Source organism: Vipera ursinii (genome assembly GCF_947247035.1).
Source record: "Vipera ursinii genome assembly, chromosome: 9".
NCBI classification, from domain to species: Eukaryota; Metazoa; Chordata; class Lepidosauria; order Squamata; family Viperidae; genus Vipera; species Vipera ursinii.
Window position 1 is genome coordinate 8,870,003 of NC_139523.1, and position 144,179 is coordinate 9,014,181.

Consider the following 144,179-nt stretch of genomic DNA (forward strand, 5'->3'; position numbering starts at 1 on the left):
GAGAAACTGTTTATTCAGACTACATCTTGATTTTTTTTTAAAGACACCCACACCCACACACTCACACCTACACTGTGGCTGTCCTAGGCCCATTTCACACATTGCATAGTTGAAAAATCAAGATCCCAGAAGAAAATCAGGGTAACCATTCTCTCAGCTGAATAATATCTGTGATCAAGGGCTTATCTAGAAGACTCTCGAGGGCAAAGTGGGCACCTAAAGTGTGATGGGTGGAGCCATTGCATCACTTTGCCATAGAAGCTCTTTGGGTGTCTCTGAGCAATTTCCATTCTCTCTCACCCCAGACTTCCTCACTGAGATATTGTTTTGAGGACAAATGGAAGGAGAGTGTGTCAGGTATATAAATATAGATATAAATAAGGAAATTAAGGAGGGGAGGAGAAAGAGGAGAGGAGAGTAAAGGGAAAGGAAAGGAAAATGCAGAATAAACATGCTCATTTCAATGATAGTATACCTAAGAATGATGCACAATAGTATTTTCTCTTTCTTCATTGGTTGATTGATTACATTGGTATTATTCCTTCCCTCTGGAAGTTAAGGGCAGTGCACGTGTGGGAAAAACTTTGGTTACCCTTCTCCAACATATAGCTTGTATTTCCTTCCTTCCTTCCTTCCTTCCTTCCTTCCTTCCTTCCTTCCTCCCTCCCTCCCTCCCTCCCTCCCTCCCCCCTTCCTTCCCTTCCCTTCCCTTCCCTTCCCCTCTCCCTCCCTCCCTCCTTCCTTCCCTTCCCTCCCTCCCTCCCTCCCTCCCTTCCTTCCTTCCCTTCCCTTCCCTTCCCTTCCCTTACCTTCCCTTCCCTTCCCTTCCCTTCCCTTCCCTTCCCTTCCCTTCCCTTCCCTTCCCTTTCATTGCACCCTACTCTCTAAACCACCAAAGTCATTCTGTGATTGAGGCAGCTTGTGACTATAGATAAATACAGTAAAAATAAGGGTCTCCTTTGAGGCTATCTTCAGAGTAGCAACCTTGTGAAGGAGGCTAAGCTGAAAGACTGCGACCATCTAACAGTGTTCCATGAATTCTATGAGCAAAGGAACCTCAAACACAGGTCTCTCCAGTCATGGCGAAGGTAATGTAGGAAGTCAGTAGACATGGGTATGAGGTGCCAACTCTTTTGTCCTTGGAAATAGCAAACATGACGTTTCCAACCTTTTTTTTTTTAATGCCGTGGATCATTTTTAAAACGCCCCCAAAGAGCAACTTCTGCCCAGATGAGGAAACTCCCTACTTAAAATCTGCTCAAGCTGCAGAGAATTCTCACTCCAGTGACCTCTAAATCAAACTGATTAAGCTGGCCAAACTATTTGGATTTCAGGGATTTTAATGAGCACAGCCGTCATGTAAAAATGAAAATATGCAGAGGCCAATGGTCTAGATGGGAATGAGCAGTTTTGCAAGATTTTTCACCCAGAGGAGGAGGAGGAGGAGGAGGAGGTGAAGGCTGGGATGGAAGGTTTAAAAAGAGAGCAAAATCAACTCGTTTGCTCAGTTGATTTTAACCGGCTGTGCAAAGAAAAGCTGCCAGCAGGTGATTCCAAATGGACTGGGACAGTCCCCCTCCTGATCCCCAACAGGAGAGGAAAGACATGATAGGGGGAAATGGAAAGATTGTACCCAAAGGGGGAAAAGGTCAGAATCTATTATGCTACTAAAACTCTCGTTCCCAGAACTTTTAACAGAGCAAAACGGTGCATCATAGGGCAAATAAGGTACGTTGAACCAATATACCTCAAATGGGCTAACTAAGGACCCATGACTTCTGTGGAATTGAAATTTGGATGAGAAATGAAATGTCTTCAAGAAAAAAAAAATCCAGTTGCCTTTTGAAATGGCATCTTCAGGACAACCGTGACGTGGATGACTGAGAATCTCTGCAGAAATTTAATTGATGACATAATACAAAATGCCACAACTTATTTTCCGTGCTGGGGTTTGACTGTGCTATACACTTCAACCTGAGCTGTTTTCAAGGCAGAAACATCTCTGAATCGATCCCAACTGTCCCAATAAAGGCAGTGCATTGGAAGCTCTCTCACTGTTGAAGGCACTGAGGAATCTGGTTGTCTGCTTAGCTACAAAATTCTGTGTGCCAAGCAGGGCAAATGCACAGTAAAACTGTGGATGAGATGGAGAAGAAAAGTACCCAGGATTAATTTGTTCTTAAGACATTGTCTAAGGGACGCAGTGGCTCAGTGGGTTAGGACGCTGAGCTTGTCGATCAGAAGGTCGGCAGTTTGGCGGGTCGAATCCCGAGTGCAGCGTAGCAGAGTGAGCGCTTGTTATGCGTCCCAGCTTCTGCCAACCTAGCAGTTCGAAAGCACGTAAAAATGCAAGTAGAAAAATAGGGACCACTACGGTGGGAAGGTAACAGCGCTCCAGTGCGCCTTTGGCGTCCAGTCATGCCGGCCACATGACCATGGAGACGTGTCCTCGGACAAGCGCTGGCTCTTCAGCTTTGAAACGGAGATGAGCACCGGCCCCTAGAGTCAGAAACGACTAGCACACGTGTGCGGGGGAACTTTTACCTTTACCTATGATGAAAAAACTTTTCCCATTTCTTCAGGCTTCCTACCCTCCTTGTCCTCACTGACCAATAGAGGAATTATACATTGACAAATTAAATGTTTGCATGGTGGTTGTTTTTTTTCTTCTTTTTCCCACCCCTTCTCTTATTGACACCTTGTGTGTTGCATCTTTTCAGTTGTAAGTTTGGAGGCTGAGATTTAGGCAGGTAGACCCTGACTTACAATTAGGGCCAGAATTTTCATTGCTAACAAAGTTGGTTGTAAAGCAAGTCATGCTTGATTTTAGGATCCTTTTTGGAATGGTTGTTAAGTGAACCACATGGTCATTAAGTGAATCTGCTTTGCTCGTTGACTTTTCTTGTCAGAAGCTGACTGAGAAGGTTGCAAATGGTGAATACTTGGCCCCAAGATGCTGCAATCATCATAAATGCATATTCAATTGCCAGATGACCAAATTTTGATCCCATGACCCTGGGGATGTATGTTGAAATGGCTATAAGTCTAAGGACCGGTTGTAAGTCACTTTTCCAGTGCTATCATAACTTCAAACGGTCACTAATGGAATGGTTGTAAGTCAAGGACTACCTGTATTCAGCTGATTTTGGTAAGTCACTCTGAGAGACTCTCCCCCCCCCTTTTTAGCACAGATGGGCTCAGCGACTTTTAGCTAAGCAATCGCAGATGCCACAAAAAGCAGGCAAATCCATAAGAAAAATGTATCAGCCTGGTTTATGCCTTGCACTAATGCATAACTTGTTTGATCATGTAATTAAATAAATCACAATTGGCCAGGATTATGTATTCAGCCATGCCCACAATTCAAGATGGCGGAGATGGCATGGTGACATCGTATCTGCCATCTTGCTGGTTTTAGCGCCCTCTGGGGATGCCACTTCACATATGTTAAAATATAAATAATGGTTTAAAAATGGTCAGGGCCTTAGCCTGATGCTGAAGTTCCCTGTGGATTCTAAACCATTTTTATGGCTTGGGGTGGTATTTTTCAACCTTGGCGAGCTGAAGATCAGTGGAGTTCCAACAGGCAGAATTCTCCATCCATCTTCCAGTTGCCAAGATTGAAAAACATTGGCTTAGAGTGATGCATGAACTCAGCCACTGAGATTTATTTAACCAACCTTATCTGAAATATATCTTGGCTTATTTCAACATGTGAATCCTGCCAAGACCTTTTCCCAGGTTAATTTCAACATGAACTTTATCCTTCAAAGTTTGGGTTTTCAATTAGTCTATCCTCTCCTGGCATACTAAACATCTCCTGGACACAATCCCCAGCTATGTTGCCTAGCCAGGATGACAGAGTGGTGGGGTGCCATTTGGAGAAAGCTGAATTTCAACACATCCATCTCAGCAGCTAGGTAATATTCCCATGACTGACTGTCTTTCTTACTTTAATATACAAAATCCAACCATTTGCTAGAAACTGAAACAAAGATGGTCCACGTCAGGGATTAGGTCATGCGTGTTAACTGTACATATTTTCTGCATGGCTGAGCTTCCCCGCTTAATTTGAAAAGCAATGTTGTCTAGGATAGATTGGTAATGACTGGGATACATAGCCAAGATTGGCTCTCTCTCTCTCTCTGGACCTCAACTTTGGCAGCTTTGAGATGTGTGGACTTCAACTCCCAGAATTCCCCAGCCAGCATGAGTGATAGCCTGATATTTGCAAGGTTTGCTGGGATAGTAATTGCAACCAATGACTGGGAAGATGCCAGCATGGGAGCTGAACTGGGAAAAGCTGGAAGCCAAGAGCAATGTCAAAGGGAGGGAAGAAATTAATGCTGGACAAAGAGTAGGTAGATCAAGACTGAAAGAAGAGGGGGTCAAATTATTTTCCAAAGCACCAGAGGGCAGGACAAGAAACAATGGGTGGAAACTAATCAAGGAAAGAAGCAGCCTAAATCTAAGGAGAAATTTCCTGACAGTGAGGACAATCAACCAGTGGAATAGCTTGCCTCCAGAAATCGTGGGCGCGCCATCACTGGAGGTTTTTAAAAAGAGGCTAGATGGTCACTTGACGGTCCCATGGTCATGTGATCACCATTTGCGACCTCCTGCTATTTTTCCCATTGACTACAGTGAAGACTGTATAAAGTAAAGATTGTAAAAAGTAAATCACATGACTGCAGGCCCGGATCGTGTCATACTGTGACGGCCACAACTACGAAGACCTGTCCTGTCCTGTCCCCGCCCCACATCCAACATCATTGTAGCTTCGAATGGTCGCTGAATGAGTGGATGTTAAACAACCTGCCTGAACTGTTGGATTTTAGATATTTTTATTAGAATATACATTTTTGTAATGCTTTCCTGCATTTTGCTCTTGAATTTTCTTTCGTAAAAGGAAGTCCTAACAATTCAACATTTTTATCCTTAGGAACCTCTTTCATATTTGCACCCTTTTTCAGGTTTGTCTTTTATTTTCCCCCCGAGAAAATATGGCCATGGTATCTATATGACAACCCACCATCATCCTTTGCCCTCTTCGGCATGAACCTCATCCTCCCGCTGTCTACAGGAGACAAGCTCTTCTGTAAAGCAGCCTTCTCAAGGACAACTTCAAAAGGACAGCTTTTCAACATTTCATGACTTGAAAAAAGCATGGCTGTTATTCCAACGGATTTCCCACCCCTGCCACCCCTGTGTTGTTTTTTTCTGGACAAAAAGAAGCATGCCAGAAAACCCTGAACCCCACGACCTCACAAGATTCCATTTAAATAATCCGCTGTACTGCTTTGAATGAAATGTCTCTATCTCTCTGATTTTTCAAAATACCATAGCTGGGATGAAGTTTCCTCTCTGCACGGCCCTGGGAACAACTGCCTTCATTGACATTGATGTTCCTCCCAACCCCATTTGTTTAACCGGGGGAATGGTTTGATGGACAGGGCCCAATGCTACAGGCTGAGACGACATCCAGATCCCGTTCTCCTCCTCCTCATCTTCTGGTTCAAAGAAGCAGCTGGATCAGATCGGGTCTGACGGGTCCGTGGTGTCTTGTTTTTCTTGGCGCCAGATATCAGGCCCAGAGATGCAAGGATGGATGAGCTAAAAGTAATAGGTGGACAACGACTGACTTCATTGGATGCAATCGAGTGGCTAAACTGTTGTAGGATTTAAATTAGGATGAGGCGGTGAGGATGGGAGAAAGGAGGAGAAGACATGTTGGTTAGGCAAATGCAAGTGAGACAGAACAGAAGTGTTCTATCAGTTAACAATTGTGCGGGGTTAACAACCCATTATGTGTCTTGAAATAGTCTGAGATCGCCTGAAACTTACTATATAGCTCACAAAAGCTTATGCCTTTTGACAGATCTGTAAGTCTTTGCTACCAGACTCCTGAGAATTTCATGGACAGTCCAGAAAACAAACTGAGCAATCATTGAAGAAATCAATCCACTCAAGGCAGAAAAGACCAGTCTCAAATTATCCTACTTTGGATATGTAATACGAACAACCAGGTGTCTGGAGAAGGCTCAGTTGCTGGGAATGGTGGAAGGAAAGAGAAGAAGCGGATGACCAGGAGCAAGGTGGATGGATGGACTCAAATACAGCGTGATGGGTACACCATTGGAAGAGCTGAAAGATCAGCTCAGAGACAGATCCTCATGGAGAATATCTATCTTGGTGGTTGCTAGGAGAATAACTTGATGGCATATCAATCAATCATTCTCCTTTTGGCAGTGTATGAATGCAGCCGCTTGACTTGCAAATAATGTGTTGAGTCATGTTGCACGAATAGAGATACCACTCAACTTTGCACTCCCATTTATTTTTAGTATGCACCATCCTTCATGAAAAAACAGCCCCAACAGATTAACCTTGTTGAAATGTGGCCTTTAGCCAAACCAGTGCATGCTGACTCTTTCCTGATGTGTTGTATTTCTTCTTTTGGTGTTGCAAAGGCAGCCCCGAGGGTCTTTCCCAACACTCCTATCTGTAGATGCTGAAATCTGTATTTTCCAGATTGCAAAGCCTCTTCCATCTGCAAAATCTATTCTCCTAGCTAGCAAAGCTATTTTATTTTATTATTATTTATTTTATTATTTACTCCAAAAGCTATTATTTCTTCTTGGTTCAGGATCCAGATTCTACAGATGTTTGTCTGTGTTACATATTAACACTCAACTTGAGTCCCTTGGTTTGGACTAGTACTTGGTAACCTTATTAAGTACAGGCTGGGGATGAATTTGCAGCCTCTCACTTTTATTAATAGAGCCAGTGTCACTTCGCCTATCTGTAGGAACCAGCTACCTCCCAACTATGCCAAACTGCTGTCACGGAAGGCTGTAGCCCATGTCATCCATCAACTGCTTGGTGATAGCTTTTCCTGAATACAGCAAGAACGTGTCATCACCAGGTTCCTGGTCATTCAAAATAGCCCAGCTGTTCTAAATTGAATATAGCTTGGGGTCCTTGATGATGGATGACATATTCGCATTAGGTCACATAACATGTTAAGTCAAAATGCATCTGTTTTTGGTTTTGGCTTGTCCTACTTTGTGAGCTCAGCTGTTCTGCGTTGGAAACCATGGCTTACAGCCGGAATATATAACATATAACAGAACTGTACTTGGGCTGAGTGGCACACTAGAATATGCTCAAATACGTAGTGGGTGGACTCAGCATGAGCCCTGGATTTGGTTTCAGTTGGCTTTCATTTAAGTGTAACAATAGTGGACAATACCTATAACTCGGCGTTGAACTGTTGGGTGCTTGGTAGGTATGCATGTATTTATCATTTGAATGTATATGACTGTCCACTTGACAAATGTCTTTGGGTTGCTAACGAAGAACAAAAAAATATAACTGGATTAAATCAATTGAAACAACAACCCAACTGATCATCACAAAGCAACACCTAAACCAAAACAACTGGAGGGGCTCGCTACACAATGCATCTTATTCCTTGGGGGAGTGGGGGGAGAACAGGTCATTGCCACCTTAAGAAAGGCCAGGCAAGCTGAGCCATTCAAATGTTGGGTGGTGTGATGGTTCCTACAGCAGACACTGTGACAGAAAAGGCTTACTTCTTGGGACACTTCAGATGTCACTGCTTAATGGACGGGTCCTGCATTGTCAGACACAAAGAATCAGGACCATTCATGTAGATTGCAGCATAAACAATTTATTGAAGCCTACATGCAAGAAGCTGGTCAACTAATGGTCAGTAATTAAATTGGCAATAGATAAAGGTCAGTGGAATTCAAGAGGGCTGGACTTGGATCTCTTGTGGCAAAGTAAGGATTCTAAACTGATGATGTGTTTTACTCCCCCCCCCAGCTTCTCCTACCCATGTGCCATTTCTATGAGAACAGAGAAGACGGAGAAACCATGGGAGGCAGACAATCTCCCAAACAACCAGACTAGTGTCTTAAAATGATTTATAGCAGTATGAATGGCACCCCGGTGCTCATTGGAAGCCTTGGAGGGTAGCTCTTACACCTTGTAGAAGATCTGCCTTAGTCGAAAATGTCTACACCCTCCCGGGTGAAATTATGGCCGAACGATTTGTGAAACGAGTGTCAGAGTGTCCAGTTGCCAATTGATATTCATGGATGTGTTCTGCCAGTCTTCTGCCTCAGTGGCTCTCAACTGGCATCACACTTGCTGCACAGAGATGTATCATGAGTTGTTTCTAGTGTGCCATGAGATTTTTTTATCTTATTTAGATAAGATAAGATATAAGATAAGATAAGGTAACCTTTATTGTCATTTTTTTTACTGTGGGCACAACGTCAGACATCAAAAATGAAATTTAGTTGCCCGCTCTCAAAGCGAACACATACATGACACACAGCTAAGCATACTATATATAACATATACATACTATATACAACATATGTATAGACCTACACCCTACACCCCTATCTATACCTACACCCTACACCTACACCCTACACCCCTATCTATACATAACATATGAATATTAAACACTGTCCATCTTGAATACATAACGGAAGGAGGAAGCTTCAGAGTTCACAAAATTTATACTGTATGGAACGAAACTGTGGCTGAATCTGGTTGTTCTGCTTCGGATAATAACAAGGCCTCCTCCCAGAAAGTAACAAGGAAAACAGGTTGTGAAGAGGATGTGTAGCGTCCCAGACAATCTTATGGACCCTGCTCAAGCAAGCAATTTCCTACATCCTTGGTGTATAATTTAATACAAATGGGGTAACTTCCCCTCAGACCATGTCTTACACGTTTAAAAATATGATCAATAATTTCTGGTGTGCTGCAGAACTATTGCTATAGCCAATATCATGCTGTGGATTTAAAAAGGTTGGGAACTATTGTTCTACCTGTTTGCCCCCACATAGTGGTTTTCTCAGGTTTTACTGTACTGAAAATAGATCCGTGTTGTGTCTTCTTTGACTACTCAGTCTTTCGGTTTTCTTAGAATGCTTTGGAGGGATTTTTTTTTGTTTGCGGCCTATAGACATGATGAGGGATTATAAGAAGCCATCAATGGTTTCTGAGAAACTTTTGATGGATGTAAGAGTTACTGTTCGGTGGATTGTGATCCCACAATGGGAATACAGTACAATGCATGGATCAGACTGCCCCGGTGGCCCACTCAGGTATTGCAGACTCCTTGAGAAACAGAACAATGTATTGAACCTACTGCCCCCTGGTGGCTGCATTGGGTATTGCAGGTTTAATTTGGGAAAATATATGTTGAAGCTGTACTGTATATTCTATGACTGTGATGAGGAGTTGATTTGATTTGAGGCTGTAAGTTTTATAGTTCTATGATGGCTCACTGAAGTATTTCAGGCTGATTAGGAAAAATAGGGCAATGTAATACAGTTACGGTAATAGGATTACAGCCCTGCCACTCTCAGCTCATTAAGGCATTCATAGGGTAATATAAGTCCATAAACACTAACTAGCAGTCAGAAGATATGATGAAAACCCCTTACTTATGCAATACATGGACAGACTTAACCATAGTTTTAATGGAGAAACTGTGAGCATCCTAGACCAAGCTAACTCCAAAAATGCTAGAGAATGCTGAGGGAACACCTGCTGCCGGCATCAAGCTCCCTTCGTCCAGTGCGCTCCCACAGGGAGGGTCTTCTCAGGGTGCCACCAGTAAGAGATTGCCGGCGGACGACACCCAGGGATAGGGCCTTCTCAGTGGGGGCGCCTGCCCTTTGGAACCAGCTGCCAGTGGAGCTGAGGACTGCCCCCGACCTCCGTTCATTCCGACGGGACCTGAAGACCTGGCTCTTCAAGCTCTCTGGCCCAGGCTGAGGATTTTAATTTTAGCTTTAATCTTAATTTTAACTGGGGTTTTATTTATGCAGGGACGAATATAACTTTTTAAAATCTGTTTTTAACTTTTGTATCTTTGTTTTTTAATCACCCTGTAAACCGCCCTGAGTCCTTCGGGAAAGGGCGGTATATAAATGTGATAAAATAAATAAATAAAATAAAACTCCTGGAAGCCTGGCATTTAGAAAATTCTAACTGTTCGGAAATTTCTCCTTAGTTCTAGGTTGGTTCTCTCTTTGATTAGTTTCCATGCATTGCTTCTTGTCCTGCCTCCAGCTGCTTTGGGGAAATGGGTTGACCCCTTCTTCTTTCTGGGAGTCCCTTAGATATTGGAAGACCGCTATCATGTCAGCCCTAGTCCTTTCTTTTCTCTAGCCTGGCCATACCCAGCTGTTCTTTATATGTTTTTGTCTCCAGGCTCTTAATCATCTTAGTTTCTTTTCTTTCCACTTTTTCCAAAGACTTTTTTGTAATGTGGTGACCAAAACTGGATGCAGTATTCTAGGTGTGGTCTCACTAAGGTTTTATAAAGTGGTAACTACGATAATACTTCATGTGATCTTGATTCGATGCCTCTGTTTACACAACCAAGGGTTGTATTAGCTTTTTTGGCTGCTGTTGCACACTGCTGGCTGATGTTTAAGTGATTGTGCACGAGAACCCCAAGGTCCCTCTCACAGTTACTGTTTTTGAGCTAGGTTTCGCTTAATCTGTACTTCTACCTTTGGTTTTTCCTGCCTACGTGTAAAATCCTTGCTTTTCTTCACATTAAATTTCATGTTGTTGGCTAGGGCCCATTGTTCAAGTCTGTCAAGATCTTTCTGGATCCTGAGCTCGACTTCTGGGGTGTTGGCTATTCCTGCCAGCTTAGTGTCATCTGCAAATCTGATGAGTTCCCCTTCTATTCCCTCATCTTTTTCATTTCGTTTCATTTGTCTGAAACGGTACAGGGTTTCCTATCTGAGCCGAGTTGGACTAGAAGTTCCTTCCAACTCTGTTATTCGTTATTTTGGTAATGAAATATCTGCAAGGAAACAACCAAGCTCAGAAAGCACCAAAAACTTCATTAAAATATTGTAGATTCAATGGAGAAAAAAAGATAAGTGATGGGTCATTGTTTCAGAGATATTAGTCTGGATGTTTCTCAATGCCTTCAACAATGACAGAGTTTCAGATTCAGGGTGAGATTCAGAGATATATCTGCCTTAAAAGTTGAACTGTATAATGCAGTCAAATATCAGGGGCTGACCAAGTAGACCAGAGGAAATTATTTATGATATCCTGTATTATGTCATAACTTGTTTTATGGTAAGGTTTATGAAATTATCATAAAGCAATTTATAAAATTTGCCCAATTTCAACTCCACGGGATTCATAGATCCCAGATTTTGGATACATTCTGTAAGTTAGCCCATTTGAGGTTCACAAATTATTCCCCTATGATGCGCTCTTTTGCCTAGTTAAAGGTCACAACAGGAGTTTTAGTATTATATAGATAGATTTAACCCAAAGATTTCTGCACTCACCGCTATTTTCTCTTGTTTCTTGTGTACAGCAGTCTGAAATTCTTTCACTGATAGATATCTTTATATGATTTATAGCTGCCATAGATTAATTTAAGGAAAATACATGTGCAAAATACACATTGCTCATGGGGTTTGGATTAGATGACCTCCAAGACCCCTTCCAACTTTATTATTATTATTATAGAGGACAGAGTGAAAATAATCATCTTTGTTGCTCCTCTATGTACTCTTTCTAGAGTCTCAACATCTTTTTTACATTGTGGTGACCAAAACTGGATGCATTATTCCAATTGTGGCCTTACCAAGGCTTTATAAAGTGGTATTAACACTTCACATGATCTTGATTCTATCCCTCTGTTAATGCAGTCTAGAACTGTATTGGCTTTTTTGGCAGCTGCAGCACACTGCTGGCTCCTATTTAAGTGATTGTCCACTAGGACTCTGAGATCCCTCTCACAATTACTACTATTGAGCAAGGTACCACCTATACTTTACCTGTGTATTTGGCTTTTCTTGCCTACATGTAGAACCTTACTTTTTTCACCACTTAATTTCATTTTGTTAGATAACATCCAATGTTCAAATCTGTCAAGGTCCTTCTGTATCTTAATCCTATCTTCTGGACTGTTAGCTATTCCTGCCAGTTTGGTGTCATCTGCAAATATGCTGAGTTCCCCATCTATCCCCTCATCCAAATCATTGATGAAGATGTTGAAGAGCACTGGGCCCAGAAGAGAGCCCTGGGGCACCCCAGTACACACTTCCCTCCATGTAGATGCAGTTCCATTAAGGACCACACGCTGAGTACGGCCTGTCAGCCAGCTATGAATCCATCTGAGCTGCATTTTTCTATCTTATCAAGAAGTTGGTTGTGGTCTACTTTATCAAATGCCTTACTGAATCACCAATAAGGTTTGAATCACCGATAAGGATTGAAAAACTGCCAATAAAAGAGAATATTTGTAGCTCAGATTGAACTGTAAAATACAAAAGTTACACATTTTTTTTTAAAAAAAAAACCAACAACAGGGTAAATCAAGAGTTTCTGTATGGAAATGCATTCTTCAGTCATGGAGCGTTTTCTTTTTTAAAATGTCTCTTGTTTCTTATTGCAACCCTCCCACTTGAAATCAATTACCCTTCTTAAAATAAAAACTTGCCCTAAGAGCAGTTTCCACTATTTGAAGCATTTACTTAACATCTCATGGTTGCCATGGTCCCCTGCTCCTCCTTTGTAAACAGTTGCAGGGAATGCTTTCTGATTGGCTCCTGGAGAGTGTGGTTGCCTGGCAACCTTCTAAAGTGTGCTTAGCAACCTTGCTGATAACAGAGAAAAGCTGCAGGGAGCAGAGGCCAAGTGGAAGAGAGTCGGTGAGTGGAAGGTGCCAAATTAAGGGGAGAAAAGCTTTCCTCTTTCTACCGCAATATCCCAAATCATCTAGAGTTATCGTTCCTTCTCCGGCAGAACATAACTGTAAAACTTTCCATCTTCTAACCCAGGGTTTCTCAACCTTTGCAACTTTAAGATGGGTGGACTTCAACTCCCAGAATTCTCTTGACTGCATGCTGGCTGGGGACTTCTGGGAGGAGTCGCAGTCCACCCGTCTTAAAATTTCCAAGGTTGAGCCTTGCTGTTCTAACCTCCTGTCTGTCTGATTTTATGTTTTTAGATGTTGATATGTATATATTTTTCTAGTTTTGTACGCCGCCTAAACTCTACTGGAGTTGAAGGCCTAGTAAATTAATAACAATAACAGCAGCAGCAGCAGCAGCAACAACAACAACAACAACAACAACAACAATAATACAGAAGTAGAATTTACTTCTGGATTATTTTCATGAGCTCTGTTTGTGGCATCGCTGAAGCTATGAGATTTATATTGCTTTCCCCCCCACCATCCCATTTCTTTTTTAAAGAATAACTTTTATGGAAGAAGGTTTTCAACAGAACTAAAAAAAATTGAATTAAAGAGGAATAAAGAAAAATCATAAGAAAGCGAAAAAGAAATATAGAAAAAAGGAAGGGAAAAGATTCTAAAGAAGTGACTTCTGATCTTCTTAACATCTGTTATAAATAGATTTATATTTTATCTTCTCTCTCTACTACGGTAACATCATAGTTTCCTTCTTTCTTATAAGCTGCCCTTTCTAGTCATCGGATCCATAAATCGCAAGCTCACTTTTCTCTTTTTTTCCCCAGCAAAAAGTCCAACAAGAGGTTTCTAGTCACAAATAAATATAGTTACTGATCTTTCTCAAGTTAATTTTGCCATCTCTGTCACCTTCATCATGCATTCCTCTGTTGTAGACATCTTAAGAGTCTTTCCATTTTCACTCATAGGAATCTTGCAGCAGGGAACATATAAAAAAATAGTATTCTGTGACTCATTTTTAATTGACTGTCCAGTAATCCCAGTAAAAACAACAACAACAACAACAAAACCAGTTTGGCTTTAGTTGAAAGTTGATCTTTAAAATTCTTTGTTATCTTTCTATGTTTTCTGGTTGTTTTAGAAGTCCACTAAGTATGATAAAATGACCCTTTGTGTTTTGTTTTTGCAACGTAAATTTGAACTACCTTTACATTTTCTGGAGAATTTTACTTTTTCTTAGTTTGTGATTTTGCGTCCCTTAAATTCATTTTGTCCTGATTTTGCATGATGTTTTGTCCCAGTGTCAGTAGCTTTTTGCCTGCTTTTCTCCACACACACATAGCTACACACCCACAGACACAGACACACAGAGAGAGACAGAGAGACACAGAGAGAGACTTTTCTTTTGGTTTTGCATACTGCATTCCTGAATTAATGCATGTTTAGACATTCTTTTTTACTAATCTGCTGATCTTTTGATAAGAGAACTGAACTGCAAAATATAGAAAATAAACAGATTTCTCTTCCATTATTCCAACTGAGCATGCCAAATTTGACCTGATGATTAACAACAGCTTTGTCTTGAATATACTGCTTGCCATTAAGCTGATACATTGAAGAATATTGGCACGTCACCAGTTTCCCATCTGTACTTAAATCAGGCAAGTTTCATGTCTGTAAAAACAAGGTTTCATATTTGCCTAATGTGAAATATTTAATAATGCCTTTAATAATGCCTGTCAAGGAACCGGGAAGAAGGAGGAGGAGAAACAGGAGGACAACAAACAGTGATGGGTTTCCTCATTTGCAAGATGGGTTTATTAAACAAACTAAAGCTACAAACCACAATGTAAATAAACCATGGCTTATGCTTTTCTTGTTTTTGTTTTTTTTTGCAGCAGGAAACAGTCATGGCCACTCTGAGTTTGAAGCCAGGCCAGAGGTTCACACTGCCAGACTGGCATACCAATTCTGACCTCCTCTCGACCAATGCTGAGCGCCAACGCTTTGCTTCCCACCAGATCAGGCAAGAAACCCGGATCCTTCGCAATGAAACAAATAACCAGGTGCGCAAATGCTGACTGGGGAATTCTGGGAGTTGAAGTCCACATGTCTTCAACTTGCTAAGGTTGAGAAACAATGCTGTAACTGTTCCAGGGCATCTGTGAAAACGTGCATGAAATGAATATGCTGGCCAAAGTCACTCATTTGTGAGATGGGCAGTATATAAATTGAGAACAGAACAGAGCAGAACAGAACAGAAAATATGGAATGGAATGGAATGGAGGAGTAGACTAGACTAGACTAGACTAGACAAGAATAGAATAGAATAGAATAGAATAGAATAGAATAGAATAGAATAGAATAGAATAATAGAATAGAAGAATAGAATAGAATAGAATAGAAGAATAGAATAGAATAGAATAGAATAGAATAGAATAGAATAGAATAGAATAGAATAGAATAATAGAATAGAATAGAATAATAGAATAGAATAGAATAGAATAGAATAGAATAATAGAATAGAATAGAATAGAATAATAGAATAGAATAGAATAGAATAGAATAGAATAGAATAGAATAGAATAATAGAATAGAATAGAATAATAGAATAGAATAGAATAGAATAAAATAGAATAAAATAGAATAGAATAGAATAGAATAATAGAATAGAATAGAAGAATAGAATAGAATAGAATAGAATAGAATAGAATAGACAAGAATAGAATAGAATAGAATAGAATAGAATAGAATAGAATAGAATAGAATAGAATAGAATAGAAGAATAGAATAGAATAGAATAGAATAGAATAGAATAGAATAATAGAATAGAATAGAAGAATAGAATAGAAGAATAGAATAGAATAGAATAGAATAGAATAGAATAGAATAGAATAGAAGAATAGAATAGAATAGAATAGAATAGAATAGAATAGAATAGAATAGAATAATAGAATAGAATAGAAGAATAGAATAGAAGAATAGAATAGAATAGAATAGAATAGAATAGAATAGAATAGAATAGAATAGAATAGAATAGAATAGAATAGAATAGAATAGAATAATAGAATAGAATAGAATAGAATAATAGAATAGAATAGAATAATAGAATAGAATAGAATAGAATAATAGAATAGAATAGAATAGAATAATAGAATAGAATAGAATAGAATAGAATAGAATAGAATAGAATAGAATAGAATAGAATAGAATAGAATAGAATAGAATAGAATAGAATAGAATAGAATACTTTATTGGCCAAGTGTAAAAAGAATTTGTCTCCGGTGCTGAAGCTCTCAGTGTATATACCACAACAAAGTAATATGATCATAAGATACCAATAGGAGAAGGTAGCAGAAAAGATTAGAAGGATAATAGTAATGCAGCCATACTACATGGGTAAATATCTTTAGACATAATTACTGTGGTAATTAGGTGTTTAGCAGAGTGATGGCATAAGGGGAAAACTATCTTTGTGTCTAGTTGTTTCAGCATGCAATGCTCTATAACAGCATCCTGAGGGGAGGAGTTGAAACATTTTATGTCCAGGATGTGTGTGTGGGGGGTGTCTGTAGATACCTTCTGAGTCCTCTTTCTGATTCATGCACTATACAGGTCTTCAATGGAAGGCAGACTGGTTGCTTGTTTTTTTCTGCAGTCCTAACTATCCATTGAAGTCTGTACCTGTCCTGTTTGGTTGCTGCGCCAAGCCAGGCAGTTATTGAGGTACAAATGACAGACTCAGTAATTCCTCTTGTACAACTGTATCAGCAGATGCTTGGATAGTCTGAACTTTCTGAGTTGACACAGGAAGAACATTTTTTGGTCTGCCTTTTTAATGATGGTTCTAATGTTAGGTGTCCATTTCAAATTCTGGGAGATTATAGAATGTGCATGAATGAATGAATGAATGAATGAATGAATGAATGAATGAATGAATGAATGAATGAATGAATTGAAAATGCAGAAGTGAAGCTGATAATGCTACCAGTAGCAAAACACTGAGATCCTGTCTTGGTGCTTGGAGACCATTAGGGTCTGGAAGGAGAAAAAGAGTTTCATCTCAGCAAGAACATACTCTGATTCTGAAACCAACAGCTTCTGAATGCCCTTGTGCTCCTGTGAACAGACGTGGCTTGCACGCTGGGTTATTTTGGATCTTGTTTGAATACCAGATGGGTGCCATGGTTATGAAAGCCTTTGCACAAGTGTGGCCATTTCTGGAACAGGAAGCTCTGCTGACAATCAGTCTTGTTCTTGTCATCTCATGGTGGATTATGGCAACCCACTTTACATGGGCCTTGAGGGCCATTTAGAAGATGCAATCCAGGTATTTGTGGACGTGTCTAGACCTCTGCTATGGTGCGGCACTAGCTGCCAAATATCTTCTGATAATTTGGCTGGTTGTCATGTTTAAAAGTTGGTTGGCAAGGTCTCCATACCTCCAAGGCCAACCTGTGTTGGGCTGAAGCTGCATCTGTGTTGTAAGATCAAGGAAAGCAGGCTTGCTAAGAACTCTACCGTTAAGGGAGTGTCATCTTCAAGCGTTTTAGTGTTGAGCTAGGACATTTTATCTTTAGAGGGCACCTTCTCTATTTAATACATTTCTTTGGTTATATCCTATCACTTTCTCAAGAACTGAGCTATCTCAGTGATTTGACTTCTTTTTTCCTTCCCCAGACAAAATGGGATGAGCATGACAACCGCACTCGTCTTAATGAGCGTCTTGACATTGTCAATCGATGGAAAGAAACTCTGGATAAGTGCCTCGCCGACATTGACACAGAAATAAATAGCTTGACTCAGGTACGTGATGGACTCATGTCTTCCTCACCCCATCCCATTCTCCAGGAAACTAGTGGCAAATCTCGCATGTTCTGCAGTTCATTCTAAAGACACAACACCAAACCAGATCCTGCATTCCTCCTGAATAGGGAGTGGCCACTTTAAGCTCAGAGCATTTGCACACTTCTGGTAGGCAAGATTTGGGGTGGACTGGAGCTAGCACTAACTTTTTTTTGGAAAGTCTAAGGGCAGCAGCAAGGATGAAGTGGTGCAAAATTGTTGAACATTATTTTGTCTTGAGCTATGTCCGTAATCTAAAACCAATGTTAAATCAGAGAAATGAGAGTATGGTGTTGAAGTGTTTCATGGTCCCTAGTGGTAGGAGATTATACCAACGATGTTGACCTATAATGGCCATAAAGTTGGGTCTCAAGTACCACTGTTGCCCTACTCCTTCTCTAGAACACTTCCCCCCCCTCTAATGCCATGTTTCTTCTCTTCTTTCTCCTTATTAAAACATCTACTGCTGAGTTATAAAACCTTTCAAACAATGCAAATGTTAGCATGACTTTCCTCTTCCAGGAACATACTTATTGCTTGTTTATGGGATATATTTTTAGACCACCAGAATCCCCAGTGCATGAGGAAGTGGAAAAGGGAAGTGAGAAATTCCTCATTGTCCATTGCTTCAGCTCTTCTTTGTGGAGATCTTGGTGCTCTGTGACCTTGCTTGTTTTCTTGCAGAGGTTTCGTTACACCACCAGGTAATTCCATCCATGCACTCAGAGAGCACCAAGGACCCCAGAGTTCAACCTGAGCCACAAATATTCTCTGCTTTTGCAAAGTTTTCTGCTCCAGGATTACTTTGCACAGTGGGCAGAAGGTCTAGATTTTATTTCCCCCCCCCTCACCTCCATTTCCTCTTATCCTGGAGCAAAAAAGTTTAGAAGACCGCAAGACTCTTCCCTAGGTTTGAGGGAGCAGTACAGTTTTTTCCTGCCTGCTCCTCTGTAAACTATCAGTGATAGTGAGATGGATATCAAATCCAATATTTTAAAAACACAGATCAAGATACGCTGCTATGGTGCACAATGCATTTCATTAGAATGTTGCTCCTAATATTGAGATTCGTTGATTCGTTGAATGAATTAATTGGTAAGACCTGCCCATGCATGTAAGCTGAGCCTCAGCAAACAATTTATTTTATTTTATTTTTATTTTAATCCCATTTATATTCCGCCCTTCTCCGAAGACTCAGGGCGGCTTACAATTTAAGCACAAACCAATGTGCTTAGCAATTTCCACAGAATGAGTCTGCTGTCTCCTACTGTTTTTCTCCACCCTTGTTTTGGCTAGTCTCCTGCTTGCTTCTGCTGTTTCTCCTGCTTAATCTATTCTGACCTCCCTCTTCAGATGAAGGAGGCAGCTGAACGTGCCCTCCAAGCTAAAAACCTGCCGTTAGATGTGGCCATTGAAAACCTTACTCTCCGTGAGAGCCGCCGAGCCATTGATGTAGTGAAGGACCATGTGGAGGATGAACTGCACAAGGAAGTGGAAGTGATTGACGCCACCAAGAGAGACCTTCAGCAGAAAGTCAGTGAGGCTTTTGAGCAGCTTTGGTGAGTCCAAAGATTCAAAGGGGCAAGCACAACGTCGTGATGGGGATCTTAAGGTAGGTTCATGGACTGTGTCTCATGAAGACAAAGACTGTCTTTGCTCTAATGCAGTCTTGGTTTATCATTCTCAGTCTCTTGCAGGAGGCCCGGCAGCAGTTAAATTTCGATCACCGAGGGAAGAAGGAAGCCCTGGAGATCGACCAGACCTGTCTTTCACTCAGTGTCAACTCTCCCAATATTTCGTACAAAGTCAACCCTACCCGGTTGCCAATTGGGTAAGATCAAACGCCTAGAAAAGAGAGATGGACCCCATTGCCGGCAATGGCAAAACAGTCCCGATATGTCTCGCGACGTCACATGATGTTGTGAGTTTGACATGCCTGGTCTAGATGATATCATGTAGAGTTGGGAGTTTATTTACTTATTTTGAAACTATTAAAACTCTGATTCCCATAACCTTTAATCAGATGAAATGGTGCGCCCCAGGACAACACTTTTTCTACCAAGGTACGTCAAATGGGCTAACTCAGAGAATACATGAAAGCAGGTTGCCCACAAAAAGTGTGTTAGCCTACTCTTTTCATTTTGATAGGATTTGGACGGGAAACTGCAATGGGACCCAGGTCTGCCCCGTTTCCAGTTCAACAGACTTCCCATACTTTCCCAACTAGTCAAATGTTATATATTTATGTATTTGGATTTATGTGGTCATCCAACTCAAACAATGCAACTTTGGGCAATTTACTCCAAGTGGCATAAATAAAAACAACAATCAACAATCAAATCAATAACAGACGATCTGGCTTATTTTTAACCTATTGTCTACTGAGAGCTTACTCATCTGTATCCAAACAATGAGGAAATAGTTATGTGTTTAAGACTTGCTTTAAGGCCAGCTAAGTCAGAGCTATCTGAGCATTAGAGACATTATTCAAAGTCTGGCACTGCTACTGAAAAGCCACCCCATCTGGGTGCCAGGAGGAGACCCCGTCGCTGTCCACATTATGAGAGGCAGTCACAGAAATAAGCCATGTCCTGTGCCTTGTCAGGGTTTACAGATGCTAACTGATAACTTGAATGGCACTTGGAAGCTGACACAGAGCTAGTGAATCTTGCAAAGAAGTGGCGTTATGTGGCTGGAGTCTAAGTCAACGCATCATGACCAATTCGGCGCAGCCAACTTGCCATGGGATAACTAGCCACAGCCAACTCGCAGTGGGATGACTCCCTGTGGGTCAGTTCAACACTGTATTCATCATTTCATTCAGTTACTTTTAATGCTGATGACTTAAGTTTTCATCGAAATTATTGTAATTCTTGTATTTCTGGATCAATTTTATTTTATTATGATTGGCCATGGTGCCATCAACATTGAAGTAACTTTCGTATTTGTCAAATTGTCCTGCAAAGGGTTTGTCCGCAGCAAGTTGGCCGTGGTGAGAGGTCCCACGGGTAGTTGGCCATGGCGAGTTTTACCCCCTTCCGACATGTTGTGCTGATTTTGCACATGGGCACTCTTTCTTTCACCTATATGTCGAATCTTGGGAAGACTGAGTGAGGGAAAGAGGGTGTCTGTTTGAAAGTGGCATGGATTCGAATTAAATAACCAAACCAATGGAACATGTTTTTGGCTTTTGTAGAACAATCACACCAGAGCAGTGGGACCAGTTCAGTCAATACAACACGGATCGGGCAGAGACAGAAATGAAAGCATCCACAGAGTTGAGAGAGGCCGTCGCTCTCACCATTGCACAGGTCAATTGTTTTGCTTCTGGCTAAATGACAGCAAGCTAATTGTTTCAAAATAATAATAACAACAACAGCAACTAAGCCATATCAGAATACAAAATATAGAACAACAATAAGACCATGTATAGCAAAGTAGAGTAAAAGGCGGAACTAAAAGAAAATACAAATCATATTTTTGTTTCTTCCCCGCTGCAATTTAGCCCAATCAGATCCATACCTGCAGATCTAGTATTGTTTTGTTTAGGTAACATTTGGGTTCTGATTAGACATGAAATACAGGTAGACATCCCACAACTGGGATTAGAATTAGAATTTCCATTGCTAAGCAAAGCACTTGATTTTTACAGCTTTTTTTTGGCCACAGTTGTTAATTGAATCCCTTGGTTGTTAAGTGCATCACTCGATTGTTAAGCAAATCTGGTTTCTCTCATTGAATTTCCTTGCCTGAAGCCAGCCAGGAAGGTCACAAATGGTGCTGCAACCATTGTAAATACATGCTGGTGCCGGTGTGCAAATTTTTGATCACGCTAGAATGCTTGCAAATGTGAGGACCAATTGCAAGTCACTTTTTTCAGTGCTGTTGTAACTTTGAATGGTCAATAAATGAATGATTGTAAGCTGAGGACTATCTGTATGTTGTTTGTATATATGGATTCCCAATTTTTTTTTGTCTAATACAGCAGGGCTTTTCAACCTTTTCACCCGTTGTACCACTTTTAGGATATGGCAACATACAAGTACCACCAGTTGCCTAGCAAGGTGTCAAAAACTTGATGACCGCCCCCCAAAAAGGAAAAAAGTGATGTACAGGTAGTCCTCAACTTACAACAGTTCGCTAACTGACAGTTCAAAGTTACAATGGCACTGAAAAAAGTGCCCCCCAAGCCACAGCCGAGCAAGACACCTGCCTGCCCGCCCAGTGGCGCTCTTCCTCCTGTCCAAGGTTTACACTGTTGTGAGCATTTCTGTTGAGGATTGGCAGCAGGGGGTGGTGTTTGGTTTTTATTCCCCCCCTCCCCATCTGCTGGGTGGTTGCAGCAGGTTTTGGTCACTTCACAGGACTCTGGGACACTGTGACTGTCATAAAAATGAATCAGTTGCCAAGCATCTGAATGTAAATCACAAGACCCTGGGGATGCTGCAACATTCCAGCTGATCAATGCTTTTTCTGGGCTCAGCAGACGTACCGGGATCAGCGCCGAGCTCCAGCTATAGCCTGGCACTGATCCTGGCACTTCCAGTGAGCCCTGACAGCCCTGAAACACCAATCAGCTGGAAAGTGGTGCTGATCCTGGTGCTTCCACTGAGCCCTGACAGCCCTGCAGCTCCACCTGTCTCTCACTTGGGCTTGTGCAGTGCTGCCACCGGTTCAGCTCATTCCCCTCCCCCGCTACCACTTTTCTAGGATGGTCGCGTACCACCTGCCAGGTGCCAATGTACCACAGGTGGTACCCGTACCACTGGTTGAAAAGCCCTGTAATACAGTATTTATCAAGCTTGACTACTTTAAGATGTGTGGAATTCAACTCCCAGAATACTCCAGCCAGCATGAGTTGAAGTTACGCATCTTAAAGTTGCCAAGCTTGAGAAACACCAATCTAACCTGCAATCTAAGATCTATCTCTCTCTCCCCTCCCCTCCCCCCAGTCCGGTTGGCATTCAAATAATATACGGACTATTTCCTCTGTCTCCGAGCTTCAACCACTAAAACTACTGTTACATTAGAAGTTACTATGGAATTATGGCAATGAATCTATGTAATATGCCAGGTAATAGGAGCAGTGTCTAAAATTTAGGATATAGAAAGACCCTTTTCTTTCATTTCATTTCATAGGCAACTTTGTCCCTTAAATGGACAGCATTAAATTATATATTTGGGATTCACCTATAAAAGAAACAGAATAAGAGAGTTATAAGAGGGGCATTAGAGAAACCTGTCTGAAAATTTCAGACAAAATGCTACAGAGATGCATTGTCTTATAGTATACTATTTGGGAATAAGGAGGATTTTGTTTTTAACCTGTTCTTGATGTCTGATTTTGATAATAAATGGATAATAATTGAAACTGAAAGACTTTGGGCCAGTCACTCTTTCTCAGCCTAACCTACCTCACAAGGTTATTGTTGTGGGGGAAAATGTAGGATCTAAATCAAATAAATAATATACATACATGTTATTGTTTGTGTACTTGTTCTATGGCTTGAGAAAGAATCCAGAAAATGACAAATTACATTGTGTGTGTGTGTGTGTGTGTGTGTGTGTGTTTCTTTCTGAATTTCCCCCCATTGTTAAATGGATGTAGCATAATTCTGGCAGTCAATGCTTTAAAAAAAACAACAGTGGTAGGTATAGTGATATGTGCATTCAGGACATATAATGCTTAATTTAGATGTGAAAGCCCGGGTTGAAATTTCAGTATATTGAATGACTTCAGCCAGTTCTTGTCAGCCAAATTTATTTCCCAAAACTGGTATGCCCTTTAAACACTTGAAATTAAATGTATAAACCTGCAAAACGTATTGACTCAAAGAAACAAAGAGACAAGCAAGCATGTCCATCGTGTATGGTAGGAAAAACAAACAAACCTCACAATGGCAGCTGTAATGGTGCAAAATAAGGTCCACCCATTTCTAATGTGTATTACATAAAAATAGGTGGCATTTCAGTTGCATCATTGCGAATTCCATCTTGAATTTCTGACCATGTCCGATGGAGACCCCTGCGGACAAGCGAAATGGCTGTTAGCCCTAGAAGGAGAAGAATCTCACACTTCTTTAATTGCAGTTTCTCTGTCTATTCTTTTGACTTGAGTTTTTCCTTTCTAGACTGACAATGAGTTAGAAGCTCAACGTGTGGCTACCGAATTTGCTTTCCGGAAGAGGATCCATGACCTGGAAAAAGCTCTTGATGAGCTGAGATGGCAAGAAAAGAACGTTAGTCTTCAGCTAGAGTTAGAGTTCATTTCAGGGTTTGCGCGTATAGATTGAATTTGGGTCCAGCTGAGGTTTTCTCCGGCTGGTAACATGGATTAATTTCAGAGAGATGCCCAGGGGACTAAACAGAGTATTGTTAATTCTCAGGACTTCCCATAATGCCTCCTCTCCCTTCTTGTGAGAATAATGCAGGAAAGAGGGAAGTTGAATTTGGGAAACTGATGCCCTTCTGGTCCTTCTTTTCAACATGAAGGGAACAGATTCGTCTTGATTTACGCATTCCCTTCCCCAAAGAACACAGAATTAAAGAATTAACAGGCAGTCCTTGATTTACGACCACAGTTATGACTGAAAGTTGCTAAGTGATACTTTTGTTAAATGAGTCATCACGTGACCGGACCCAATTTTGTGACCATTTTTACCATAGTCAGTAAGCGAATCACGTGGTTTGTTAAGTGAATCGAGTTTTTCTGGCTTGTTGGAAGCCTGGACAATTGCAAATCATGATGGCAAGAAACTGCAAGCATTGTAAATGCGGCCTTGTTGCCCAGTGCTCAGATTGTGATCTTGTAACTGCGGGGATGGTGTGAGGGTGGGTTTTTTTTGAGCAGGGGTTTGCCAAGGCTGTCATAACTTTCGGCCATCATTAAATAAACGGTCGTAAGTCAAGGATTACCTGTACTTGGGTCACCTGAAGATAAGCTAAAGCAGGAGTAGGCAACCTTGGCTCTTTTATGACTTGTGGGCTTCAACTCCCAGAATTCCTGAATCAGCAAGGCTGGCTATGCTGGATATGTCAGAAGGACCTATGTTGGTGGCAACAGGTGTTACCAAGGTGGTAGTCCAAAGCAAGAGATGGGGTCAGAGTGTGCCAAACCAGAGACAACTCCTAGGAAAAGGAAGTTTCAAAGATCTAGTCTTCTGGTTTAGACAGGGTGGGTAACACAGTGGTCCCCAACCTTTCTGGCTTTGTGAACTGGCAGGCGGGGGGGGGGGAGAGGAGATGATTCAGCGTGAACAGCAGGCAAGCGTGCACACACATGCTCGCCCACTGCTTGCACAAGTGAACCTGCATGCACGTGTCCTCGCCCGCCACTTCTGCGGCCCGGTTCTGAATGGGGACTGGGCTGCGGCCTGGGGATTGAGGAGCCCTGGGTTAGCAAGTTATGAGGACTTAAGATTCAAAACATTGTGCAAATATAAAAAAGGGTTAATTCAGTGATCTCTTTGGTAAGTAGAGGTCTCAGTGTGAACATGAATTTTTTTTAAAAAAATCATCAAATGAATGAAATAATAAAATTATAAACAAGAACTCAAAAGCGGCTGAGCAAAGCTAAATTAATTCTTGTGGACTTTTGTTCCTTGCTCAGTTGCTCCCCTGCCAACATCATCATAACTTCCATGTCTCTCCTCGTTTGATATCACTCATCGCTAGCTAAAAAATAAAAGTGATATAAAGAACTTCCCCAGTGGCTTCACATAGTAACTTTGAGTAGTGCGGCTTATCCTTGCATTGACTGCTTTTACTGACAGAACATCAGAAGATACTCCACATTTCCTTCTTAAAAATGGGCATCCTCCAGAAGTGTGAACATCAACTCCCAGAATTCCCCAGCCACCGCAGCCATTGCTGAGAATTCTGGGACTTGAAGTCTATGCCTATGGAAGACACTAATGAAGAAGATTGCCTTAGGAAGAGCTTCACACTGCTTGTGTTTATATATGTAGCATTAGTTTCTCCTGAGGTCTGCCCCAAATCTTTCTTGGTCTAGGAGCTTCTGTGTGCAAAATTCATCCTGGAATGAGCTTTAACCCCATTCCTATGCCTGCCTTTTACATGGAGTTGGCATTATTTTTGAATCCCCAGGAAAAATACTAAGGAATTGGTCAGCCAGGCTTTCTACGTTTTCTGCCTGGTGTTTCTGAAAACAAACCATAATTGTATCCCTTCCAGACATTGGAAGAAATTGCTGAAATGGAGGAGGACATTAGACGTCTGGAGGAAGATCTCCAAAGGAAAATAGCCAGTCTGAAATTGGTTCACACTCGCCTGGAGACTCGGACTTACCGTCCCAATATGGAGCTTTGCCGTGACCAGGTACAGAATGTTTTTATAAGGCTAGAAGGGAACGGTGGGGATCAGAAATAACAGTTGCACTGAGTCTCTGCTTATGTATAAAGTCAGGACGACATTTCCACGAAAGAGATGTAGATACCGATAGAAGAGACTATTTGTAGCTCAGGGTTGAACTGTGGGGTCTTTGGTGTTCTCTGAGCTTGGTGGTTTTCCTGATGTGCCCTTGGTGGTTTTCTTGATATGCACTGATGATGTTACCTAGTTTGGTAATGAAACGTCTGCAATAAAACAACCCGGCTCAGAGAGCACCAAGGACTTCACAGAGATGTAGATGCCATATATTTCACAGGGCTTTTGTGGAGTACTCTAGTTTGGGTGAATCCTAGCATCCACTTAATTTAGATGCAAGAAGACTGAGGGTGACTGTTGTCTGTACAGGTAATCCTCACTTAACAATCGGTTGTTTTACAACAAGTTACAACAGCCATGGAACAGGTACTTTGTGGCCCATGAAGCAACCTTGGCCATTGTAAGTGTTCACGCTGTCCCACCCATCGTGGCTATGTGACTGCATGTCAGGTGGGTTAGCTTTCCAACTGGTCATGGTGTTCTGTGGTCACATGACCATGTTTTGCAATTGGCATTTTTGCCTGTTTCCGGGGAAAAAACATCCATTCAAATAAATAAGTTTGCTTGACGACAGCTATGCTCACTTAATGACTGCCACGAAAAAGACTTACGACTGCAGTTTAGGGTGAAGAAGGCAGAACATAATTCTTTATAGCAGAGGTGGCAACATGGAAAGAATGGTACTTTTCTGATCAGTCTGGCCTATTTTCTGAATCCTGAATTGCTTGATTACTTTCTCCTTAACTCTAGGCTCAACATGGATTAACAGATGAACTTCATCAACTAGAAGGCACAATAGCTGCATTAAAGCAAAAACTGGCACAATCACAGTAAGTTGTAGAGTGTGTTTTAGTTCTAGTTCCACTTTAGGCACAAAGCCAGCTGGGTGACCTTGGGCCAGTCACTCTCTCTCATCCCGAGAAAGGAGGCAATGGCGAGCCACTTCTGAAATCTTGCCAAAATATTTGCAAGGACTTGTCTAGGCCAGGGGTCCCTAACCTATGGGCCACGTGCCCCATGAGTGGCTGGCCGGTGTGTGCATGAGCACAGCCCCACTCACGCGAGCATTGCAGATGTTCACAGCCCCATTTGTGCAAACAATGGGTGTTTGGGTACGTGCATCCATTTTCCTCCCCCCAAACCATCCCTTCTTTTCCTCCCTCCCCCGCTCTGAGCCACCAATCCCGAAAGGTTGGGGAACTCTAGTCTAAACAGTCATGAGGAATAAAAAAATGACTCAAAGGAACCAAATAAATACATAAATCCTGTGGATACACCCATTCACGCATAAGCCAAACTTTGAATTTTTAACCAAAATACCGTGAAAAATGCCCCACCTGCAGATAAGCCAATGGTGAAAATTAAAACATATGAAAATGTTGAGGATCGTATTATCTGTCGGTGGTGCATTTTTAACGGTATTTTGGTTAAAAGTCAAGTGTCAGCTTATCCATGCATGGGCTTATCCACAAGTCCATATGGTAAGTATGATTAACTTGATGAGTTTTAAGACATTTGCATGTGTTAAAATGCAACACGCTTTAAAAACACACACAAGCCCTATTGTTTACATAGTTGTAAATTCAATTTTAGGGCCATAATAAGAAGATTGTATAAGGTCTGGGAGAATGATTGAAACATCAGCCGAACTGGAGTCATGACAGATCTATAATGGTATCAATTCAAAGCCAATTAAATAATGCTTTGGCTTTAACTTCCACACAGGGGGGGACTTAATTTTGGGATTTGGCTTATGACATGCTATAATTTATACCACATCTGATTTTTTCTTTGTCTCGTTTTTGTAATGTAGTAGGATAAAGGTATGTAAGCTGTGGTTCTGTTTTTGCTCAGGACTGCCAATGCTTTCCTGGGAGCTTGATCTACACTGTAATTATTTGTGTGCTTAATAAATTTATGTTGTGTCTTCAAAGTGATTTGGTGGTTTAGAGGATTCAGGTTTTAACCAGAGGGCCAAAGCTCCACAAGGGGAAGTGAGGAGGCTAAAGGCCGCAAAGCAGACTAGATTATATAAAATAAGTCAGTGAGATTGGGGGATTTGGATTTTATTTCCACTTCATTTTTCAACTGTGATATAGTTAAGGATATTAGTGCAGATTTTGTGCATTTCCTTCTGAGCATGGCAGGAAGTTGTGTGTAGGTGTAACCATCTCCTTTTCATTTTTTGCAGGGATGCTTTGGATGCCCTCTATAAGCACCTGTACCGCATCCAGACAGATATTTCCTACAAGATGAACTCTCTGGTGCTAGATAACAAGTGTATGGATGGCAGGCGAAAGCTGATGGTTCCGGCTGAGAAATTTGTGCCAGAAGTTGACACTTTCAACCGCACAACCAACCGTACTCTCTCACCTCTCAAAAGCCGGCAACTGGAGCTGGCCTAGGATAACTAAGAACACCGTAGGCCTTTCCAGGACTGACCTCCAGCCAAGCCAGGCTACTGTCTGCCTTGGATTAGAATGGCTCAAGTCATCTTCTCCTTGCCCCTTCCCAGAGTTGTGTATTTGTTCTTTATTTGATTCTCACAGCTTTGAAATATTGCTTAAAAATAGATGACTAATTAAAAAGGCTGCCCTTGGCTAGAGGTGTTTCATGAGTGGTTTTTCATGCTACTTGAGATTTCTGACAAGCTTGCTTCAACTTGTGCAAGGCTAGCCATTTCATTAGTGCCAGGTGCTGGGGGAAAAATCTGTAAGAGGGAACTCCTGAATTTCCATCCCATTTAAGAGTTTTCTCTCCCTTCGAAAGATGAGGTTAATTTTGTCTATTTAAGTAGGATACTGAAGTATTTCAGTCTCCAAATTTTGTGATGGGTTTGTTTGCAAGAAAGCTCCAGTGCACATGGACAATTCCCCAGCAATCCCAGGGACCTGGCTGGAAACAGGAAATAAATTAATTCATATAAATCTATGACTGGAAAGTGAGGAAGGAAACAATTTACAAGGTAAGGATAACACGGGAGTTTGATTGACGAGAGTTGTGCAAACAGAAGACTGAACTTCCTATCCTGGTGATCGACGCAGCTTGGATCCTCTTGTGAAAACAGTCCAGAAAGACCTCGTGAAGCTCAAAACACTGGAAAATACAGGTAGTCCTCAACTTACGACCAAAATTGAGCCCAAAATTTATGTTGCTAAGTGAGTCTTGTCCCATTTCACGACTTTTCTTGCCACAGTTGTTAAGTGAATCATTGCAGTTGTTAATTAAAACCTTGTTGTTAAGTGAATCTGGCTTCCCCCATGGACTTGACTTGTCAGAAGATGCCAAAAGGTGTTCACGTGATCTGCCACTGTCAAAAACATGAACCAATTGCCAAGCATCCAAATTTGGGTCACCTGACCGCAGGGATGATGCAATGGTCATAAGTGTGAAAACTGGTCCCTTTTTTTTTCACTGACGTTATAACTTCGAACGGTCACTCGGTGAACGGCTGTAAGTCGAGGTCTACCTGTCATAATGCGAACCAGTGCAGGTTCGCATCCCACCAGGCTCAAGGTTGACTCAGCCTTCCATCCTTCCGAGGTAGGTAAAATGAGGACTCAGATTGTTGGGGGCAATTAAGCTGACTTTGTAATAATGCCGCTTGGGGTTTGTGTGAAAGCCCTAACAAGCAGGCATATACATAGAATGAAGGCTACTGCTAAGCTTGTAAGCCGCCCTGAGTCTTCGGAGAAGGGCGGGATATAAATGGAATTAAAAAATATATATAAAAAATAATAATTTCCAGGCCAATGAAGGAGAACATGAGGACAAAAAAGGAGGACGCGTCTTCTCATTCCCGCTTTCCCTGCCCGCACACCTGGGCACATCTGGAGACTGGCAGGGCAGGCAAAGCGCCGGCAAGGAGAATAGGGAGAAGGGGCGGGGCTTCGCGGGGCTTACCTGGCGGAAGAGGCGCAAGAAAGGAGGCGGGGCCGAGCAGAGGCCCCGCCCCCTCCCGCAAGATGGCGGCGAAGGTCTCTCTTCTGAGGCGGAGCCGCTGCCGGGGCTGCCTGCTCGGGGCTCTGCTGGGCGACTGCCTGGGCGGCGGCTTCGAGGCGCGAGAGTCGGTCGGCGCGGCCGAGCTGCTCCGCTTCGTGCGTGCCCTGCGGCCGCTGCCATCGCCGCCCCGGGGAGGCTCAGCCGCGGAGCCGGGCGAGGAGAGCAACGGCGGCGGCGGAAAGTCGGAAGGCGGGCGGGTTTCGAGTGAGCGGAACGGGACGGCCTGGGGATCCAGTGGGTGGCTGCCTCGGGGTCTGGCCTAGATCCCTGGCGGGAGACATTCCCCCCCTCTCCCGCCCCGGGGTGTCTCGAGGATCCCCTTCCCCAGTTCGGGCTCTCTGCTTGGATCACTCCCTTCGCCGCCTTTTACTTGATTATTTATTTTACTTTTCCACTGTGTTTTTCTCATGTTCTTATTGCATTTCCTTATTTCGGTTTTTTTTATATTTTAATGAATAACTTTATTATAATAATTTTATTATTTAATATCTGTTTCTTTTTGCTATTTATTGTTCTGCTTATTAGGTCTAAAACGCTTGATTGCTGCTTTAATTCTGGTTCCCTTCGCAGGGTGGGAGGGGGAACGAGACCTTTCCAGATGTAAAAGGTTCAAGGCTGCTTTTCCTGGCTTCTGGGCTGTTCTTGTCATTATGGGGAACTAAGAAGGGTAAAAGTGCGGTTAAATTTGTGACATTGCATCATCAAATAGGGCAGGAATTACTTCCTAAGCTATGCAAACAGGAACAATTGCTGTGATTTCTGCCTTGCCAAATCAGTGTTTTGTAAATGCTCGTGTGAGATTTAAAAACCCAAAATTTGATACTCACAACTCAAAGACAAGTCTGGTTAACAAAAACAAAGATTTATTGAAAAGAAATTGAAAATAATAAAGAAAATAATAAAGAAAGAAACCGTTTGCAAACATGGCCTCTTAGACCCTTCCCAAGTTGGATTGGGTTCAAAGCAAGCATTTATACTTTCTTTTCTCAATACATGCCCCCCCCAAGAAACTTAAGTTAGTCTTTGAAGTCATTTACATTTCTAAAAGATCTTCTTTGAACCTTTACTTCCAAAAGACTTATTGTAACAACTTCCTTACATTCGTCACTACACTATCTTGTTTTACTCACCTTCTTGAGGTGAGTATCCTTTTTAACATTTCAAAAGAACTTTGTTGATTACCATGTGTGAATTCTCTGTCTAAGCAGGAAATAGATGGCCCCCACATCTTAGTGTTACATTTGATACAATTCATTGGTGTTACATTTGGTACCATTTATAAAAGAATAACCTTTATTTATTTTCCTTTACTTGCCTAAATCAGTAATAACTGCATGTACAGTTATTGTGACTAAAGTTACAATATTCATGTCAGTTTGCCAAATTTATGTTTATTAAACAAATTGGTGGATTCATCAGTGCGACTACCCCTTTATCGACAAGGAGAAAGTATTACACCACTATTATGAGTGATACTACCATTATGTTATTTACCATAATCACAATCTGTTTGAAAATTAGGCTGCAGTTAATATTAGTGCAGTATTGCCAGATTGCATTTAATAAAAATGTTTCCTAAACATCAACCAAACTTCTAAAAGTATTATTTTATTTAAATTATTAAATTTTCAAAAATGGTAATTAAAATAATTATTTAATATTATAATTCAAATATTAAAATTATATACTTTTAAAATATAATTAAAAACATGACATAATAAAAGTTCATTAGATTTTATTAAATTTCTGGTGTTGAATATGACAAAGTTGTAGCCTGAGAAGGATGAATCACTTCGTGACCACAATGCTAGAAATAATTTGCCCTCATTTCATTTTGTTCAGCTTTTCTTTCTGTGATTCACTTTTAGCAGTTGAGCTAAAAAGAAAAATAATGGCAACATTCCTGTTTACTTTTAAGGTGAAGTAAGGAATAAACACTGAGTTTATGGACTCCAGACTACTTTTCAAGATCCTCAGTTTTGGATAAACATTGTTTTGATCCAAAGCCTTTGAATCTTCATATTAAATTCAAGAATATTTTTTTTGAGTGTCCAGACATACAGAGGCATAGCAATGGAATTTCATATTTACCCATGCCTCTGTATCATTTTCTTACAACCAATTGCTTTGCAATCATTCAAAGTTATGGCAGATCTTCCTGGGATATATCTGCAACCTGGATTAGAAGTTCCAATGACTTCCCCTCACACAGTCGTGTGACTGCATTTCAGGCACTACGCACCTGGGTTGCATTTATGACCATTTGCAGCATCCCACAGTCACATGACCACATTTTACAAAGATTTTGCTGAAACCCAGCATTTACTTACTATTTTCAACAAAACTGGGCCATAGCAAACCATGGGATTGTTTTAACAATTGTGGTGTTCATTTAACAACCACCATAAAATTGGGTCAGCCACATAACCAACATGCTGTCATGTTGAGCCACTGAGTGTCTGCAAAGGGCTATTGTGATCAAGAAGAATAAAATTGCTGATTTGTTTTCTTTGAAAACAAAATAAAAGTGAGTTGCATACATAGATTTGACTCTCTGTGTATAATATATATTGCTTTTATTGTTTGTTTCCCAGAAATCCTCTGTTACAGTGATGACACAGCCTTGGCCCACTCGCTAGTTAGGTCACTATTGGCCACGAAAGATTTTGATGAAGTGGATATGGCAAAGAGGTAAGGAATGTGGCTCTTTCTAGACAGAGGAAATACTATTGGACTAGGTAGAGGTATGAATTTGATGTGCAATGCGGACTTATTCAACTTTTAATATAAATGAGATTTGCCTTTGAGAGGTTTGCTTGGTATGGTGGAGAAAGTGAAACAGGCCTCTCTATTCTCAAGGAATAAGCAGTATCGCATTCCCAGATCTCCTTTGGTGTTGGCAGAGAACAGAGGAGCATCCCAGATACTCTGGGTGTCTTGCATTCTCTTTGGCTTTAGCCCCTCCTGTTGCTGTGCCTGTATTTTAGAGTCCAGGTGAAAAGTAATGTTGGAACAGCTGTAAAATACTCATGAGTAGGCTGATATGGATCTATTCTCGCACAATACACTAAAACACGAACTGTCAAGTGCCCAGGAAATCAGAAGTACCAGGCAATTCAAATGAGTGTAAAGATTTATTGCAAGCTTGTGCTGTCTACAAGAATCTGAATTACTAATGGTCAAAGTAAATAAGAGTCAAAGGAATTCAAGGTGGGCTGCACTTAGATCTCAAAGGGACTCATGACTGATGATGCGCTTGACCCCTTCCTCAGGCTCAGCCTGTTCATCTCCTACACAAACAAGCCAGCGGTCAGACCTGCCTCAACTTGGGCTTCTAAGTAAAAAAAATGATCTTTAATTCCATTGGTTGAGAAAGGTGTAGTTTGCTAGAAGTCAAGTAAATTACAGTAGTGCAAAGACAGAACTGAGAGTTCGCGCCAGAATTTTCCCATTTAACTTTTCTCCCTTGTTCCCTTCCCATTGTTTTATCTCTCATTGTCCAATCAAGCTTGAGAGAGATGTTTGGGAAACAGTCACTCTACGTGTTGCCATTCTTCTCCCAGGGAAACGACCCGGAAGACTTCCTTGGTCTTGAAAGAGAAGGGTTCTCACAGTTCAGTTTCATTTCCCCCCAGGATCTGGCCCTCCCTTCCAGCTTTCCCCCAAGATTCATGGCAGACTGGCAGTGAGGTGGCAGTTCTGACAACTGCCTTTTGACTTTATTTATTTATGAATGTTGTATGCCGCCCATCTTCCCTCCAAGCCTTGTGTGTTACGCAAATCCAAGCGATTGGGCTAAACCAGGGGTAGGCAATCTCGGCTCTTTTATCACTCATGGACTTCAACTCCCAGAATTCCTGAGCCAGCTTGGCTGGCTCAGGAATTCTGGGAGTTGAAGTCCATGAGTGATAAAAGAGCCGAGATTGCCTACCCCTGGGCTAAAGCATCAAAATCTTAGAAATAATAACAGAGCTGTGAGTTAGTGTGATCAGTTTCATATCCCCATACATGGATTAAAGGAATCCTTAAATGCTTCATCTATATCCCTTAATTAAGCAGTCTTCTCCTCTTGTTAGCGTCTTTCCAAGCAGACAGAATATAAATGGATTATTTTGTAACAAAAGTCTTCTCCTGGCAGGTTTGCTGAAGAATATGACAAGGATCCTGACCGATCCTATGGAGGCGGTGTGGTGACGGTATTCAAGAAACTGCTTAGTCCTAAATGCAGGGATGTGTTTGAGCCAGCAAGGCAGCAGTTTAACGGGAAAGGTTCCTATGGGAATGGTGGTGCCATGAGAGTGGCAGGCATTTCATTAGCTTACTCTGATGTTCAAGATGTAAAGAAGGTGAGTTAATTGTTTTAGACGCCACACCAACTACTTACGTAGCATTTTACATACTGCAATCCTGTTTGATGTAACAAGCTAGGAGTATATGGCCCAGTGGTGGAGTTTCGATTTCAAGTTGTCTCTCAATTTGTATCATCATATTAGCTAGTTTGGGAACCACATGTAAGGGACAGTCCAGGAATTAATAAAGGAGAATATTTCTAACTCGGGGTTGACATGAAGGGCCTTGGTGGAGCAGTGGGCTAATGCCTCCTTAAGTAACACCAGCTGCCTGCAATTATTGCAGGTTCGCATCCCACCAGGCTCAAGGTTGACTCAGCCTTCCATCCTTCCGAGGTAGGTAAAATGAGGACCCAGATTGTTGGGGGCAATAAGCTGACTTTGTAATAATGCCGCTGGGGGGGGCGAAAGCCCTAATAAGCAGGCATATACATAGAATGAAGGCTACTGCTAAGCACATTGATTTGTGCTTTAAATTGTAAGCCGCCCTGAGTCTTCGGAGAAGGGCGGAATATAAATGGGATTAAAATAAAAAAAAATAAAATAAAAAGGGGTGCTTGGTGCTCTCTGAGATAGCTTGTTTTCTCGCAGATATTTCATTACCCAAACTAGGTAATATCAGTGCTAGTAGGGAATGCAGTTTGTTGTCAGTTTATATTTAAGTGGCTTGCCTGTCAGTGTTGGTGAGGGTGGTCTTAAGAGATTCTTTGGTTGGCTGTTTGTCCAGGAATTCTTCTCTTGTTGTTGTTCCTGTTTCTCCTACTACCGTCATGGATGGTCTGTCAATGTTTTTGGAAAACAATGCCTTTGTAGCTACTATTAGGTTTGCTTGAGGTGGAAACTCTCAAGGAATGCAGTCTTGTGAAGGGTATGTCAATGATCCTTTCCTTACAAATACTCTCAGAGAAGGAAATAACATTGCAACATTTGACATTAGGGAGCAGTTTTAGAACAGACTACAGATTTTCTTTTCCAGAAGAGCCACAAAATTAACCGTTAAGGAATGCTGTGGAAATCATAATCATAATCATAACAGTAAAGTTGGAAGGGACCTTGGAGGTCATCTCGTCCTCCAAATCATCAGTGTGTGGAGTTACAAAGGGGATTTAGACACATTTATGGAGGTAGGTGGTCATCCAAGATGTTTAAAATATTTAAGACATATTTTAGAAGTTTCTAGATTAAATGCACAGTGCACTTTTCCTTAAACACACATTCTGCATATGTTTAGGAGACCATCTGAGAATCAGCAAGCTAAACATACGTGTCAGATGTACATGCCCAATCATGTAGAAACTCTTCAGATCTCCTTACGTACCCGTAGTCTGTTCAGAGCACTTTTGTTCAGATAAGAAAATAGAGCTATTTTTTTGTCAATTCGTCTCTATATGCCTTCCATGAATAGATTTCGTCCTTTATTTTTGGTTGAATTAATTTTCATCAGATATCACGGCCTTTCAAGTTAGGATGACTAGCATTTTCATTCTGGAATGAAAATGTGTTTGTTTGTTTGTAACTCATTTTCCCTGTAAGGTCATGCCGATAAGTATAAAACATATCTCCTTAATGAGGCCTGTCCACTAACCTTTGATTAATATTTTACTGCCTTGGGTAGTTAGCTTATACTTGCTATATGTGGGGAAAAAAATCATAGAAATTATGTTAGAACCAGTGAAGCTGAATAGGAGAAATTTAGAAAGCAGTGGCCACATGATATGATAGCAGCCATCTCAAGGGGGATTAGACATACGCAGAAAGGATGCATCTTCACTCAGTTATTAGTCTATTTTCAGAGGAATGGCGCCAGTTGGAGTAACAGTGGGAGAAGCACCTTTTGTGTTCTGCCAGTGGGTTTTCCTTGTTCATTGGGTTAGTCGACATTAAATACAGCATGTCCCATTTATTTATTTATTTATTTGTTTTATATACCGCCCTTCTCCCGGAGGACTCAGGGCGGTGTACAGAGCAATAAAGTAAGATAGGCACAAAAACTTTGGACCAGTATATGCTTCTCTAATAGTTCTGTTACTGCTTTCTTTTTTTCTTTTTTCTTTTAAAAAAATCCCCACTGTGAGGAATCTCTTTATAAATTTATTTAAAACATTTAAAGACTAAAATAAATTGCTGTATAAAAATAAAAAAAATGATAAAAGAGGGTAACGGGTGGGAAATAAAAATATCAGTAAATAAATAGTAAAAATTGTAAATAGTGCCATTTAAAATTTATGGCAATGATTAAAATATTAATTGAATATATAAAACTATATTATCTTGAGTGAAAATTATAAATCACTGTGAAAATCTAAATCTAAATCAAGCAGTCCTCAACTTACGACCACAATTAAACCCAAAATTTCTGTTGCTAAGTGAGTTAAGTGACTTAGGACCATTTCTTACACTTACAACTGTTGCAGCATCCCCGTGTTCACGTGATCAAAATTCAGACGCTTGGTGACTGACTCGTACTTACGACGGTTGCAGTGTCCTGTCATAAGTGTGATCCCCTTTTGCGACCTTCCGACAAGCAAAGTCAGTGGGGAAGCCAGATTCCCTTAAGAACCGTGTTAGTAACTTAACAACTGCAATGATTCACTTAACAACTGTGGCAAGAAAGGTCGTGAAATGGGGCAAAATTCACTTAGCAAATGTCTCGCTTAACAACAGAAATTTGGGACTCAATTGAGGTCGTAGGTCGAGGACTACCTTTACTAAGATAGTAAAGGAAGCCTTCTCTCCACTAATTTTAAGTTTTCCTATTTTTCTAAAACAGTTGTTTTCTCTCGCTCCAGTTTGCTAAACTGAGTGCTGAGCTGACCCACGCAAACTCCTTGGGTTACAACGGAGCCATCTTGCAAGCCTTGGCAGTCCATTTTGCTCTGCGTGGGGAGTCAAATCGGTACAAGTTTTTGGATCAGCTGATAGGCCAAATGGAAGAGGTGGAAGCTGATGAAAAGTCTGTGGCTGATGCACGAATGTAAGAACAGTAGTATCAACATTATAACCCAAAGGGGCGGCGGCCAGAAATATTTCACCTCTGTGTCTTGTCATCAGGCTGGGGTACGAGGATCGTCCCTTTTCGAAGCGTTTGAAGAAGATCAAAGAGTTTTTGGAACAGGGTACTGTGTCCAGGTCAGACGTGCTACTAGAATTGGGTAAGTGCATTCCTAAATACACAGAGCAGTGAGATTGTTACAAGAAATAACACGGTCTTCAGTTTTGCAAGAAGAAAGGCTGTAGCGTGTTTAATAGAAAATAACTTAGATGTGACATCCTTAAGTATCGATGGTGGACTAATGAACAAAGCCTTAATTTCTGCTTGGTATATACCAGGGGTAGGCAACCTCGGCTCTTTTATGACTCATGGACTTCAACTCCCAGAATTCCTGAGCCAGCATAGCTGGATCAGGATTTCTGGGAGTTGAAGTCCATGAGTCATAAAAGAGCCGAGGTTGCCTACCCCTGGTATATACCATGATTGCTGCAACATTTATATGCCTGTGAGAAAGAGGAGTTAGGATGAAATTTAACAGGCCTAAAGTTTGAAATACTTGCAGCCTTACACCGTGATTTGGCCTAACAAGATGTTGCAATAGTTGCAAGGAAAAGGCGTTAAAAGATTTAAGTAAGTTTCTTATTTATTAAATTTATATGCCGCCCATCTCTGGGAGGCTTCTTGTGATTAGGGACAGAGGTTCTGCATTTAGAGAAGGTTTATCTCCAGTTATTAGATGTTTGGAACCAGTAATAACATTTATGTAATGTTGGACAGCCAACATTTGATCTAAAGAGCCTGCAGGGGTTAGAATGCAGTATTACAGGCTAACTGCTCACTGCCAGGAGTTCGATCCTGACCTGCTCAAGGTTGATTCAGCCTTCCATCCTTCCAAGGTCAGTAAAATGAGGACCCAGTTTGTTGGGGGCAATGTGCTGACTTTGTAAACTGCTTAGAGAGGGCTGTAAAGCACTATGAAGTGGTATATAAGCGCTCTTGCTCTTGCTAGTGATTTAAGGTACCAGACTGGGAGTCTGTGAGTTCTAGTTCCGCCTTGGGCCAGTTGGGTGACCTTGGGCCAGTCCCCCTCTCTCAGAATGAGACAATGATAAACCACTTATGCTAAAGTTTGCTGAGGAAAAACTGCCGGGACTTGTCCAAGCAATCTCGGAGAATCAGACATGATTGAATGGAAGAAGAAAAAAAAAAGCATAGTATACTTGTAGACTTCTCCAAAGTTTTGGCTGTGTTGATTTGACCTTGTTGTAGATGTTTTTAATGGACCCCATTCTTACTGTGGGTTTTTTTCCTTACCCCTCCTGTGAAGGTGGAAGCTGGTACTTTTACCCAGTACAAACAGTTGTGCAGCTCTTGCTACACAAGAGCACAGAGGGCCAAGTCCAAACGTCGTTTTAAGTCCTCGACATAAAAAAACCAGTTCGAAATTTTAACAGCACTGGAAAAAGTGATTTATGACCATTTTTCACACTTGCAAACGTTGCGGCGTCCTCATGGTGATAATGATTAAAATTCGGATGCTTGGCAACTGACACATACGACGGTTGCCTTGTCCCAGGGTCACGTGATCCCGTCTTGTGATCTTGTGACAAGCAAAGTCAACAGGGAAGCCAGATTCCCTTAACAGTCACGTTGCTGATTTCACAACCGCAGTGATTCACTTAGGAATCGTGGCAAGGGAGGTCATAAAATGGGGCAAAGCTCACTTAACAACTGTCTCGCTTAGCAACTGAAATGTTGGGCTCAGTTGTGGTCGTAAGGTCGAGGACTACCTGTACTTCCATTCCTTGGAGGACTTGTTTCCAGGTCATTCCTTGGAAGGTGAACAAGGCTCAGTGAGCATTGGTACGTATACAACAGGGGTCTTCAAACGTGGCCCTTTTATGACTCGTGGACTTCAACTCCCAGAATTCCTCAGTCAGCCACGCCTGGCTGAGGAATTTTGGGAGTTGAAGTCCACGAGTCATAAAAGGGCCACGTTTGAAGACACCCCCCCCCCCCAGATACACAATATTTGTTTTTAGGTGGTCTGGTTTACTTTGCATTCACTTCAGGCAGAAAAGTAGGCCTGCTCTCTGCTCTCTAAAAGTAATTGAATCTTTTGATTCCACGCAGGCAATGGCATTGCAGCCCTGCATTCTGTCCCCACGGCAATCTACTCTTTCCTGCGCTGCATGGAATCTCACCCAGATGTCCCCGATAGCTACAACTGTCTGCAACGGACCATCATGTACTGCATCTTACTGGGCGGGGACACAGACACGATTGCAACCATGGCGGGAGCTATGGCGGGAGCGTTTTATGGGGAAGAGCAGGTGCCCCAAAGTTGGAAAGAGAGCTGTGAAGCCTATGAGGAGGCAGAGAAGCTGGCTGACGGCTTGTGTGAACTCTACCACCAGCCAGCTTGAGCCGTCAATGAAGATTTGGCATCCGGTAATCGGGTCTGCATTTTTGCATTGTGTTCCTAAGGATATGAATCGTGTCCACAATAGTAAAATCTCTCTTTCCCCACAAAGAATGGCCAGGCCGTTGTGAATGGCTCCCTGCCAAAGGTTTCTGCTGAAGCTGCATGTTGAAAAGCGCCACTTCTGTTCAGCTGCATAGTCACTGTTGACCCATCCTTTTCTCCTGGCTGTTTTGTTTCCTAATTTTGAAAGTTTTGTAATTACATCTTAGTTAGAATCTAAATTCTCTTTAGTTCGTCATGCCGGGGGGGGGGGTTCTCTGTGCAGCAGATGAGCTTCCTGAGAGTTTGCCAAGCAGATGCTCACCCCGGAAGAATTGAGATGGGACAAAGTTTGGACAAAGTCAAAGGACAAAAATGTAAGTTTGCAATTTAACCCAACTTATTAGATTGAGAATCAAGTCGAGCTGCACAAGCTGCATCTATGGACAATTGGAACATGTGTCTTTGATTACCAGAAATGTATTAAACATAATGCTGGCATTAATAAATTGCATGGCTTTTTTAACAACTAAGGTGGTTCCATGTGTCTCTATTGATCTCATGAGTAGAGTAAGCAACTACAAGTTGAGCCAGGGTATTTTGTAACACTACTTCCTGCCCAGTCAGTCCACCTCTGATAGTACCAGGTGTATAGGATGGTGTTGTTAATAGTGATATTAATCCCATCACTGCAAACACGAATAGCTACCCAGAGTCACTTCACTAGTAAAATGAGTGGCATATACATTTAATAAATAAATAGATACTAAGGCATTTACTGTAGTATAAAGCAAAGTGCATTGGATGCCAGAAAAGGCACACTGGGTTGATCAGGTACACACCTTCCACTACACAGGTGGATTTGGAGATTCCTAGAGTGCTAGATTTGTTAGGACATAGCTGCTGTTAATCAAGCTTAAGCATTTGGCAGCTGAAAAGTGAAAGTCTCATTAGCAATCAGTCCTACTTGAGGTTAATATCACGCAGGGCAATCAAATTAATAAGCAGTTAAGAAACTATGGGGAATTTAACAAACCTAATTGAGGCTAATGGCACACAAGGCAATCAAATTAACAGCTAATGGTCTATGGGGAGTTTAGCAGAGCCATTTCAATTAGGGAAAGGTGAAGGATTCAAGGGAAGGAGTTGAGAAGTGATTTATTTTACCCAGTCTTTAAGTTATAGAAGGAGGAAAAAAAGGATAAAAACTCAATTGCCACAAAGCAAGCAAGTCTTATTGCTGCAGTTGAAAAGACAGACATGTGCACAGTTTGCCATTCATACATAGATGCATGCTAAATTGGACCATTGATACAGAAGCACTTTTGAAAATAACTTCTGGACTGAAGATGGAAAAAGGAAAGTAAATCAACCCACTCCTTACTAACACTGATGAAGTTACCTAGCTGAGTATTGAAACGTCTGCAAGAAAACAGCCCAGCTCAGAGAGCACCAAGCACAGCCCCAAATTTACCTTTGCTTTGCAGCTGTGGAGTCCCTAAGCACAATTTTGGTTCTCACAGATCGGGGTTGGATCCTCCAACTGTCGTAGGGAAGAAGGATGGGGGAATCCTCTCAATGGAACAAAGCCACAAAGCTTGTGGCTTTCCTGGGCTTCCTGAAGGTGGGGATCTAGATCACTTCAAAGATCAACATCGGTGTGTGGCTTATCTCTCTGATTCTGGACTTATCAGATGAAATGGGCTGCTTTGAGGAATAGCTGCAACTAAGGCAATGTCAGATAGGAAATCTCAGCCCGAGACAGGGTCGGAATGTGAGCAAGTGTTACCAGACTGGACCCTCTCCATTTTTGTTTAGGATAAAGGCAGGGAGGGGACAGGCATCTTCAGAGTTGCAGGATTCTGTTACTGTAACCCTATAATGAAAGCTGCTTTGGTGTAGTAATTAAGGCCCTGGACTAGGAACTAGGAGACTGTGAGTTCTAGTCCCATCTTGAGCACAATCCAACTGGGTGACCTTGGGCCAGTCCCTCTCAGCCCTCGGAAAGGAGCAATGGCACTCCAGTTCCCCTTAATTTCTCCTATTGAGGCAGAGAGAGATTCAAAGTGATGTTTTTCATTTCATTAAAAAAAAAACCTCCTTTCACAGAAGATTTCAGGCCAAAAGTATTGTTAGTCCATGTAGACCCACGGCGGGCAAAAAAAAAAAAAAGGTGGTCAAGAGAATCATAAAGAGATTTTTAAAAAATTGGGACAAGCCAGGCCAGTTGTCTAGATTTGGCTTCCTCCTGGCCTGAACAAATTAATTGCCAAAAGATTGACTGCCCTGAAATTGTTTTTCACTCTTTGCTTTGATTAACCAAAAGAATCCCAAGGACTAGCCCAAGCGTGCAATCAAATCTGGCCTTTAACTAGAGAGATAATTGCATGACTGTTGGCTTGGAAGCCATCTGCTTTTTTCTTTCTTTCACAATGTATGGGCCTAAAGGTGGGTTGCTCTGTAGGCAAGTTGCCAAGATAGGTACCTATGTTTGCAGTTGATTACTGGAAATACAAATCTCTGTAAAATAAGATTTATTGAAGTTGGATCAATACAGTCAATTACTTTAATTTCGGTTCAGAAGTGAAGGCCAGTTTTCTGATCACAAAACAAGAGTGCATTTCAAAACAGATTTACTATGAACAGTGCATGTAACATAAGTATTTACAAAACTAAAAAAAAAACCTCTATATAGTAGAAACAAAGATACTAGCACAATTTTTTTTTTTCGTTTAAGGACATCTCAATGGTATATGAAGATGCAGGTTGTAAGGACGTTCCAGGCCTGCCTTTTCGGCTGATTGAAACTCATTTCCCACAAGTTCTCCCAAATGGGAAAACCCAATCTTTTCTGACAAAAAGATTAGATGCTGTATATGTCAACAAAGATAAACTAAGGATGGTTTGCTAATTAGCCTCCCCAGCCCACGCTTCATCGTCCTGCATGTGATGGCTGCTTTCTTTCTTTTTTTGTTACGTTTATAATGCATACATACAGAAAGGTCGTGCTTCGTATGAGAAAAGAATAACCAGGTTGTAAAACTTCGGAAACCTTTTCCCTATGTTTTTGAATTTGGAGAAAATGTTGTCTACTGACTTTGCTCTGGGTCCTGTCGGCACACAAATGACAAATACAGGTAGTCCTTGACTTAGCAACCATTCATTTAGTGACCATTCGAAGTTACAATGGCACAGGAAAAAAGTGACTTATGACCATCTTTCGCATTTACGACCGTTGCAGCGTCCCTAATGGTCACGTGATCAACATTTGAATGCTTGAATGCAACTGGCATGTATTTGTGACAGTTGCCACGTCCCGGGGTCACGTGATCGGTTTTTGCAACCTCCTGACAAGCAACGTCAATAGGGAAGCAACATTCACTTAACAACTGCATTGTTTCACTTAACAACTGTGGCACGGAAGGTCGCAAGAGGGGGCAAAAATCCCTTAACAACTGTCTTAGCCTCAGAAAACTTTGGGCTCATTTGCGGTCATAAGTCAAGGACTACCTGTATACATAGGAAAATAGATTTTATGTGCAGTAGAGCTATGCTATAAATAAATGATATTCCGGGCACCTAGAGAGAGCAAAAACCTGGATTTATGCGATTCTCTTCTGCTCTTGGAATACTTCATTGTTTTCCACTTCATATTTTGCTAAACGGTGACGTATTGTCTTTGAGCGAACGGGGGTTAGGAGTAGGACCGAAAGGCTGTTCTCCACAGGAAAATACACTTAAAACAAGAAGTCTAAAATTCAGCCTTTAAAAAAAACAAGCCTCTAAAATTGGCCTCTGAATATTAGGCACGGAGAAAATGTGTCCCTTCAATTTTAGCCTGAGGGAAACCAAGGTGAAAATAAAGACGTTGCAAGTACTAGAGTGTGCTATTAGTACTACTGTCAACTTCAGGAATTTAGAAAACAACCAGATGGAATTAGAATCATTAGCCTGTTCTTCTGTTGTACCTAACCAGACAAATCAGTTCAAGGTTGCTTTTTTTAAAAAAAGGATTAAAGAAAAAAAAAGACAGTTGGTAGAATATTTTAAATAGCAGATAACCCAAATATTTTTATCCCCCAGCATTTTTCTTTTGCTGCTGTTTTTACAGTCCAAGGTGTGTTTTTCACTCTTGTCAACCTAGAATGTTTGTCAACAAATTCAGCCTTGATTGCAATTGTTGCAGTTGAGTTGTTCAAATGTATATGTTTATAATAAATTTGAAAAACATACTAAGCTGTTCTGGCCATTTCTGGATCTGTAAAAAAAAATAGTGAATCAAATCCAGCTATATTCTCCATAATTTATGCAGAAAGGAATCCTTAGCGTATTTTTCATATGCTACTATTGCTTCCGATGACAAAACCCTCTTTTTTGTATTTAAAGGGTACAGATGGTTACTTTAAAAAAAAACACTGCAAAAACCCCAAGGCTAAACTTCGCACCTTTTTAAAAAGGATATTGCACTACTCAAAATATCTTTTAAAACAGCTAATATTAAGAAAATATTACTTAGCACCACTGTGGAAATTACACTGAAGGGAAACCAAGAATTTGACTTTAAAACAAAGATATCATATATTTTAGGGAGTTTGCTACGGCCACCTTCGTCAACAATCTGCCCATTGTACAACTACTGCCTTACATCTGACGGGCGTTTGCCCGGTTTATTTTACCCATGGGCTATTAAAACGCATGATTTAAGGAGTCCTACTTTTTCCCAGTTGATTTTAGAAGTCTCTGTATGGCTTTGAAATAAGAGTTCCTTTGGCGTCCCTTTTCCCATAATAAACATCGAACGGGATGCTTTAAAGATACACAGAGCCTTGTGTAAAAGATGCTTAAAGCAAAGCATTTCACAATTTCATAATTCACCCTTCTGGGTCTTCGTTATGCCTCAGGCGACGACGGAAATCACATTTTAAAAGAGCTAAACAACAGAAGACGGTGCCTTTAAGCTGATTAAAAAAAAAGAAAATAAAATAAATCCCACAATGCTAAAGGTGACTGTTGTTGGCACAGCTTTCCCAACCCCTTCTGACTTTCAAGGGCCCCAAAGACATGATGGGCAGCATCTGTGGGCTTGCCATGCCATGCCGTCGTAAGGATAAATCAGATTCCGAATCCCCAGACGGTCCAGCAGCAACGGTTCTCTCTCCCGGATGCTCTCCTTGGCTGGGTCAAGGTGATCGTGGCTCGCACCATCCTTCCCAGTGACTTTCCTATTTTTTTAAAACATTTTTTTCCCAAAAAAGACAAGTTTATGACTCAAGGGGAGAAAGGAGCTACTCCCAAACGGCCGTTATGTGGGACAGAGAAGGAATCCGGAAAAAGAAGAATGGATGTATTCGGTGGAGTACAGACCGTTGGCTTGGTCTGATGGCATCTGGATCCAGACTTGGTCGTTTTCTTTGAGTTCGAGCACGGCGCTGCCCGACGCTTGGTCTAAATAGCCTTTTTTGTACTCGTCGTAAGTATAGGTGGCCGGCACGTTGTTTTTGTAAAGGGCCACCCAGACGTTGGTTCCTTTCACGTGGACGTGATAGGCAAAGTAATAGATGCCAGAAATGGGGCAAGTGAAGATGCCCGTTACTGGGTTATAGCCATTCTGCCCGTTGTACAAAGTCCTGTCGAATTTTACGGGCATTCCTGAGGCTGGGAAGGGTGAACTCAGGATGGCGGTGAAAGCCGGCAACATCTGAGCAGAGAGTTCCCCTCGCCCAAACTGGGGTTTCCCGGACTTGCCGTTCCCCAGCACTGCTCCCTCAACGTTTCCATCGGGCAAGTGGTGGCCCTGATAATCTCTGGCAGGGGAGACTCCTGGGGCCCCGGGGGGCCCTGGGGGCCCTGGGAGCCCAGTGATTCCAGGGTTGCCAGGAACCCCCGGAGGGCCAGCAGGACCTATCATGCCTGGCTCTCCAACTCTGCTGATTCCAGGGGCCCCTGGGGGGCCAGGCTCACCTTTCAAGCCTGTCAAACCTTGGGGCCCCATGGGACCAGAGGGGCCTTGTAAACCTGGTATTCCTGAAGGGCCTCTGAGGCCTGGTTGGCCCGGGATCCCAGAGTCTCCCTTTATCCCATGGGGCCCAGAAGGGCCTGGGGTCCCGGGAAGCCCCATGAAGCCAGCTTCCCCCTTGGGGCCTATTGGGCCAGGCATCCCTGTGGCCCCAGGGAGCCCTCTCTCCCCAGGAATGCCTGGCTTGCCCATAAAACCATTGGGCCCCTGGTCTCCTCGCAGGCCTGGGGGTCCTATAGGCCCACTTGGCCCTACTTCACCTTTTGCACCTGGGAGCCCATGCTTGCCTGGCAAACCCATGATGCCCTGAGGGCCAGGGCCCCCAACCAGGCCAGGGGGCCCCATCTCCCCTGGCTCTCCATCCATCCCAGGCTCCCCCTTGTCACCAATTATTCCTGCCACTCCTGGTTGCCCACGGTCCCCCTTTAAGCCCGGGAGCCCTGGTTTCCCATACCCTGTAGGGCCAGGCAGCCCGGGAAGGCCACGTAGGCCGGGTTCGCCCTTTGGGCCCAAAGGGCCTGGCAAACCTGGCATGCCAGCTACGCCGGGCAGTCCAGTGCCATCCACACCTGGAGGGCCACGAGGGCCCATAAGCCCAGGTTGTCCACTCAGCCCTGGTTCACCCGGAAGCCCCAAGTCCCCTTTGCTTCCCGGAGCCCCAGGCAACCCATCCAGGCCAGGTTTTCCAAGGCCGGGAGGCCCCGGGGGCCCTGCAGGGCCAGGTAGTCCCTCATTCCCTCGGGGGCCCGTCAGTCCGGGCTTCCCCATGCCATTCTCGCCCTTTGCTCCACGCTCGCCTCGCAGGCCGGGTTCTCCTTTGGGCCCAGGTTCTCCCCGGAATCCAGGGAGCCCCGGGTTCCCGCTTGGGCCTGGTTTTCCATTCACAGAGAGTCCAGCAGGCCCAGGCAATCCCGGTGGCCCTGGCCAACCTCGGGGACCTTGCTCTCCTCGCAGGCCAGTCTCCCCTGCCGGCCCTGGCATCCCTTTCATGCCAGCCTTGCCCGGAAGTCCCGGAAGTCCCGGTTTCCCGATGCCAGAAAAGCCAGGGGGCCCAGCAGGCCCAGGTTGCCCATGAAGTCCTGGTTTGCCGGTGCCCGGTTTGCCTGGATAGCCTGGCGGGCCAGGTGGTCCTCTCGGGCCCGGCTTTCCTGGTGGTCCAGGTTCCCCCTTGAGGTCCATTGGCAGCAGTGGAGGCATATCTGTGAAGAGATGAAAGACAGTCACTTAGGGCAGGCTGAGCATTTTGGAAGAAGTCAAGGCAAGCTTTGGCCTGCAGAGAGAGGCGGTCCTCAACTCTCTTCTTGACCCAGGAGGGCCCTTTGCTGCAAGTCTTGAGAGAATTTGCTGCCAAAGCAAAACTTTCTGGAGCAAGACGATTCTTCAAAAAGTTCTGAGGTCGTGGAAAATATTTAGAACCATTTTGAGCTCAAAACAGTGGCTTCAAGTGTGAAACGGGTCACAGGGACCTTATTTTATTGGAAGGTCCAACAAGAAGAAAACATATGTAGTTCAAGATTGATCAGTTGGGTTCTTGATAGTCTCTGAACTCAGTTGTTTGATTGGTTTTGACCTAACCCAGTAATGAAACATTGGCAAGAAAATAACCAAGCTCAGAACATCAAAGACTCAACATATTGGAATTTTTCTGACACTGTTCTGATCTCAAAACATCTGGGCTTTAAGCTGAGAATAATCTTTTGAGTTTGAAATGTTTTACATACATAACTCTGAATTTGACGTATCTATAGACTTGAATCTCTCTCAGACAGTTTGAAGGCTTAGCAAGATTTCTACATGGTGACATGACAACTCAAGACTCAACTCCCAAATGTCAACATTATTGGTTTCTCCCATCTGTAAATGACAACATTCAGGAGTGTCACAAATTAGCTGTAGAAATCAAAGTCCCTTAAAAACAACAAGAATTAGCATGCCGGACGGACAATGGTGTACAGAGGGGAATATTTTGTGTTTCTGTTCAGTAGTGCAAAATTGAAACTCATTTCCTGTAATGGCTTCTGTTTAAGAAACCTTTTAAAGAAAAAAATCGCAGAGGAATCTGAAGTTTCATTTTTTCTAGGGAGAAAGGCAGGCTAAGCACAATAATAATAGTAACCATAATAATTTTATTTTTCCTTTTCCTTTGCCTCTGTATTCCTCTTAATCATAATGTTTCATTATAATGAATATATTATATCTTATGCTACAACTTCATAATGTTTTCAAAGGTTTGGCCCAGGCTAATTTTTAATCCTTCAACTAATATAAAACCACTTCAGTAAATCAAATGCCAACAGAAGGAGAGACTGGTGGAATTAAGTCCATCCAAGTTGGCATATGGAAGAGCTAAGAAAACTTTTAAAAATATTTTTATGTAGGAAAAAGTCCCAAATGATCACTAAAATGATTTTTGTTGTTAGTGGAAATTTTGAGTTGAAACACTTTGCCCCATCTATGGCTCTAGTGAGGATCACATCAATATCCCCCCTAAAAAATCTTGGTCCATTTAAGTTCTTCCACTATAATAACACAGCCAAAACATGTAAGCTTAAGCAAGATTTTTCTCTCTCTCTCTCATTTTGTGTTTGGAAAAACGCCTTCCCAAAGGAAATGATTTCAATATGTTCCTATGCTTTTTTGATATTTTAGAAAAGAATTCGCTCTCAAGATCATCCCAGCAGGGTGACGTGAGTGTGAAGGAGAAAAACACGTTAAATTTCAGAAGACCCCCATCTTCTGAAAAAGAATGGTGGACTTGCAAGGGCCGCATCCCAGAGTTATTGGCCAACTCTTGCCAAAGAAAGAAAGAGAGAGAGAGAGAGAGAGAGAGAGAGAGAGAGAGAGAGAGAGAGAGAGAGAGAGGGAGAGAGAGAACAGGAGCAAAATCTGAATTTAGAATCTTCTAAATGCACAGGTGCATTTCTGTGATTCAGACTTGGTATCCTTCAAACGTGTCGGGTTCTGCTAGATTCAGTAGCCCTCATCCAGACAACCTTAGTTTGAGGAAATATGAGGAGGCAATATTAAGCTAGTTTCCTTTGTATCATCCTCATCTTTGGAGAGCCGTTCATGTCAAAGAGCAAAGTATCAATGCTTCAGATTAAAAACCCAGTCGCTTTAGAGGTTAATCCTCAAACGTACGACCACAACTGAACCCAACATTTTCGTTGTTCGGTGGGTTTTGCCCCATTTTAATGACTGATCTTGCCACAGCCGTTAAGTGAATCACTGCAGCTTTTAAGTTAGTAACCTGGTTGTTACGTGAATCTGGCTTCTCCGTTGACTTTGCTTGTCAGAAGGTTGCAAAAGGGGATCACATGACCCCGGGACGCCTCATCCTTCATAAATATGAGCCAGTTGCTAAGCATCTGAATTCTGATCATGTGAACATGAGGATGCTGCAATACTTCCAAGTGTGAAAATTGGTCATAAATCACTTTTTTTTGAACGGTCACTAAATGAATTGTTGTAAGTCAAGGACAACCTATACGCTGCAGGGATCCAGCCTTTTTAAAATCCTTACTGAGGGTTAAGCCTACCTACATGATCACAGGGTGTTCCTTTGAAAAGAACCCACCTTCCTTGATTTTATTACCACAGTAGCTGAGGGGAATTACTCTAAAACAGCATGGCTGAACCCTGGCACCTTGAAAAAGTGTGTACTTTGACTCCCAGAATTCCTTGCTGGCTGGGGAATTCTGGGCATCAAAGTCCGCACATCTTCAAGTTGTCAAGGCTGAGAAACACTGTTCTCGATTAAACGATTCCCCGTTGATTTGAAACAACCCTTTGCAAGGCCATAGGGCAGGGGTCTTCAAACTTGGCCCTTTTATGACTTGCGGACTTCAACTCCCAGAATTCCTCACTCACTAACCCCTGCCCTAGGTTTTTTCTTTTAAATGCCGGGCATTTGGCAAAAATTAAAGAGACCCAAACAGCTTAAAAACTGCCTTCTTTGCTCTTTTTCTTGACAGCCTTTCCAAAGCAGGCAATTCCAAATGCTTTGGTGCTCTAGTGCAGCGTTTCCCAACCTTAGGAACTTGAAGATGCGTGGACTTCAACTCCCAGAATTCCCCAGCCAGCTGGCTGGGGAATTCTGGGAGTTGAAGTCCACGCATCTTCAAGTTCCTAAGGTTGGGAAACGCTGCTCTAGTGAGTTGGGGAGAGGTTGTTAAATAAAGCCAAAATAAAGTTGATTGGATTGAATTTGCTGGGATTCAGCCCCGGAATTAAAAGGCTTTATAGCCTTCTGAGATTGGAAGTTGACCATTGTCAAGCCACTTCTACAATTTTGCTAACAAAACTGCAGGGACCTGTCCAGGCAGTAGCCAAGAGTCAACCCTGATTCAAAGGCATTAAAAAAGAAAAGAAAAGAAAGAACCATAGCATTTGAATGCTGATCCCATCAGCCTACGGACAAGAAACGGTGAGTTCTAGTCCTGCCATAGGCATGAAAGCTACTTGGGTAAGTTTGGCCCAATCACCAGGCGACTGGGAGTTCTAGTCCTGCCTTAACCATGAAGCCTGGCTGAATGACCTTGGGCCAGTCATTTTCTTTGCTTAGCAAGGAGGCAAGAAAATTATTATATGCTCAAAAATGGAAAGGTTCTAGCACTATCCACAAGATAGGAAGGTGATGGAACTGGCAGACAATGCTAAATTGACTTGCTTGATTAGAGAAAAGATTTTATTTATAGCTGGGGAGCCATTCATGTCAAAGAGCAAAGTATCAATGCTTCAAATTTTTTTAAAAAATATGAAAAGTTATGAAATTAATTATGGCTTGATTAGTTAAGAAAAAGGTTAATACGAAGACTTTTTTTTAAAGCACATAATAAAAGGGAATTTTATATTTGTACTTATATTTGCTGTAAAGAAAATCGGAAGTGACTTCTTTTTTAATTTCTTTTCCTTCTTTCTTGTTTGCACTTTAGGCTTTTTCTTTGTTTTTCCCCCCTTTCTTTTCTTTACTTATATTCCTTCTTGTTAGCTTTTGTTTCCTTTTTTTAAACTTTAATTAAAAATATATATATATATTGAAAACTAGTCTATTTCCACAGCATCCACCAGGTGGCAGTGTTACTCCAAGACAAAGACTGTGTTGCTCTTTTCAAAATCTCTGAAGTAGCAGAAACTACTTTCCACCTTCCATCCCAAATAACATCCTTTATTTTATTGTATGAGAAGTGACCATCCATGTTTCTCCTGGCCAAAATGGACATATATATGACATAGTAGAGATTTTTTTTTATTAGACATTTTAAGAAAAAAAGCAACAGGAATAAAAAGAGAAGCAAAAAGAATAAGAGAGTAAAATACAAATGAAGTTATGAATATATTTCATCATTTTAAAAGATTGTGAATCCCTATTAAGCTTTGAACTAAGAATCGCCAAATGAATGAGAATTAAATCCTTGGACATTTAGGAGCATAGGAAAGTCCTCAACTTATGACCAGTTGCTTAGCAGCCATTTGAAGTGATAATAAATCTCCCCACAGGGACTTATGACCCAGATTCAAAGTTCTGATGGCTGGCTCCTGGCCATGTGACTATGTGTTGGATGCTTGATCAGCTTGCATTTATGCCTCTTTCTAGTGTCCCACAATCACATAAGCATGTTCTATTATGATTTTACACACACACACACACACACACACACACACACACACACACACACACAAAACAGGCATTTTCTTCTAGTTTTCGGTAAAACCACCCCATAGAAGGCCATTAGTTCACTTAATTTATTTATTTATTTATTTATTATTGGGATTTATATGCCGCCCTATCTCCCGAAGGACTCAGGGCGGCTAACGTTCACTTAATGACCCCTGCTGCAAAAAAAGATTGTAAACTTGGGTAGGTGATCCATTTTACAACCATCACCAGTTAACGACTCTGATGGCCAGGCTTGCTTATGGTGATAATTTGGGGACTACCTGGCACTCTCTTTTTTGCCTTGCAGGAAAAATGCAATTTGTCTACCAGCTTCCTCCAGCTTTTCCCATCCTGGCCCCAGCTGGCCCCCTGTCAACCTAGCAGTTCAAAAGCATGCAGATGCAAGTAGATAAATGGGTACCACTTCAGTGGGAAGGTAACAGTGCTCCATGATGACATGTTGGCCACGCGACCACGGAAATGTCTTTAGACAACGCTGGCTCAACAGCCTTGAAACGGAGATAAGCACTGCCCCCTACAGTTGGCAACGAATAGCTGAGTAAAATCCGCAGAGAGTCTTTTTACTTCCTAGTCTTTAAATTCCACCAGACACTGTGGAGGCAGAGGAATCCCAAAACTCTAAAGAAAAGTAGCAATGAGTAGGATTCAGCAGAAAGTAAAGGTGTAAAGGTGTTTCCCCTGTCCAGTCATGCTCATCTCTGTTTTTTAGCCGAAGGAGCCAGCGTTGTCCGAAGACCCTTTCCATGGTCATGTGGCTTGTATGAATGTACTCCAAGGTACATGGAACACTGTTACCTTCCCACCGAAGTGGTACCTATTTATCTACTCACAATTGCATGATTTTGAACTGCTAGGTGGGCAGGAACTGGAGTGAGTAACAGAAGCTCACACCATTGGGCGGTGTTTGGGTCTCAAACTGGGCTGTCAGCTTTCCAGTTGACAAGCTCAGTGTCTTTAACCACTGAGCCATTGTGCCTCTACGATCAGCAGAAAGTAACAACGTCTAATTCTCAGAGAGAGACTCAGAATTTTTCCCTCTGTTGCCACTGGCAGGATAAGCACCAGCCAGGGGTGTTCTGCTTTTCAGTGAGGAAAAACCTACTGGAAAAAATAAACACCCTGGCATGGATAGATCCTTGAATCGCAGGCCAGCATCAGCCATTTTTTTTTCCTTCTTAATCCTGCAGCACCGGAGTTTGTGTTGCCTTGTGATCTCCTTGGACAAGGATCAGATAAGAACTATGCCAGAACTGGTTCATTGGAGCTTGTCTTGTGTAAAGGAGAAATGGTCTCCTTTTGTTATGTTTAAACTTTGATTTTCCTTTATTTTGTTTACGTTGGGCTATTGGGACCTGCTCAGGCCTTTTAAATGGGATTTTGTTACAGCTAAGAGTTGAGATGCGGAATGCGGAGTTTTATGTGTGTTAAGTAATGTTAACCTTTTAGGGCTCTGTTGGGATGTTTTATTGATAATCGGGTGGGAGATGACATGACTTATTTGATTTGATTTGCCTATTGTTCAAGAGACGGATTATGGGATGAAAAGTTTTATATTTCTTAATGAAGATGAGGAGCAGTGGTCAAGCAATTGTTTCCAGGTAATCCACAACTTACAACCCTTCATTTAGCAACTGCTCAAAGTTACAAGGACACTGAAAAAAGTGACTGTCCTCGCATTTATGGTTGTCACAGCATCCCCATGTTCATTATGATCAAAATTTGGACACTGGGCAACCAGCATGTGTTTATGATAGTTGCAGCATCCCAGGATCATATGAATGCTATTTGTAACCTTCCCAGCCAGCTTCTGGAAGAAAAGTCAGCGCAGGAAGCCCAATTCATTTAATGACGCCCTGATTTATTTAACAGCTGCAGCAATTTGCTTAACAAGAGTGGCCAAAAGGACCATAAAATTGGCCACGACTCACTTAATGATGCCCAATTTTATGATCCCTTTTGACACTATTGTTAAGCAAATCACTGCAGCTGTTTAGTAAATCACGGCGTCATTCAATGAGTTGGGCTTCCTCACTGATTCAGTTAATAACCACCTTGCTTAACAATGGAAATTCTGGACTCAGTTGGGGTTGTAAGTTGAGGACCACCTGAACACTTGCCATGATGGTGGGAAGTCAGTCTCATGGGAGGGAAGGTTGTGTGCTTGGGTATGTGTGCATGTGTGTGTAGCTGTATAAAAAAATCTTTCTGTGCTGAGACATTGTTAAGTGAGGTTTGTCCCATTTTGTGACCTTTCTTACCCCAGTTGTTAAGTGAATCACTGCAGCTGTTAAGTTAATAACACAGTTGTTAAGTGAACCTGGCTTCCCCATTGACTTTGCTTGTCAGAAGGTTGTGCTGTGGGCTGACTGAAAGGCTTTGCGGGAGCCTGGCCGGCGAGAGGGGAGTGGAAAGCTCGGACAGCTGCCGCCGGTTTGGGGTGGTGGGTGTAGACTGGGGGAAGGGAAGAAAAGGAGAAGGAGAAGTGGGTGGGGGTGGCTGTTGTTGTTCTTAGGGAGAGACCAGGTGAAGCCAAAGAGGATTGGAGTTTTAGGTGATTCCTCTCCTTTGGAATAGTGGGAAGGAGAGGAAGAGAAAGAGAGAGAGAGAGAGAGAGAGAGAGAGAGAGAGAGAGAGAGAGAGAGAGAGAGAGAGAGAGAGAGAGAGAGAGAGTGGGGTTTTATTGCTTTCTTTTGCAAGGGGATATCCCGAGCAAGGGGAAGAGAGAGAGTGAGAGTGAGGAAGTTGCCTGGGGTGCTGAACCAGGTTTTAACTAGAAAGGAAGGGGGGAAGGGATTTGGCATAGAGAGAGACCTGGGACAACGGGTCCCCACGGAAGAGAAGAAGAGGCAAGCCGCTACCGCTTGAGAGACCAGCGGCCATCCAAACGTTGATCGCTACCATCTGTGCATGCTGTAAACATTGTGGGGAGTTGCCCTGGCAGAGCGAGCTGTGACTGCGGGGTGTTGATTATCTCCGTGGTTTCTGCTGCTTCTTGGAGCCGGGCAGTTCTTTCCGCACACCCCTCTTGTTTCTCGAACGACTGCTACGGACTATTGACTATTATTGCTACGACTGCCTGAAACTGTTAAATACTGTTATGCACTGACCGCCGTGGTTAGGGGTCGGTCACCTTTGTTCCTGCAAACCCCCCTCTGACGACGAGAACTTGCCATCTCTTCACTCTGCCTGAGCCTCCGCTGAAAGTGGACATTCTGTCAAAGCCTTGAGAGTGCAGCTGTTGAGCGGGATTAAAGGGGGAGGATTAGGAGGGCCTATGCATTGGCGGCCTCCGAGGGGGTAACTCTACACATGGGGGCTCGTCTGGGATTCCCTACCTGCCCCCCTTTTTTTAGTTAAGGGAGAGATAGCCTCGTGCAGAGATATGAGCCAGGGGAACAAAATGGACCCTAACGCGGTTATTAGGGGGTGCGAAGAGCAGAATAGTGAGGTGACGATGAGCATAGTGGTTGATGTTCCTGGCGAGGTTTGGCCAGAAGAGCGAATTTAACAGACATTGAGGGTCCTTGTCCCAGATCAGAGGGTGCATGTGATAGATACGAGGGCGGATCGGGATTGCCCCCATTTTTATGTACTGTTAGAATGGAAGAAGAGCATTCTGGAGTGCTTTCAGGTTGAAAAATTTGCAATTGACCCTTGAAGATATTAGAGCAGGGGTGATTTTTCCGACTGCATGGGGGGCACACCCTTGACCAAACCTTTAGGCCAGAAGAAAGAGAAACACACTTCCTTTACCCATGGGGATAACAGAAGGAGGGTCCGCACAGGCTGGGGGAAGTCTGACTTCCATTCAAAACCTGACAGGGGGCTATTGTATAGGGGCTGGATATAGGAAACTACGTACTTTCTCTGGGATGCAACCGGTGCCGGAACGGGAAGAGGAAGCCTGGATGGAACAGGTAATGCAAGCAGTTGAGGAATGGGATATACCGGATACCCCAAAAAGGCAACGAGTTAGAGAAAGTTTAAAGGGCCCCGTTGCAGAAGCTATTAGAAGTCTAACACTGAGTCGGGGACATTTTGCTGCGCGTGATTATCTCTCCTTGCTGAATGATGAATTTGGGTCTGCTGAGATGGTCCCTAGTTTATTGTTCCGGTTGGAACACACGTACCAGGAGAGGGTGAGAAGCTGTCTGAATATATAAGGCAGCTGAATAGATTATTATGTCAGATGGTGGAAAGGGGGGGATTAGACCCAACCGAAGCAGAACAAGCCAGGATAGAACAACTCTCCCGGGGTGCTTTGGTTTCGGACCTGGTTTGGAACCAAATAACGGTTGAAGCTAGAGGGAGTGTTTGGGGTATCATGAGCTTATAAGGGAAGTCCGGGTGACCGAGGTAGTAGAGGAGGCTAAGGAAGTGACAGCAGAGTTGCTGGTGGGATGGCCTTTAGGCCCAGGAGTGGGAAAGGTTAGGGTGGATGCAAGCTCAGATACTGGATTTAACTAAGATAAAGGCCTCCTGGACAGTAGCAGGTGGCCCACCCCTGAGTGGGGTTCGAGTTGGGCCAACTAATGGGGGGATGGGTTTGTCCGCTCCAGTTAATAGTTCGGCGAGACCAGTGGTTTGTTATAACTGTGGGAGTGTGGGGCATTATAGGTGTGTGTGTACGAAACCGTATAGAAGATCGGGGAACTCAGCTCAGTCGGGAAACTGCCAAGGGCCCCAGTGAGGGAGCTAGCTGGGTGCACGGAGATATCAGTCAGCCAAGACAAGGGGGATTCCCTGGGAATGAGTGACAGGAGTACACCCGTTAGTGAGAAATTTCCGTTGCTTTGAACTACCAGAAACTAGAGCAACAGGGCTCCAGCAGCGGCCTTTGGGGAACCAAGTGTGGGTTGTTAAACCAGACACTGGGGCTCCCACTATTGGGGTTCCCCAGCAGTTAGTGGGCCCTTCTCCAATGGTGCCAGTGCAAATGGAGGGTATTTACGCTAAGGCCCTTCTGGATTCGGGTGCGCAAATCATCCTATTATATAGGGATTTTTATGACAGATATCTGATGTATATGCTGATACAGGAATTGGGTGATTTGAAGATCTGTGGCATCGGGATTGAAAAATTCCCATATGATGGATACTTGCCCATAAGGTTTGGGCCTCCGAGGGGGTAATGCTACAGTCGTAAAAGGGGATCTTATGATCCTGTCTTAAGTACCTGTCAGTTGCCAAGTGTCTGAATTTTGATGACATGATGGCGGGGATGCTGCAATGGTCATTAAGTGTGAAAAACGGTCGTAAGTCACTTTTTTCAGCGCTGTTGTGATTTTGAACGGTCAGTAAATCTACTGTTGTAAGTTGAGAACTACCTGTTCATTTTTTTCTTTTTCTTTTTTTTTGGTACTATTTTTTTATCTCTCCTTTCCAAACTTTTAATAAAATTATTTTCAAGAAAAGAAAAGAAAAAAAAAGAACTTTCCCATGTGGGGAAAAAGGTAGTGGTAATAGGAAATACACACGACCCATTTTGTGTTTAAACATGCTTTGATTCCAGATGCAGGTTTTAAATGCCAGCTAAGCCATTTGGTCCTTAGTTTATCCTGTCCAATGGAGTTTTCTCTTATTAGATGGCGCGATAAGGGAAAAGATTGCTTCTCTATCCCGTGACAGCTCTATAAACAGTGATCCAATTCTCAGGAACTCCTTGCCAAGCATAGAATTTCTCAGGTTATCGAGTTGCTAAAGCAGGGAGTGTCTCCAAAGTCCTATAAATCAGAAGAAGCCTGCTAGCATCCTATCCGACCTACTTATTTTATTAAAAGGCTTTGATTCCTCATTTTTTTGATCCCATTTCTCATTTGGAGAAATTGCCCCCAGAACCCCATGCTTTCAAGCATCCAGATTTAACCTTCAACTCTGCAAATGCAGAATCGGCACAAAGCTGGGTGTCAGATCTCAGGAGGCTTCTTTGTGTAACAGGAACAACCTTGTACGGAGTCAAATTTTGGGAGGAAATTGTATAAACAAGTCCTTGTCAACTTGGCAATTTTTGGATGTGTAGACTTCAACTCCCAGAATTCCCCAGCTGGGAACCGTCATGTATTTATGATTGGGAATTCTGGGAGTTGAAGTCCACACATCCAAAAGTTGTCAGGGCTGAGAAACAATGGTTTAAAAGGAGCTTTGCTTGTCTGTGGGTCTCTTTTTGAGTTGATAGATTGCAACCTGGTCCAATTTCCCCCACTAGGAAGTTAGATCAAAATCTGAACCAGACTGTGTCAGATCAGAGGAAGTAATGTACGTGACCGATCTCTTGAAACAAAAATTTGGCTGTCAGGAATAACGCAACATCTGTTGTAATAGCCCCATGGTCACATGATCAAAATTTGGAGGCTTGGCAACTGACTCATATTTATGACGGTTGCAGTGTCCCGGGGTCATGTGATCCCCTTTTGTGACCTTCTGACAAGCAAAGACAAAGGGGAAGCCAGATTCACTTAACAACCATGTTACTAATTTAACAACTGCAGCGATTCACTTAACAACTGTGGCGAGAAGGGTCGTAAAATGGGGCAAAATTCACTTAACGAATGTCTTGCTTTCAACAGTCGAGGACTACCTTGTAGAAGAAATTTAAGAGGCAAAGTTAATTCTAGAAGAGCTTATTAAAGTCTGGAGTAATATAATACAAAACAAACAGAACATCTTCTGTTTGATGGGTGACAGCTAAGTCAGCTTTGAGGATCAACAAATTTACTTGTGTTTTAATTCTGTTTCAGACTAACTAGGTCTCCCAAACAGCTTAAGCTAATTTAACACAAAGCGAACTAGTGTAATCCTTAAAAGGGGGGGGGGAAAAAGAGAAGAAAAATCTAAACTTAATGTCATCCAAACGCATTACAGCAGGGAATGAAAACTTGGACCAGATTGGCACTTTGGCAAAACAAAATAAATATATTTGAGAATAAATATATTTGATGATTCAGCAAAAGGCCATGTAAGGAACTGGCCGTTCAACGACAATAAATGAGCTGCTTTTGCACAGAGATTTCCACAGCCTGGTGCCACGTGGAAAGCCTCTTGTCCTACAGCTCAACCACAGGCAACCAGATGGAGAACTTGAAAATGGAAAGCAGTATAAATAATGGTTGTTCACCTCATTGGGTTGCATGAAGGAAACTTTTGGGAAGATACCATCATGAGAAGATCTGGCAGTGATCTTAGAATATAATAGAATGACAGAGTTGGAAGGAACTTTGGAGGTCTTCTAGTCCAACCCCCTGCTTAGGCAGGAAACCCTATACCATTTCAGACAAATGGCTGTCCAGTCTCTTCTTAAAAACTTCCAGTGTTGGAGCATTCACCACTTCTGGAGGCAGGTTGTTCCACTGGTTAATTGTTCTAACTGTCAGGAAATTTCTCCTTAGTTCTAGGTTGCTTCTCGCCTTGACTAATTTGCATCTGTTGCTTCTTGTCCTGCCTTCAGGTGCTCTGGAGAATAGCTGGACTCCCTCTTCTTTGGGGCAGCCCCTGAGATATTGGAACAGCTATCATGACCCGCCTCGTCCTTCTCTTCATTAGACTACACATACCCTATTCCAGCAACCATTCCTTGTATGTTTTAGCCTCCAGTCCCCTGATCATCTTTGTTGCTCTTCTCTGCACTCTTTCTAGAGTCTCAACACCTTTTTTACATTGTGGTGACCAAAACTGGATGCAGTATTCCAGGTGTGGCCTTACCAAGGTATTGTAAAGTAGTACAGTATTAACATTTCACATGATCTTGATTCTATCCCTCTGTTAATGCAGGCTAGCACTGTGTTGGCTGTTTTGGCAGCTGCAGCACACTGCTGGCTCCTATTTAAGTGATTGTCCACTAGGACTCCAAGATCCCTCTCACAGTTACAGATCCCTCTCACAGTGATCTTAATGGGGTCGTTCAGGATTAACATTTCATCTGGCAGTCAACTCCAATGGAGTTGGAAGAGGAAATGGTGATTAATTTCCAAGTACAGGTAGTCCTCTATAGTCACTTAGCAACTGCCTGAAGCTACAACAGATCTCCCTCCCAAATTGTTTACAACCCAGATTGGGGATTATTAGTCACACAGTCTGCATTTTGGGGCCTTGGCAGCTGGCCTGCATTTATGGGTGTTTCAATGCCCTGTGATCACATGACCACAATTTACAGCATTTGGGCTGGAAACTGGCAAAAGACCCCACCCATATACCTTATAGTCAGTGATGGGATTCAGCCAGTTTGCACCACTTTGGCAGAACCAGTAGCTAATTATTTGTTGCCCAGGTACAAAATGGGCTTACGGAAGCGGCTTACGGAGAATGGTTGTTCACCTATTTCAGGGGTCAGCAACATGAAACAGTGAAAGAGCCACTCGGAACCGGTTCCCTCACAAAAGGAAAAACTGGGAGCCACAAAAAATGTGTGCACATGCGTGCATGCGCAGAACAGGGTTTGACTGAAGAGTGGAGCCAAGGCAAAATATGCACCTACCCTGCATATTTGAATTGATTGGTTGAACTTTTTTAGTCCCACTTTTTTTTCTTTTTTCTTTTTGGACTGCACATGACAAAGGACTGGGAGCCGCAGGAGACAGCTGAAAGAGCCGCATGCGGCTCCGGAGCTGCGGGTTGCAGACCTGTGACCTATTTGAATCCCACCAGTGCTTATGAATGAATGCACCTTTATTGTCAAAGTACAACCATGTATACATTGAGATTGGCTGAGCCTTCCTTCATGCCCCCACCCCCCAACTTACAGTGACACAAACCCTCCATCTTATTACACCATGTGAGCTAATTGCATAACGCGCTGGCCTCACAAGTCAATTATGCATAATTTCAGATTGCCTTGCAAGCCCGATGTTTAGCAGCTCTATATGTGTGTAGGCTAATTTAGCCCCTTGCACTACACTGTGCACACTCATCCATACACACATTAATTCAATCACCACACACTAGTACCGGGAGCTCAGGGCCGCTGCGTGTGAACACGCCACCATCTTGTGGGGGGGGGAAAGTGAACAATGGGTTCACTTAACAACCGCTACAAAAATCATAGTAAAATTGTTCATGGACATGTGGTGACCCACCTAATGACTGTCACAACTTATGACCTAAATTGTGGGTTCAATTACTGTTGTAAGTTGAGGACTACCTGTGAGTGGAAGTGGGCTCTTCAAAGATTTCCCATGTCGTCACAGAATTTACACCCGTATTGTAGATAATCATGTCTTGCACATCAAAATTGTAAATGAAACATAATATTGATTGGATCATAGGCTTAGTCTATGTTTAATCCTAATTAAAGGGATGGGTTTGCAGAGTTGAATGTCCTGCCTGTTGAGCTATCTTTTTGGCAATGGTGCACAAACGGTTAATGATTTCATGTGCCATAAAACATTTCTTCTTACTGATAGTATGTTTCTAGTCTTGGAATTGTCCAAACTGACTGGGATGGATTTCTTTTCTCTGGCTATAACGGAACCCAAGAAATGCCAAACTTCCTGTACTACCATATATACAATCTGGTGGTCATGCACCAAGCTAGAAAAGGGAAGACGGTGAGTTCAAGTCCCACCTTAGCTATGAAAGCTGGCTGGGTGATTTTGGGCCGGTCCCTCTCTCTCTTAGCCCAACCCACCTCACAGGGTTGTTGTTGTGAGGATAAAAGGAGGAGGAGGAGGAGGAGGAGGAGGAAGAGGCAGTGGCGGGATTCAGCTGGTTTGTACCAGTTCGGCAGAACTGGTAGCTAATTTTTTGTTGCCCAGGCCCACAGAACCGGTTGTTCACATATTTGAATCCCACCACTGGGAAGAGATAGTGTTGGATATGTTTGCTGCCTGGAGTTATTTGTACAAATAATAAAAGCAGGATACAAATAAACAAAGCAAATAAATCAGTGTAAACTTCTGGTCTCTGGGTTCCTATGCCTCTCTCTCCAAATTATGAATTGTTGATGGTGGGGGTTGCCCCTTCCAAAGTCTAATTATACTACCAGAGATCGGCTCTCGTTTGTATCCAGGGACGGAGAAATAATAGTCGTCATTCTGAAGTCGCTCCCTGGTCTTTCTCCCGGCAGGACAGAGGAACCTTATTTCTTAAGTATAGACAGTGTTTTTTTTGTAAAAGAAAAAGGTGCCGGAACTCACACACATCATATAACCCGCCTTGCCTACCCTACAAGGTTCCATCCAAAAAAGGTGCCGGAACTCCGTTCTGAGCATTCTATGAGAAAAAAAGCCCTGAGTATAGATATCTCAGCTGCCAAGTTATGCCAGTTAAGCCTGATACCAGCAGCGGATTTATTTTCAAGCTCAGCGACTTCTAACTACTTTTTCTTTCCCCATCAACAGCTTTGTCGCACGATAGAGGAATTAATAACAGGAATCAGCTTCCATCTAAAGAGACAATTGGAATGCCGCATCCAGCATTTGTCACATCCAGCAACTGTGTCTGGCCAAAATGTTTCCTGGGAGATTAATCCAGCTCTAATGATTCCCTTTGTATTTCTCCTCACCCAGGAGGATGCGATGGGTCAGCGGTTGGTTAAAGAAGCCGAGTTTGGAGACCTGAGCATCTGGGTTCGAGAGCTGAGATCCACGACAGGGTGAGCTCCCGTCCCTTGCCCCAGCTCCTGACCACCTAGCAGTTTGAAAGCACGCAAATGCGAGTAGATGAATAGGTACCACTTTGGTGGGAAAGTTACAGCATTCCATGCATCTTTGGCATATAGCCTTGCTGGCCACATGACCACGTAAATGCTGGATCCATTGGCCAAGAAACGGAGAGGAGCACCATGGCCAAAAATCAGACATGACTGACAGGGAAATCTTTACCTTTATCTAGCGATTCACCTTTGTAACAGAATTCCTCAGCCAGCCTTGGCTAGCTGAGGAATTCTGGGAGTTGAAGTCCACAAGTCTCAAAGTTGCCAAGTTTGAAGACCCCTGACTTAAATCATCATCCTTGCATGAAACTGTTCTTTTCCTCTATGCCTTCTTCCTCAATAAATTAACAAAGCGCCTTTCTGCAAGATCTTTGAAGGCAGGAACCATGCAAGAAATCAGCACGGGTGAAGACAGACTTTGGCCCTTCATCTTGAAGGCCTGGGTCCACTGGGAGTTAGATCAGATGGTCAACCTTGACCGTATGGTTTTAGGTGAAAAGTTCATCTAAAGGGGGAAAATGGCTAAATTCCAGAAAACATGGTAGGTGGGCCAGTCAAAATTTTTCTGTACAAGCAGTGAATAGCCACCATAGAATTTACTGGCTAAGACAGGTAATCATGTCTGTAAACAGTGTTTTTATGAGAGAAGCATATTACACAGGCCGTACAGTCTTGCTATGTTTAACCTGTAAAATCCTATTCAAAGGCAGAACTGTTGAGGCTTGTTCCCGGGCTCCAGAGTTGAGTCTACTCAAATGTAGCTCCTTTGTGAGGTAAAGCAATTGTCCACTTGCAGATTAGAGGGTAAGCTACGTTTTAAAGTTGACTTATTTTCTTCTTATTTAAAAGTGACTAAAGTCTGGGAATTGCCCAAACTGGGGTGGGGATCTTTTTGAGCATCACAATGCATTCTAAACCCTCCCTGTTCTTTTAAAACATGCAGCCACATTCTACGCAGTTAACAATTTTTCCCCCGATTGCACGCTACTTATTTAGATGGTTTCTTTTTACAACCACTAAGGAGGCTTTCATCTCTTTAATTTCCATTTATGCCCCAGACTTCTTTTTCCTGGCAACTGTCAAGAGAGAACAACTAAATCACTCTCGGAAACTTCACACCAGACACTTGTCATTCCTGGATAATCACTGCTAGAGACACGCATGCTTGCGACTAGATTCACGAGATAGATTTTAACCAATTACTGGAAATGGCCCATTTTGTGAATTTGCACACAACGCCTAACCAAAGGCCAAACGTGGATTCTGTGGATATTTAGATTGTTACCTGACCTGGATACGTTTATCATGTGGATACAGCCACCTGCATAGGGACAGTTTCTTAACCAGGTCACTTAGAGCCAGCATCTGCACTTAAGCTATTTACAAAACATAGTTAGGTCTAGACTTGGCTAACTTTTTTGTGGCACAATATGTTATTCAACGAATAGACATGTGTTTCAATTCTCATTCAGTGAAGTCTGAAATGGTATAAGGTCTCCTGCCTGAGCAGCAGGTTGGACTAGAAGACCTCCAAGGTCCCTGTTATTCTATTAAGTGAGCAATCCAAGGAGTGAGTTAATCCAGTAAATGTGCTATGTGAATCTGACCAATGTAATTTCTTCCTATCCTTTGTTAATTCCCAGTTGGACCTCAAACTGTCCCTTGGTTAACCTTGGTTCCCACTGTAAAAGGGAAGGGATTGTTGTAAATGTTGTGGGAATCAGACAGCAGAGGCTCACTCAAGATATTGTTTTATCTCCCCTTTATCTTGCTGGAGAAAAACCAGACAGACATCTTTAAATGTAATTAATATATCTAAGGCATTTGATCAGATCTGGAAAGCTTTTCAGAGCAGTTTACTGTAGCACACACTCAGATGAGAAACACATAAGCCATAAAGGATATCTCAAAACACACAGCTAAAATAAACAGGGTTAACATGATAGGCTGAATTTCTTTCCAAAACAAACTCTCCTGTCCTCTCTCAACGTTGGCCTCCCTGCACACATTGGGCGCCACTTACCTACGTACTGGCCTTTACCTTCTCGGAACGGAGGGCCAAGTGGGCCTTTCACCACCGGCTGCATGTACTTCATCTGCGCATAGCCTCCTCCGGGGCCCCCTCCAGCTATTGCAGAGATTCGGATCCCCACCAGCAGCCACAGAGCCACCTCATGGAACATGGTGCCTTGCTGAGAGTCTCCCTGTAACCAAAAAGAGGAGGGCAAAGTTACTTGAGGGAACCTCCAAGGGATTATTGAAGGCTCATGAGCCAGAATAAAAGTGGGGAGAGGTGTCTGGGGAAAGGGAAGCTGTTTCTAGAGCAACGCTTGGCTTTGGTACCCCGTCTTGGTCTCTCCTCAGCTGTCTGGCACATCTAAGCATTGTCAACCCAGCTCTTATCCTGTCCAATCATGGGTCACTTCGAAATTGCCACACAAATTCTGAGGTAAAAGATTAATCCTTCAGGCAGGCAATAGTTTGGCTTCAAGCATGCCATGAATGTTGTACCAAAACAACTGCCATGAGAAGCTTTATGGATTCATAAAATGAATCCATAAAGGATTCATTTAGGGTGGGGGGTCTCCAACCTTGACCACTTTATGACTTGTGGACTTCAATTCCCAGAATTCCTCAGCCAGCATGGCTGGCTGAGGAATTCTGGGAGTTGAAGTCCACAAGTCATAAAGTAGCCAAGATTGGGGACCTCTTCTTTAGGGAGAGCCATGAATACCAAAAAAAAAAAAACATGTATTATCTTGACTATCTCAACTTTTTCCTTGCTTTCTGGGCAGGTTGACACACTTTCAAAATAAGGGCTGGGCTACAGTAACTTAATTTGCTATCAAGGGGCTGAAGCTTTACAGAAGGAGATCCAGGTTCAAAATGAGAATAAATTTCTTGAATACATGAAAGCAGTGGAAGAACTAGTGGAAGAGCCTGAGCAGAGGATTGGATGAGGAACATCAAAGGTCCCTTCTACCCCTATGACATCATGATTTTCTAAAAACTTTTATGGGATCCATCTATCCATCCCATCCACCAGAAGAACAAAATAGAAACATATACACTAAAAAGAACCATTTCAACCTATAAACAAGGTTGAGGCCCCAATAACACTTATGCTCATCCACCAACTATCAGATGCCAGATCCATCAACCTCCTGGCCTTGGTGCCTGGGGAAAAAGCCAGATCTTCACCGTTTTCCTGAAGGCCAACAGGATCAGACCATCCGTATCTCTTGAGGGAAGCTATTCCACAAAGTTATTCCACAAGGCTGGCACCATGAGAGAGAAGGTAGATCTCCAAGCATGTCTACTCTGATAGATCTGGTAGGATAGGCAGAAGCCATTGGGGGTAGGCAATCCCACAAATAACCCAATCCCATTCCATGTAAGGTATTAAAGATCACAACCAGCACCTCCAATTGCACCTGTAAACCTGCTGGGAGGTCTTGGTCAGTAGCAAAATCCTCCTGTGTTCTGAACCAGCTGCAGCTTCCAAATCCTCTTCAGTGGCAGCCCCATGCACATCCCATTGCAGTAGTCCAAGCAAGAGGTGACTAAGGCATGAGAGACCATGAGCCCTCATGGAGCTCAAAAGCACTTGTGCAAATGCTGAAAGTGCATGCAAATACCCAACTTCCCAAATCTTCTCCTTCCTCAAATTTCAATAAGGAAGAGAGCTTCTCTGATCCAAACAACAAAGAAGAAGAAAAAGATCAATAAGAAGAAATCTCCGAGGATTCTGGGAACTCCTGTGTTGCCTTTGCTCATTTCATACCAATAGTCAGATCATTCCCCTCAACAGGGAAAACAAGGGGGTGGATTCAAAATGAGGGCATCTGCCCTCTCCTGCCCACCAACTTCTCTTTTTATGCATCTTCTGAAGATTCAAGGACCCACCCACCTCTTGCCTTCCTTTGCAGAAGGCACTCAACGGATGAATAAAAGCTCATAATTTCAGCACACTTCTCTCCCTCCCTCCCCTCCAGTTGCAATGGACCATAACTCCCATTATATCTCAATCAACATATCCCTGGCACACCCAGTTGGATGATTATAGGAACAGGAGCCAAGAACATCTGGGGAGCACCTGTTTGGGCAAGGCTGCGAGCAGTTGGGATACATCTTGAGTGCACAGCAAAACTCTGGAAGATGTGGCACAAAGGGAAGCTTGTAAAAGCAGCTTTGAATCAGGGGTCCTTGATGCCCTCTCAGCCTGATGTTTTCTTGCAGACAATTCATTACTCAAACTAAGTAACATCATCAGGTAATGAAATGTCTGTCAGAAAATAACCAAGCTCAGAGAGCACCAAGGGCCCTTCATTTCAACCCCGAGCTACAAATATTCTCCTTTATTGGTAACTTTGAACCAGGCCACTCGTTTTAAATGAGGCTTTAGCACGGACACTCTGAAAAGCCATGTCTCCAAAAACACGGCTCCAGTGCAGGTGTCCACCTTGATCGGAGAATTAGAGTAATCAAGGAAAGCGAAGCGGTGCTGAACAAAGGATGCCATCGTCTCTCTTGACTCTTTTCTCGGCTTTGGAAGGTTTCCTTAAGATCTGGCTCTCGAAAACCTCTCCCCTTCCAAAACTCAGAGCTCACTCTGCTGCCTTTGAAAACCTTTGGCTCAAAGGAAGGGTGTGAAAAGAGTCCCCCGCTGCGTTTGGCGGCTTAAAAAATGAATATGTCAGAGGCACAATTCTCTGGCTTGGAGTCCTGCCAGAGGCAGTAACTCTTCAATGTGGTGCTTCTTGAAATGTCAGTGGAAGTTTGTTTGGTCAAGTGCTTATGAGGAATCTTGATGGTTTATGATGCTTCATAAGACGAGCTAAAGGGCCCACTTGTGTAAAATTAAAAGGCTTTCCATAAACACCGGTTTCCCCCTCAAACAACATTTTCCAAAGCAGAGCTTCAAGCAAGGGCCTGTGTGAAGCAAAGGAGAGATTATTTTCTGACAGGTTTAATGACACAGAACAGCCAAAAGTGCTCTGGACTAATTGAACCGCAATCGCCATTAATGAAAATTAAAGTCTTCGGCCCTTTCCTGCTTGGGAGGGAAAGAAGAGAGCAAGTTTTCCAGGAATTGGGACTGGAATTTCCTGAGCTGCTTTTCTTGAAATAGCAGTGAAGTGGGGAGAGAATATAAGAGAGGAAGAAGGATCAGCTTGAGTCAGGGGGGTGGGGGTGGGGAGGCTGCAACGGACAAATACTCTACAAAAAAGGGATTTGAACACTGCCTGGGTTTGGCAGGTCCTTAAATGGATGTAAGTAATAGTGCCGTTTCTTGTCCTGAGCTGATAAGATTTCCAATGCATCTTTTTTTAAAAAAAATATTTTTATCATTTTATTTAGAACAAAAATACAAAATAGAAAACTCCATAAAAATCCGAGAAGGCATAAAAGAAAAAGAAAAACACAAAAGGGGTGCATCAAAACAACAGCAGCACATTGTACACATATTATCCCCTCTAGTTGAATACTGATTAATATTAATAACTACAATTAGTTCCCGCCCCTTGCGAAACAGGCCCTTCCAAAATATTTAAACTATTACATCTGTTAGCAACTTGTCGACTTCTCTCCCATATGTTATATTAGTGACAAAATAGTTAGCAGGAAAAACAATTACGTGTATAATAAAACAGAACAAAATTAAAATTTCTAACCTCTCTGTTAATAAGCTGTTATTATAATCTACTCGTACAAAATTTACCAATTCTTCAACCCTTCTGTGCAAAATTAGCTAGAAAGAGGGAGGTTGCACCTATCTACAGTAATCACTTGGATAGAATCTACCAGTGTGTGGGGTGTGTGTGTGTGTGCTTCCTTTGCCTCTCTATGTTCAGGGAAGACTTATCTTCTGTTCCACATCCCCATCAGTCTGTTACCACTTACATCAAGGGTCCCCAACCCCAGTTCGTGGGCCAGTACCGGGCTGCGGCAACCGGGACACACAAACAAGTAAAGCCCCATCCATGAGATGCAGGCAGCACACAAAACCACGCATCCTCCAGTCTGTGGAAAAACCTCCCTCCACAGAACCGGTCTCTGGTGCCCAAAAGGTTGGGGATCTTTGACCTACATTATCTCTCTGGCAGAAGCTGGGATGAGTAGAAAGATAGGGACCACTACGGTGGGAAGGTAACAGCGTTCCGTGCGCCTTTGGCGTCTAGTCATGCTGGCCACATAACCATGGAGACGTCCTCGGACAAGCGCTGGCTCTTCGGCTTTGAAACGGAGATGAGCACTGGCCCCTAGAGTCGGAAACGACTAGCACACATGTGCGGGGAAACCTTTACCTTTACCTTTTTTTATCTCTCTGGCAGGCAAAAGCCTTCGAGTCTGCTGGGCAGATAGAACATCCTTTGGCCACAGCACTTTCTTTTTCTCCTATTCTTTTTTAAATATTCCATTTCTCTCAATATTGAAGCAAATGTGGAGTCCCAGGTGCTCTCTGAGCTTGGTTGTTTGCAGATGTTTCATTACCCAACCCGGCAACATTATGTATGCTGAGCACTGATGCTGAACACGGATGATGTCACCTTGTCGGGTACCGAAATGTCTGCAAGCAAACAACCAAGCTCAGAGAGCACCAAGGACTCCATAATTCCTGATATATATATATATATAGCTGAAGCCACCAGCCTGAGGATGACGGATGAGATTTCATCGAAACGTTGCCCTGATACCTCCAATTCTACATGGGAAAAAACCCGAATGACCAAAGATCTACATATATATATATATATGTGTGTGTGTGTGTGTGTGTGTGTGTGTGTGTGTGTGTGTGTGTAGATATAGATATAGATATATATGTGTGTGTGTGTGTATATATATATATATATATATATATATTCTCTAGTATTGGTATTAAATACTAGAGAATATATATATATATATATATATATATATATATATATATATATATATATATATATATATATATATATATGAGGGACGCGGTGGCTCAGTGGGTTAGGACGCTGAGCTTGTCGATCAGAAGGTCGGCAGTTTGGCGGGTCGAATCCCGAGTGCCGCGTAACAGAGTGAGCGCCTGTTACTCGTCCCAGCTTCTGCCCACCTAGCAGTTCGAAAGCACGTAAAAATGCAAGTAGAAAAATAGGGACCACTACGGTGGGAAGGTAACAGCGTATATATATATATATATATATATATATATATATATATATATATATATATATATATATATATATATATATATATATATATATATATATATATATATATATATATATATATATATATAAAGAGAACACCCTACTGAGTGAGCTGTCAGCCCACCATCACCAGCTCTTCAGGTCAGGCCAGGTGAAGGAAATTAAAACTGCTGATTCAAGCTTTTCCCCAAATCTATCTGACCGCCCTCTGTACTTCTTTAATAGATGTAGGAAAAAGTCTATTTCTGCAGCTGAGATCTCTTAATATCCACCTCTTGGCCCCATTTAAAGAAAACCCCATTAAACAATCTTTTATAAAAAAACAAGAATTCCTTTCCCAACTCCCATATACGTAGATCAAACTGAGTGAGGTCTCCCCCCCAAGGAGGGAACAGAAGCGAATATCACACTAAACCTGGTTTGCTTCTCCATGAAATATAGCTGGTGCAAGGACTGGACAGCTTTTCAAATACAATCCAGCCTGGCTTTCCAGCCTGGCCAACTGCAGCAGAGATGTGCTTCCTCTTCCTTCTTGCACAGAAGAGTTTGCAAGAATTTAAAGAACTGCGTATTCATTTGCTCTGCAGCACCATTGCTAGGATTTGTATTGAACTGGGTTTGTCCAGTGTAGTGAAAAGAAGGACTAGGGCAGGGGTCGGCAACCTCGGCTCTTTTATGACTCGTGGACTTCAACTCCCAGAATTCCTGAGCCAGCATAGCTGGCTCAGGAATTCTGGGAGTTGAAGTCCACGAGTCATAAAAGAGCCGAGGTTGCCGACCCCTGGACTAGGGGGTGACGTGATAGCAGTGTTCCAATATTTGAGGGGCTGCCAGAAAGAAGAAGGAGATCAACCCATTTTCCAGAAGGCAGGACAAAATAATAATAATAATAATAATAATAATAATAATAATAATAATAATATAATGATGATGATGATGATGATGATGGTGATGATGATGAATGGAAACTACTGAAGGAGAGAAGCAACCTATAATTAAGATGAATTTTCTACCCCTGGGAACAATTAATCAGTAAAAGAGCTTGCCTTCAGAAGTTGCGGATGCTCCATCACTGGAGGTTTTCAAGAAGAGACTGAACAGTCATTTGTCCAGAATGGTATAGAGCAGGGGTGTCAAACTCAATTTCATTGAGGGCCGCATCAGCATTGCGGTTGCCCTCAGGGGGCCGGGTGGGTATGGCCAGGGTGGGCGTGGCCTACTGGGTGGGCGTGGCCAGAATGCGTATGGCCTACTGGGTGGGCGTGGCCAGCTCTACATCGTTCGCATCAAGGGTGCCTATGGGGGCCTGGGCAGGAGTGGGACAGATCTGAGGGTCTCTGGCAGGAGGAGGGTCTCTGGGCCAGGGCCAACGCAGTGGGGGCCGTTCCCTCACTGTTTCCAGGATGGCTTTGCGGGCCATATGAAAACACTTCACGGGCCGGATCTGGGCCCCGGGCCTTGTGTTTGACATGTCTGGTATAGAGCAAAGGTAGGCAACCTTGGCTCTTTTATGACTCGTGGATTTCAACTCCCAGAATTCCTGAGCCAGCATGGCTCAGCATGGCTGGCTTAGGAATTCTGGGAGTTGAAGTCCACGAGTCATAAAAGAGCCAAGGTTGCCTACCCCTGGTATAGGGTCTCCTGCAACCCTGGTTTTCTATTATTCTGTTAAAACAAAAGTCCAGCTATCAAGAATGAAACTTTGGCAGCTACGTGCCTTTTCATTTCATTTTGGCACTGGTTTGCTCTCCAAGCTTGTTTCATTTTAGTTTCTGAACGTTTCGTTACCAGACTAGGTAACATCATCAGCAGGATTTTATTGTCCTATTCCTGTTTAGCTTATATATGCCTTGTGTGCCTGTGTGGTCAGTTGGTTGTGTGATTTGTTGTTTGTTTGGAGCTGTATTTAAATTCTGAGCAGCCGGTTGGTTCTCTTGTTAATTGGATGCTTGAATGATCTGGCTTCTTATGAGTTCATATGCTGGATCGAATGCAATATGCTTGTTTTGTTTTGTTTTTATCTTGATTTAGATCCAGCGTGTGATCCAACCACTCGAACAACCCATCAAGAAGAGAACCAATCAGTTGCTCAGAATTTAATTATAGCTCCAAACGAACAACCAATCACATGACCAGCTAACTACACTGGCACACAAGACATATATAAGCTAAAGAGGAATAGGACAAGAAAAGTCTTATAACGAAACGTTCAGAAACTACATTGAAGCAAGCTTGGAGAGCAAACCACTGTCACAATCTAAAACCCGAGTTACAAGTATTTTCTATTATTTCAGGGTTATCAGATAGCTGGACAGGCGTAGGAGGACATGGACAATTGAAAAGGAAGACAATTTTGCAATTGGTAAATTGCAAAAAAAAAAAAAGTACTTGGCCCTCCATGTCAATGAAATTATTTTTCCAGCATTGGCAAAAATGATTTTTCCATCTCAGGAATGTGCCAGAGCCAGTTAGGAGGCAAAAGCCATCAGCATGTAACGGCTTGCATCCAGAAGTTGTAGATGCTCCATCATTGGAGCTTTTAAGAAGAGACTGGACAGCCACTTGTCTGGTATAGGGTCTCCTGCTTCGGCAGGGGGTTGGACTAGAAGACCTCCGAGGTCCCTTCCAACTCTGGTATTCTGTTATTCTGGGAAACCCCTCTCACAATCAAGCACCATGGAATTAGGATGCTGGATTAGATGAGTTTTGTTGTTGTTTTTTGCCTGATCCTAGAGAGATTTCTTATTCCCCTGAATTGTTATGACAGGATTACAACTTGGAAGAGCATTGCTCTGAGGTAGGTCAGATCAGGAAACAGGCACAGCAAGGATTAAAAAAGTAAAGTTTCCCCCGCACATGCATGCTAGTCGTTTCCGACTCTAGGGGCCGGTGCTCATCTCCGTTTCAAAGCCGAAGAGCCAGTGCTTGTCCGAGGATGTCTCTGTGGTCATGTGGCTGGTATGACTAGACGCCAAAGGCGCACGGAACGCTGTTACCTTCCCACCGTAGCGGTCCCTAAGGATTACAGAATTGCTATTTACTATTGTTGGTTATCATATTTATTAGAGGTTTACCCTACCGTTATTACTTTATAAGTAACTTAAGGTGGTGAACATTCATAACACGGCTTCATTCTCTTATTACCTCACAACCACAGCCCTGTGTGAAAGGTTGGGGGCTAAAAGAGTATGACTGGCCCCAAATCACCCAGCTGGCTTTCTGCCCTAAGACAGGACTAGAACAACAGAAGTGTTATTATTTATAGGCTATAGCAACAGAAATATTCTCTCTTAGGGTATAACAATAGAAGTGTTATCTTATAGGGCAGTGGGACTCAAGGCGTCGCCATTTTAAGATTTGTGGACTTCAACTCCCAGAATTCCCCAGCCAGGATGCTTTATAGTTTGCCTGCCAATCCCAAACATGCTGAAATTGTCATGGAAATCTGCATGGCAGCCACAGGGTTTTTTGGATCTCTCTCTCGGGGCTACTGGCTTTTTCCTCATAGGCCACTTCCTTCCCCATCTATGGAAATGGGGGACTCAGCCAAATACATCAGTGCCAAGGCAACCTGGCAAATCGTCAGATGGGAATCTGGCAACCGACTCGGTCTCTGGGACGCCAAGCCTTAGCTCTGTGGAAGTTTATGAAAGGATGAGATGGAGAGACGAGATCCGTCTTGAACTCTGGCAGTCTTCTGACTTATCCCGGTCCCCAATAAATCCTCTTCAATTGACTCCAAATAAAATAACCCTTGACTTTCATCGGCTAACTTCCTGAGTAGCTTGGACTTTGAACAAGGGCTTTAACCATCTGTTCTCTCTCTTCGTGTGTGTGTGTGTGTGTGTGTGTGTGCGCGCGCGTGCATGGGGAGGTTGTATGGTGTCGACCTTCTCCAATTTCGGAAAGCAAAGGAGGGCAACTGCAGCTGCCAACAGCAAAACAAACTCTAGCTTGGTCATGGGGATAGATAACCAAGGATAAAGTAGAAGGGGTAAAAGAATAAGAACTCGGAGTTCATTAAGCATCATAGCAGACCCAGATCCCATGACCTCATTTCTTTTGTAGCTTTCTTTGGTTCAGTCACTTCCTACAGTCTTCAGTGCAGGAGTGTCTGGAGAGGATTCAACACAACAATGCTAGAATCACATTGTCAAAGCCACCATTTTTATAGAATAAAAGGCAAATTGAAAGAAAAAAGGGAAAGGAAGGAAGGAAGGAAGGAAGGAAGGAAGGAAGGAAGGAAGGAAGGAAGGAAGGAAGGAAGGAAGGTGAGTGAGTGGAGGAAGAAGTGGAAGGAAGGAGAAAGAGGGAGGGAGGGAGGGAGGGTGGAAGGAAGGAAGGAAGAAAGGAAGGAAGGAAGGAAGGAAAGGAAGGAAGGAAGGAAATGTGAACGATGGAATCAAAAGGGAAGAAAGCAATGTGAAAGACAGCAGTACAATATACCTAGAAAACGTAGGGTATGGTGATGGTTTGATGGATGAACGGATGGATGGAAGGAAGGATGGAAAATGAAAAAGAAAGAAAAAGAAAGAAAAAAAACACCTAAAGTTAAGAATTACATGGATGGAGGTATCAATAAATTTGTCTGGGCAGGGAAAAGGCCGCGAGTTAAACTTAAGATTATGCAGGATACTCGTGAAAGAGGTGGTCTTAAAATGCCCAATCTTAAATTATATTATGAAGCTGCTGCGTTAGCAGGAATAAGTGATTGGATTAATTTGACACAAGAGAGATTATTAAATCTTGAGGGCCACGACTTGTTGTTTGGTTGGCATGCATACTTGTTGTATGATAAGAAGGTAGATAATGTGTTTAAAGTGCATATTTTAAGACAGGCATTGTTGAGAGTCTGGAAGAAGTATAGACATAAGTTAGACTGTAAGATACCATTGTGGGCAATCCCAAAACACGCAATAGAAAATATAAATGTTGGTTTCAAACATGATGTGACTACGTATAAAGAGATTTTAAGTTTGGAAAGAAATGTTTGGTGTCTGAAACCGTACAGCCTCTTGCGAGATGAGAAGATTATTCAAACTTGGTTTCAATATATCCAGCTACGGGCCAGGTGGAAAGAAGATCAGAAAACTGGCTTTACAATGACTGATGAAAATCTGATAAAGCAAATTAGAAATCAGGGTCCGGCACATATCAAACGGATATATCTTGCATTGATAGAAATTGACTCAGAAACAGAGCTTGTTAAAGATTGTATGATAAAATGGGCCCAAAATATTCAAGAAGTTATTACAATGGACACGTGGGAAAAGATTTGGGTGAGGAATGTAAAATTTACACAAGCTCAAAGTTTAAGAGAGAGCTTTTATAAAATGTTTTATAGATGGCATTTAGATCCTAAAAAGCTGGCAAGTATGTACCCGAATTATCAGCCCAAATGTTGGAGGTGCGGTGATGAAGATGCAACATATTTTCATATATGGTGGACTTGTAAAAAGGTTAAGGCTTTTTGGATAAAAATTTGGTGGAACATGCAGAAGATCTTTAAGGAAAAGATAAAGTTTTGTCCGCAATTCTTTTTGTTGGGTATAACTACAGAAGCTACTGTTGTGGACACTAAGTTGATGTTGAATTTAATTACAGCAGCAAGACTTCTAATAGGTCAGTATTGGAAGAAGGAGGAATTGCCGACTATAGAGGAATGGACTTTAAAGGTTTCTGACCTGGCAGAAATGGCAAAGATCTCGGCTTATTTGAAAGATCACTCGCAAGAACGCTATATTATGGAGTGGAAAAAATGGACTGAATATATCCAGAAGAAATATGGGACTAAAAAGTTTCACTTAGCATTTGAATGAATCTTCCTTTCTTTTTTTTTCTCTTTTTCTTTCTTTTTATATGTAATATTAATATTGTTTGTAGTTATCTTATATGAGTTAGAGGGCGATAGATTTAAGAGTTTATTGTTGTTAGCATATGGATGTTTATGATTGTTTTCTGTTTTTATACCTTGTACTTAGCTCTGGGAAGTCCGGGGGGGGGGGGGAGAGGGGGGAGGGGTAGGGAGGGGAGGGGGAGGGGGGATTGTTAAAGATAAAATGTATTTTAAAACTTTTCAATAAAAAAAAAGAATTACATGGATGAATTCCAACCTTCTTTTCAATAGATAATTACAGTCTTTTTATCCTCTTAGATATTATACGTCCCTCCAGCCCCTCATTTAATCCACATCTTTCTTGATCCATAAATCCATAAATCATCCTTTCATCCCTTTCTTCCTTCAGCAAATGTCTTTACGAGGGGTCCACAACCTTGACAACTTTAAGACTTGTGGACTTCAGCTCCCAGAAATCCTCAGCCAGCATAGCTGAAGCCCACAAGTCTTAAAGTGGTCAAGGTTGCGGACCCCTGCTCTGAAAAGCCTCCCTGCCTGTTTCATAACTTTCCTCAACCGAAGCCAAAATTTCTGTGGCTACGTACGGAGTGACTTTTGTTCAGTGAATTTCACCCCATTTTAACGACCTTTCTTGCCACGGTTGTTAAGTGAGTCACTGCTGTTGTTAAATTGTAACCCGGTTGTTAAGTGAAGCTGGCTTCTCCATTGACTTTGCTTGTCAGAAGGTCACAAAAGGGGATCAGATGACCCTGGGACACAGCAACGGTCGTAAGTATGAGTCAGTCGTCAAGTATCCGAATTTTGATCATGTGACCACGGGGATGCGGCAATGGTTGTGTGAAAAACAGTCCTGTGTCTCTTTTTTCAGTGCTGTTGTAACTTCAAACACTCACTAAATGAATTGTTGTAAGTCGAGGACTATCTGTATGCTCATTTATTTAAGTCTGGTTCACCTTCTCCAATTTCACCTTTCTGTTAGTAATACTGTGTTCTTAAGCTTTTTTTAAAATGTATTTGAGAAATTATACACCATTCTCTGTATCACAGCTACTGCCACTTATGCCATGAAGCAACTGACCAATGTTGCAAACAAAAGTAGACATAATTCATGTGTTTATCCATAACTTTATAGTCATTGGCAGCCATCTCATAAAATGCTTCACCTTGCTTCCGAATTGATTCATTTTCTTGATATTTTAATTTTATTTATTTTATTTATTTTAATTCCATTTATATCCCGCCCTTCTCCAAAGACTCAGGGCGGCTTACAAGCTTAGCAGTAGCCTTCATTCTATGTATATGCCTGCTTATTAGGGCTTTCACACACACCCCAAGCGGCATTATTACAAAGTCAGCTTAATTGCCCCCAACAATCTGGGTCCTCATTTTACCTACCTCGGAAGGATGGAAGGCTGAGTCAACCTTGAGCCTGGTGGGACTCGAACCTGCACTGATTGCAGGCAGCTGGTGTTACTTAAGCAGGCATTAGCCCACTACTCCACCAAGGCTCTTTTAGCCACTCCAAGTGACCACCAAGGACAGAACTTTCTGCAACAAAAGCGGTTTAATCCCCTTTTTAAAAAGTCGTTATGATCTCTTGTAGCAGTGATTCCATAAGTTGACTCATTCAGGTGCTGATTCCGAGGATTCCCTCCCTAACAGAAATTAGCTTTGGTTGCCTATGATTTCCTTAGTATCCTCCAGTCAAAAATCTTGTAATTACCTTTTTTTAAAAAAAGATGAGCAAGATGAAACAACCCCACCTCCCCCCCCCCGGGTCATATAACAAGACAAACATAAAACAAGCCTATTTTACTAGTTGCAACAGAAATTTACATGACTTTGGGGGATATGCTGTTGGCTCTGTGCTGGCTCTAAAGTGGTTTATCTTCAGTCATTAAATGTAATTAAATCATGGCTCTCCTTGTCTCCCCTTCAAAAAGCAAGCATAAAACAAAATTTAATAGAGAAATCCACGGCCTCCCCAGCCATACAATAACAATAAAAATATTCTGCTGAAACACAAAGCTGGAAACACAAGGGGAGATGTGGAAAATTAAAGGAGTGAAGAAACTTGACCAAGGGTCAAACTTCTTGACAACCGTTGGGTGAAACAAGGAAGATTTAAGAGGCTAAAAGGATTGTAGCCAATCTGAATTTACTACCTTATAAAACAGATTCTCTTGTTCTGACTTACTCTCAGAGCTGCCCAAAATCAGGCCTTCAAAACAAACAAACAAACAAACAAACAAACAAGCAGTTCTCACCCCAATGGAAAGGATAAATAACACAAAGGCACAAATTGGTTTAACCAAGGCAGCTCAATGCACAGCTGTTGCATTCATCCATGTCTAAATTTTGATTCATGCGTACAGTAACGTTTCCGTATTTAGAATAGAATAGAATAGAATAGAGCTGCAAGAGACCTTGGAGGTCTTCTAGTCCAGCCCTCTGCTCAAGCCTCTTTTTAAAAATCTCCAGTGATGGAGCGCCCATGATTTCTGAAGGCAAGCCATTCCACTGGTTAATTGTCCTCGCTGTCAGGAAGTTTCTCCATAATTCCAGGTTACTTCTCTCTTTGATCAGTTTCCAACCACTGTTTCTCGTCCTTCCCTCTGGTGCTTTGGTGAACAATTTGTGTGTCTTAGGTCATTTTCACATCACCATTGTTCCCAACTCCCCTGTCTGTCCTCAGATTGCAGTAGCTAGAAGACCACAATGCTATTGTACAGTAGTAGCTTGGCTTGCCAAGGTACCAGCCCTGATATAGGACAAGCTTGCGTGCTTCCAACACCTTGGAAGCACACAAGCTTGTTCTATATCAGGGCTTCACACCAGAGAGAAAGACCAGTGGCTCTTCCTGCAGCATCACCCAAGGCCCCCTCTCTTTCTGGAGCTGCCTGGCAAATGGGAACTGCAACCGGGAAGGATCAGAGCCATCAGAAATCTGACCGCCTACACAAAGCACCAGCTGGTCTCTCCACCGAAGTGGTACCTATCTATCTACTTGCATCAAACATGCTTTCGAATGGTTAGATCAGGGCTCTTCAAACTTGGCAACTTTAAGACTTGTGAACTTCAACTCCCAGAATTCCTCGGCCAGCCAGGAATTAAAGTTGCCAAGTTTGAAGACCCCTGGGTTAGGTGGACAGAAGCTGAGGTGAGTGATAGGAGCTCAACTGTCACACAGAGCTAGGACTTGAACTGCCAGAACTGAGATCATCTCCAGCATCATTAAGCAGCTGCACCTCTTCGAAATAAAAACAAACAAAAAAACCCATTGCTTTTGGTAGGATTTGTCCCAAGTCTGAACTGGCCTAAAGAATCATACAAAAGTACCCTTCTGTTTCTCAACCTTGGCAACTTTAGTATAAGTGGACATCAATAGCCGGAACTGGGAGTTGGCTGGAGAATTCTGGACTTGAAGTCCACATATCTGAAAGATGCCAAGGTTGAGAAACACTATCTCAGAGCATTTTGTCCCAGGAAGACTAATTGGAGAATGTTTTCCAGGGACACCTCCAATACTCCAAGTTATACCTTAAGACAGCTATGTCCATATCTCTCCTAATGGCTAAAAGTAAAAAAAAAGAGCTAAGAGTCTCTATTTAATATCCATATGCTTGTCACCAAGAAAGGAGAAATTATGCTTTCAAGCAAAGAAGCCAACAGCCTTTTGCATTTTACCTTTCCTTTGCCAAACCCATTAAATTGGTGCTGACAAAAATTGTTCTTCAGAGAATGAATTCCTGCAGTTATTCCAAACAGGGCTAACAATTTAATGATGTTATCCTCTTTAATATTGGAGGGAAGAGGAAGAAGGAGACAATGACCAGATCTGAAGCTCCCATAAAATTCCCTGAATTAAAAAGGGCTATTATACAAAAGATTTAGATGACCAGAAAGACTGGGCAGGCATGTGATTAAAGCTCTATCCATTCCTATTAATCTTGCAGGAGTTCAGAAAAGGACAGCTGGATGAAGTATTTTACTTTCTCTATTGTCCTGCACACAACTTGACTTACACCAGTGCTGCACAATCTTTTTGTCTTGAGATCTTCACCAGCCTCTTGGCAATATACTGTATATATGGTCCTAACCTGTAGATGCCCAACTTCTCCTTTGATCAAGGGTCAACTGAGCTCAGATGACATTTCCCTAGCAAAAGCCCAACTCTCAATAGCCAGGCAATAAAGATTTATGAGTCCGAGGTTTTGCATTTCTTCAAATATAGCATTTCTTCTGCAAGCTGAATTCTCCTACTGTTTTCATAACACCAAGTCTCTTTCCCTCAGGCGTACAGGATATTTATACAACTCAAGCTCCGTCGAATTAGAATTCTCTTGATGGTTCTCAATGAAGAAAGAAATTGAAGAAAATTCCATGATCACTTCGGATTCCCCCCTCCCCCCCACTCCCGAAGAACTTTGGAAAAGAAAGTGTGGTTTTATTTTTGCCTTCCTCTTTATCAAGACACAAAGAAATGCAACTTCCTAAACAATCCTGAGACTCGTTTTTTTTTTAAACTCACCTGCCTGTCTTTGAAATGCCTGTTTCTTCAAGTTCAGTGTGTCTTCCACTTTTCTTTCCGAAACTCCTGAACTCAGCCTGAACACTCTCATTGTACTTTGCCAAAGTGTGACGTACACACCCACTTACATATTCCCTCTAAACATCCTTGCACTCCATCCCAAGACAAGGGGTCAATTTATGCCTTTCATGGGTTTTTTTATAAACAAACGAGGGCAGCATTAACCACACACTTCACCTTTCTTGTTTCGCCATATGAACTGTGGCAGATTCATGATTTTTCATCTCATCCTGAAACGAGTTTCCTTCACGTGCTTCGCATGTCGAGCCAGCAAGAACCATTCATTGGACTAGAGTGAGGAACAGCAGTTGGAAAGCTATGAATGAAATGTCTAATCTCTGAATACTCAATTTTCTTGCCAGTACACAAAAACTAGTTGTAAACTTTTTAATCCCAGCCAAAGAGCTGTATAAATGCAAGAAAAGCCAAAACAGGATACTAGCCACAGAAAGAAGTCACTATTTTCAATCATTTTTTTTTTCATTAAAAGAGGGAGCAAGCTTCCAGTCCTCATGGGTGCGGAAAGAGCCTTCAATGATTGTGGCAACAGCTGATAGAATAGATAAGGCATTGCAAATTCATATTGAACCAGGCATTTACCATACTTAGAGCAAGAAGGATAAAATTCTCCAGTTATAAAGATATTATTTTTCCAAGTCAAGCTTCTGAAAGGAGACAGAGTTTGGCCTGCAGAGTACTGAATAAAGTAGTACAAACGTGATTTAATTCCATAGGCATTCTCACTCAATTGTTCATTCAGTAGTATACATATTAAATACAATTCACTTACTCACTCTCCAATCGGGAATTCCATCATTTCCACCATCATCTGCCAATGAAAACTATAATTTTGTAACAATTTTTGGAGATCTCAGGGGTCTGGCCCAAGATTTTGAGGAGCTAAAAACTATTCTAGAGCAGAGTGCTTCAGTTTGGGAAAAAAAAAAGCTCCAAGGATGTATTTGATCCCATTGGGGAAAACAGAGAGTCCTGCAGTCAGGTTAATATCTGGGATAAGTGTGTATTCAGCACATTTCAATAAGAAAAATGATTGCCTTTGGGGCAATCAGCAAGAGACCCACAATTATGTCTCTTTGCAGTGTTCCATGGTGACGTGACTGTGATTTACAATTTTTTTCAGTAACCAGAATTTACTTCCAGTTTCCAGCAAAAGAGACTCGATAGCAAACAATGGGTTCACTTAATGATCACAGCATCTGCTTGCCCACAGGATTCACTTAATGACCACCACAAAAAGGTCATAAGATTAATCTTGGTCATGTGTTGACCAGGTTAATGACCATCACAACTTACGATCCCAATTGTCTGCTTGGTTATGGTCTATCTGTAAGCACTGTAGGAGATTCTTCTAGGAACTGTGATTGTTTCTGCCTCTACTGCACTTCAATTTGCATGAGGTGTCTATAGCGGTGCCTAGGTGCGGACCTGATTTCCACACACACAAATATTTCTCTGAGAGAAAAGAAAAATAATGAACAAAATACAGAGTAGGAGAAGCTACCAGTAGGCGTGCTCTTTAGCTATGCTTACAACACATCACTGACTGCCATCTCTCTGTCTTATGCCTGGCCCAGGAGAGAAGATGTATCTCACTACGCATAAAGTTCTCCTTTGCTTCAAAACACCTGTCACCTGTCAGAGATGCTCCGATTTTGCAGTGACTGGACTAGATGACCTCTAAGACTCCCCTCCAACTCTACTAACTCTATAAGAGACACCATAGGAGTCATCTGGGATTGTGTTTGCATTTGTTTGAACTCAGATTCACTGTAGGTCATTTGTCTTGACCTGTGGGGTTCAAGGGATGCCTGCATCAGGCAGGAAAGGCTGGCTGGCCTTCAGCACCTTGGATAGCTCCAAACAAGGGGAAAAATCCTCCAATGCAACTAATCCTTTTATCTTTCTTGGATCAGGTTTTCTATTCTTTGACTCCACCCCTTCAGAGAGCTTTTCCAGGTAATCCTCCAGTTACAATTGGTTGCTTAGCGACTGTTGCAAGTTAAGGTGGACCTTCGTATCTGTGACCCCGTTCCAAAGTTACAATGGCTGCCCCCCCCGCCCCACATTCAAGAGACTGCATATTGGATGCTCTGCAACTGACCCCCTTTTCTGGCCATCTGTGGCATCCTGTTGTCATATGATCATGATTTATGTTTTTGCTGAAAACTGGTGTTTATTTCCAATTTTTGGCAAAAGCAGCCCATTGCAAACAATGGGTTTTCCTAACAACCGTGGATTCACTTAATGGCCATGGTGATTCACTTAATGACTGCTGCAAAAAAGGTCATAAAATCAGATCACTTATATGATGACTCCCTTTACAACCATCATGACTTACAACCGTAATGGGCAGGTTCCATTACAGTAGTAAGTTGAGGACAGCCTATAAATTACCAGTTAACTCAAATTAAAATTTCAACTTCAGCACCCATAAGCATGGGTTGAAAGAATATTGTGGTCACTCTCACAAAATGGATGCCATGAAGGGAGGGGGCGAGGCTGTTTGCAAACAGTGACCATTTGCCAGGACACAAAAAAATTCCTCTTCCATGGAAATTCAATACTGCCTGAGCTGACCTTTTTTAGGCAGGTAGTTACACTTCCAAACCGAACTCCAGAAGCCTTCATTTTTATTTTCCAAGATGGCAGTGGGGCCTATGTGATGATCCGGAGGCATAAGGACAATCTATCAAGGGGCAATATGGAGACTGGAGCATAACTTTTCAGTGTAACATGTTAAAAATGGAATCCAACTTAAATTAAAAATGGGGTATGATGGTTCAGTGGTTAAACATACTGAGCTTGTCAGCTGCAAAGCTGACAGCCCGGGTTTGAGACCTGAATGCTGTGCAACAGGGGTGAGCTCCCGTTCCTTGCCCATCTAGCAATTCGAAAGCATGCAAATGCAAGTAGATAAATAGGTACCACTTTGGTGGTAAAGTAACAGCATTCCATTTATCTTTGGCATATAGCTGTGCTGGCTACATGACCACAGAAAGTATTTTCAGACAACGCTGACTCCCTTGCCCAAGAAATGGAGATGAGCACCACGCTCTAGAGTCGGACACAACTGGACAGGGAAACCTTTAACTTTTACCTTAAATTAAAAACAGCTCAACAGATGTTATTTGTTCCAGTCATCTATTCAGGCACCAGATGAACCCAGGCTAAGTTAAAGCACAAGTAGCAAGATCTCATTTCGTCATGTAATGTTATTAAAATTCAAAAATATGAATTAAAAGTAAGCAGGAAAAGAAAGTAGAAAAGAAAGAATCCGACAAAAAGCAAGATAAAAGTGCTAAGAAAAGAAGAATGGAAAAAAGTAAAGAAAAAAAAGGTATTCCAGTTTTCTTTGTTACAGATATAGATTAAAAAAAACACCCAACTCTTATTCTGAAATTAATCATAGTCTACATTACCTCTCTAATTCCATAGAATTCTAGTCGTCAAATCCCAGAATCAAAATTTTATTTCTCTCAGGATCTTGCAAAAAGTCCAAAAGTGACTCCCACTTAGAAATAAAATTGTCAATGTCTTTGATTAAAAGTGTCAATTTGGCCAACTCGGCCAAATGACGTGACCTCACAATGCACAATGTTTCCTCCTCCTCAGGGAAGCGGAGGCATGGAGAAACGCCAAACACAACAAGGTTGGGTTGTAGGTTTCTTTTCATTAAGAAGGGAAGGAGGAAGAGATTTGCACATATAGGTAGCCCTTGACCACAGCTGAGCCCAAAATTGCTTTCCAATATGCTGAATTTTCAGGAATCCTTTACTTTGCCAAACAAACCTTCCGTTCAGCTTCCTTGCTTAATACATGTGCTCATTGTCTCTCCCATGTAGCATTTCCCAGGGAACATGTGTAGCTTAAGGAATGTGAATATATGTGACCCGGGGTAATGTTGCAGGATCCAATCTGGGTTGGTCACCGGGACCAGAGGTTTCATCTTCCGAGCTTTCGGACCTGTGCTGTAACCCCTCCTCAGGGAAAAGTTCTCTCCATCCCTGAGGATGGGCTCCAGCACGGGTCCGAAAGCTCAGAAGACGAAACGTGCAGGCCATGCCTACCCCAGCTCCGCAAAGGGGGAAAAAAAGTGATAGGTCACGTGACACAATCAAGTTTGACCCCGGTCGGTGCTCTAGTCAAAGGATCCTGTGCTGAGCAGAAGATTGGTTTGATGGCCTCTACAATCTCTTCCTACTCTACAATGCCATCTTTGAATCCTCCATTGGGAGTCTCAGATAAAGTCCACCTCCACCAAAAAAGACTGTTTAAAGAGTCCCCTATTCAACCAGACTTGTATCTAGTTTGACCGATAAACTTGGAAGTGCCAAGGCTGCATGTTACTAAGTGGTGGAAATAGCAATCCCCCTTGTGCGTTTCATCGGCTTGGAACCCAGCCAGTTTTCAATCAGGCTAAGCTCATTATAGAGTTGCCGGTGGCATCCTTCTTTGCTCTGAGACTGAGTCCTGCGGTTTGGAGCACCTTCCTCCAGGGAAATTGGTTTCAGGCGAGTGTAATTTTCCAGGTACAAGGTCATGGGTGGATCAGAGTTCTGGGCTTTCATGCTCAGCCATGGAGAAAACTAGCTGGATGCCAGTCAGGTTTTTCTTTCTCGACTTAAGAATGACATCACAAGACAGTAGCAGGAATCAAAATAAGACCAGGAGAAATTATACAAAACAAGGGGGTTTTGTTATCTGGACCGTCACACGAAGACGTGAAGAATGGTCATGCCTGGTTAATGTCAGGAGGAAACAATCCATTCCAGCCAGCAGAAGAGAATGCAGACCTGCTTGCTTTTCCTATAGGGGTAGTCCTCCACTTACAACAGTCCATTTTAGTGACCATTCAAAGTTACGACAGAGCCGAAAACAGGGACTTATAATCATTTTTCACACTTGTTGCAGCATCCTCGTGGTCATCTGATCAAAATCCAGATGTTTGGCAACCGGCTCATATTTATGACGGTCGCAGTGTGCCGGGTTCACGTGGTCCCCTTTTGCGACCTTCTGACAAGCAAAGTCAATGGGGAAGCCAGCTTCACTTAACAGCCATGTTACTAACTTCACAACTACAGGGATTCACTTACCAACTGTGGCAAGAGAGGTTGCAAAACGGGGGGAGGGAGGGGACTCTAGTCTGTCCTGATTAGTCTTTATTAATATTTATTTATTTATTTATTTATTTATTTATTTATTTATTTATTTATTTATTTATATCCCATTTATATCCCGCCCTTCTCCGAAGACTCAGGGCGGCTTACAAGCTTAGCAGTAGCCTTCATTCTATGTATATGCCTGCTTATTAGGGCTTTCACACACACACCAAGCGGCATTATTACAAAGTCAGCTTATTGCCCCCAACAATCTGGGTCCTCATTTTACCTACCTCGGAAGAATGGAAGGCTGAGTCAACCTTGAGCCTGGTGGGACTCGAACCTGCACTAATTGCAGGCAGCTGATGTTACTTAAGGAGGCATTAGCCCACTGCTCCACCAAGGCTCTTGTAGCCGTATTGCCCTCTTAGGCCTCATGGCCATGACAAACAGAAGTTTACTAATGACTGCCATAGCTGCGATGGAGAACTTTCATGGAGAACTTCTCGTATTCATGAAGGAGCTGCTATGCTGGGTATGGAATAATAATAAAGACTAATAAGGACAGACTAGAAAGGTCACTTCCTATCTCCTCTACTTCCCAGGTTGTTTTCTATATCACTATCTCCATGTTTTCTTGGGCAAGCAGAACATCTCCCAAGAAATGACAAAGTCATTTTTATTTCCTTGCCATGATTATGGGGTCCATGCAGGGTACAAAGGTGCCCTTGAAATAAAGACGGATCTGGAAATGAATGCTATGCTTTCCAATATGCTGAATTTTCACTGATTCCTTCAGGAATGCTTTACTTCGCCAAACAAACCTTCTATTCAGTTCCCTTGCTTACTATTCCCCAGATAGGCTTGGTTTCAATTGCCAGAATTCCCTAATCAAATTGGGGAAGCCTGGTGTATGTCTTTTGGGAGACAGTGAAGGAAATCACCAAGCGATCCTAATGAAATTAGGAAAAAACAACCTTCCCTTTGTGATTGAGAGGCCACCTGTGTTATCCGCCCCAACAGAAACCACACTGTTCCCATTTTAGCATTTCAAAATGTTTTGCAATGCGGTTTGAAACCCAGAGAACTGTGTGCATCTATGTATAATTGTACTGTGCAGAAGTGCACATGCACACAAACAGAGATATATCAGCACACATGGGCACAAAGGACACGCACATTTTCCTGAAAACGTTCAGTGCAATTTTTTTTAAAAAAATCATGAAACTGAAAAACTTGTCCAAATGATTGAACGAACGAACAAATGGGAATATACCCTATTTGGCCTCAGCAAATGGCTGCATCAGGAAACTAAACAAAACAGGGTCAGGCCAGGCTATTCAGCAATCCTGGGAAATTAAAACAAAACCCAAAATAAGATCATTTCTATATTGCATCTTGTTTGGGCTGAATATGTCTACATGCATATAACTGGGTTAGCAGCAGTACAGAAATGTTCTTATTTTGGATTTTGTTTTAATTTCCCAGGACTGCTGAATAGCCTGGCCTGACCGTGTTCTGTCTAGTTTCTTGATGCAGCCATTTGCTGAGGCCAAATAGCATATATTCCCATTTGTTCGTTCATTCGTTCATTCATTCATTCATTCATTCATTCATTCATTCATTCATTCATTCATTCATTCGATACAAGGATCAAGTCCAGCTTCGTACAGAGTCAGATCAATGGGTCAAACCATCAAGCTTAATCTCTCTACTTTGATAACTGGTATTTTTCTAAAATCAAGCCTGGACTTCTTATAAGCCAAACCAATGAGTAACCCTCCAAGTAAAGTATCTTCCTGATAAATACCAGCTAAGCAAGTGGCTTTACCTGAAGTCTTGGTACAGCAAGACCACGTGCAAATGTTTTTCAAATGTTTTCGAAGTTGAGTTTCACAGCATCTCTAAGGGTCTTTCTGGAAGCCTGTTAAAGGCCATGAGACCAGGGCCACAGAGTCATCATCCTAGAAGGGAGCAAAAGAGGCATCACATGGCAGACCTGAGTGGACTCTTGAGTCTCTGTGAGACTTTTACAGGAGGTTAAAATAATGGGTTGTGCCCCATTCCACTGTAATCACAGGAGAAATTTCTTAATAACATCTTCCTTTTTTTATTGAGGCCATTCAGAGTATGCTGCCTCCACTTTTTCCCAAGGAAGCAGTCCAAATATAAATATACCCCATTCAGAAAAATCCACTGAACTTCACACCAGAGTAAGAGTAAGAGTCTCAATGAATATTTGGACTACAACTCCCATCACCCTTATATATATCCAGAAAGATATCTGCCACAAAAAAAGGTGGTGGTGGTCAACCTATTGTCCAAAGCATCTGGAGGCAAGACAAAAAGCAGTGAATGGAAACTAATCAAGGAGAGAAGCAACCTGGAATTAAGGTGAAATTTCCAGACAATTAGAACAATTATTCAGTGGAACGACTTGCCTCCAGAAGTTGTGGGTGCTCCAGCATTGAAGGTTTTTAAGAAGAGACTGGACAGCCATTTGTCTGAAATGGTTTAGGGTTTCCTGCTTAACCAGTGGATTGAACTGGAAGACCTTCAAGATTCCTTTTAACTCTGTTATTCTGTTATTAAGAATCTAGAAGGATGATCGATGCGTCTGCTTTTGATCGAAAGTTCAACAGGAACAGCATTTAACTGGAAGGAAGCTAAGCAGGATCAGGCCTTGTTAGTGCTTGGATGGGAGCCAAGGGAAATGATGGCTGTATGGAGATGGTCAAAGCATCCCAGAAGAGACCAGTGGTAAACTATTTCCACACTCTTGCAATGAAAGTGACTGTGACATGTCCTTACAGTCGCCAAGTGTTAAGCTCAGCTTGAAGGAAACTTGACTTTAAACAAGCAAAACTGGGATTATAAAGAGCATAGAACAGACCTCTGGGCAAAAGTGAAGAACAGACAAGTGATTGTTAAACTGCGGACCATTTGTTCTCCTTGGTACAACCATCACCACCAGAAAGCTCCATTCGATTGCAAATTATACCATTCCTTATAACGACCAATATGATGTATCTGTTGAAAGCCACCCTAAAACAGCCAACACCAGATGCTTCTGATCTGAATTTAGCCAGGGCAGACAATGGTGAAGTCAATAATGCTGGGATCGATCCTGAACTGGACATTGCAACCAATATCTTTGTATGTTCTCTGATTCTGCTCTTTCATGCTCCTGCCTTTTGTGGGCATCCTGGCAAGAATAAAAGGGTCAAAAATCCAACCACCTGAACGTCCCACTTCAAAGCTTCTGTCACATAAGCCAGATTAAGGCTGTTCTCAGCAGCAATGGTGCGAGAATGGTTATTTATCCCTTCCAGCAGGCAACACGCTATGTGCCAATTTTGCTATGAGGGTAACCTGACACGAGTCACCAATCATTTAGTCAAGATCACAAGCTGTCTTGCATCTCCTGGTCCCTGAAGGCTGGGGAGGAACCATTCCCTCTTCTCTAGTAGGACAACTCTCCACAGCCAACTGGTCACAGCCAACTCACCGCGGAAGAGCTCGCCATGGGACAAGAGTTACATTAATATTGACGAAGTAGTGGAATAGAATCATTAAAGAAAGGATTCTAAGGGAGGGACAAAAATGAAATGGGAGTGACAATTATTTTAAATTTTAAATAATTAAATCGAAGCGTCGAATTGTCCCACAGTGAGTTGTCGCTTGTCGAGTTGGCCGCAAATTGTCCCATTCCACTTGGAGTTGACTTTGGAGAAAATTAGACAATTGCCAACCCACACACACATTAAGCTCGGGAAAAGAGAAAGCCTGACTGAATGCTTCTTTCATTCTTCTTGCATTGTAACGTGAAGGAGATCAGTTTCATTTTGTTTCCTTACAGTTTCTCTGTTTCCTGGGCTGCTTATTCAACTGTCCCCCTCGGTCTAGTTTCTCCATGGTCACCTCCTTTTGCTCTCTACACTTGACAATGTTTTCTAAGGCCTTTCTATTTTAGGCAGCAAGACCTCCTTACTGTTTCCAAGCTGATTCCCAAGACCTGGATCAATCTGAATAGCATATATAAGGTAAAAGTAAAGGTTCCCCTGCACATGCGTGCTAGTCGTTTCCGACTCTAGGGGCCGGTGCTCATCTCCGTTTCAAAGCCGAAGAGCCAGCGCTTGTCCGAGGACGTCTCCGTGGTCATGTGGCCAGCATGACTAGATGCCAAAGGCGCACGGAACGCTGTTACCTTCCCACCGTAGTGGTCCCTATTTTTCTACTTGCATTTTTACGTGCTTTCGAACTGCTAGGTTGGCAGAAGCTGGGACGAGTAACAGGCGCTCACTCTGCTACGCGGCACTCGGGATTTGACCTGCCAAACTGCCAACCTTCTGATCGACAAGCTCAGCGTCCTAACCCACTGAGCCACCGCGTCCCTTTGAATAGCATATATAGCTAAGTAAATATCACCATCATTTTAGCCATTGTCTATCCACTGCAGGATGAAGGATTCTTCCCCATGTTTCCAACCTGTACGGTCCTGAGTTTTGTTTTACCAATTGGGCCCACAATACTTGCTGATGTTGTCCATCCATCCTGTTTTAGGTCTCTTTCGTGGACACTTTTTATCAATATCTAGCTACGTGTATAGCTAAACAAATGGCTGCTGTCCCTTGTAGACATCCCTGCAAGAAACATTCATTCCTTACCAGGGTATTGGGTTTCTATTTGATAGATCCTAATAGAGATAAGAGGGACGCAGTGGCTCAATGGGTTAAGATGCTGAGCTTGTCGATCAGAAGGTCGGTAGTTTGGTGGGTCGAATCCCGAGTGCCGCGTAACAGAGTGAGCACCTGTTACTCGTCCCAGCTTCTGCCAACCTAGCAGTTCGAAAGCACATAAAAATGCAAGTAGAAAAATGGGGACCACTGTGGTGGGAAGGTAACAGTGTTCCGTGCGCCTTTGGCGTCTAGTCATGCCGGCCACATGACCACGGAGACGTCCTTGGACAAGCGCTGGCTCTTCGGCTTTGAAACAGAGATGAGCACCGGCCCCTAGAGTAGGAAACGACTAGCACGCATGTGCGGGGGAAACTTTACCTTTACCTTTAATAGAGATAAGTGACTTCTTTTTCACCAAATCTTACTGCTCAGTGTACGAATTTGTTGCTTTGGAAGACCCAAAAATATCTGACACTATTTGACGGCCCTTGAATCTCTTAAAAGAGATCCTGTTAACCTGGCGAACTCCGCTATTATCTGGCAGCTGTGAAAACAACTTGTAACAGACACTGGTTGTAATGTCAGCAAACTCACAGCCATACCGCGAACTAACTTACTTGTTACTTGAAATGCTCAGCAGTTCTGATTTGAGAAGCAGAAGCAGAGGAGACACACCTAGAGGGCATACGGGTCCTCGATCTAATTTCCTGTTGTCCTCTGCAACCAAATTGACTCAAACATTTTCTGGTCGGCTGTTTGAGAAAGAAAGAAGGAGAGTGAAAAGGAGACATCAAAAAAGTGTAAAGAGAGAAAGGATTAGGTGGCTAGAATTTCGAGCAAGGGTGACAATAAACGAGAATGTTTGTAGCTCAGGGTTGAACTGTGGGGTCCTTGGTGCTCTCTGAGCTTGGCGGTTTTCTTGCAGATGTTTCTTTACCTAATCAAGGTGCTGATGCTGCAGTACTAATGATGTTACCTAGTTTGGGTAATGAAGTGTCTGCAAGAAAAAAAACCAAGCTCAGAGAGCACCCCTAAAAGAGCCTTGGTGGAGCAGTGCGCTAATGCCTCCTAAAGTAACACCAGCTGCCTGCAATTAGTGCAGGTTCGAGTCCCACCAGGCTCAAGGTTGACTCAGCCTTCCATCCTTCCGAGGTAGGTAAAATGAGGACCCAGATTGTTGGGGGCAATTAAGCTGACTTTGTAATAATGCCGCTTGGAGTTTGTGTGAAAGCCCTAATAAGCAGGCATATACATAGAATGAAGGCTACTGCTAAGCTTGTAAGTCGCCCTGAGTCTTCGGAGAAGGGCGGGATATAAATGGAATTAAAATAAAATAAATAAAAAATAAAATGTGACAATAAATGAGAGGTTCCTGTACTGGACAGAAGGAAAGGAGGAAGCAGCACTACCAAGACAATGGCCATACAAGAGGGGCTTGAGGCCAGGTCAAGGAAGTACATGAATACATGTCTCAGACAAGCCCTTCCCTTGATCACAGAAGAGAAAAGGGAAGGAGGAAGAAGTCTATTCAGGTATAAAACTACAGGTAGTCCTTGACTTACAACAGCTCATTTAGTGACCGTTTCAGTTACAACCAGCACTGGAAAAAGTGACTTGTGACCATTTTTCACACTTACGACCTTTGCAGCAGCCCCAGGATCACGTGATCAAAATTCAGATGCTTAGTAACCAGTTCATATTGATGACCGTTGCTCCGTCCCAAGGTCACGTGATCCCCTTTTGCAACCTTTTGGAGGAGCAAAGCCAATGGGGAAGCCAGATTCACTTAACAACCGGGTTGCTACCTTATCGACCGCAGTGATTCCCTTAACGGAGGAAAGAAAGGTCATACAATGGGGCAAAACTCACACAATGAATTATCTCCCTTAACAACAGAAAATTTGGGCTCAATGGGGTCGTAAGTCGAGGACAGCCCGTATATGTTACTATAGATATAGGTGAGGAGACACGAGAAGTGTTTCCTAGCCTAGTTTTCCAGAGAGTAAAATTTTAAAAAAGGAGGAGAAAATACGTTCAGGCTGGCAAGATTGATGTCAGGTAGCCCAGAGTCAGAAGCACAGCTAGCAGTACTATCTTTATTGTAAGGTTAGATTAACACAGTCTTGCAAATCTGAAAGTATTTCCTTTTAGACGCTAGGAAACTAGGGGGAGGGGGTTCCCATCTGAAATGCATCCTTGGTGCTCCCCAACCACCCTGCTTCTGGGATATCTTTTGCATGAAGGTTACCTAGTCCTCCAACTTTTCCACCTGTCTCTCAAGGTCATTCCCACATACCATTATACACCATCCCTTGTGATGAAGTGGGAAACCTCTCCAGGTAAAGAGGCAAGGAAGACCCATCATGGGAATCAGCATGGCAGAAGATTTCAAAAATGTAGTCTAGGGGTTTCCCCCCTTCATGGATTACTGCCTTGTCGTGGCAAAGGGGCTTGCGTAACTCAATGAAGCTATGAGCTATGCTGTGCAGGGACACCAAAGATGGACAGGTCATAGCAGAGAGTTCTGACAAAGTGTGATCCACTGGAGAAGGAAATGGCAACCCACTCCAGTATCTTTGCCATGAAAACCCCATGGACAGTACCAAAAGGCAAAACGATATGACGCTGGAAGATGAGCCCCTCAGGTCGGAAGGTGTCCAATATGCTACTGGGGAAGAGCAGAGGGCTAGTACTGGAGAAGAGCCTAATGCCGGGAAAGGTTGAGGGCAAGAGAAGAAGGGGACGACAGAGAATGAGGTGGCTGGATGGAGTCACTGAAGCAGTAGGCGTGAGTTTAAATGGACTCCAGAAGATGGTAGAGGACAGGAAGGCCTGGAGGAACATTGTACATGGGGTCGTGATGGGTCGGACACGACTTCGCAACTAACAACAAATCAGAACCCCAGGGCTAAATGGGGCCCTCACAAGTCTTGGATGCAGCTCCCAAGTTCCTGTCAAGGGTCTACCAAATGCTAATTATTAATAAATCAGCAGAAGAACATAACATGCCCAGACATTGTATTAATTTATAATAATTATATTCTCCACAGTTACAATTATTTCACATTTATATTTAGTTGGAATTAAGTGAAGTTACATTCCCTCCTCATCCCGTCACTTTTTGGCCAATTTTACTAGTACGAGAAAACTACTACTAAAAAAAAATCTCATGGGGACGGTGAAACAGTATGTTCTTCTTTGCTTGCCATTAATTCTGTTGGGTGGACCAGCAACAATTCTGAAATTGTCCAGAAAGCATATTTTACGTCATTACCACTACAATCACCTCCTAGCAATAGCATCCATCATTTTCATGACCCCAGGAGTCTTCTCTAACCAAAAAATTGCACTTGAACTAAAACTCCCATGATTCCCAGCCAGAACAATTTTAGCCCAATTTGCCAGAAGTCATAGCAGTGATCGACCAACATTTGAAAGATACCAGATGCTTTTGTTATTGACAGGGAAGTCTAAACTAGAATCACTTTGGGTAGTCAGACGAGCAGCGTATACATTTAACAAATAATAAACCTGGATGCATCCTTGAAAATGGGCAAATACCCCAATTTCTGCATAAGTTGTATCAGAAATGTCCAAAGAGAAAGGCGCTTCTTACTCCCTTAGTGATTCTGGAAACCATTTCAGTTTTGAAAAATTCCTTTTCTCCCTCTTTCCATTGCTCATGGCATTTTCAAAGACTAACCCACAGCAATGTTTAAGTCAACACTTTCCAGAAAATGCAACAGTACATTAAAGTTTCTGTGGTTTTGGCTGATACCACACAGGGCAGCTAAGCAACAGTCTTGCAAGACCAAACCCAGCATATTCCTGTGAAGGGGGAACGTGCTAACCAATTCCTTGACCTGGAACCTCAGCGGAATATTAAAGTTTTGGCAGGCACACCTGGTATTATGGACCGCAAAGAAGAATTCATATCCAGAAACAAGCACGTGTCTGGCTATCAGATCCTCAACCACTGTCACACGAGGAAAAAAACAACAGCAACGCTGTTTTGTCATATTCTGTTTGCTAAACCTCCACAATGGACGATTTGATCCTATAGCATTTTCTAACAGGGTATGCAACATCTTGAGGCCCACGAAATTCCTTATACGCTCGGGCATAAATAAAAAATTTTATGGAGGGGTTCACCAATAGGAAACAGAGAGGAGAGCAGGGGGAAAAAACTCATCATCTGGTTGAACAGCTTCTCTGTGGCTGGTCAGGTCTACTCTGTTAGGTCTCCCACAGTCCAGGCAATTTTCGAGTTACCACTGTAGCGAAGCCTATTCATCATGGTCATAAGTCATGATAGCTGTAAAAAGTGCCGGTCATGTGAAAGCTGGCAGCCTACGTTTCAGGACTGAGCTCCACACGATGGGGTGAGTTCCTGTCCTTGCCAGCGCCTACAAATCTAGCAGCTCGAGCATTGCAATTTGTTAATTTCTGGAGGAGTTCTTTGTGTCTATCTTATCCTTTTTTTAACGGTTTAGTTTTTATATGCTTTATTTGTGTGTTACATTATTGGTATACAATTATACTGTTGTTGTTTGTTTTTTTAAAAAAATATATTTCATGGCCCTTTTTTACTGCTTATGTTTTGAATTATTCTACCTTTTCACAATCTTGTTATATATTTCTTAAAAGGGCTAAAGTTTAATTTCACTGCCAAAAATATAAAAAAGTTGCTTGAAATGTTAATCTTCCATGAACCAGAAGAGCAACCACATCCCTTCTTTTGGCCATTTCTCCACCCCTAACTGTGGAGAAGACATCTGACTCCAAGCTAAGTAGCCAGATCTTCACATGATGGAAGTCGTCACTTCTGTGTTGGACACTGGAACAAAATAACAGAATAATAGAGTTGGAAGGGACCTTGGAGGTCATCTAGTCCAACCCCCTGCTCAAGCAGAAAACCCTATATCATTTCAGAGAAATGGCTGTCCAGTCTCTTCTTTAAAACTTCCAGTGTTGGAGCATTCACAACTTCTAGAGGCAAGGAGTTCCATGGATTAATTGTTCTGACTGCCAGGAAACTTCCCCTTAGTTCTAGGTTGCTTCCCTCCTTGATTAGTTTCCATCCGTTGCTTCTTCTCCTGCCTGTCCTGCAGATAGTGTGGTTCTTGAAGCTTGAAGCAGAGGACCAGGCAGATTGCTCAAACCTAGTGCCCATCTTTCACCAATTCACTTCCACCTAATCCTTGAGTCACCAACCTCTTGGATGGCTCTACCTTCCTGCTTTGACAGGAGATGCTTTCCGAAGGATACAAATCAGGCTGGAACGTGCAGGAGGAAACTTTTCTTCTTAAGTATTTTAGAGGGAGGGCATCTATCTTTATTAACTTTGGCATAAAAGGGGCTGTATTTGCCTCCCTCTCTGGAGTGAATATTATCTCCCCATTCTACCCACACCCCAGTGCTTTCCTCTCCCCTCTGGATGCTAGCTACTGCTAAAGGTAAGTTCTCTGTGGACATTTGGGAATCTTGTTTTCCAAGCATGATGGATTGCAAGAATTATAATCAGCTCACTAGAGGGGAGACTTCATATTTTAGATGCCTAAAGCAAAAGAATTGGATTGGCTCATGAAAAGCCTACAGTATCTCTCTTTCTCTTTCTCTTTCTCTTTCTCTTTCTCTTTCTCTTTCTCTTTCTCTTTCTCTCTCTTTCTCTCCCTCCCTCCCTCCCTCTCTCTCTCTCTCTCTCTCTCTCTCTCTCTCTCTCTCTCCCTCCGTTTTCTCCTGCAGCATAGATGAAATAAGATTGAGCAGATCTCCTCTTTCAAATGCCTTCATTCTGTTGGCAGTAGGAAAACCTGTGGGGCCTATGCTACTGAAAATGCGCAAAGGAGTTCATATGCCATCCTTACATTCCTTAAGACAAGAGGTGGGCACTATATCCCTGTAGCACTTAAATTATATATATAATTTAAGCCAACAGCACAACTTCTTCATGGTGCCCAGCTGGGACTCTTCTCCAGTTTTGTACCATTCAAACTTGTTCAGTCCAAATGTCCGTGATAGGCTCTTCAAGTCTCAAACTGTGTCTCGGATGCCATCCTGTGATTAGACATTTGCCTCATGAAAGTGGAGGGTAGAGTTTGGATGACTATACTCAACTATTGGCTCAAACTATCCTTTTATTCCCTTGTCCTTGCCCCATTAACTATGAGTGATGACTGTCAATGCACATGGGAAAAAATGCAGTGGCAACTAAAATCTCATCCTGGGGCTCCTCTTCAGGTCTTCTACTCAGCACGGGGTATGATCAGGCCAAAGCACTCATCAAATAGTGTGTAGCCAACGCAGAATGCCAGTTGGACCTAGCCAGCTCCCCAACCTTGTTTCCCATGTGTCCCCAGGTTTTAATATTTGATTTCAATTATGTTTTAATTGTAAATGCATAGACATATTTTTATGACTGTAAGCCACCCAGAGTTATACTATGGTAAGATAGGTGTCCAATCAATTTTATAAATAAATAAATAAACCATTATTGCCAGGGAATCCAAGAGGAACTATGCCTCCCCCAGCATACTTAACTAAATTTGAAGTACCTAAATACCTCCAAGTCCCTATATTACAGTGATAATCATACTAACTTCATCTCACCATTACTGCATAAATACCCAGAGTGCACAGGGCAATCCCGCACCTCCCTGTTCCTTGCAGATACGAACCCTGATACAACAAATAACATTGCCAGAGTTAAAATTCATCGGGTGATGACCTGGGTCATAAACTAGACTTAATGAATATCTAGTTCACCACACAGTATGGTAAACCCTAGCATAGGTATAAGATGTTTTCCCAAAACACAAACTACTCGCTGGTCCAAGAAAAACATGGAATATACAACTCCTACTCCATTTGTGGTCTCGCCCACTTTGCCCTTGGTACCACAAAAGAGTTTATGGGTGGCCACTGGACACAAAAGCGTTGTCTGCTCCTTCCAAAGCCTATAATTTACCAGCCATGTCTGAGGTTATGAAACACATTAAGTAAAACCAAACAAACAGCAAGAGTGTATTGTAAGTGCATTGACATCATGAATATCCACAGGAGCGTAACCAGGAATTGAATAAATTCATGATGGGCAATCTTGAAAATTTAGCATTACATCTGGGCTTTGAGCAGCAGGCCACCAAATGCTTGCCAGTTGCAGGGAAGAGAACATGTCTCCACCATCATCTTATGAGAGGCCCAAAGGCATCATCTGATTGGCCAACGTAGGCCTTGGCCTGATCCAGCAAGGACATTCTTAAATAGGTACTCCTTGACCCAAAAGTGCTTTTTCAAGAGGCAACTGGACTTTCTTGTTTCTCTTTGAAGACGTTTCACTTCTCATCCAAGCGTCTTCAGAAGCGAAACATCTTCAAAGAGAAACAAGAAAGTCCAGCTGCCTCTTGAAAAAGCATCTTTGAGACAACTCTGACCTGGATGATGGAGAATCCCCATAGACAGGTAATCCTTGACTTAAGAGCACAGTTGGGACCAGAATTTCCATTGCTAAGCAACTCAATTGTTAAGTCTGATTTTACACCCTTTTTTTTTACATGTTTCTTAATCGCTGCAGTTCTTAATGAATCATGTAGCTGTAAAGCAAATCCATTTCCTCCATTGGCATTGCTTGCTGGAATCTGGAAAAAGTTCAGAGAAGAGCAACTAAGACAATTAAAGGCCTGAAGACTAAAACATATGAAGACCGGCTGCAGGACTTGGGTTTGGCTAGTCTAAAGAAAAGAAGAAATAGGGGAGACATGATAGCCATGTTCCAGTATCTGAGGGCTGCCACAAAGAAGAGGGGATCATGTTATTCTCCAAAGCACCAGAGGGCAGGACAAGAAACAATGGTTGGAAACTGATCAAAGAGAGAAGCAACCTGGAATTAAGGAGAAACTTCCTGACAGTGAGGACAGTTAATCAGTGGAACAGAAGTTGCTTCCAGAAATTATGGGCGCTCCATCGCTGGAGATTTTTAAAAAGAGACTGGACAGTCACTTGCCTGAGATGGTATAGGTTCTCCTGCTTGAGCGGGGGGCTGGACTAGAAGACCTCCAAGGTCCCTTCCAGCTATATTCTATTCTAATCTGGCTGGGAAGGTAGCAAATGGTGATCACATGACTCCAGGATGCTACAACCGCTATAAATACATGGCGGTTGCCAAGCACCCAAATTTTAATCATGTGACCGTGGGGATGCTGTGATGCTTATAAGTGTGAAGACTGGTTATAAATCCCTTTTTTTTTAGTGGCTGTTATAACTGCCGACGGTCACTGAATGAATGATTGTAAGTGGAAGACTACTTGTCTTCTTTCACCCACAAATTCAAAACTCTACATTTCAAGCAGGAATATTATATTATTAAGTTGGCAATTTTAAATATCAACCTCACTGGAATCCTTAGCTTAAAAATCTACAAATTACAATTTTGCAAAATGTTATGCCCAGCTTTAAATTAAAAATAGGAACGATGGCTGCAAAATCAGTCAATGGTATTGGAAGAGGGAAAACCAGATGAGAAGATGAGAGAGAGAAAAAAAAACAACACCAAATATTTCCCTGTATTATTTCTGGTTTAGTCTGCATAGATTCAATTTAGGTCAAAGCTTTTAGGGAAAATTTTCCTGGCAGCTAGAAAACTGCTGTAATTTAACAGATCATGTTGGGTAGTATCATAGTTGGTTATTTATGGTGAGACTGAATTGTGCCTAAGCAACCTTGCAGGAAAGCTTTAGGAATCGGAGGACATCTTATCTTTTAGATTGTTAAAACCAGTCTAAATGTACCCCACCCCCACCCCAAACCTTCCACCTTCCACCAGGCCTCTTATGTAAGATGCTTTACAAAAAAGCAGGAAAGGTACGGATGTTTTCATGTACCTTGTGGCTCTTAAATAGAGATTCTTTTCCAGCCTTCCCTGACTGCAGTTACCATACAGATGTGTGAACTTCAGAATCCCCCAACTAACATCAACCCTACTGAGAATTTTAGCAGTTAAAATCCACAGCGCTGGCAGGTGTCCAGACTAGGGAAAGCCTGTTGCATGTAACCATTTTTTGTTCTTCCTCACTGCAGTCTTAAACTGCCTGTCTCCCACACGCTAACCTGCTGAAAATAAAGCTGGATTAGGAAACCCCTTTTGGATTTGAACTTGTTCCTCTATAGTGCTCAGACTGAAGGAGCTACTTGGATAAGCTGTGAAACATTTCAAACCAAAAAAAGAAGACTCGTTGCCATGACTCAACTTTCAGATCTTTCGACTTGGATGACTGAGAATCAACAGGAAACTCAGAATATAGTTAACACAGCCTCCCAGTTGGTGGATCCCCCTGCATCTTTTGCCCTCTCCCATCTATGTCAGGAAATTAAGCACCAATTTATTTCCATTATGTCGGCATGTCAGTGTCAGGCACCCCACGAACCAAAAAAGACACATGGAATTACCTCTGAGTAGTTTCCTTTACTGTTCCTCATCTATAGACCGAAATCTTGCCAAACTAAAGCAACTATTTGCATCCCTATAGATATACTCTGGGAGTTGCTAGGGAGGAATGTTTTTAACTTTGTTCCTCCTGACCAATCTTTCCTCTTTGCTCTCTGGAATGCAGCCCCTTCTTCCTGGGAATCCAGACCTCATTCCACCACAGTCTAATGTCAGCAGAAACTTGTAAGGTTTTGTTAATGTAAACTTACAATAAAGCAGAGCTTGTATATCAAGTTGTGCTCTTGTCTAGACCACCTTACCAGACTGACATCATTTTTTGCAAGTCTGAAATACATTTCTTCCCTTTACTCTCAAGAAACTAGGGAGGACTGTATTGAAGGACTCTTTTTTCTGGGCTCAGCTGCCTCTTATCCAACAGTTCTCCAACTGTCTACCAGGGTCATTCTTGAATACATGTTCATCATTGTCAGCAAAGTCAAGAAGGTGGCCCTGATGGTGTTTCCCATGACACCCATAAAAAACAAATGAAGTTTTCCATTGCTCTGCAACACCTATCATCTAGATTTATTTTTTTTAACCGTGTCCTCCATGTCAGGAGTGTTTCTCAACCTAGCAATTGTAAGGTGTGTAGACCTCTAGCATGCTGGCTGTGGAATTCTGGGAGTTGAAGTCCACACCTCTTACAGTTGCTGAGATTGAAAAGCACTGCTTTAGATGGTCTTCCTCATAGGCTGGGGACAAGAAGAAGGCAAGATTATGGAGCCCAGCTGAGTATTTCCAAGATATAATTGCATATAGTGAGCTATACATGGAGAACGATCCCTGGGAATTGTGCCACTCCTCAACCCCATGATTGGAGTTGCATTACTTTGAAGGACGGCCAGATAATTTAGCCACCAAGGTAAAATAATCACATGAAATAAAGGCCGACTGCTATTTTGTCATCTTAACAATAAAAGCATTGTTTACTACCCTGTGTTTAAACTAGGATTGCTCCCTAGTAAATATGCTTCCGATTATAACTTTCTTGAGTATTGTTTGGGTCTGCTTTTAATGAACACTGATTTTTCTCTTTCATGTCTTATGAACTGCAGTCATTTGTTTTTGTTTTTGTTTTAAAAAAGGGGTAAGTGACTCAATGCATATTAAAAAAAATCATTTAGCATATAGAAGAGCTGAACTCATTGTACACGGCTTTGATCTACTCAACTCTGCTTTGGCAAAAAGTGTTGTTTTTGTAATGCTTTGGAAAGCCAACATAGAGACCAATGTTTCAGAGAATGTCAGAAGAAAACTGGGGCAGGAAAAATGTGGAGTTGATCAATGCAGTTTCAAAAGACCAGGGGAGGGTGTGCCCCTTAATAAACCTGTAGGCTTTTCTCCAGAATGGGAAGCTTGGCACGCTGGCATTAAGGCAGTGTCAAAAAGTTCATGCGAACGAGCTACCTGTTAGCCCAAAGAAATGAGATCAGACAGTCTGCCTTGATGGGACATTGTCAAAGGCCATTTCCAAGCACTTTGGCTTCCAAAGATCATTTTTTTAATCCCATTTATATCCCGCCCTTCTCTGAAGACTCAGGGCGGCTTACAATCTAAGAAGCACAAATCAATGTGCTTAGCAGTAGCCTTCATTCTATGTATATGCCTGCTTATTAGGGCTTTCGGGGGGCCCCCAAGCGGCATTTTTACAAAGTCAGCTTATTGCCCCCAACAATCTGGGTCCTCATTTTACCTACCTCGGAAGGATGGAAGGCTGAGTCAACCTTGAGCCTGGTGGGACTCGAACCTGCACTAATTGCAGGCAGCTGGTGTTACTTAAGGAGGCATTAGCCCATCGCTCCACCAAATTTTGCAAGCTTTTACAAACATCACCACCATTCCGTTTTTCCTTCCTCCCTCTCTTTCAGGGTTTCTTGCTTTTGAAGACTTGACAAGGCCTTCTGCTCTTCTGTGGACACCCCTCACCCTCCCATAATTTCAAGATCCATTGAAATACCAGAGGGTAGCATTAATCAGAGAGCAAGGCTGCCAGGTACATATTTTGGCCAGACCAACAATGCATGCCAAACCACAGGTATTTTCTGGGACGGTTCCTGTTATGAAAGCTCTTTTTTTTCCCCATAAAGATTCTTTCTTGCTGTAGCCCCCACCCCTTTTATTATCTCTGCTTTTTCCTCACCACTTCCCTCCCTTCCCTAAGGGGGTTCTTCTTTTCCCAAGATGTCATTTGATTGGCTACTTAACCTCGCTCAGCTATAACATTTTGTGATACAAGGAAATGCATATGCACTTCCAACCTCAACCAGGACTGGGACCCTTTGGTTCTAACAACTAAAACCAACCAACAACCAACGAAGCCTGGGACAGTTAACAATTAACCAATGACCCACAAAATGGGAGGATGTAATGGGTCACGTTATAAAGCATGTAAGAAGTACACAGACATCAGAGCTGAATTATATTGGTGTTATTCATTAAATCAGTATTTCCCAAACTCGGCAACTTGAAGATGTGTGGACTTCAACTCCCAGAATTCTCCATCCAGCATCTTCAAGTTACCAAGGTCGAGAAACATTGCATTGAAAGATGGACTGAACTGGATCTTCTTCAAGATATTATACTTCCAGCCACCTGCTAGCCTGTAGATTTGATGTTAGTACTTTGTTCTTTGCTAGGTTTGAAGAGAAAGTGATCACCTTCTTCAGGGCCATTATAAAGTCCATCATTGAACGGATTGTCAAAAGTTGAGAATTACTTGTACATGCCCATGTTCATTTCATCACGTGCAGATTGTTTTTCCTCCAGAAATTCAAGGTGGTCCCTGATTTATCCTTTTAATTTCACAGTCTTCTTATGAGTAGGGCAGAATGGGAGATCATGCATACTGCATGTTTGCGAATTATGCAAACGAACTCTGAGTGTTGAAGTCCACACGTTTTAAATAGCCAAGACTGAAAAACACTGCTTCAAGACAGCGTACCCAGAGGTCTAGTCCACCCACTCACCAATAATAACAACACTACAAGGTGGGTTGGGGAGAGAGAGAGAGAGAGAGAGAGAGAGAGAGAGAGAGAGAGAGAGAGAGAGAGAGATAGCCTAACTTCACCCAATGTCAGTGAAGAGTCTCAGTCATCCATGTAGAGTTGTCTGGAAGTTGAATCATGGCAAATGAGATTCTTTCTTTTTTTTCATTTGAAATGTTTTGCTGCTTATTCAAACAGCTTCTTCGGTCGAGTCCTGTTGCCACCACTTAATTTCCAGTTAAACCCAATAATGATTACACGAGGACTTGAATGTGGGTCCCTCTGACTCACGGTTTACATATTAATACTACCATTCTTCCTAATACAGAGCAACGTCCAAACAAAAGGATTCATAATCCTTTGCTAACAAGGTTTAAATTTGTTTGCAAACAGTGTTTTATTGCTGGTAAACAGCTGTTTCCAATTAGTAACCGGTCATAAACTGGCTCCCCATCTTCTCTCCCAGACCAATTCATTTTTATGAGTTTCTTAAATGTGGGGGAACATGGTGATTGGCAATTTACATAGCTGGGTGGCAGAAAGCAAGCTGAATTGCTCCATCATATGATGAATGACCATTCAGATTTACAAGGAACAAAGTTCACCAGTCTTCTGAATCTTCTACCATTGCAGTCAAGAGGATCCTGGCCCCATTTTGGTGACCAAATATCTGGCTTAAAGTTCATCCTTTTTATCTGATTCTGTTTTTCTGTCTTGCATTTTACAGTTGTGGTTTGATACAACCTTACAGATCCACTGTAGATCAATATAGGCAACAATGGACAAATGGTTTGAGTTTCAATCCTCTCCCATCCTGGTACCTCCAAATTATGTTGAGACCATGGCAATCCTATGTCCGGGAGATGTTGGCTATACAGGTGGTCCTCGATTTATGACCACAAATTCCGGTTGCTAAGTGAGATATTTGTTAAGTGAGTTTTGCCCCATTTTATGACCCTTTTTTGCTACAGTTGTTAAGTGAATCACTGCAGTTGTTAAGTAACATGGTTGTTAAGGGAATCTGGCTTCCCCGTTGACTTTGCTTGTCAGAAGGTCACAAAAGGGGATTACATGGCCCCGGGACACTGCAACCGTCATAAATATGAATCAGTTGCCAAGAGTCTGAATTTTGATCATGTGACCATGGGGATGTTGCAACATTTGAACATTTGAACGGTCACTAAATGAAGTGTTGTAAGTTGAGGATTACCTGTATATGGAATACCGGCTTTGCCTGAGAGACATATGAGAAGCCTTCTTCCTGACAACCCAATTTTTGTTCCAAGGGATCGGTCACGTACATTACTCCCTCTAATTTGACACAGTCCGGTTCAGATTTTGATTTAACTTTCTAGTGGGGAAATTGGACCAGGTTGCAATGTATCAACTCAAAAGGAGACCCACAGACAGGCAAAGCTCTTTTTAAACCACGGTTTCTCAACCTTGACAACTTTTGGATGTGTGGACTTCAACTCCCAGAATCCCCCATCATAAATACAATAAGTTAGTAACATGGTTGTAAAGTGACTCCAGCTCCCCCCTTGGACTTTGCTTGCCAGAAAGCCGCAAAAGGGTATCCCATGACCCTGGGATGCTGCATCTGTCATAAATATGAGCCAGTTGCTAAGCATCTGAATTTTGATCATGGGATCATGGGGATACTTCAACAATTGCAAGTGTGGAAAACGTCCTAAGTTACTTTTTCAATGCCATTGTAACATCAGTCACTAAATGAACTCTTTAAGCCGAGGACTATCTGTATAGGACAATAAAGCAAAAATTTCTGGTTTCAATATATCTAGTAAGATTCATATTGGAAAGGATTACCCACTACTTTTTATGTAGAATTATAGATTACGCAGAAAGTTGATTTTTAAGGAAATGGCAGATCTAGCAGGTAGAAAATGCATTAGATTGGAAGAAAGTAGATTTCATAGCAGGCTACCCTAAATCATTCTGACTCTGGCTTACATACGCTTTAAAAAAAGGATAAGGGGAGAAAGGCCAATAGGTTATATTTCATGTGTTAAGAATAACATTTGCTTTTTGTACGAGTATGAGCATGGTATGAGTAACAGGAACACACCTCAAAGTAAGGGTGGAGATGTGTGTACTTTTTTTTTTTAATTGGGAGTATTTTCTAAAAGCAGGTACAAGGAAATCCCAGTTTAGAGAAAGAATATGGCTTAGAACATGAGGTATATCTGAGTATGACATACAAGTAATAATAAAAATGTGCCTGGTAGAAAACTGGGATGTAGAGTGACTGCTATGAGTTAAGGACATGAACTTACAGCATGAGAAATAGTTTTAAAAGAGAGATCAGGACAGGCTAGAGAGCATCTATATACTGATTGTAATTTTCAGCACATTCTTACGCTCAGTTAAAAAAAATATCATCGGCTCTATCTGGTTGCGAGATAATATATGCACAGAGCTGTTCATTTGCCCTGCACCTTGAGTCATCTCTAATACTATAGTGATAGAGCCTTGGTGGAGAAATGGGCTAATGCCTCCTTAAGTAACACCAGCTACCTGCAATTATTGCAGGTTCGCATCCCACCAGGCTCAAGGTTGACTCAGCCTTCCATCCTTCCGAGGTAGGTAAAATGAGGACCCAGATTGTTGGGGGCAATAAGTTGACTTTGTAATAATGCCGCTTGGAGGGGGGGGGGGGCGAAAGCCCTAATAAGCAGGCATATGCATAGAATGAAGGCTATTGCTAAGCACATTTGATTTGTGCTTAGATTGTAAGCCACCCTGAATCTTTGGAGAAGGGCGGGATATAAATGGGATTAAAATAAAATAAAATAAAAATAGTTGAGGCCATAATCTGGAAACCTGAAGTTCATAAACCCAGAGGTTCTTTAAGTATCCCCCTTTCGCCATACAATTTAGATTGTTCCATTTCCTGGCAATATAGCATATAAGCACAATGACTAGATTAGTCTCTCCTTCCCCTTTTGGGAGAAAATCCAATCTCATAAGAGATAAACAAAATCAAACTTTATTTTTTTAAAAAAAGAAAAACTAATGTGAAAAAACCCTCTTTTTATCTTTAAATGGTAATATGGAAACATTTGTGGTTAGAGAAGATAAATTATAGAGAGCTGCTCAGTTCCAGTCAGCAGCTGGATTAAAAAATAAACTCCAAAAGAAAACTCAATACTAATGGTCATCCATCATAAAAGCTTCCATGTAGTATCTCAAAAAAAGATGCTGCAATGCTTTAAAAAATACTGTTGCAGGTCGCACCTTTCTAAAGAATAACATAACTTTTTACTCAATTTTACAAACATTTTTACTGCAGTCCTTAAATGAACCACAGTGGTTGTTAAGTGAATTGTACCATTGTTGAAGGAATCGAGCTTCCACAAATGCTTGTTGGAAGCCACTTGGGAAGGTGGAAAATCAGTGTCATTTGGCTGCAAAATGCTGCAACTTTCATAAATGTGAGCCAGTTTCCAAGTGCCTGGATTATGATCACATGACCACTGGGGTGGTATGACAGTCGTAACTTCAAGGATGGGTCATTAAGTCATTTTTTTGAGGCCATTGTAACTTGGACATTACCTAAGCAATGATTATTGATAGTGGTTGTGAGGTTGAATCCAAAAACAAGAGAAGCCAACGGTAAATTATTACAGTATAAGAATTTAGGAATTATTCTGGAGAGCCAATCTAAGGATGATGATGATGATGAAACCAGAGAAAGCCAAGGTCAAGCAAAGAGTTTTCCCAAAACTGCTGTTGTCCAGATGCTATAAAATCCATAACTTTATAGCCTGGGGCGGTGTTTTTCAAGCTTGGCAACTCTATGGACTTCAACTTCAACTCCCAGAATTCCCCAGCCAGCATCTTAAAGTTGCCAAGTTTGAAAAACACTGGTCTAGCTCTGACAGAAGTTGAAATCCAATTCATCTGGAAGGCACATCTGGAAGATCAGGAAAGGCCGCATATTGATAGAGAAGAACAGCTAAGTGAAGACAACTGTGGGGAAATGGGACAGGAAATCCCAGTGTCCAAAGATAAAATAACCAAAGAGAAAAATTACAGTTGAGGAACACCCAGTGCAGTGGGTGAGGACCTTTTTAGAGGAAGGTCTGAAAAGAAATTCAAAATAACAATGCTTTCTTTTAAAAAAAAATCCTTATAATTGTAAAAGATTTAAAAACAATCCAAATCAGGCAGTTTAAACTTTTTAAGAAGTCCCAAAAAAAAAGAATAGCTCTTTTTTCTTCTCCAAAATATAAGCATATAGACAAGCCAGAAAATATAATAAGGGGGCAAAAAACTTAAAGGATAAAAGTGTTTGGCCTGGAGAGAGGCCTATATATGAGAAAAAGCATTTGACCATTTTTTTTTAGTCTGCAAGAATAACTGCAATCACTTCAATCTTAGTTTTCCAAATCACTTTCAAGGTTAAATAAGGATTTCCGAAATTTCCTCAAACAAGAAGCCACAGGGTGGCGGGCTTTAACATCTAACCATTCCTTGTCATTGCGACGCCAGGAGAAATAGGTTCGAAGAGAGAGAAAGATCCTGTCTTTTGCAGGGAAAAAAAGGTTGGTGTGTCAAGCAGCAAAAATGGCCTGGTATCACTCCAAAAGATTAATAGACCATGAGAGAGAGAGAGAGAGAGGGGGGAGAGAGAGAGAGAGAGAGAGAGAGAGAGAGAGAGAGAGAGAGAGAGAGAGAGAGAGAGAGAGAGAGAGAGAGAGAGAGAGAGAGAGAGAGAGAGAGCGCTCAGGAATTCTGGGAGTTGAAGTCCACGAGTCATAAAAGAGCCAAGGTTGCCTACCCCTGCTCTAGATGTTTGTGACCATTCAAAGTTATGACAGCGCTGAAAAATGTGTACTACAACTGGCCGTTGCACTAATGACCATCGTAGCATCCCTATAGCCACATGGTCACGCTTGGGGTGCTTGGCGTCTGGAATGTATTCAATGGATGGATGGATGGATGGATGGATGGATGGATGGATGGATGGAATGTAGTTGGGTGGATGAAACTCCCAGGGTCATATGATCACCATTTGCAAATTTTCCCAGCTGGCTTCCAATAAGGATTCCCTTAACAACCACACCGTTCAGTTAACAGAATACCACATCTCCTGTGATATTGGAAAACAGGGGTTTTGTGTGCGATAAATCACTCATCTCCTCCATTTTGATGGCCTGAAGACACGTTGTCTGTTTACAATATAAAGTGGACTCTTCTAACATTTCAGGGTTAGATATGTCAGTGTTTCTCAACGTTGGCAAACTTGAAGAGGCGCAGACTTCAACTCCCAGAATGTAACACCTCTTCAAGTTAGCAAGGTTGAGAAATGCTGAGATACTGTAGATGCACAATGTCTTTAGAGGACCACATTTGATTGTAAGTGAGGGAGTCTACATCAAAAAGTGGCTTGAACAAAAACTAGGCTTATATACACTCACCATTCTTAACCTACTCAGTTACAAACTAGAGGCTATGTTTGCATAATGTGCTGTACTTAGTTAGTTTTGGTCTTGGATAGCTTCTTTGTGTCCTATGTGAATCCATCCTATTTGGTTAATTTATGGCTTGTTGAATCGTGCAGGTTCAATTAGGTTAAGTCTATTGCATAAATACAGAATTTAGGTATTTAATAATTATTTCAATAACAATTGCCATTAAATAGTAACTTCTGGAGGGTTTCAGGTCAAAATGAAGCCCAGCAGAACATAAGCACAGTGGCTTGTGACATTCACATCATTTTGTCTTGGTTTGGCAGTTTTTACCGTTGTTTGAAAGCAACAGAGGACAACAACAGAAGATAGCAAACTAGATCAACATACCAGGCTGTCATTAATTATCTTGAAAGAGAGAGGGAAAAACTCATCCACAAATACCAACAACATTTTAGAATGCAACCACACCCCTTCTCAGAAATCACCCAAAACCCAAATAGAGACAGCAATTTACCAGGGAGAGATCCCAAAAAAATTAGGACTGTCCCCAACAAGGGTTCAGATTTCTTCCTCATTAGCCCATTTATAAAGATGGCCAGCCACTGGCTCGGCACACAAAATATGAAACGTGTCATAATGCTGGAAAATTTAAAAATCTGACTCTTAAACACAATTACTTGGAAGTGAGTTATGTTGAGTGTAATAAAACTGTAGCCTGTCTGATTTGTAGAAGGTTAAGGTTAAAAAAGGAATCCTCCATTAAACCATTCTGGAAGAGCGGCAGGGAGCCGTTCATATCTGTGTCTCCTGTATTCCCCTGTCTGAGCTTTCCACAGTGGGATCGTAGCCCCTGGCTCAGGTCCTGAGGGATGGAGATGGCATTACAAACTCAGCTATTCATGGCAATGCACGGTGCAGTCTGCCGACAGCAGGTCTATTTACTAACCACAACAATTCAGTATGTCTCCTTTGGCCGGCTCCATGTCTCAAACCGTGGTCTAAAAGGCATGCCATAAGAGCCCAGATGGATGTTGTCATTTGGATCCTGATCCTGACCAAATGGGAAGGAAGGAAGGAAGGAAGGAAGGAAGGAAGGAAGGAAGGAAGGAAGGAAGGAAGGAAGGAAGGAAGGAAGGAAGGAAGGTAGGTTTCCACTTTCAGCAACCCCTCTTCCATCTGAGTGGGGGGAAAAGATGGTGATAGCTCCTTAGTAGATAACAATAAGTCCGATTTCAAAGGCAAAAGAAGAGTTTTGAGGAAGGATGAAGCCAACATCCCTTCTAGGTCAGCATTCCTGTTCCCTCAGGTTTGGAGTGAGGTATTTGGGAAGCTCCCAAGGATGTAACTTAGAACATCAACACAGCCTTGTACTAAATAGTGTTATAGAAAGAAAAACAGGTGACATCCAGGTGTGTTAGGATTTCAATTCCCAACATTCCCAAGCAATTTATTCCTCAAATCCTCTAGCAAGCCCACTACAACTGGAAGATATAAAACTAGAGAAAGCTACTCCATGTTGACCAACATTATGACTGCGAAGTTTCTGACAGGAATCTTTTCCAAAGGCTAGGAACTGAACCTGGATATTTGAAGGGTGTAGGTTTTATCCCAAGAAGTTGGACCTGGTTCCCTGGCAGACCCAAGAACATAAACTTCATCTGTAGAATGTCATGGCTATGTGATTAATTCATGTTATTTACTAAATATTTCTACCCCAGCTTGAAGATCTTCCCATGAATGGCTGGTTTGCAATTTGAGAGCATGCCATGGCATAGGTACTTTCAGAGAATTGTTGCAAGAGTGAGCATGTCAATCACAAAACCACTTTTCAGAGGAAGACAGTCTGGAGAGAGTTTTTTACTCCACTCTTTCTAGCAAACATAGTGTTCTCCACCAGCTTAGCTTCACTTAAAGCTATTTTTTTTTCTTCCAGTGGATAAGCAGCACAATACTTCATTTATTGATCCTTCCGCAGACAATCTGTCCCCTGCTAACTATAAAGTTAGCAAATATGTGTGTTTCTTTCAAGTGGAAGCTGAGATCGACCGGTTCTCTTTGGACCAAATGAAACTTTGGGAAGCCAGCTGAAGTTCAAAACCAGCATGTGAACAAGGCCAGCCCTACCATTAGGCGAAGCATGGATCGACCTCATGTGGCAGAACCCGAGGAACAGGGGCAAAGCATTGGAGAGCAGAGTCTTGTATTCTGAGCAATCCTCTGTATAACCCCCAAGAAATGCACAGCTTTAGTGGAGACAGAGGAATCTGCCTTGCCCAAATCTTGCCATTAAATTCAACCACCAATCTTCTTGGCTTCTGAAAACCTCTACCATTAGAGAGAACATAACCACCACTTGGGGAGGTTAATTGTGGCTAGGGTTGAACTTCTTCACCCCGTACAACTTTTTCTTGAGCCTAATGTGTGTTATTCTCTGCAGTGACCTAACCCCAATACTATATTCAGCAAAACTCTGGAAAGAATGGAGAGAAGAGCAACAAAGATGATTCAGGGACTAGAGGCTGAAATTTATGATGAATGGTTGCAGGAACTGGGTATGTATAAACCCAAAATTTCAATTACTAAGTGAGACATTAGTTAAGTGGGTTTTGCCCCATATTACGATCTTTCTTGCCACAGTTGTTAAGTGAATCACTGCAGGTGTTACATTAGTAACATGGTTGTTAAGTGAATCTTGCTCCCCCATTGACTTTGCTTGTCAGAAGGTGGCAAAAGAGGATTACATGACCTCAGGACACTGTAACCATCGTAAATATGAGTCAGTTGCCAAGTGTCTGAATTTTGATCAGCAGACCATGAGGATACTGAAATGATCCTAAGTGTGAAAAACGGTCATACATCACTCTTTTCAATGTCCTTGTAACTTCAAACGGTCACTAAATGAGCTATTGTAAGTTGAGGATTATCTGTAATGGAAGGGGAAATCTATTCCTTTAGGATCTACAGCAGTGATGATGGGATAGACAGCGAATCCTGGTCCTTATTCAGTAAAGAAAAAGACAATCCTGGATTTTCTTCAAACTGTTTTCAAGGGGATAAGAACAAGAAATGGTGGTAGAGTGGGAACACCCTTAATCAATGCTGTCAGTTCCCACAACCACTTTTTGGCAGGACATCACAGAAACTTTACAGGGCTAACCTAAGCTGTTGGGCTTAGTTCTCAGTTTTGAATCTTCCACCTCAGCGAAAGACTTACAGATGTAACTTGGTGAGGGAAGAAGCTGTAGCTTGCAAAAATTAAACCAAACAAAACTTTATGGCCTTGCAATCGCAGCAACTCAAACCTGTAGCTTTTTCCTCTCATTCTTCCCAGGCATGGAGGGATATTTTGCACGACTGTTTGTCAAAACCTCCCACCGGTTCTCAGCAGATATCCCTTCAGTGCTAACTCTCCCCACTTCCTTCAGTCTCCTTACAGGAAAGTCTTAGTTTCTACCAGGGTGTTATTTAAGTTACGCCTCGACTGCTTCTGACAATAATGGGTTGTGTTCCCCCTCTACAATGAGAAATCTCAAGAAGTTAATCATCAGGATGGCATATTATTTCAACAAAGACGAAAAGAAGTGGGTTCCAGAGCCACCCGTAAGGCAACCTTTCAGACTTTGGAATGCCACGATCCACTAACATTTCAAATGGTAGACTAGTCAGGGGAAAGGTGTTATGTATGCAGGCACCTGCATAGCAACAGCCACCAGGGGGCATTGGCCTGAACGGTTTTGGCAGGAAGCCCAGTTTCGGCGGGAAACCTAGGGCCAACCCCATTGGCTGTCCGCTTACCTGGCTAGGTATTTAAGGAGGCCAGGTTACCCTCATTCCCCAGTACGCTACCCCCCCCAATAAAGAGCTGAACACGTACTCCGGCTGGCGTCTCTTCCTTGCGTCGGACCCACTACATTGCAAAAGGTGTCTTTGTCTAGAATAATCAAAATAAATAAATAAATAAGGAAGGCTGAGTGCCGATGAATTGACGCTTTCGAATTATGGGCTTAGAGAAGACACTTGAGAGTCCCTTGGATTTCAAGGAGATCAGTCGGTCAATCCTAAAAGAAATAGACCCCCAACTATCCTTTGGAAAGCCAGATATTGAAACTGAAGCCAAATGGGAAGACAGGACTCATTGGAAAAGGCCCTGATGTTGGGAAAGATGGAAGGCAAAAGGAGAAGGGGATGGCAGAGGAGGAGATAGTGAGATAGTGCCATGAACGCAATGAGCAGTGGCGCTCGGGGTGGCCTGGCGTGCTGTGGTCCTTGGGGTCATGAAGAGTCAGACCTGACTTAGTGACTGAACATCAAGGTAAAAAAAGAAAGAAAAGAAAAAAGCAACCTAGAAGGAATTGGGTAGCATCTTTTCAGAATAACACATCTCATTAATAAGCCTTGAGCTCACAAAAAGCTTCTGCCTCTTTAATAATATTTTTCAGTCAAAAAGATGCTTGGTACCCCCGCACATGCGTGCTAGTCGTTTCCGACTCTAGGGGCCAGTGCTCATCTCCATTTCAAAGCCGAAGAGCCAGCGCTTGTTCGAGGACGTCTCCGTGGTCATGTGGCCGGCATGACTAGATACCAAAGGCGCACAGAACGCTGTTACCTTCCCACCGTAGCGGTCCCTATTTTTCTACTTGCATTTTTACGTGCTTTCAAACTGCTAGGTGGGCAGAAGCTGGGATGAGTAACAGGCACTCACTCTGTTACGCGGCACTCGGGATTCGACCCGCCAAACTGCCGACCTTCTGATTGACAAGCTCAGCGTCCTAACCCACTGAGCCACCACGTCCCTCAAAAAGATGCTAGAGACCATTAAAAACTTCAAATAAGACAGAGCTGTCTCATCACTTTGGTATCTCAAATTCAGAAACCTGCTCTAAATAATACAGTTTAACTAAGCTGAAGTTGAAATGCTGAAGAAATACAGTGGTTTTGGAACATAAAAAGGATGGGGGGGGGAATCTTCCATATAAAGAATTCATTTTGAGTTGGATGGAATTTCTTGATAATAAAAGGTTAGAAAATTTGGTCCCTGTGGCTTTACTTGGAGAACTGGGAACATAAAGAGAAATAGTTTCATATCCTTTTTCACTGTGGATAGTGAATGAGTACTTAAGCATTTTTTTTCTCTTATTTAATAACCCTCACCTGTTTAATATTGCTGATAGGGTATACTGTTAGATAATTAAAGGAATTTTAAAGGCTTTATTTCTTAAGAAGCAACAGCAGCATTGCTAAATTCAGTAGCCACAGTTTGACTTAGAACTGGTTTGATGTAGAAATTGATATGCATATTTGTGGCTTATGGCTGAAATTTTCTCCCAAATTTTTCGGCAAATGAAATAGATATATAAAAACATAACAGTTTGAGATAAACATTCGTTTGTAAGCCACAGATATGTGCATCAGTTTCTATTAAAAAGGGAATCAAGAGTAGCTAAATTCTTCATTAGGTGGTAAGTTCCTGCTGCTTCAACTGAATTAAGAGTTAAGATATACAGTAAACTCCCATTATGTCTGGACAAGATGGAGAACATAATCTTGCAGGTTTCTGGCTTCCTATGCATGTCTGAACTCTGTCAAATGCGAGCCATCTTTTCCTCTGTGCTCAGCCTGGCTAAGTAGGAAATGTGTGGTTTTTCCCCTTGCGATTCTTAAATGAGCATTTAATAACCTGTTCTCTTGCACTGGACTGAATTGAACTGGTGTCCACACGTGAACGGTTCAAGTTGACTACTTTATTTTGTTCTACCTATAGTACAAGAATCTCCCCAGACTGCTTGCCTTTCCCTGGGAACAAACAGATACAGTTCCATGGAACTGGCAAGGGGTGGGGGAAAGGTTCAGTTCTAGGTCGCTTGCTGCTGTGCAGGGACTCAAGGCTAATTCCTCGCTTGCTACCTTCCTCCTTGGCTGGCTCAGAATTTTCCAACAATTGGCCAGATACCACTCCTAGGTTGCTAATTTCTGGAGCATTCATCTTCCTCTTCTTTGCCCCTATTTCAGTGGCTGGTAAAGTAATTATGAGAAAAGGTTAAAGATAGGTTTAGGGATTTCCCCTAAGTTAGTATTTTAAAAACTATTTCATTCCATCCTCACAATATGATGGACCATATATTAGATTGAGCCAGAAAAGAGAGAGAGCAGAAATGGGGGAAGCACTTTGTGATTTCCGTTGTCTTTTTGTTATCTCTGTTCTACATTGTGAAGGAAGAGGATCCTCACCTTTTGATTTTACATTCTATTTTTCAGTTGCTAAATAGCATAGCATTAAAAAATATATGCAAAAATGTTACTGGGTTTGACAGACTTTCATGGTAAGGCAGATCTCCAAGACTAGAATGGGAATAACAAAAAAACTGTCCAGAGTCCATTAGAGTTAGCCAGAAAATAAAGTATAAAGTGTAAGGGCATGTCTAAAGTAAAGGAAAAGAATAATAAAGTGTGAAGTGTGAAGTACCAAATGTGAAGTAAAGTACTGTGTAGTGAAGTGAAGTAAAAAAGTGAAGTGGAAGCAAAGCAAAGCAAAGCAAAAAAGTGAAGTGAAGTAGTTGTTATGTACTGGGCTCATTAGTAATACCACGTGGGTTGCTGGAGCAGCTAACGGCTCTCTAGCAGCCCAGACTACAAGTCTCCAGCGCTATAATTGGCTATCCCTAGGCGGCAATGGTTGTTTCAAACCTATTGGCTGCCGCCTAGGGGCTAGACTATATATTGCGGCTAGGTGCAGCCATTTGCCAGTACAGATTCTGCACGAAATAAAATATGAGTTTCCCTGTACTCAGTTACCCCGTCTTCATTCCTGCGCCAAAGAACCCGCTATTTAACACTAGTTGTGATAGCAGCCACAAATGAGAACCCAACAAGACTTGTAGTTTAGGAGTTGTTTTCCTAACTTGTTCCAAACCCACAATTTATGCCAACAAAACCAGGGCAATGGTTCCAGTGAAGGAATGGCTGGACCTGGAAACACTGGCCCTCTTCCAGGTGCATTTTTGGTCCTCTTTGATACTGGATATTTTATTTTTTTAAAAAAAACCATAATTGTATTTCTCCCCTGACTTTGTTAGGATATTCTGTCAACATTTCTGAGCGAGGGACAATGTTTTTAGAGTGGGTGTTCAGGATACGTTCTTCCAAACATTATGTTTGGGACATTCAGCTAAAATATTTGCAGTTTCCAGTCTGCAAAATAGAGGAGGTACAAAAACAAGGAAGGAGTAGGAACCAAAGGCTGGGTAAGTTTCATTGGAGCTTGGCCACCTGGATTCAGATGAACAAGGAGTTCAAAATATCTCCAAAAAAAGGTTTGATTTGGCTGAAGGACCTGAAGAAAAATACCCTGCCGGTTAGTAGTGTGGGGGTACTCTGGTATTCAAGAGGTAGCCATAGCATGGATGAAGTAGAGTTTATATTCCATATTTCTGGTATTATATCTGATGTATTTGTTTTTCCTACATTGTGAAAATACAGAGGCTAGGCTATAGTCCTGTCCCACTGGGATAGGTACAGTACAGGTAGTCAGAGACTTATGACCACAGATGAACCCCAAATTTTCATTGCAAGGCAAAGCAGTTGTTTTTTATGACCTTTTTGCCACAGTTTTTAAACGAATCAATGAAGGTATTATTATTTTTATTATTTATTGGATTTTTATACCGCCCTTCTCCCGAAGTGAATCATGCGGTTGTTAAATGAATCTGGCTTTCCCTACTGACTTTGTATGTCAGACGCCAGCTGGGAAGATTAGAAATGGAGCACCCACAATTTCTGGAGGCAAGCTGTTCCCACTGGTTAATTGTTCTCACTGTCAGTAAATTCCTCCTTAGTTCTAGGTTGCTTCTCTCTTTGGTTAGTTTCCATCCATTGTTTCTTGTCCTGCCTTCAGGGGCTTTGGAGAATAGCTTGACTCCCTCTTCTTTGTGGCAGCGCCTGAGATATTGGAAGACTGCTATCATGTCACCCTTAGTTCTTCTCTTCATTAAACTAGACATAGGTAAAGGTAAAGGTAAAGGTTCCCCCGCACACGCGTGCTAGTCGTTTCCGACTCTAGGGGCCAGTGCTCATCTCTGTTTCAAAGCCAAAGAGCCAGCGCTTGTCCGAGGACATCTCCGTGGTCATGTGGCTGGCATGACTAGACGCCAAAGGCGCACGGAACGCTGTTACCTTCCCACCGGAGTGGTCCCTATTTTTCTACTTGCATTTTTACGTGCTTTCGAACTGCTAGGTTGGCAGAAGCTGGGACGAGTAACAGGCGCTCACTCTGCTACACGGCACTCGGGATTCGACCCGCCAAACTGCCGACCTTCTGATCGACAAGCTCAGTGTCCTATCCCACTGAGCCACCGCGTCCCACCAAACTAGACATACTCAGTTCTAACAACTGTTCTTTATATGGTGATCACATGATTATGGGACAGTGCAACTATCATCAATACACACAGTTGCTAAGTGCTCAAATTTTGATCATGTGGCTGCAATGATCATAAGTGTGAAAAACAGTCATAAGTCACTTTTTTCAGTGCTGTTGTAACTGAATGGTCACTAAACAAAGAATAGAATAGAATAGAATAGAATAGAATAGAATAGAATAGAATAGAATAGAATAGAATAGAATAGAATAGAATAGAATAGAATAGAATAGAATCTGGAAGGGACCTTGGAGGCCTTCTAGTCCAGCCCCCTGCTCAAGCAGGAGAACCTATACCATCTCTGACAAATGACTGTCTAGTTTCTTCTTAAAAATCTCCAGTGATGGAGTGCCCACGATTTCTGAAGGCAAGCTGTTCCACTGGTTAATTGTCCTCACTGTTAGGAAGTTTCTCCTCAATTCCAGGTTGCTTCTCTCTTTGATCATTTCCAACCATTGTTTCTTCTCCTGCCCTCTGGTGCTTTGGAGAATAATATGACCCCCTCTTCTTTGTGGCAGCCGCTCAATCTGGAATACTGTCATCATGTCTCCCCTATATTATTTTCTTTAGACTAGCCAAACCCAAGTCCTGTAGCTGTTCTTTGTATGCTTTAGTCTCCAGGCCTTGGATCATCTTAGTTGCTTTTCTCTGAATTTTTTCCAAACTCTCAACATCTTTTTTGTGATACGGTTGTAGGTCAAGGACTACCTGCACTGTGGGATCAAATAAGTTATCTGCTTGTGTTTCCTTCCCAGCCAATTCCAATAAGGAGGAATACTGTGCACACAGACTTCCATATTCATCCCATGGAAGAAGCCATGGTAACACCGTACATGCTACAGCATCATTTATTTATATACTAAATTTATATGCCACTGATTTCACTACAGACGTGACTCTGGGCAGATTACAAAATGGTAAAAAGAAACAGAAAATGATTAAAATTAAGAGAGATTAAATAGAGACTTTTAAAAAACCCAGAGGACAGATGAACCCATCAGCCACCCCCAGCCTAGAGCACCCCTATCAGTGGTCCCAGGTCAGTCTGCAAAGCCAGGTTTTAAGGCTCTTCCAGAAGACCAGTAGGGTGGGGGCCAACTTCACCTCCGGCAGGAGAATATTACAATGGGGCAGGGGGTCCAGGCTCTTCTCCTGGACCTTGCCAATCAAAATTCTTCATAATTCCATTTCTTTATGAAAATGATATCATTATGTAAGGCATTGGGTGTAATCTAACTGGAGACTGTGGCACACAGAAGATGGAACATCACACACATTATAGCAATAGCATTTAGACTTATACACTGCTTCACAGTGCTTTACAGCCCTCTCTACGCAATTTACAGACTTGGCATTTTGCCCCCAACAATCTAGGTTCTCATTTTACTGACCTTGGAACGATGGAAAGCTGAGTCAACCTTCAGCGGATCAGGACTGTCAACAAAATTAGCCTGCAATACTGCATTCTAACCACTGCGCCACCACATCATGATGCAAATGCTGTAATTTGCTTCCGTATCCTGTCCTGGTGAACATGTTATTTCGGAGGTCTGTTATCCCATTTCAAGAGTTTGGGGGAATCTTTTAATATAGAAAAATGTTTATTAGGGCAGCGGTCTCCAACCTTTGCAGTTTGGTGGCCCGGCTGGGAGGGGGAAGAGGAGAAGTGGGCTACGTGAACAGCGGGTTGGCATGCATGCACATGCCTGTGTGTCAGCCTACAGCCCGGTTGCATATAGGCCATGGCCCAGTAGTAGTCAGTGGCCCAGGGGTTCAGGACCAGTGGTGGGATTCAGCCACTTCCCACCAGTTCAGCAGAACCGGTAGCTAATTTTTTGTTGTCCAGGCCCAGAATGGACTTCCGGAAGTGATATCCATACAGAGAAATGGTTGTACACATATTTGAATCCCACCACTGTTTGGGACCTCGGTATTAGGGTCCCTCCAAAACCACCATGGCCTTGATAAAGGATTCAGCGATGATCTGACTTGCTGCCAAACATCTATTTTGGCCCTTAACTTCTGTCCTCTAGGTCTCTGGCATACCTTTCTGCCAATTTTAATTGGGTTCCATACCAAAGAACAACCATTTTGTCCATAATGTTAATCGTTTACATGTGGCAGGACATCCAATAACCTTCTTTAGCTCTCCTGGTTAACATATGATTTGTGACTGACAATTCCAATTATATGAATAACTCATGATCAAACTTTTTGGAATGACTGTAGTTTTTTTTTCTTTTTCAAAACCACAGACCTCTGAGTTCATTGCAAGATCTAATAAGAGTGTTTCCACACATGGAAGTCCAAAACATGTTTCTGGTATTTCTGGATGGAAAATGGAATAGAAGCTCAATGCCCAACTTGGATATCCCATTAAACCATAGTTTAGTGTGTTGAGAACAAGCAGCCTCAGTTTTTCGGATCAAATTTCTCAATAAGGTCATTAGGATGAGATTTAGAGCACTGACATTAACTCACCACGTTATCCAGTCTCAACAACCTGTAATTATATTCAGTTATGGGTCCTTTGAAATTCTCTAACCATATGAAGCAAGCTTGTTGCATAAGAACCACCATTTATATTAATTGCAATGGAATGCTTGTTAGACATGATAAATTCAATTTAATATAAACCAAAAACATACAGTAACTTTTTGGTCTAAACTCCTGTTTGCCATTCAATGTCATGGTGGTGTCATAAACCAAAGTTTGAGGCAGCTAATTCTTTTTTGTGTGTAATATTTTATTGATTTTCTAATTTTACAATTAAACATTTAAAAAGCAACGTGGTGACTGGGTAATCAACGATTCCATAACATACAAAAATCTTTAGCACAAATCTCAAGTCACAACATCAGATATTTCCTCTCTTTTTCCCTCGATATCTACTGTTTCCTATTGAATTAATATAATTCTTATTGTTATCAACTAAGTAAAACCATCTTTGTTACATTTATTAATAATTTTGAACTTATACATGTCTTAATTATGTTTACATTCAATCTTATATAATGTACTGTTGTAGCTTTTTTCCCAGGCTTTAATTTCCCCTCAGTATTCACCTTAACATTTGGTATGTTATAATTTCTAAGCTTTAAGTGACTAGAGTTTTCCTTGTCTCAACTTCTACATTTCCCCCTTTTTATAACAAAATCTAATATTCTAAGTATACATCTTATCTATTTGTATATAACCCTATTCTATTTTCTAAAACAATATCTTTTTTTTAGAGGCAGCTAATTCTTAACATACTAAAGGTGCTCATTATGTAACTCAAATATTTATTTATATGTAACTAAGCATGTTCTGTACAAACTACCTTGCTGTTGTTGTACTTGGTGTGATATTTTATTCTTGAGAGTGTTGCATTTTAGCTTTTAGCATAAAGTTCAGCAAAAATGTCATTCTATGTCAAGCTCAGTGGTGGGATTCAAATGTGTGAACAACCGTTTCTCTGTGTGGATGCCGCTTCCAGAAGTCCATTCTAGGCCTGGGCAACAAAAAATTAGCTACCGGTTCTGCCAGACTGGTGCAAAAACTGGCTAAATCCCACCACTGGTCAAGCTCATATCATATCAAGTTCAAAAACTTGTAAATGTCCCATTCTAAGTACAGCTGTTAGGCACAAGAAATCAGGAGCCAAGATTGTTCAAATGAGTACAAGTTTATTCCATGCTCTCTCTCTACAAGTATGGAAACTATTAACGGTCAAAGGAAATTGGTGGTAGGCAAGAGTCAGCAGAATTCAAAGAGTGCTAGACTCAGATTTGTGTGGCTGATGATGCATTTGACCCCTCCCTCAGGCTCAGCTTGGTCATCTCCTATATCAGCTCATACTTTGATTGTGAGATGATCCACTGACTATTTTAAAAGAGTGCAATGCTTAAAATGGCCCTTTTCATAATCCAAACTACAAGTTTGCACTGGAAATGTAGCATTTCACAAAGTTCTGAGCTCAACATTATTCAAAATGAAATATAGCATGATGTCCTGGATTTGGTCCACATATTGCATCAAGCCCTGCTTTGTTTAACCATGGTTGACTAAGTAAAATAAAACTGCCTGGGTTTGCACAACATTTTAAGTCAGAAACTATACTTTATTAAACCATAATTGCTCTGTTCACACATCACACTACACCAGAGATAAGCAATGTTGGGGGACGAGGTCGTGCAACCCATGTTCTTAACTAAGGCAGTGCTTCTTAGCCTTGGCAACTTTAAAACATGTGGATGTCAGCTCCCAGAATTCCCCAGCCAGCATCCTGGAGCATTCTGGGAGTTGAAGTCCACATGTCTTAAAGTTGCTGAGTTTGAGAAACACTGGTCTAAGAGGTAACATTTTTCCCATTGGCCAAAAATACTCAGATTGTTTGGTTAGCTAGGAGACTGTAGCTGTGGATGGGAAGGAGAGACCCCCTCCCAAGAGAAAGTGCTCCCAGATGATTCTATCGCACTGTTTCTCAACTTTCTCAGCCTTGACAACTTTAAGATGAGTGGACTTCAGCTCCCAGAATTCTCTAGTCAGTCATGAATTCTGGGAGTTGATGACCACACAGCTAAAAGTTGAGATGGTTGAGAAACACTGATCTATCTAACACTGGGAAATAGATGAAATTACACTGTTTAATTAAGAAATCTGGTAAAACAACGTTGGGGCAATAAAAGGTGGATTTCATGCGGCTTGGATGGTATGGTGTGACCACTCCAAACCAACGAAACTAGGGCTGTCCAACCTGGCAACTTTGAGACCTGTGGACTTCAACTCCCAGGACGGCTGGCTGGGGAATTCTGGGAGTTGAAGTCCACAGGTCTTAAAGTTGCCAAGATTGAACAACTGTGAACTGAACCTTCTTGTGTCTCAATGAAATGGACTGACCTATACCAATATGTCTTCTCGTTGATGTAAACATTTATTATGGATGGACTTAATCCAAGTTAATTTAAACCTTTTCTGTGAAAAACACCTTCGGAAACGGTTATTGTTTCTGTTTTTCTACAACCTGGTCCATAGTTTTTTCCTTAATCCTATCCATCATAGTTCAAATTAATCCTTTCTAAGGTCCTTTCCCCAGCAGATGGGCAACAGATAGTTATTGAGTGGGCATGGTGGGAAAAATGAAAGAATTCAGAAGTAAAGGTAAAGGTAAAGGTTCCCCCGCACATGCGTGCTAGTCGTTTCCGACTCTAGGGGCCGGCGCTCATCTCCGTTTCAAAGCTGAAGAGCCAGCACTTGTCCAAGGACGTCTCCGTGGTCATGTGGCCGGCATGACTAGACGCTGTTACCTTCCCACCGGAGTGGTCCCTATTTTTCTACTTGCATTTTTACGTGCTTTCGAACTGCTAGGTTGGCAGAAGCTGGGACGAGTAACAGGCGCTCACTCTGTTACGCGGCACTCGGGATTCGACCCGCCAAACTGCCGACCTTCTGATCGACAAGCTCAGCGTCCTAACCCACTGAGCCACCGTGTCCCTTAATTCAGAAGTAAGAGGAAGCAAATTAATGTGAAAAGTCAGAAAATGTGTGTAAAAATGGTGCAAAACTTTAGAGTTTAATTCAAGAGTATACATCATGCAAATACAAATTAAATAACATTAAATTATGAGAAGAGAAGACTGTGTGAACAGAGAAAATAGTAGTTTTCAGATACTTGAAAGATTGTAACAGGAAGATGGTGCAAATGTGCTCTGTTGTTGCTGAAAACAGAACAAGAACCGATAGGTGGAAGCTTTACAGAGGGCGAGCCAGACTAATCTGGATTATAAGATTCTATGATTTATAAGAGTCTAAATTCTGTTCATTCAGTGCATGAAAATGTACGCTCAGAATGAAAATAATTGATAAGCAGAGGGGATAAGCAGCAATAAAAAGCAAAAAAAAAGGCAATTAATTCAAGTGCAAATGTTTCAGAGAACAAGATTTTCACCAGTGAGTGACAAAACAAAATCTTAGTACACTAACAATACAACCAACAGTACCCCAGTGAAAGTTATGCCAAGCAGTTGGTATCAAGCTCTTTGATCCATTTTAAGTCAACGAGGTCAAATTGAGCTTTTCTTACAAAGGACAAAACTTTCTATCGCAGGACATGCAAGCAAGGTTACCAACAGTTCTATTTTTACTGGCAGCTGAGTGGACTATCAAACAATGAAAAAATTAACACCAAGGAATCCAACTATTGGGCCAGTTATTGAAAACAGGATATTCAGAGCAAAAGGAGGAGAGGGTTTTCGTCACCAAAGAAAAAAGGTAACAGAACAATTTTGGATGGTGGAAAAAGAGGGGGGGGGGCTAGAAAGAAAATGAAGGGTCGGTTATACGGTATATTCCACTGGTCTCCTGCCTGCCAGGAGACCTCCAAGATTCCTTCCAACTCTATTATTCTGTTGGGAAAATTCTGTCAGAATATCCCATCTAATTTTTTTTTAGTTCTATGCAAATTCTGCACTGTAGAAGAAGCCACAATTGAACATGATAAGTTGTTCTTTTTAGCACAAATGGGGGGGGGATTCAAAATCTTGCCCACAACTGAACCACGTCAATTTCAGAAAGACGTGGTGTCCTCCAGACAGATTAACATTCAATTTCAGAGTCTCTTAACTGGCATCAGTGTTGGGACTTTCTGAGCCCAAGGTCACGATGAGGCACCACTTTTCTCACTCTGTGCTGTTCTGTGGCTGCTTTGATACAACCCATATATCCTGTTTTATGTGACATTGTGGGCTTTCAGATGTGACATTTTGTGCCGTTTTCTTGGAAACAATGCGGGAGTGGATTATCGCCTGTAGCCTTTTTCTGGCATGCTTCCTCTTGACTTGAGTCACACAAGAGGTAGAACTTGAGTGATCTTCAAGAACCTGGTTCTGGTTAGGATGCTGATGACTAGAAGTGGGGACAAGTTTCTCCACCCTTCCCCCAAAAATTCCAGGATAAGGCTATGGTCAACCACTTCCATTTGGAAAGCTGCATAGTCACATCTCTGAAATGCTTGATGCAGGAATCAAGCTTGATTCAATGGAAATTTGACCTTCTCTGTGTGGAGCTGCTCATTAAGGCTTAGCGTTATGTACAAACCAGGTCATCTTTACTTCTTAAGCAAACTATAGATAGCTCTCCAGCTTTTCAGGAGTCCTTATTTCTTTCTCACCACTTCTGTGTGTCATTTTTATCTTTCTTTTTCTCCCTGCTCCTCATTCTCCTTCTCTCCTTCCTTTGCCAACTCTGAAGAAGGGGCAGATGGCTCTTGTTAAAAGTTTGAGCTGATTCCTTGCCCAGAGCTTTTGACAACAGGCCAAAAACTGCACACAAGGTTGTACCCACTTCCAATTTCAAGAAATCCTCTTGGAAAGTCTAGGAGAATTGGGTTTTGTGGTGGGAAAACTGGACATTCATCTCTAGCACTGGGCTGGAACACGAAATGAATCATGGTTTGTAGAGTGTGCTGTCTACATTGGGGGTGGGTGGGAGGGAGGGGAGAGAGACAAACACACACACGCACGCACGGGGAGAGAGAGAGAGAGAGAGAGACAGAGAGAGAGAGAGAGAGAGAGAGAGAGAGAGAGAGAGAGAGAGAGAGAGAGAGAGAGAGAGAGAGAGAGAGAGAGAGAGAGAGAGAGAGAAACATCCCTGCAGTTTTCTTAGCAAAATTTCAGAAGTGATTTGCTATTGCCTGCTTCTTAGGGCTGAGAGAATGACTGGCCCAAGGACATCCCGTTGGCTTTGTGCTTAAGATAAAACTAGAACTTACGATCTCCCAATTTCTAACCTGGGGCCTTAACCACTACACACCAAAGTTTCTGTTTTTGTAGCAACTACAAAAATTAAATTCCATCAGTTAACTTTCAAGGACATAGCTTTCTTTTACGAGTTACCATCTGAAATCAATCATTCTAAATAAAAGTAACCCAACGGTGCTCCCTCAAGTGACTTTATCAAGTGCTACTCGATCAACAAACCCTATAAATTATGTATACCAGATATGATGTACAGCAGAGATCCCCAACCTTTTGGGCACCAGGGACTGGTTCCGTGGCGAGAGGTTTTTCCGTGGACCAGAGAGTGCGTGGTTTTGTGTGCTGCCTGCATCCAGCGGGCTTTGCTTGTTTGTAGGGACCAGTTGCTGGCAGGCCTTGGGCCGGTACCAGTCCACGGACTGGGGGTTAGGGAGCCCTGATGTACAGGACCATTATGAGTATTGATGCCACTCATCTGGGGACCATACCAGCTGACCTTGGCTGATTTGGAAAAACCAGAGCCAGACCTGGTTAGGACTTGGATTAAACCACCAGGAAATCTTACAGCTATAGGATAGACTTGGACCGTGAAAAAAATCACCCCAGTAAATGAAAAATGCATGCAAAGTTTTGGCTTCCCCCTTATAATCTTTTTTTAAGCCATGCACAAGCAATCACTGTTTTGCATCTTGCAATCAAGTTAATAATATAGACAAAGTGTTCCAAAGAAGGGATAGAGGCCAGCTACCTAGTTTTCTTATTTAGGATTTACAGTAAATGACTCCCCCCCCATTTTTTTCCAAAGTCTGCCATCTCTACAAATATAAATACATTCATGAACTCCATCCCATGGATTTTGGAAAAAGATACTATAGTTCTGAAAATAAATTCCATATGAAATTTATTGTGGGACAATGGAGCTTGGCATTCAAACCTGTAGGGATGCTTTCTTTTTGTGCCCCCCCTCCCTGGTCCAAATGTTCTTTTCTCCTCTTCTGCCTGAAGCATGGCTGGACCCAACCATGAGCACATGGCGGGTGTGTGTGTGTGTTAATGATTTTGTGACATGCAAGGGTTTTGCTTTTAGAGAGACTGAAGGGAAGAGAGAAAAGAAGAAAGTTTTCCAGGGTTAAACGAGGGGGAATTTTTTTATTTTTATTTTATTTTAATCCCATTTATATCCCGCCCTTCTCCAAAGACTCAGGGCGGCTTCCAATTAAGCACAAAGCAATGTGCTTAGCAATAGCCTTCATTCTATGTATATGCCTGCTTATTAGGGCTTTCACACACACACCCAAGCGGCATTATTACAAAGTCAGCTTAATTGCCCCCCACAATCTGGGTCCTCATTTTACCTACCTGGGAAGGATGGAAGGCTGAGTCAACCTTGAGCCTGGTGGGACTCGAACCTGCACTAATTGCAGGCAGCTGGTGTTACTTAAGGAGGCATTAGCCCACTGCTCCACCAAGGCTCCTTGTTTTTCTTGCAGCTTTTCCTGCTAAACTAGCCACCTTGCCTAGATGGTGTTTCACTTCTGTTCTTCTCTTCTGCTAGCCCTGCAAACTGAAAAGAAGGTGGGAACACCGCCCGCGGCCCCCCCACCCCAGTTCTTTTCCTGTTTCTAAAGTTAAGCTGGTGGTGACAGGGAGCAAGGAGAGAAAGAGAAGGAAACTTGTTTATGCTTCTTTTAATATCTCTCCCTTCTGTTTTACATTTACAGTCTTTTCAAAAGATACAGTCCTGGCCCTGCCAAGATTCCTAAAGAGATATCCTGAGAAATGTAGGCCAGTTCCCCAACCCAGATTCAAAGAAAACAAATGTCAGGCCAGCTATTGATATGAAATAGTTTAAAAATGAGAAAAAGCTGCCTCAGAGCTAGGTTTACATTAAACTCCATTTCAGCAAAGAAAGGGAAGGGAGTCGCCAAGGAATTTTCCCTCAGCTAAGGAAGAAAGAGTACCAGGGCAGGGTGGAAAAGGCTAAAATTACCTGCCAGCGAGGTGTCCCAAAAATTGGGCCCTCGTCCTTAGCCATCGTGGGGCCAGAAGGAGAAGGAATGCAATGTTACCACTGGTAGTCCTCGACTTACAACGGTTTGTTTAGTGACCCTTCAAAGTTACAACAGTACTGGAAAAAGGGATTTATTTACCACTTTGTTTATTGCAGCAGCATCCCCAGGGTCATGTAATCAAAATTCAGATGCTTGGTAACCGACTCATATTTTGGACAGTTGCAGTGTCCCAGGGATTGTTATCTCCTTTTGGGACCTTCTGACAAGCAAAGTCAATGGGGAAGCCGGGTGTCCACTTAAGAACCGTGTGGCTAATTTAACAACTGCAGTGATCCACTTAACAGCGGTGACAAGAGAGGGCATAAAATGGGGCAAAATTCACTGAACCGTCTTCACTTAGCAACAGATATGCTGGGCTCAGTCGCGCTTGTAGCTAGAGGATGACCTGAATAAAGTTGACATCAAGGGAGGGAGGAGGACAAAATCGTTTCCATCCTAAACAGTTTTTAAGAGGAGGAAATAGGGGGATTAGCAAGCAAGTGGGGCATGTCATCCCCAGCCCTGCCACACCCTGCAATTGCTGAGTTAACCCTGCCTGGAGGGGACCTCCAGAGTGGGACTTGTTCAGTGACGTTATTGCACATCCTGTCGTACCTAGCATTTCTCCATTTCTTTGCAAGAAAGCCCATGATGGGAAAGTGGTTTCCTTCATTTGGATTCAGGATCCTGTGTGAATGGGCCATGGCAACACAGGTCTTGAGCTAGGTATGATTTTACAGGCGTGACATTCCCTCTTTCTGTGTGCAATAAGAAGTCTTCAAAAACCCAGATGGATTGCTTTCAAAATGTATCCTTCTACTCTCCTATTACCTTTTCAAGGCTGGAGTGACAGGCTGATTCTCTCCCAGGATCCTCTGTTCATGAATATTCTTCCCATTCCCATCCATTCATTCCCATTTATACCCTGCCTTTTCTTCCAGAGTTCAAATATATAACACTGCCTCCTGCTTCTCCATCACCACCACCACCACAGCAATCACCCTGTGAGATAGCTAGACTGGGGTTTTTCAACCTTGTCAACTTTAAGAGGTGTGAACTTCAACTCCCAGAATTCCCCAGCCAGCACACTTTCAGATTTGCAAGATTAATGTTGGCCTTACCAGGTAGACCAGAGGGGAAACACAACCAGATAAACTAATTATACTTCATTGTAAAGCTACATTAACAAAATTTTGCAAATCTGAAAGTACAATTCTCCCCTTGTCCCTTTTACAGCCTGAGAAACTAGAGAAGTCCATTCCAAGTCTCTTGCCCTAGCCAGTATCCAGCTGCAGGCTAAGCTCTCTTATCTGAACAGGTAGCACCTTTTTGCCCATCTCCCATAGTCTTCCCCACATACCATTCCAATACCTGACATCTTTGTATCCCCTCCTTTTTATTTACTTATTGGATTTCATCCAATTACTTTGACTTCATGCACTACCAACAGTAAGTTTATTTACAGTAACTAGCCAATTAAACAAAGCGTGCACCTCCTATGCACACAAACAAGACACTTCAGTGTTATAAACCTTTTAATTCCCATCCCTGCCCTGCAGACAAAATCCCTTTTATTTTTCATTGTCTATATGCTATGTGACTTTCCTTTCACAAATGAGGCATGATAGATTTAAATATTCAAGTAGCTTAAGAACCCCCAGCTTGATTTTAAGGTCGGTCTCATCCTCATAAATCACTTCGCTTTAAAATCTAACCAGGTTTCCTGAAGCCTTCCTGACCACTGAATTCCTACGTTGGTTCCTTGATCCCTTTGTTGTTATATGTGGCTCCAAACATTTGGCTTCCCACCCTACCCCAATAAAGTAACAATACTACAATTGGAAAATGAGAAAAATGTATGCCAGATGAACAAGAAACTGAGTCAATGATCTAAATGCTACCTTAGAAACTTTTGGTTCTTGAATTCTATTGCAGTTAGAATAACAAAGTAGAAAAATTCAGGAGCATGGGAACCTATAAATATATTAATGGAATTTATTTACAAATTGAAATATCAACTAGCATATGCAACAGTATCCGCAGGGGAGATCAAAATCTGCAAGGTGGGAGGTGTAACATCTGCCAAGGACGTCACTGCATGTCTTGTGTCTCTAAGCTGTGATCAGTTCAGTATACTTGTCTATATTCTCAACTTTTAGTATCCAGAGGGAAGACAAGTGACAACGTCTTAATCTCAGAGTGCAAATTAACATCATTTGCCCAATGCTGTCATATGATAATCTATATAATCTCCCCATCACTTCTTCCAGACATCTATGTCTTCAGCCATGCTCAAATCAGAAAGTGATACTCTAATTTGAACCATGTCAACTATTTACAGATAAGCAATAGATCTGCACAAACCAGTTTTTCTACCTCCAGCCAAGTAACAAGCAGCCTATTCCTTACACCTACCTCTCCAAGAAGCAAATCTTGGTTTAGTAAACTAAAACATAGTATTTGGGGTTCGGATGGTAACCAGGTGTAAAGGCGACAAGCCCTAATAACTCTTACTCATGCCTATCCTGGATTACTATTTTGTGTTACCCCTAACTAACCAGGCTGGCCAGAAGTTCTCACTGCAAATTCATCCAAAGGACTCAAGACTAACGAGGTTATTTGGCTCGGCCCAGAAAAAGAACATTTGGTGGAATGCTACATTAATAACACATTAGAAATAAGATGCCATGCCCCATTTCCCAAAGGAGCAAGACCCAAGCGTCTCCCATTATTCAGAGTCATTGCTAGCAAGCCCCCGGTGGGGTTCCCTATTTACAAATGCTGAAAGATTTGGTTCTGAAGAGCAAGCAAGCAAAGAACACAATGAAAAGACACGCACCTTCAGAGCTGGGCCACCTCTGTTCCTCCACCTCCCCACCCAACGGATGAGTGGCTTTTTGCAGGAGAATAAAAAACGTGAACCCTCCATACAAATAAATAAAATCCCATTAGAAGAGAGAGACTCCACCCTCTTAAATAAGCTCAGCTGCTCCCCTTTTCCTGCCCTTGTTTTGCCCTGTAAGGATGATTGACAAGCCTAGATTTAAATAAGGATTTTGTGGGTTTAAAGCATGTGACCCATTTCCCCCCTTGTTTTCTTCATTAACCTCTTTTTTTTTTTCTCCCAAAATACAGCCCAGGGTTTTCTTCTCTCTCACATTTTTCTTTTTTTCCTGGACTTTCTCACTCCTTTCCCAATGGGATCCGCATTCCACCTTTACCCTTTTGCGTACGTTGACGAGTCTCTTGAAATCCCCGTAGGGTCCCATTGCCAGCTTTGCAAATGGAAGGTCAGCACCAGCTGAAAGATGAATTTGAAAAGGCTGCCCTGAGCCTGAGTCACTATTTTTTTATATACCCCATCCTCGACTTACAATCATTCATTTAGTGACCATTTGAAGTGGCATTACTGTAAAAAGCCCTCACACGTATGGCCATTGCAGCATTCCCAGAGTCATATGATCAAAGTTTGGGTGCTTCACAACTGACGTGTATTTACAACAGTTGCAGCATCCCAGGATCATGTGATCACCGGCTGCAACCTTCCCAACCAGCCTCGGACAAAGAAAATCAATGGGGGAAGCTGGATTTGCTTAACAACCATGTGATACCCTTAACAACCATATGATACCCTTAACAACTGCAGTGATTTGCTTAACAACCATGGCAAGAAGGTGGTAGAATTGGGTGTGGCTCACTTAACAGCCACCTGGTCCCAATTTTGTAAGTTGAGGACTACTTGCACAATGGAGATTATGAATCATGGGGTCTCAATCTCTATTTATGCATCTCGGATTAAACCTTTAGTGTGAACACAACCAACTCTTGTTTACCAGCAAACACAGAGTTTAATACAATGTGTGACCCCGTCAGTGCTTTACATTTGGTGGACAGAGAACAAAATGACTCACGACTTTTTTGTTTGGGAACATATGGCTTCCATCTGTATGGCACTTTTTGGCCTAACAGAATTAACACACAATGCTATGTTCACAGAATAGGTTTATGTTGGCTCATCAATTAAACCATGCTTTAGGTTTGCACCATACAACAGGCATGGATTCTTACAAACCCCACCACCACCAAACAACACAAAAAGATATTTGACCTAACCAAGATCGAATCTGATCACATTCAGCTTATTATTCGAATGCAGACACTGGTTTTAATTGACTTGGTTAAGCGTGTTGTAAGAATCCAGCCTTGAATTTCTTTCTACTTAAAAATGAAGCAATGGCGAACCCTACTATTTGCAGAACAGGGCTTCAGGAAAACCTGGAAGCCCAATCCTGAATCCATAGAGAATTTTTCAGCATTTGAATTAATGGTTTGGTGCTACTGGTACAAACAAGTTAAATAATATCCAGTTCCTATAGGATAATCCATGGGAGCTTTTCCAGACAAGAATGATTCCCTGGCAACTATAAAACCCTGTGGTTTTTTTTTAGATGTTAAGACGGTGCTTGGAAAACTTCTTCTCTTACACAATTGCTCTTCAAAGAACCGCTCTCCAAACCCAAGTCTGAGTTTTAAGATTCACCCAAAATAAAAGAAAAACCATGATTTTGGATGGAGATCCCTTTGGCAGTCTCTTTTGCTTTTACCGCCCTTAATATCATTCTCTTTATAATTAAGTGGAAGAATTCTAGCTGCGAATAGATATGAACTCAAATCAAATTCTCGGTATCAGATATAAATAGCAAACTTGCAAACACAAATGAGGGGAAAAATAGCTTCCCCTACATTCCTTGAAGACACAGGAGTTACAGCGGAAACCTGACAGACTTTTCAGCAGCCATAAACTGAGCCCTCTGCGAACATACTGAGGATAGGGTGTAATACTTTCCGTACACTTAGAATAGATTCCAGACACGTGTCTAATAAAGTTCAAAACGCCACAGGACATTTGAACAAAAGCAACAGATGGGACACAGAACGGCCAGTGGGCGGAGGCGGATCAAATATTTCCTAGCAAAACAGACAAATGAAGGTCCCACTCAGTCAGGTCATGGACTAGCCCAAAGGAAAATGAAGACAATATGCAGAAGCCTGATTACATGCTAGAGCTGAACTCTTCAAACTGTGTTTTGTAAGAATTCAATGGGGTTTGGTAACAGAAACCCCCTCCCCCAAAGGTTCACTCAAATGCAACTGATTTTCTATCACTAGAGCCTTGCCTATTGATCAGGGATTCTGGTTTTTTTTATTTAGGTCAACAGTACTGCTGACCTAACAGTACTGCTTTATAAGGCCTCGGTAGGACTGCACTTGGAATACTGCATCCAGTTTTGGTCATCACAATAAAAAAAAAGATGTCAAGACTCTGGAAAGAGTGAAGAGAAGAGCAACAAAGATGATTAGGGGACTGGAGGCTAAAACATATGAACAGTGGTTGTAGGAATTGGGTTTGTCTAGTCTAGTGAAAAGAAGGACTATGTCAGAGCATGCACAGTTTTATGGTGCTGAGATAACCAAGAAGTAAATATAGTAAACAGTGGTCTATATTAAATGGTGGTTTACATTACACTATCTACAATATACACTAGGAACAAAATACATACACGTGGCAATACAGCAAACTCAAACACACAACAATTACAGCAGGAAACAAGACAAGAGAGAATACGGCAGCAAAAGCCTTCCCTTTTATACTCAGTCTCTTAAAGGGATACAGACACCTGCTGAATCATTCCTATCATTGCATCATCCACCTTACATTACATCAGCTGGTTAGCCTTTAAATCATTATCCTGACAGACTAGGAGTGACATAATAGCAATGTTCCAATATTTGAGGGGCTCCTATAAAAAAAGAGGGGGTTGACCTATTCTCCAAAGACCCGAGAGCAGGACAAGATGCAATGTATGTACATTACCCAAGAGAGAAGCAACCTAGAACTAAGGAGAAATTTCCTGACAGTGAGAACAATCAACCAGTGGAACGGCTTGCCTTCAGAAGTTGTGGGCGCTCCATCAATGGAGGCTTTTAATAAAAGACTGGACAGCCATTTGTCTGAAATGGTATAGGGTCTCCTACTTTATTTATTTATTTATTTATTAAAATTTTATACCGCCCTTCTCCCGAAGGACTCAGGGCGGTGTACAGGGCAATAAATATCAAAATGTAAATACAAAAGTTAAAAAAGAGATTAAAAAGAATTAAATAGTTATGCCCAATAATACAATACTAAAAATGTGTTAAAACTAAATCCAACCCCAAACCCATCAGACCAGGCCAGATTGTTCAAATAAATAAGTTTTTAAATCATGCCGGAAGGAGCGCAGGTCGGGAGCCATCCGGAGCTCAACCGGCAAGCGGTTCCACAGGTCTGGCGCGCCCACAGAGAACGCCCTCCCCTTGGGGGCCACCAATCGACATTCTTTGATCGGAGGCACCCTGAGGAGGCCCTCTCTGTGGGAGCGCACTGGACGGAGGGAAGTTGATGCCGGCAGCAGGTGCTGCCGTAGGCAATCCGGACCCATGCCATGTAGGGCTTTGTAGGTCATAACCATACTTGATCATGGGGTAGGACCAGAACACCTCCAAGATTCCTTGCAACTCTGCTATTCTGTTCTGTTCTTAGAGCTGATGCAGCCTGGAAAAGTTTGAAAGCCCTTGAGTTAAAGCAGTGAGTATAATAAGCACAGACAATTTCTACTTTTCTAAGTTCACCCATCCAAAGCTGACGAAAGCACAGACACTTATTCACCTCTGCTAGAAAGGCAGGAAATCCAATTTTCAATTTGTACTAACACAGTTGTTTTACTGAAAATATGTTTGAAAAAACAGAAAACTTGCACTACTGTAATTTAGCGACTTTCCAGCATCACTGCCACACAGGGCTTTAACGGAACACACAAGCTGCTCACCTCAGCATAGAACTATGTTGTCAAACTTAAAGTTGGGGTCCCCCAGGAGATCACAGGCAACTTCAAGAGAGGTCACACCCTCCACCCCCAAGGCAAACCAGACCAGTCTTGTGCAAGTAGAGTGAAAGCTGTCTCGAAATTTGCCCTGGGCTTTGATCCCTGCTTTGAAACCATAAGTTTGATCAAGCAAAGTTGGAGCAGGTTTTGACTGCACTTCCGCTTTGCCTGGGCAGCTGGAAGAATCTATCCACTAATAGACCAGTTTTCTGTTCTTCCAGGCACTTGAGCTTCCATACGACTGGGAGACCAGCATTGAGAAGTAACCTGAGTTGGAACATTTGCAACGATCACCCATGGCACTCAGCCAAACGCCTTCCAACCCCAACTTTAAGAATCAACTTAAGTGATGATTCTTCCTACCAGCAGGTGACATGGGTTGGAGAGGAAACCAAAACTAGGGGAATCTAACAATCATTGCTCCTCAAATGCACAGTCAGGACCAATTCCTGTTCTCATTACAGAGACAGATCAGAGCTCTGCTATCAGGGCATCACAGATCATGCCATGTATTTTTCAACCTGTTTCAAGACTGAAGGAATACACAATAATGCAACCATGACTTAGATTTACAAAAGGAAAGGTGTAAAGTTTATCACCAGTATAAGAACTTGAGGTGGAGGGGGTGGCTGGTTTACACCATTCCTAAATGATGTGGTGGAATGTAGTCTGGATTCCCAGGACAGAGGAACTGCATTCCTGAGAGTAAAGAGGCAACAAAACCTAGATAGTTTGTTTGGGAGAAAAAGAGTTAAGATGGCTCCTCCCTAGATGTTCTAGGAATATATAGCTAAATGGTGCAGGTAGTTGCTTTAGTTTGGCAAGATTTCTGTCTATGGGTGAGAAACAATAAAAGAAACTGCTCAGAAGTAAGGAATCCTTGTTGGTTTCTGAGCTTAGTTCTTGGGGCTTAGAGAACACCAAGGACTCCTCATTGCAACCCTGAGCTACAAATATTCACCTCTGTCATGCTCATGACATGTGGCTTTCTGCTTGGCCTGACAATATTTTTACAAAACCACTTCTGTTGCATGTAGAATATCATTTGATGTCTTTCCTCACAATGGTTACATATGTAATCAGAGGTAGAGGCTGTGGTATCAATATATCTTGTATGCTTTGCTTGACTTGTAAAACTAATTTCTCCCCTTATTAGGAAATGCTTGGGTGGCCCCAGTCAGTTTTTTTCCCCATTAAGAGAAAAAAAAACACCTCTTGTAACATTTCCAAAATGTGGTAACATTTTGCACCTCTGTTAAAAGGTGTTAAAAATCATCCATACAGAGGTAAGACAGAAACTGCTTTATGTGGTCTGTTTTTCTCTCTCAAATAAGTTTGCCCTTTGTTGCTTGTTTTGAGTTGTAGGTTAAGTTTTGGTCTACGACTAAGTAGCAAGTATATATCATTAATATGGCTGTGAGGATTTATACTCATCTGTTCCAAGACCATTATTTTTAGCAATATAATTATATTTAATTGCCTTTGGTTATCTTTTCAGCAGTTTTTTTTTTTAAAAAAAGATGGAACAAACATTGAACCAGAGTTCAAATATTTCAGCACCTGTACAGGAGTTTGTGTTGGAATGGAAAATCCACACAGATTTTCTGAGAAAGTCTGGGGAGACAGTGCCAGAAGAAACCAATATTCAGTTGACAGATCTTTCCTGAAAAATTAATATGGATTTTCGTTCCTGATGTTTAGTTTTCCACGGCTGTTCCTCTGCAGGAAGCATCATCATGGGCAAAAACATTGCTGCTAGAACGGTTATGAATCGAGCCAGCCTGGGTGAAAAAGCCGCTATGTGTACTCTGAGCTAACTGCTGCTGCTAACTCTGGCATTAAGCTTAGGAAATTGTCTTGCTGTTTAAATAAAAGAGTAAGGGGAAACTTTCTGAAATGACTGAAGGTTGAGATCATTTTCTTAGGAAGACCCTGAACACCAGCTGCGAATTAGTAAAATAAAATCAGGTTTCAGGGAAACCAGATAAATGCCAAGCTTGGGAAAGAGATGTTAGTGTAGAAGAGAATGCAGCTAATGGGTTGACCACAACCAGACCCTGCCCCAGAAATTGGTGTCATCTGGAAGAGGTAGAGACGTGTTGTGAGGAACTCAGCCATTTTTTTTCATAAGGAAGGCGTGTCCAGTCAAGGGGGTTTGCTTCGGAAAGTCAGAAGGGTGATTCTGACGGTACACTGAAGTTCCATCAACAGCCGTTTTTATGGTATGGTCACGGCCACCATTTTAACTTATTCTCCCATACAGGTAGTCCTCGGCTTACGACCACAACTGAGCCCAAAATTTCTGTTGCCAAGCAAGACTGTTGTCAAGTGAGTTCTGGCCCATTGTACAGCCTTTCTTGCCACAACTGTTCAGCGAATCACTGCGGTTGTTAAGTTAGTAACACGGTTTATTGAGTGAATCTGACTTCCCCGTTGACTTTGCTGGTCAGAAGTTCCCCCAGAGTGATCACATGACCCTGGGACACTGCAACCGTCATAAATACCTGCCAGTTGCCAAGTATCTGAATTCTGATCATGTGATCTTGGGGATGTCGCAATGGTTGTAAGCAGTGGTGGGATTCAGCCAGTCCACACCAGTTCGGCAGAACCAGTAGCTAATTTTTTGTTGCCCAGGCCCAGAATGGACTTCTGGAAGTGGCATCCACACAGAGAACCGGTTGTTCACCGATTTGAATCCCACCACTGGTTGTAAGTATGAAAAATGATCATAAGTCACTTTTTCAGTACCATTCTAACTTCAAGCAGTCACTAAATGAATGGTTGTAAGTCGAGGACTATTTGTATGTTGCAAACCTCCTATTCCCCTCCCCCATATCATGTTTCTCATACATGGGAATCAGCATTTTCAGCCCAAAGGTCCGACAACATCATTATTACATATGTAAAAGACGGTTAACTAGCAAAAGATGCCATTCAGAATTCAGAAGCCTGGCACGGCAATTTCTTGGCTTGGAATTTTCATTTTCAGATTTTATGTTTAATTAACAAGGTGGGGAAAATTGGATTCGAAAGCAGGCCGCCAATCTCTTTTTGCTGAAAGGAGAAATGTGGGGGCTTAAAACTAGATGATTTACAACTCTGTTCTTTGTAATCACTGTATATGCTGAATTGACTATGAGCTTTTGTCTGTAAAAACCAAGTAAACTGCCTATATAAACAATGAATTTGCACAATATAATGTCAACAGAAATTTGAATAATCTACTGTACAGGTGTTCTTTGACTTACAGTGGTAATTGAGCGGTAATTACAGCCATAAGCCATGATGTTTCTGCCATGTGACTATGTTCAATTTTATGACTTTTTTAGTGGCATCATTGAGTGAGCGTTGCAGTTATTAGCAAATGCTGCACTTGTTAGGCAAATATGTTGGTTATTAATAAATCGATTGTACCCAGGTATTAGCAAAAAAAAAAGATACAAATCATGGTCACATGACTACTGGATGCTAGAAGTGAGAACTGGTTGCCAAGCATAAAAAATGTGACCGTGTGACCATGTGACCATAGTGTGTGTTTGTGTGTATGTTTGTGGCTGTTGGAACGTTGAAACTGGGTTGTAAATACCATTTTGGGGGGTCCATCTTGACTATAACCAGATCCTAAGCGACCTGTCATTAACGGAGGACTACTTATATGACTGATGAATACTCAAGAGATATTCTCCTTTTCCCTCCTTATTTTCCCCCCAATTAATAATACAGTACCCTATTTTCCTTTAATACAAGTATTTTTCAACCTTCTTTGGGCTTTTGAGATACTGTCAAGTAGAAACCCAAGACAGAGTCATGGATTACTGTTCATTTTTTAACGATGCAACCATCATACGTAAACTCAGAAATTATCACCATGCTTGTAGCTAAACTCTGATAACAAATGAGAATATGCATTAGAAAATTTGCTCCCCAATTTCTTCAGAAGACTCCAGCATTTTTGAACGTGCAGTCTCTTGACCAAATCAAAGAATGTCTGCTTCATCCAGCTGTGCTTCTACTGATGAAAATATTCAAACAAGTGGCAGTAACTGTAGACAAAAACTGGGCTGTTAAATATGGGTTGTTTCAACAAATGAAAAGACATTTTTAGATTATTTCAACTTTTCCACATTAGGAAAATCTGTTCATGCTTAGAAAAAAAAAACTATGGGAATTTGTTGGAAGGTTAAAATACAGTGCTATATTTACAAAAAGGAAATGACCTTGAAATGAAGATAATTCCTCTCCCTGTAACATAGAGTAGATGGAAATTAACTCTCTGCCACCATCACTACATTCCCAAACTAAGCTAAAGTGATTTACTCATGTTCAAGATAAACTATCAGAGAAGAGGAAGGAAATGGAATTGGGCCTTTCTTCAGTGGAAGAGGTTTATTCTGCTTCTGTATATTATCTGGGAAAAAATCTCTTTCCAGCTCTAGAGAATAAAAGGAGTTCGGGGTTGAACTGTTGAGTTCTTTGAGTTGTTTGACTTGGTTAGGTTGATCATGTTACCCTTAGACTGATAATAAACATTTGCAAGAAAACAACCAAGCACAGAGAACACCAAGAACCCAATAAATCCCAATGGCTTCAGAGTAGAGATCAGATTCTTCTATTAATAACTCTTCATGACTTGTATGTCAGCGTATGCGCAGAAAATGCCCATATCAAAGGAAAGCAGGCATAATCACATAGATCAGGGATGTCAAACTGCCAGCCCACGGGCCGGATGCATCATTAGGAAACTGCGCCCACCCCATTGCCAGCAATGGGGAAAAAGCTCCAATACCTTGCGTGACGTCACGTGACATCACGAGTTTGACATATCTGACATAGATATATCCAGTGTGATGAGAGCTAGTGGGAGCAATTAGCCATGTAGGACAGTAAATTAGCTAACAAAGGAGAGAAAATGGCAAAAATGGACTATTTATTATTTTTGTATGTCATCAGAGTGGCTCAGTGGTTCAGATGCTGGGCTTGTTGGCTGGCAAGCGGGCAGCCCACGTTTGAGAGCCGAGTGCTGCACCACGGGGTAAGCTCCTGTTCCTGCCCCAGCTCCTGCCAACCTAACAGTTTGAAACCATGCAAATGCAAATAGGTACCACTTTGGTGGGAAGATAACAGGACTCCGTGACTTCATGCTGACCGCATGACTGAGGAAATGTCATCAGACAGTGCTGGCTCAATGGCCTTGAAACGGAGATGAGCAGCGCCCCCTGTAGTCAGCAACGACTAGCGAAGTAAAACCTGTGGCATCAGCGCAAAAAAGATTTATGGCAGCGAATTTAAGAGGAAAAAATCCTTAGACAATCTGGAGGCAGAAAGTATAGGTTTTGGATTATATTTAGTGCTTCAGCTCTTTCCCTCTGTGCCCCCCCCCCCACACACAATCCATGGGGCAGAGCATTTCAGTCTGTTTGAGGGAAACCTTTTTACAGCTTTGGGTGGATTTTAAAAGGCATAATCTGCTGTCATAAGAATAATTGGGGAGGCCTCAATTTAACAAAAACTGAATAAACCTCTTCTATTTGTCTCTTTTTAAAAATGACAAACACACTATGTCCCCTAGCTGTTTCCCTAGGCCAGGGGTAGGCAACCTTGGCTCTTTTATGACTCGTGGACTTCAACTCCCAGAATTCCTGAGCCAGCCATGCTCCCAGGAATTCTGGGAGTTGAAGTCCATGAGTCATAAAAGAGCCAAGGTTGCCGACCCCTGGCCTAGGCATTTGGGTTAGAAAGTTGGTGAGCTCAATTACTGATATGGCTTGGTGTTTCTTTTTCCTTTGGGGGAGGTGTTACTGTTTAACTGGGACAGCAAAGTTTATATCATTATGGTAATGAACTTGGGAGTCCTTCTAGATTCACGGCTTACTTTGGAAGAGCATATAGTGGCCGTGACTAGGGGGGCTTTCGCCCAGGTTCGCCTGGTGCGCCAGTTGCGGCCCTATCTGAACCGGGATGCCCTGTGTACAGTCACTCATGCGCTCGTGACCTCTCGCCTTGACTACTGTAATGCTCTCTACATGGGGCTTCCCTTGAAGACCACTCGGAGGCTCCAACTGGTACAGAATGCGGCCGCGAGAGTTGTCTTGGGAGTTTCCCGGTACTCCCATGTTACACCTTTGCTCCGCGAGCTGCATTGGTTACCAGTTGTCTTTCGGGTGAGGTTCAAGGTGTTGGTTACGATCTTTAAGGCCCTACATGGCATGGGTCCGGGTTACCTCAGGGACCACCTGCTGCCGGCATCGACTCCCCTCCGCCCTGTGCGTTCCCACAGAGAGGGCCTCCTCAGGGTGCCGCCAGTCAGGGAATGTCGACTGGTGGCCCCCAGGGGGAGGGCCTTCTCTGTGGGGGCTCCGGCTTTATGGAATCAATTGCCGGTGGAGCTCCGGATGGCACCAGACCTTCGAACTTTCCGTCGGGGCCTGAAGACCCATCTGTTCGAATTAGCTGGTCTGGCCTGATGGGGGATTATGGGCTTTTAATTGTTTTTAATCTGTACTTTTGTTTTTAATTGGGCATGGATTTAATTCTTTTTTAATTTTTGTATAGTGTTTCTTATGTATGCCCTGTGAACCGCCCTGAGTCCCACCAAGGAGAAGGGCGGTATATAAATCAAATAAACTATAACTATAATTGGATTTCTTTTGCACACTGCCCAAAGTTACTGCTGTGAGATGAGCAGCTCTATAATTCTTTGAAATCAATAAAGTTCTCACTTGATAAAACCACCCCTGAAATTTCTCTACTGGACTGTATGGTAGCATGCCTAACAATGCAAGTCCAGTGATAGGAACTGACCATAGTGCTCGAAGCATTTGACTCTCCTGACTGCAAAAAAACAAGACTTTACAGAACACTGGACAGGCAATCCTTGACTTACAACCATCCATTTACTGACCGTTCAGAGTTACAACAATGGAAGTGACTTATGATTGGTCCTCACACTTACGACTCTTGCAGTATCCCCATGGTCATGTGATGAAAATTCAGGTGCTTGGCAAACTGGCATGCCAGTTACAGCATCCCAGAGTCATGGGATCACCCTTGACATTCTTCGCAGCTGGCTTCCTACAAGCAAAGCCAGTGGGGAAGCCGGAGTGACTTAACAACCACAATGATTCACTTAACAATTGCAGTGATTTGCTTGATAGCCATGAACAAAGAAGGTCATAAAATCAGGCGTGACTCATTGAACATCATGCCTTGCTTAGCAACAGGAATTCTGCCCCCCCACCTCTGATGATGGTGGTAAATTGAAAGCTACCTGTAAAACATTTCAAAGATGTGGGGAATAAATTTCCTAAAGGGGCCTTTGCAGGCAAAGAAGGCACATCCTGTTGTACTTGTTGTTGTTGTTAGTTGCAAAGTCATGTCCGACCCACCACAACCACATGGACAATGTTCCTCCAGGACTTCCTGACCTCCACCATCTTCTGGAGTCCATTTAAGCTCACGCCTACTGCTTCAGTGACTCCATACAGCCACCTCATTCTCTGTCGTCCCCTTCTTCTCTTGCCCTCAATCTGTTCTACTTGCACCCTAATAAGAAGGAAAATTATGGCTTCTCATAACGGACATTTTTCAACGTTCTGGAAGAAGCCCTTCAGACAGTACGAGAGTGCATCCTATGACAGACAGTTCTTGACTTACAAGCATTTTAGTGACTGTTCGAAGTGACAATCTATGTTCTGTGACTGTTTTTCACATTTACAAGCTTTGCAGCATCCTCACAGTCACACGATGAAAATTTGAATACTTGGCAACTGGGAACTTAAGTGGGCTAATGCCTCCTTAAGTAACACCAGCTGCCTGCAATTAGTGCAGGTTCGAGTCCCACCAGGCTCAAGGTTGACTCAGCCTTCCATCCTTCCGAGGTAGGTAAAATGAGGACCCAGATTGTTGGGGGCAATTAAGCTGACTTTGTAATAATGCCGCTTGGGGGGTGTATGAAAGCCCTAATAAGCAGGCATATACATAGAATGAAGGCTATTGCTAAGCACATTGATTTGTGCTTCTTAGATTGTAAGCTGCCCTGAGTCTTCAGAAAAGGGCGGGATATAAGTGGGATTAAAATAAAAATAAATAAATAAAATAAAAACTGTACTTAGGATGCTTGCAGTGTGCTGGGGTCCTGTCATTGTCTTCTGCAACCTTCTGGCAAGCAAAGTCATTGGGAAACCAGGTTCACTTAACAGCCGTGTTACTGACTTAACAACTGCAGTGTTTCACTTAACAATTGTGGCAAGAACAACTGTCTTGCTTAGCAATGGAAATTTTGGCTCAATTGCGATCGCAAGTTGAGAACTATCTGTAATTCCTCCTAATGGACAATCAAAAGAGTCTGACCAGGAGCAAGAGGCTAGGAAGACCTGATAAGGATTGGTGCAAAGACAAAACTCTGCATCTTTTTTTTTTAAAAAAAGGCAATGAAAGATGCTAAGGCAGCACCTCCCAAGCTTTTCCTTTCATTACCCAAAATTGCTTATCAGACAGTCCTACATTTACCTACATTAAATAAAAATTTAATGTAGGTAAAACACTTCAAGTCAATTGAAATGTCCCCATCATGATCAGGTAACAGGCTGGGGTGTCATTACCCCAAGGAAAAAAACTACATTTACCCAATTTGGGCATATTTACTCTGCTTTGGGGATCACTGTACTAAGAGGTTAGGCAGTGATAGTTCATGGAAACCGAAGAGAAATGATTTTGCACTGATTTGTGAAACATCTTCCTTCCAGCCAGTCAAGAAAAATAATTGCTTCCCCGTGTAATCGGCTGACGGGAGATAATAGCTATCTGGCCAAAGAAAAGCACAGATCCAGATAGTCTTCACCTGACAGCAGTTTGTTTAGTGACCATTCAAAGTTACAACGGCACTGGGGGGAAAAAGGGACTTAGGATCATTTTTCACACTTAACGACCGTTGCAGCCTTTCCATGGTCGCATGACCAAAATTCCGACACTGGGCAGCTGATTCATATTGATGACGGTTGCTCTGTCCCAGGGTCATGTGATCACCTTTTGCAACCTCCTGATTAGCAAAGTCAGTGGAAAAGCCAGATTCACTTAACAACCGTGTCATAATTCAATAACTAGAGTGATCCACATAGCAGCTAGGGCAAGAGATGTCGTAACATGGGGCAAAGTTCACCTAAGCAATGTCTCACTTAGCAATGGAAAATTTGGGCTCAATTGTGGTCATACGCTGAGGACTACCTGTACTCTGTGTGTGTGTGTGTGTGAGAGAGAGAGAGAGAGAGAGAGAGAGAGAGAGAGAGAGAGACTAGGAAACAGCAAGTGTTTTGGACAACTCGGGTTGTCCGAAATGTAAGCACTCCCAGACTTGCTTAAGATTTCAGCACCTTTGTGTAATGCAGAGGATAGGCAACCTCGGCTCTTTTATGACTCGTGGACTTCAACTCCCAGAATTCCTGGGAGCATGGCTGGCTCAGGAATTCTGGGAGTTGAAGACCACGAGTCATAAAAGAGCCGAGGTTGCCTACCCCTGAACTAGGAAGTGAGTCAGAAAGTGTAGGAAAGTGTGGGGGGAGAGGTGTTGACTTCTGACTCCCTCTGGTGCAGTAGAATAAAACAGTAATATCAAACCTCAACTTTTTACTTTAACATAATGGTATAACCTAGCCATTTGTATAACAACTAATCTATCTAATCAGTAAAACCCAAAATCAAAGTTTTATTTTTTTTCCTGCCTCAAGCACAAAGTCCAGAAGCTGGGGAAAATTTGGAACCATGATGTTATTATATATGTTGCCAACAGCAAGACTACGCACAAAATGGAAGGACACTTGGATCCCCACAATGGACGATTGGCTGCAAAGGCTGGTGGAGTTAGCAGAGATGGCTAAACTGACTGCTTTGATCAAAGGAGAAAAAAGGCAAGTATTTTCGTTTCTACTTAGAAATAGTTCATATTTTTATTCCCACCAATCTTGAGTGGAATTTTTTTTTGAAGTGGAATTCTATGAAGTTCTATAAATGGTACTCAATATCTTCCAGAGCTTTTTGCCCTGATTGCCCTGATTAAAACCAGACTGAAAGTCCCAAAACAGCTTCAGGGGACCACACTGGCATAGACTAGTTTAGCACTGCTATTTCTCAGGTCCTCATGCCATATTTCTTAGTTTTATCAAGAGATGGCCAGGAAATATCTAGGATTCTTCTGTGTGCATAACAAGCAAATCATGGGATTCAGCTGAACGAATAGTGACTAGTTTTATAAACATTTTAGCAGTGTCCTAAATAAGCTTCGGTCTCCATTCACAATCTGGAGGGCAAACTACTATGAAAGTAAAAGTAAAAGCATTGTTTTAAATTTATTTCACTAGATCTCACCGAGCATATCCTATCTACCTATGTTATCACTTTTCCTCTTTACAAACTGGCACACGTTAAAAATGAAATTCTGATGCCCGCTCTCAAAAGAAAATGTGTGTGTGTGTTAATCACAGGCCATTTAGGATACATAGTGGAAAAAAGACTCTTGAGAGTTAACAAGGTTGATACTATAAGGTACAAAGCTATTACACAATTTAGTTCTTCTTCTTCTTCAGATACGGTGAAGCCTTCTCCCAGAAGGCAACAAAAAAAACCGGCCACGGAGAGGATGTGTAGCATCCCAGACAATATTGCAGACCCTGGTCAAGCATTGCTTCTATGCCATGTCCTGGATAGAAGTGTTCTGTACCAGCCTGCTACCGGCCCTGCAGAAAAGGCAGGGACAACCCCTTTTACAAGAAGGCAAGAGGCTGGAACTAAGCCTGCCAAATTTATGGACACAAAAGCAAACAGAACAAGACACGAACCATGAAACAGGAGCTATTCAAGCGGTTGCCTTCAGCAAACCAGCCCTCCCACGCATTCCCCTTTTATACAGTTCAGGGCATGGCTTCTCTCTGCCTCCTTCCGAGGTGCCCCATTGCCTTCCTCTGTTTACTCCTGATTGACTGCCTCCTGCATCGGGCATCCTTGAACAGGGCCAGCTGTGGGTCATCTTCATCCACGCTGTCAGGCTCACACAGCTGGGTCTGCGTCGTGACCAGGTGGGAGGGGCCTGGCTGAGGGCTCTCATCAGCAAGCTCTTCAACCCCCTCAGCAACCTCTCCAACACCCCCCTCCTCCTCCTCCTCCTCTGAATCGTCCAACCCAACTGCCGAACCCACAGGCTGACCCTGAATCACAACAAGAAGGAAGTGAACTTCCAATAATTTTTTCTGCCATCCTCACCACTCTCTGCACAGTCATCCTGTCCGAAACAGTAATACTTCCAAACCAAACAGTAATACAATATAATAAGGTGCCCTCGAGCTGAGATCGGTTTCTGAGACCAGCCAAGATTGAGAAGGTACTATGAATTGCTGTGGGGTTCATTATGATTAGCACAAATTACCAACAGGACCAATCCAGAAAGCCCTGCCTTCACTCTGGTTTGGTTGTGCTTGCCCACAATGATATCAGTTATAACTGAAACTGACTGGCCAAATACGGTTGCGCAGAAGTTGAAAAATAA

General features: G+C 42.3%; 3 protein-coding genes across 5 annotated transcripts; 2 read left to right on the forward strand and 1 right to left on the reverse strand.

Annotated features, from left to right (window-relative positions):
* Positions 1 to 14,655: 14,655 nt before the first annotated feature.
* Positions 14,656 to 28,468, forward strand: TEKT2 (tektin 2; the record flags this gene model as incomplete). The annotated part of the gene is made up of 9 exons (XM_083368929.1): positions 14,656 to 14,811; positions 17,426 to 17,551; positions 18,944 to 19,149; positions 19,278 to 19,421; positions 20,787 to 20,901; positions 23,722 to 23,829; positions 25,784 to 25,927; positions 26,786 to 26,865; positions 28,227 to 28,468. The coding sequence occupies 9 exons, from the start codon at positions 14,656 to 14,658 to the stop codon at positions 28,438 to 28,440; spliced, it is 1,293 nt and encodes a 430-aa protein (XP_083225055.1). The 3' UTR covers positions 28,441 to 28,468.
* Positions 28,469 to 29,996: 1,528 nt separating this feature from the next.
* Positions 29,997 to 40,363, forward strand: ADPRS (ADP-ribosylserine hydrolase). 2 transcript variants are annotated; one of them, XM_083369771.1, is made up of 7 exons: positions 29,997 to 30,241; positions 32,632 to 32,728; positions 34,176 to 34,383; positions 35,349 to 35,510; positions 37,176 to 37,360; positions 37,438 to 37,538; positions 39,512 to 40,363. In XM_083369771.1, exons 1-7 carry the CDS (start codon positions 30,001 to 30,003, stop codon positions 39,802 to 39,804), a joined length of 1,287 nt encoding a protein of 428 aa, XP_083225897.1. In that variant the 5' UTR covers positions 29,997 to 30,000; the 3' UTR covers positions 39,805 to 40,363. The 2 variants fall into 2 exon arrangements, with proteins under 2 accessions (XP_083225897.1, XP_083225898.1); XM_083369772.1 differs by lacking the exon at positions 35,349 to 35,510.
* Positions 40,364 to 42,368: 2,005 nt separating this feature from the next.
* COL8A2 (collagen type VIII alpha 2 chain) lies at positions 42,369 to 90,370 on the reverse strand. 2 transcript variants are annotated; one of them, XM_083369752.1, is made up of 4 exons: positions 90,234 to 90,370; positions 86,769 to 86,901; positions 64,206 to 64,386; positions 42,369 to 47,057 (listed from the first exon to the last, which is right to left on the reverse strand). In XM_083369752.1, the coding sequence occupies exons 3-4, from the start codon at positions 64,363 to 64,365 to the stop codon at positions 45,145 to 45,147; spliced, it is 2,073 nt and encodes a 690-aa protein (XP_083225878.1). In that variant the 5' UTR covers positions 64,366 to 64,386; positions 86,769 to 86,901; positions 90,234 to 90,370; the 3' UTR covers positions 42,369 to 45,144. The 2 variants fall into 2 exon arrangements, with proteins under 2 accessions (XP_083225878.1, XP_083225879.1); XM_083369753.1 differs by lacking the exon at positions 86,769 to 86,901.
* Positions 90,371 to 144,179: the final 53,809 nt, after the last annotated feature.

What these genes read in the sequence shown, in the direction of transcription:
- ADPRS (XM_083369771.1), top strand. Translation starts at nt 30,001, where the DNA reads ATGGCGGCGAAGGTCTCTCTTCTGAGGCGGAGCCGCTGCCGGGGCTGC. An exon ending in GAAGTGGATATGGCAAAGAG is followed by an intron (nt 32,729 to 34,175) that starts GTAAGGAATGTG and finishes TTCTCCTGGCAG; the next exon opens with GTTTGCTGAAGAATATGACA. An exon ending in ATTTAGACACATTTATGGAG is followed by an intron (nt 35,511 to 37,175) that starts GTAGGTGGTCAT and finishes CTCTCGCTCCAG; the next exon opens with TTTGCTAAACTGAGTGCTGA.
- COL8A2 (XM_083369753.1), bottom strand. Translation starts at nt 64,365, where the DNA reads ATGTTCCATGAGGTGGCTCTGTGGCTGCTGGTGGGGATCCGAATCTCT. An exon ending in AGGTAAAGGCCAGTACGTAG is followed by an intron (nt 47,058 to 64,205) that starts GTAAGTGGCGCC and finishes ATCTCTTCACAG; the next exon opens with ATATGCCTCCACTGCTGCCA.